Source organism: Tinamus guttatus, unplaced genomic scaffold, assembly GCF_059628265.1.
Source record: "Tinamus guttatus ecotype Peru unplaced genomic scaffold, ASM5962826v1 Tinamus_guttatus_pri_ptg000115l, whole genome shotgun sequence".
Lineage (NCBI taxonomy): Eukaryota > Metazoa > Chordata > Aves > Tinamiformes > Tinamidae > Tinamus > Tinamus guttatus.
In genome coordinates, this window is record NW_028288649.1 from 5,724,848 (window position 1) to 5,846,743 (window position 121,896).

General features: G+C 40.7%; 1 protein-coding gene across 1 annotated transcript; it reads left to right on the plus strand.

The window, feature by feature from the left end:
* Positions 1–55,071: 55,071 nt before the first annotated feature.
* On the plus strand, positions 55,072–121,223 carry GADL1 (GAD like acidic amino acid decarboxylase 1). Its single transcript, XM_088521160.1, has 14 exons — positions 55,072–55,242; positions 56,044–56,170; positions 57,832–57,922; positions 58,781–58,887; positions 60,133–60,248; positions 66,381–66,460; positions 66,572–66,626; positions 69,729–69,845; positions 75,479–75,543; positions 75,808–75,889; positions 81,637–81,836; positions 86,352–86,403; positions 89,528–89,617; positions 121,022–121,223. The coding sequence occupies exons 1-14, from the start codon at positions 55,093–55,095 to the stop codon at positions 121,193–121,195; spliced, it is 1,506 nt and encodes a 501-aa protein (XP_088377286.1). The 5' UTR covers positions 55,072–55,092; the 3' UTR covers positions 121,196–121,223.
* The last annotated feature ends 673 nt before the right edge of the window (positions 121,224–121,896 follow it).

Here is a 121,896-nt window from a genome sequence, read left to right on the forward strand (position 1 = left end):
ACACAAAGGAATCCATTTGTTTTCTAAAATGTTCACAACAAAGTCTGCAGAAGCTATAGTAGATGTCAAAAGAGAATGATAATGATAGTATTTTGTAGGTTGAGCCTGTTTACTCAATGGGGAGAGCAGACATTAGAGGCATCCTGAGTGGAGAGGATGCCTATGCATTTTTAGGAGAGAGTTTGGTCACCCACTTCCCACTTTCCTATTCCAGTAATAAAACTTGTTTCTGTCTCTGGGCTCCCACTTTGTCCTTTGCTCTCCAGAGGTGCTTATGTTTTCTCTCACAGCTTGGGCTGCACTCCTGGGCTGAAGGGCTTGATAGGAGAAGGAATGACAGAGGGCAAACCAAGGCTGGAAGGAGAGACTGCTGTTGAAAATGGGCAAAAGTGCATGGGAAATAGGGTTGAAGAGACAAGAAAGAGTTGGAGAGAAGTTTTAAAGGATTGCTTCCCTTGCTGCCCATGAGCACTCCTATCCATTATGAAAACTTGTCACCTTTCTTCAGTTTACTTTTCTTGGGATGGAATATCCCCTTTCTAGCAGATAGTCAGCTGGGTTCTAGAGGATCACTGGGATCGCTGATGTTTATCCAAGAACAGAAGAAATTCTTTCGCAGCTTAAGTTCCCTCTATTAAGCACATGGCTATAACTGTACTTCATATGGTTGGATATCAGTAACTTGTCTGTTTGTTTTAATTGCCCTGATCCCTGCTTTGCCTTTCCTAATGAGACAGTTCAGACAGCTCGTTTGCTTTTTTTCCTCAAATTCCTTAATTGCCTGCAGTTCCTAGGCATAATTTTGGATGAACGGTTATAATTTTGACTTTTGCATTCACTATAGTATGAGGAAATATTAGGCTTCTCTTAATATATGTGCTTCCTTTTACAAGTAGCATGACCTATTTCTGCATCATATTCAACTTGCTCCTCAAAATGCTTGCAGTGTCTATAAGCTGGCTCCAATAGTTGTCAGCTGAGCACCTCTAGTTCCTTTTTTTTTTTTTTTAAAAATGGCCAAGTCTTTGACATTATTCCATTGATATTTGAATGGTATTTAACCCTGTGAATACTGTGAATATGCAGAGCTAGAGACAAAATACAGAGCATTTTGAGCATACAGAGCTCATTGTCTTCATTTTCATCCCTTCTAGGAGCAAACTAAATGAAAATCAATGAACTTCCTTTGGAAGTCCTTAGATGCTCATATTCTAGACTCAGGAGAAGTTATTTATAACACATGACATAAAAATATATGTATACCTGTAAACATTTCAGGATTTTTTAAAAGTAATATTAACAATACTATTTTAAATATTAATGAACCATTGAAGACTTTTTTTGTCATCTGAACCTATATATTGCTACCTTTATATTGATCTTAACTTTCCTGTCTGGTTTTATTCTTTTCTTTTTTTTTTCTTCATCAATAACACTGATATGGAACCTGGTCACATCAGACTTCTGTAGAGCTCTTATTCTTGTGTCCCACTTGGCCCTTGCTGTTAGCCAGCAGATGTGATTCAGAGCTCATATTGGTAATCCTTGGTTGCAAAGCTAGTCTGCATGATGCTGCTAAGCTACACGTGCCTAAGCATGAAGCTCTGAGATGCTTTGAAATTATTTCACTATCATAGCTGTTGATTAACACTGATTTCTGCAAGGGAAGTTAGTGATGGCAGGACAGAAGGACCCAATGGACATGCAGTCCATGAAATCAGGTGAACCTTATTTATTATGCCCTGAGAGCATCTGTTTGCACTGCCATTGTAGGAGTTCTTGGCTATGAGCAGAAGCTCCCAAGCAGCCCAGGAAGAGCACAGCAGCAGAGGCATTGGGAAGGGAGCACTGCTGACCAAGAACATGTGCATGGGAGGGTGTCTGCTATTTCCTTCTCCCTAAATCATGCAAAATTCAGCAGTTAGAAGTGATTCAGAGGCTGCAGCTTGGAGCTGGTGGGGAGGGATTTTCTGGTTTTGCAGCTTATGTAAACAAGACCGTTGCAAGGGGGTAATGTCTACTGGACTTAACCCAGAGGATCAGCACTTGTCTCTCTTTCAGGGCGGCTGGTGCAAGCTCACTCACTTTTCCCTTGCTTGGTCTGAGCAGCCTCACTGCCCTTGCCATGTGTGCGATGCTAAATGGAGTTGGCGCGTGCCGGTGAAAGATGATATTCTTTGCTGGCCAATTTGTCTCTCTTTTCTGCCTACTTTCTTGTCTCTTTTTGTCTGGCTTCCTTTAAGGTAAGAAAAAAAATGGAACATTTATCTGCTGGTGACTTTTTTTTTCTTTCATTGTTTGCAAACAGGTTCACCGCATAGATGTGCTATGTACCTCTTGTGAACGGCAATGCATCATCTATGTTTTGGTTCATTTTCTCCAGCAAGGAGATTTTTTTAAAGATCTAAGAGTTGGAAAGAGCAGAGCAGACAAAGCAAGGGATTGTCTTATCAATCCCTTTCATATTAGACAAGTGACATTTTTTCTTTTTTTTTTTCAGCAGTAAGAAATTTGCTTTCAAAAGACATTGTCAAGTTCACCGAGATTCATTGACTCCTGGTAGCAATGTAAGTTGGAGACAGCAGTGACAGGCTTTCTTTCAGGACACTGCGTATCATACAAAATAAGCTTCTTTCAGCTAGAATGATGTTTGAGCAACACCGTGAAAATCAACAGCAATTTAGATCAGCCAAGCTTGAATCAGGCAGGAGTGGGCAGCATTTCTGATCAGCCACGTGCAGCCCCTTTCAGCTTTGCTCATGATGCTCGGCACGGGCAGAGTCTGCTGGGGGGAATCCTGCCACCAAGCATCCCAGGCTCCCTCTCCTACACATCTTCCCAGGATTTGCAGAGAGAGCTCAAAACTGCATCAATACTGAGGCATGATTTTTTTCCCCAGATCTTTAGCTGGCCTTTGATTTTTGAATTAACAATTAATAGATGGGGCAGGTTCAGGACTGGGTGTGTTCTGCAGTCTCACAAACACAGTTAGCCATTGCAGTGGTATAAAACATCCCTCTGATTGCTGGGTCTGCTTGCTTGCTTGTTTTTCTCCAGTCTATATATCCTATAGACCATGTAGATGTGGGGGTATGTAGGGCTCCGAGGCTGTGTCTGTGCTGCTGTACAGGCTGCGGCCAGCGAGGCAACTCAGGCCCAGGGCTGCAGATTGTCCCTAAGGCTGGATAGTTGTTTCATTGCCTAGAAATTTTTTGGGTTGTTGAAGCCATTTTCCCCCCACCCAACACAGCCCTCCACCAATACCCTAGAGTGCTTTGCATCTACAGGACTTCTGCTGCCCCCAGAGCACGCAACCCGTATGCTCAGTTTCCTGCTGTTTACATTATTTTGGTGAGTTATGGCACAGCCCTCACATTATTCCAAATTCTCTGAACCAAGTAAAAGATACAAAGAAATTGCACTTATGCATTCAGGCTAGTGGGTCACTAATGAGACCAGAGGAAAACCTGGGGTCAAATGCTATGTAGAGTGAATGTGGCCGGGCAATGCTCTTCAAGACCTTGAGTTTTATTTAGCAGTGTAAATATCGTCTGCAGGCCCTGCTTGCTATATCTGAGCCAGTGTAGGACACTGCCTCGTATGGTGCAGTGCACTAGCTGTATTTTTTCTCCAGCAGCCAAAGGAAGCTTGTAAGTTGGGCAGATCAAGGCAGGGACGACCACGCGCACTGCAGCAACTGAAAATACTCAACAGTTAAGCTGAAACCTCTGAAGAACTGGTATGGGAGCCAGAACTGAAATTTAGGACCTCCAGACTCCCAGATCATCCGCTCATTGTCTTCAGAAAACATTGCAGCATGATGCAGTAAGAGAAGGTAAAATTATAGTTACTGATGGTATGGTATTTCTGTCTTCTCAGCAGTTGAATAGAGAAGTACAGTAGAACAGGACTAGTTCTGCTTTTCCTGGAGTCTGTGGAAACTTCAACTATTTCTGGTAGATGTTGGACAGGACACTAAAGTAATGAGAAATGTGAGTCAAATACATTACTAAAATTATGTGTTATGAATGCATAAGGGATTAAAGAGTCTAAAATTAATTATTTCCTCAAGTCAGCCTTGAGGATCAAAGTCTGGGCTTCAATTCTCTCTCAAGGTGGATTTAGTACCTCTTGGGATAGTTTCTTGGCTCAGAGCAACACCAATAATTTAGCATTCAAAGCTGTCAATGGCATGGATAAATAAAGCTTGAATGGTACCTTTAAAGTTACTGTTACAAACCAACCTCCCTATCCTTCCAGAGTGAGGCTGTAACTGTTTCTGAACACATGATTCTGCATGTATTTTCCTACAGAAAATATCCTTGAAAAGATGGGCATAGGCGATTAAAGGCAGCGGGAAATGTAAAAGGGAATTGTTGGTGGTCTAATCAAGGATTTAGAGACGCCAGCAGGGAGAAGTATTTTATAAATTAAATACGAGAGTAAATAGCATTATCATCGTTTTGTAAATCCAGGAACTGATTCAAGGTGATTATTCATAGCCCAGGAGTTTTGTGTTTCTTTTCTTAGCTAGCTGCATCATGCCCCTGTCTTTGCAGAAGGGGAGGAGGATGCACATAAACTGAGCTGCTTAGCTGGGATTATCTCATAAGGCAACCTTAAGTACTGGCAGCAAGTCAAGGTTTACAACACATCAGCAAATGAAACATGAGGACAGTTCATGGTGCTGCTATCAACTCTTTCTCAGCCTCAAACAAGCAGAGGTCAGGGCAATTATCTCGCTGTCACTTTGGGGATCTTATTTTTCTAGCAAATGAGCTGATCAAGCTGTGCTCAGAAGAGCATTATAACGTGTGGGTAGTTCCAGCTCAGTGCCAGTCCCTTGAAGGCTTCGTGGTTTTTGCTTCTGAATGGCTCTTAACTTGCAGAGACAGGGCCCAGTGGTCAGTGAGATGGGTTCCTCTCACCATACATTTCTTCAAAGTGAGAAATATCTTACGTGCTTCCTTGCCGTAGATTTCCTGGAACTGAGTGCCAGTGTTCTCAAATGTGCTGTTAAGGAAAGCCACACGTTGTAAATTGAACAGCTGTACTTTGCATAGCCTTGCAGTTTTGAAAATAAAATGCAATGTGCAGACCTGTGAAGAAACTGAGGGAGGGGGTATGGATAAAACTTGACTGCTAACTTCTAATGCACAAACGAATATTTAGACAAATAGAGAGAAAAGGCAATGTGACTACCTTATTATTATGAAAAATGATATTCATGTTTTGTACAATTATGGCTATATTAAGCCTATTTCAAGCAATTAATATGCAGATCTGATTCAGGAGAGATTAATTGGCGATATGAACACTTAAGCTATATAATTTACTCTGATTGAAGAGGCAATGCTAAAATGTGGCACTGGCAGATGTTGGAAAAAGTTTTGTTCTGAATCCATTCACTGTGTGTGCTAGGTATAATACCCTTTATCCTAAACACTTAAATACTCTAACACACTGGATTTGACTTGCATCTGTTTTTTATTTCTTTAGATTATTCTCCTTTACTTTACTGTTGCTGTTGCTCTAGCCAATTTTGTGATGAAATGAGGCACTTTCCAAATTCAGCTGTTAAAGTGTTTTTGGCTCCTTTGGCAGGACCAGACAGGAGGCCAACAAACAAACAAACAAACAAACAAAACCTTATCCTTCCTGTTTAATATTCATATTTTCTTTCTCCCCCCCAAAAATTCACTGATATTCACAAGGCCGTGCTGAGACTTAGTGACTGCCTCTCAGTCCAGAATACCCCAAGTGCATGTTGTGCAGTCTGCTGGCCCCAGCACTTCCCTAAGTCCTAATTTGAGAGGTGGAAGAGAAACTTCAAGTCATCTCCTTAATTCCTTTGGCAAGGAACTGGTTAAAGAAACAAAGTTCTTCTCACTGAAGCTCATAGGTTCTGAAGGATCTATAATTGATTTGCAGTGTGAATGCCCCTGAAAATTGATGTGTGATATCTCAAATAAGCACAATAAAACCCAACTGTGATCAGAGTTCAGTTGGGGGCAGCATTTTCTGCACAGTATAGTTCTGTTTTGCTTGCTGTAAGTACAGAAATTATGTCTGGATGCTGGCGCACATGACATGCAAATCTGCCTTAATACTGTGAAGTCCCAAAGAATAAGCAGAGAATGATCCTATAAAAGCTGTATCCAAAATGCCTAAATATATGCAATTAACACAGATATTAAACACTATTCTTACTGTTATGGGTAACTGCTGTGCTGTCCTTCTCAGCAGAGTTGTGGCATTCATCCTATCAGGAAGGGAAAGAATAAGGTGACCATCTGTGTTTCTGTAGAGTGATGGTTACTTAGAGCAAGTTCAATAAAAGAAAATTATGGCTTTGTGCTTTGCTAGAGCCAATAAATCAACAGCGGGTCCTGCGTCAAGACAAAAAAAAAAAATAACATTTTATGAAAAGACTCTTCGTAGTATACCAGCTGAGCAGCTTCTCGAGGTAATACCCTTCCAGCAAACCTCATGCAAAGGTAGTAAGTAGTGACCTGCTCATGAGCAATAGAGCATGGGGGTTGTTAGTGACGCTGGTGGATACATGTCAGGGGGACACTAAGTGTACACTGATGGTCTTCATGACCATGCACAAACACAAGGGTTCAGGCTATTTTCTTATCATCCCCCACTTTCTTTTTGCAAAATAAAGATTGTTAATCCTACTTCAGTCTTTTCATGTCCTTTCTCCACACCTGGGGTTTTCTGCAGCACTCTGTATCTGTAGCCTGCAAGACTCTATCTCTTGGAAATTTAAGGGGGGTAAAAGGCAGCCTCAGGGAGCCTTAGAGATGGCATAAACCTTTCTTTGAAGCTTTGAATATGCTGCATCAGAGCCCTGCATAACATTACCTGCCCTACTAGGCATGCTGTGGTAGAACCTTAAATTACATTTTTTTGTCAAATAACAGAAGCCTTTCTCAGTGGGGGATACTCTAAAATCAACAGAAACTTAGGCGGAAGGCTAGAGTTTTTGGTTTCCTGAATCAGTGCATTTTTTTCCTGAAGGCGGTTGATTTTCTGTGTTTTGTTTCCTCTTCTGACTGCTTTAAATCAGTGCTTTAAATCCAGTGCTTCCTTCCCACCTGGCTCTAGTGCTTTCAGTTTTCCTGAGCAGGCATGCACTATTCGCATGGCTTTGCAAACCGAACAGAAATATCTGCGTGATGAAGATGGAGTAAATGCTGTAGAAAGCAGCTTTGTAAGTAGAGTCCTTTCATAAATATTCATTGCAGCCTATAATACAGTCAGATATTTGCAATAAAGTGGTAAACTGAGTTAGCATAAATCAGAGAGAAGACTTTTTATCATTTGAAGGCTATTTCTGGTAATTTTCTTACATTAATAGGAGAATAACAGTTTAAGCTCAAATTCTGATTTGAACTTAGGAGTAACTGCGGGGTGTCTCTGGTGAAATCAGGTGTAATACAGATCACATTGCAACTTCCAACTGCACTCCTATCTGTCTCCTTTTCACTTTAACATTCAGTGCTTAAATACCATGGTGACTGTCAGAGAAGAAATGCCCTCAGGTGGGTTTTCCCGAAGGACTCAGTGTGGTGTCAATGGGAATAGTGCTTCAGAAAACCTCAGCTTGAGCAAATATTGAAAAGGGCAATTACCACTGGAATTGGGCTAACTATAAACACAATTAATTCACTGTGGGGGGGAGAGGAAAAAAAAAAGAGAGAGATGGGGAAAAATACTTTTTTTGAAAAAAAATCTAAGGTAATTATTCTTTGTTGCCAATTAATAAATGTTTGCCAGGATTCGTTTTCTAAATGCCCACTAGATGTCAGCAGGTATCCGGCCTAGCATTATCGGAGCAACAACCATCTGGTAGTAAGAAAAACCCTCCATCTTCTAGTGCGGAAGTTTGGATTGCACATTGGCTACAGTTATTTTGTTTGGCATTCTAAAACACTCATATGCCCATAGTGCAACAGCGACCCTTTCACCTAAACAATACTGGAGGGCTTTTATGCACCTTATTTCTTAAACTGTTTCCGTTCTTGCAAACTGTGTTGGTTGCTGTCCATGTTCTCTTCCTTGACTTTCAAGAAGCTCTTCTCCTATGAAGGTCTATCAGGATCAGATTTACAGTTGAGGATGGCAGATGTTCTGCTTGCTAAAGATTTTCTGGCCAAATTCATCTTAAGCATTAAAATGGAAGGTAGTTTGGTTGGAAGTGGGGAAAGTCAGGAATCTAAATATTTCAGTCTCACTCAGAGCATGATATGATGAGCTCCCATCCTGTGAGATCAGGCAACAAACAAACAAAAAATGGTGTATCCTGAATGTGCTCAACTCACCTGTGCATATAACGAGTCCATACTATGAAGGCACTACAAAACAAAGAATAAAATTTTAAGCATTCGACCTTCTTAAAATGCATAGACAGAGTTCACTGCCTGCATTATTTTTAAGCTGGATCAAAAGCCTTCTTCATCAATTTTGCAACACAGTATTTAGCATTAGAATCAGGGCATATCTGTTCACATGCTGTGTATTTATCACTTAATATATAGGTAAACCCAGCCTTGAAACAAAAAAAAATGAGCTATGTTAGTTTTGACTGTAGTCCATTTCTTACTAGTAACCATCCCTGTCTGCAGGATTGTTGAGTTGTTGGAAAAATAGACATGTTGACTCAAAGCTCTCATTTAGCAGTTTCCTCTGATGTTGTGGAATCCATTACCCTTTGGTAAATAAAGGACTAGGGTCCTTTGATATTCTAGCAATTCATATAGAATCATAGAATGCTCAAGGTTGGAAGGGACCTCCAGAGGTCATCCAGTCCAACCCCCCTGCATACGCAGGGCCGCACAGAGCATGCGGCACAGGACTGCATCCAAGCGGGCCCTGAAGATATATACTGCTACTATTGCCACTGCCAGGATCCACCAACTTATTCAGATTTACTTTTGTCCTCTTGCATTCTCAGGCTTGGCCAAATATCTAAAGCTGACTGGGGATCTGGGATGAGGATTGAGAGTTAGAGGACATCGTTTTTGTACTAAAGTTTGTACTGTGGGACACTGAAGAACAACGCTTACAGGGTTATCAGTCTATTAGTTATGAGCCAAAGGTGCCATATCCCACATTCATCCCTCTTCTCAGAGGTGCTCAGGTGAAGCACATGGTGCCAGCAGCAGAGCAGCTCATTTCCCTCCAGAGGCTGTCTGAGCTGCTCTTTAAAAGGGCAATTCCAGAGGAAGCCTTGGGCCTGAGTGCCTCGGTTGAGCACCTGAGGATGTCTTTGATCGATCTGGGCCCATGATTTGAAGTTACCACCAATTGATTTGTCCCTTGGCATGTGAGTGATTTATTAGAAGTAAGCATCTAGTTCCCTTTCTTCTACTGCTTCCCTGTAGTGGAGGTGGCACTGCCACGTGGTATTCCTTGCAAGGAGTTACAGGTTGCCGGGGTCTTGGAAGCCTCGTGTACCAGATACATGGAGATGGAGAGAGGTTTTGCAGCAGTGTTGGGTGGCTTTCTTCAGCCCTGTGACCTACAGTTGCCTGGGACATGGTCCTGCGTGGGACGAATGTAACCTGCTCGAATCACAGTGGTCTGATTTGCACATTTTGCTGCCCATCCGCCAAGGGTTTGCATGTTTTCAAAATACTTGTGACCGAAGAATACCTTTTAGCAGGTTTTCTGCACTGCATGCATGGCAACCATCAACCTCCTCCACGATGGCTGTAGCAGGTGATGAGGGTCAGAGCACCAGCCTATGTAAGAAAGTGCTTCATCCTTGGAGTATTTCAAAGCTCATAAAAAGCTGACAAAGTACACAGGGGTAGAGATGCAGAGTAAGGAGAAACTTGAAGTCAAGAATGAGATCAAGTTTGCTATCAAATTTTGCTGACAGAAAATATAACCCATCGAGCAACAAACTTGACTAACTCACCTTATTCGTTCTGTGCCTCGGGCAGGTTGCCTAGCAGCAGAGATCCTTGTTGTGTTTAGCCACAAACAATTTCTCGCCATCCAAGTCTAACCTGCTATTAAAATTTAGGCTGTCTAGGAACTTCTGTACCCAGGGTGGCAGAAAGCAAAGTACAGTCAGTCTGGACCTCATGCAAGTGAAGCAATGAAAACACAAGTAGACTGGCCTTATTGCTCCTGGAAAATGAAGAGTATTTGGATTGCACAGACCACCTCATCTTTTTCTAAGGTGAAAGGAAGAAATTGATCTGTCTGTCTAAACAGATTGGTGTAAATTCTGTTATTTGAGCAAGGTAAATAGTGGAGAAAAGTGATACAGAGTTGAGGGGGAGTAACTACTTTGAAAGTAAATTTCAGTGCAACAACCTTGATGTCTTCCTATCATGTGAATGCTTGAGAAATCCTTGAGAAACTGGCAGAATAGGTATGAACCCTGGAGTCTGTTAGAAATATTTCGGCTATCTGAGATAAAAATCAATGATTTGTGCAATTATCCTCACTTGGCACCCTTACCCAAATGACTGTTGTTCCTCAGTATACTACTGCACATCTTGCTCTCCTGGCCCAAAGCACAGGCTCCTAGTCAGTACTGCTAGTGAAAAAATGACAGTGTACCTTTAGGTGGTCATTTAGTAGGAAGAGGTTCAGCAAGGTATAAGGTATTAGTACACACCAAGATCTCCTCTCAGTCTTCTCTTTTCTCTAGGCTAAACAGGCCCAGCTCACTTAGTCTTTCCTCATACAATAGATACTCCAGCCCCCTAACCATCTTTGTGGCCCTACGCTGGACCCTCTTAGAAGCTCCATGTCCCTCATACTGGGGAGGCCAGAACTGCACCCAATACTCCAGGTGCGGCCTCAGCAGAGCTGAGCAGAGGGGCAGGATCCCCTCCCTCGACCTGCTGGCAACGCTCCTCCTGATGCAGGCCGGGATCCCATCGGCCTTCTTGACCACAAGGGCACATTGCTGCCTCATGGTTAACGTATTGTCCACCAGGACTCGAGTACCGGCTGAATAGTTCTACAAGCTATTGTCATGAGATATAAAATACATGTCTACATTATTTCTTGGTGTTGTGCTTGAGCCTGTAAGGCAGCAGCATTCTCCATATTAATTCAAATGCACCTCTACGGTTGAAATTAGCCCTTTTCGTTTTGACAGTCTGTGGATTCTCCCTTAGTACCAGCTTCCCTGGTTCTCGAACACTGTGCTCAACTTTGTCCGATTTAGCAAATAACTGCTATTTTAAAAACAAAACCAGAAGACTTGTTTTCTTTCAAGTATTTTGTTTTTCTGCTTAGGACAGCAGAATGCAACAAGATTATAGGAATTAATTTCCATTAATATCTTTAATGAGGTGAAACCTTTTGTCCCCTGCCCAGCCTCTGGGCATAAGTAAAGGGTATAAACTATAGGGAAATCTATTTTTTCCAGCACCAGACAGCAGCTACTTTTCTTGTTATTTCTTGGTGTTTACACTATGGAGGGAATTAGAAAAGATAATTTCCAGCCGTTATCCATGCTGGTGGACACTTGAATTCAGAAAGTAGGCAAATTTAGACTAGAAATAAGGTACGCATTTGTAACAAAGCAGCTAATTAATCACTGGAAGCATTTAGTAAAATGATGCCCTTGACAATTACTAATTTTTAAAAGCAGTACTTGATGATTTCTTCTGATGAATTTGTTCTAGTTCAGTTACACACAATCATTGGATTTGAAGTAGAAATTAATGTAGAGAAATCTTACGGCTTGTAATGTTTCAAAGTTCATTAACCAGTAGCTCGAAATCATCAGTCCATTGATGTGAGGAAATAGTTCACTAGAAGTGTCAACATGCAATCCTTGCTTCTCCATGCCAAAAGTTTAGTGGGAAACATTAGTGTAACTGTAAAATCAGAGCTATATTTATGAATTATATACTATTTTCTGAGGTGAGAAAGTTTCTCCGTGCAGATCCTATTTTATTTCTATTATGGCATTTTTGTAGTATGCATCTTGCAAGGAGGTTTATTTGCTCTAAGTAAAGCATCTGGTTCCATCAATATCCACCAGTGCCATCTTTCAGGACAGATCTCTTTGGGGGTCCTGTGTGATGCCTGGTGTATATAAATCTTGAATCTTTGTGTGCCAGGACAGCCAGGGTCTCAGTGTTTTCATGTGCTCAGCCAGCACAGGAATGACTGGGTGACTGTGCTAGCGAATCCCTAGTTATTAATGCTGGAGTAGTACATGTAGCTTTAAATGATGAATCACACAAAATGAAGCTGGCCATGAGAGCTAGCCTTATGTTAATTGAAGCCATGACTCATTCATTTGCATTTCTCCTTCCAACAAAGAATGTTTAGTCAGACCCCTTGCTCCTTTTAAGATCTTGAAATCCGTGTCGAGCTATATATCAGAGAAGTCACTGATCACAATGGCTATCAAAAGGTGCTTTAATCCAAAGGTAGGCATATGTAGTGCAGTTTGAATACTTTCAATTTAAAAACCAACCAGACTCTGTGGGCAACTTGGTTTTTTTATTTATGTCTGGATGGACAGCTTGTCTTTTTATGTCATGATAGGAAACAAGCTTATGGTTTTTGCTTAGCATTTTTGCTTGTTAAAAGGAGTTATCATAGAAAACAAACCTCTCGGAGGTCACACAAGCAGAGCACTCCTTGATGGTTCGGTTGCTGCATAGCCAGATCACCGGATCGTTCTGTATTTGGCTCTTTGCTCATTGCTCTTTGCCCAGAAAGAGAGATTGTTTTGGGTCACTGGTTACACTGTGCGTGAGAAGTGTCTCCTTGCTCCAGGCCTGCCCACCAGCCTAGTTACTCATTGTGCTCATACACTACTGAAGTAAATGACAATTGAGCACAGCATAATTTCCACACTCCTCCTATGCTATGTTTCCTATAGAAAGTAAAATAAAGATCGAGTCACATGGAACACACCACTAGGCTGGGTACTGAAAATACATGCGATAAATAACAATCCTGGTCCTAGGAAATTTTCAATTTAGATAGACCAGGTATCTCAAGAATAGGAAATGAAACAGTCACGGAGAAGTAATGTAATTAGTTGTATGTTACTTGGCAGTCAGGGGCCAAACAGAGCTTCTGTACTCATCAAGCTGGAACAGAGTGGCTTGAATTCCCTAAATGTGAAAGGCTTGTAGCAATGAAATGTCTGTGTAGAACATATCCCTTTTCATACCTTAAAGAAATAAAATCCTACAGCATACTGAATCAAGGATATAACTTCAAACAAGTTCTGCAGCTTGCTGAAATAATCCTTTTTTCACTTTTCTATTAAATTCTAACATTATATAAACTGAGGATGAATTCAGCCTATTAAATATTAAAAGATGAATGCTTTTCTCATTTTTTTTCTCATATTTTAGAAGCACATTATGTAGTCGCATTAGAATAATTCCATTTAATTTTACTTTTCATGTCATTTTTTCTCCTGGCATTAATTTTGTCCATGTTGCAGCATTCAGCTTGGGACGTATCTCACTGCAGTCCATTATCTGACCAGTCGAGCCTGCAACAACAGGGACTCTTGCTTAATTGGAAAGATGCACTGACGCAGAAAAGGTTCATGTAACTTCTTCTTCCACTAGCTACACCTTTTAAAAATGCATCATTACCAAGATGACAAACTGTCCTGTATTCTTCAATCTAAAAGGTTTCCAGAAGCTCCCAGAGTCAGAAAGCAGAAAGGCTAAAACCTAAAATGTCTTCTGTGTCATGTTATAGAATAGCAGTATAAAGAATGACTGCAAGGGAGGCATCAGGTGAGAATTTTTAGAGGCTTTTCAAAGCAATCAGTGAAATGTGATTTAAGAGCAGCACTTCATTTTGCCCTTAATAGTGTTCTCCAGATAAACTGTATTCCAAAAGGCTTTACAAAATCAAATAATACAGCTACTGAGATAAATAACAGCAGAAGGAGACAGTCACGGCAAGTTATAGGGGGGAACAGCTGTTTTCAGATGAGATTTAAGATGAAATGGCATAATTAAAATGCATTATTCTACACTGCAATGACCAGAGGCTTTCCAGCAAAACTGCACTACACCTAAAAGCTGTCAAACAATAAGCAAAGTTAATCAGATGAGAAGAGTGGTTCAGGGACCTGAACCCTCCTGACTTAACTCCATCCGAACTCGAACCTGAATGACACTGTGAACTAGATTTAACAAAAAAGATCAGTTGCAATGTGACCTTAATTTCCCTCTTTCTGACCTTGCTTGGCACAATGCACTGGGGCTCTTAATTCTTCACTCTCCTCGGAAAGATCTCCCATGAGAGTCTAGTGGTAGCAAGTCCTTTCCGTGACCTATCAGGAACAGAGTGAGTGTAGGCATTCCTGGAGGATGGTCCAAAACTAACCTTGATCCTCCTCCAGCATTTTGCTAGAGAAGGGAAAGCCAACCTTACCCTAAGAAATACAATAGAATTTCATCATTTTACACTCATTAACCAGCTGGCTAAATTATCTGTAGCTGAGCAGCAGTATTCTCAGCTCAAATTCAAATAATAATCAGAGTCATTTTTTAACTTTTTATTCGTATGGGGAAAGACAGAGATATGTGCCTTAATATTTTATATGAAAAGGTCTTGTATGTATAATAGCTGTTTAAAGAGTTCATCTTTCATTCCTCTTTTTCAGTGTCAGTTTATTTCAAAACAGAAAGATTTCTATCCATTTCCAATCTGACATGCTTCAGGCATAGAGGTGATATCACGCCCATACCATATCCCAAGCCTGAAGAAACACCAATAATGTTGTAAACAGTGGCACATATCATACCACCATCTCAATTTGTTATTGCAGGTCTGTGGATCTAGTTGAATACGTAACTGTCTTTTCCCCATAGTACTCTCAGCATTCCAGGAATGAAGATCTACCAGTTTTTCCCAGCCTTTATTAAACATTCAAACGTGAGGAGTTATGTTGTGCCCAGAGCCTGAGGGCTCAGGAGGAATCAGTGGGATTTCTGAAGCCTCTCTTCTAAGGTTTGTCCTAGCAGCTTTGGAAATCAGTGGCAAGATTCTCCCTGTCTGTATCTAAAAATGGCAAATTTTAAATGTGCCTCATTTCTTTCATAATGATAAAACCAAGATGCACTCTGCAGAAATTTGTAGGGAAAAATCCACTAAAGGCATGCTCTGTACTCACTTTGAAGCCTGCTAAATGCTAAACCCTGAAACCTGCTGTTAGTTTTTGCAACTTTAATATTGAATTAATGCTAATCACACTAGTCAGAGAGGGGTATAAATATTATATTGGATGAGGATCATAGAAAAACACCTATTTTCATAAAACATAGTGAGCTACTGCTACTGTTGTTAATGGCCTCCTGGGAATTCCTGGAATCTGTACAATAGAAAGTAAGTCACCGTATTTGTTGATCTTTTGTAAATGTTCAGTCCTAAACAACACATACATTATTCAAAATGCTCTGCTTTGTATTCCTGCAAAAAAGCCTTACTTAGTTATGCCTAAGTCATAGTTGGTTTAATTTCTTTTAAGCTGAGAAGACTTTAGGACTGAATTTGGTTTGTCATCCCTCTCACTTATGCCACTTAAGTCAGCTTTGAAAATGAACAAGAAATCAGAGTTGTACAAAAGGGATACAGTGTAATGACAAGAAGTACCATGTGGCAGAGGTGTTTTTTCATGGCTCAAAGGATGACTGTTTTCCAGAACTGTTTAGAATGATTATAAAATAAGTCCTCCCCCCTGAAAAATGATAGAAAGGGTAATTGCAAGGGGAAAAAAATCACTGCAAAACAAAATGGAAATGTCTGACGTATTTACAAGGATAGTGGTGTGCTGTCTGGCAATGTTTCTTATTGTTCAGTATCTCAAAATCCAGCCTACTAGAGGTATGTAGACATGAATGAGACTTGAAATGCATAAATTGTGAGAGCTGGTGGGTTTATCAAAGGAAAGAAAAAAAAAAGATGCATTATAAGCAGGGTTCTAGAGAACTGTGTAGGCCAAAGTAAGCCTTTAATAAACATCTGTGAGCAAGAACAATGTTGAAGTACATATGGTAGTAACCATTTTGAAACCTGAGCATCTTTCTGGACTGCATTCCTATAAACTAATGGAAATAATGTTGATGTACATTTGGCTGGCGATCATTTGGCAACCCACAAAGGCATCTGCTCAAAAGCAGTGTCTTTGGCATTGCTAAGTGCCTATGTTTCTCCACATGTGCTTATTAGAAGTCATTCCAACATTCAGTAACATACCAAGACCCAAGAAATCCTTTGTCAAAATCCACCATGAAAGTGTTTATGGAAAGAGAAATAAAGAGTTGAGATAAAACTTAAAGCACATTTTAAAGTGGGACAAGAGTAAAGCCCCCCAGTCGCCTAGATCTCCCTGCAACTGGTTCGTTGTTTGAAGTGACCAATGAAATGTAGGTGAAATTGTCCTTCTCAAACCAGGAAGCTTGCGGGAGAGGGACGATGAGGAGAATAAGGCCCTGTTTTCTGCATCTATGTTGGTGATAACAGTGGGAGGATACATCTTCAGAGGGCTGTGGTGTTGTGCAGCCAGACACAGGGCTTGCTGAAGCCTCTCCCTGTGTCCCAAAGACACCCTGTTTGCAAAAGAATTAAATGGATATTGAAAGCTCCGTGAACAATGTGTATTTTTGTCAACTGGAAAGCAGGATGGAAACTGTGCTGGGAAGACATAATATACATAATATACACTTCTTCTGGAACTAATTATTGTTTTTTGAAGCTGCTATAGAATTGTATACTACTGTGACTGAAAAGCGAGTGTTTTGTTTAGTGTTAACATCAGGAGATATGCATTCTAATCCCAGCCTTTGTCATGGATTTAAATTGTTTTTATTCCAGTAGTGCTTAGCTTCCTCACCAACACTGCATTGGCTTTCAGTCTGCTTTGCCCTCTTTAACATCACCAATCCCAAAAGCTCCGTGTTTTGCAGGAGGTTAGGAAATGAACACCTTCATATGTTTTTACATCTGTGAAAATTGAGGCAGAAGAGGACTGTAGTCTGATTTTTTCTGAGGACTTCTCTCATGTTAATGTACCTATTTAGGAGGGATGTCAGCATGTGGAGGAAGAAGAAGCAAACATCTTCTTTATGACACCAATAAGCTAATTTCTAGATTCACAGCAGAATATCAAAGTTGCCTTTCACAGAGTATTTTATTTTCCCTCAGCAAGAAGATTGCATCCCTGAGGTACATCTATAAACAGATAAAACAAAGACCCACTGTGGTGTCTGCAAAAGTGCCTCACTCTGAGTACAGACAGTTCTGCGGCTTTTCCGAGGCTGAATATAGAACGTGCAACCAGGATATTGATGTACCACAAACATTAGCTGGTGAATATGTTGCCAAAGCAAGCTTAATTTTTCATCATGATGCTAAAAACACACTCAGTGAGCGGAAAGCACTCTGGAAATCAAGCTGACAGTCTGTGAGATATCTTAGTGCATCCAGGAAAGCTGTTGAGGCGAAGGGCACAGGCAGATTCGACAACTGCGGCAGCTGGAAGGTGCCAGGCGACAGAGTATGAATGGGTTCCAGTGGGATGGATGGCCTTTTCCTTGCAAATATTTCTTCAGCTCTTCAGTTGCCCCTCAGCAATAACGGTTGGCTTTTTATAGAACACTGTCTGATTCGCCGGCAACCTTTAGGTATTTTATTGATTTAACATTTCTTTGGAGACTCAGTGAAATATATGACCCGTAGTCAGTGTGATTGAAAGCTGATGCTGATGTCAGGGGTATAGTGCCTGGTTCAAACTCCGCTGTCCCTGGATTTCATTAGAAATTGTTCTAAATACAGTTTCTACTCTGTTTACGAACTGCATTTCTTTTACTACCCTTGAAAAGGGTGTTGTTTTACATTGCCTTCAGTGTATATCTCAGACCCACTTGCTGAATTGAGTCATTTCATGGCAAAGCAAGCTGAACGTAACAGAAATATGCCTTGGTTGGGATGCTGTGGATTAGTATATCAAAGCAATAAAGCGTGATGAACAGGTTGGGAGAACTTTCAGAATCCATTTCATTTATTGCTTAGAAGTAATGAAGCAAAATGCAGTTGTTTGAAGTGCCCCCCAAACTCTAACCTGCCCAGCTCCTGAGCATGGAAAGGTGGCAACAGGCCCCAGATTGTTTGCTGTTTGTCTAAACCTGAGGCTGGCTACCTAATCAGAGACTAATGAGCAGGCAGGGCTGTGCCCTGCAAGAGCGATGGAAGCAGAATCACATTGGGGAGCTTCAAGTTGCTCCTAGTTCCCAGAAAGCCTGAGCAGAGAAGCTCACAGACCACAGGGCACGTGTCCCTTTGGACACGAGGCAGGGAGAGCTCCGCGGCGCCAGTGAACGAGCGGGCCGCGAGGCTGGAGCTGCCACGCGCTGCATGTGGTGGCTGAGGCGGTCGCTGTCGCTGCTGGCAGCGAACACGTGATGCGCGAGACGTGGAAGTGGCTCCAAATGGAATTCCAAAACGGAGGGGGCAGTTTCATGCTGGAGCCAGCAGTAGTGCAACACGAGCCGAAAGCAGCTGGCCAGCTGGCCTTTCCGATGGCTGGCAGGAGCTGTAAATCACAAGGCACCCCGCTTACGTAAGTAGACCTACTGTAACGCACACGGCTTATATCCATGGAGCCCTAAATAGCCAGGGCTGGAATAGCTCCTGTGTCATTCCAGTTTTCTGCTGACACATGATAAAGTTACCCTGGGATGAAAATGCCACGGTGAATCAGCCTGGAGAACAAATGTTAATGACATTTGCTCATTTGCTTAAAGGCTGGTGATCGCTGGTTCTACAGAAAAACAGAGAATAAGCAGTCTTCCTTATCCTGCTCTCCACAGAAACCACGAGCAGCCAACTGCTGGTGTCAGTGGGGACTGCTTGCATTGAGGAGATGGGGAAGGTGGAGCTCTATTTCCTAAAATAAAGTCTGATGAAAATTAATCTGAGGTCCCTGCACATCTCTTTAGTGCAGGCAGCCAACCTAAGACCTGGGAAAGAACGTGCATGTTAGAGACTTGAATTTTTCCAAGGACTTCTACTACTACTACATGCACCCTTCCCCCTCTCTGGTAAACCTGGCATCTTAAAACTTGCTTCTGATGTTCTGATCTTTAAAGCAGAAAGCACTAAGAGCAATGAAATTTCATCAGCAGAGTACTTGTTTTATAAAGTTAATGGTTAATTGTGACTTTAAAATGTTCTTCCCAGACTGTATTTCTTGAAGATTTGTTTAACGAGCTTCCCCTTTATAAATTCTGTTCAGGTTCTAGTTTAACAGCTCACCACAGAATCAGTTTTAGCTTTTCTGAATCATATTATTATTATTATATAGGACATTCTCTCGGAAATGTCAAGTATGCTGTCAAATATTGTACTCATTTCAGTTTCCTTTGCAACAGGCCTGAACTTTATTAAGAAACTACATACTCTTTGTAGGTCATGCCAGTAACCAGCTCCATCCTAAAGGACAATGGGATTACTCATATCAGAGACTTGGGAATCTCTATTTTGCTAAAAAAATTTTGCTTAAGGTCCCTTTTAATTCTTCTTCTTCTTCTTTTTTTTTTTTTTTTTTTTTTCTGGGATTCTTCTATCAGCTTACGGCAGCAGTATCTTTGCGATCCAGAGGCATATTTTTGGTAAGGAATCTGTGCCACTTAGCTATGGTTGTCAGAAGCAGGCATCAAATGTATATACATCAGTCTCCCTCCTATGTTAGTGGAGAAAGAAAGAAGCACCTTCAGAAGGAAATTTATCCCATGTCTGTGATCCATGTGTGATATCTTTCTTAGCATGAGTGTAATTTTCCTCTGAATAGACCTCCTCATCCAGCTGATAGAGGAAAAATAGCTTAGACTAGACATTCAGGGCTTAGACATCTGAAGTGTGGCAAAGTTGAGCCTGCCTGAGGGATGTGCAGTTCTATACCTGAAAAATTTGCATGGTTTCCAGAAGTAGTAAGATGAATTAACGAAAGAAAAATATTATGAGAATTAGAGAATAGAAAACAAGAAAATTCATCATTGGTTGAGGAAGCTGTGAAGTAGTTTTGGCTGGGATGGTAGTTTGGGGAAAGTATTGTTATATGTTTTGTTCTTGTTCTCATTGCTAAGCACAGGCCTTGACAGAGATAGGATTCTGGGCTGGAAGGAACTGCTGCTTTTACATTCCTAAGTACAACCTACATTGAATATTTCTTACTCATCACTCAGGTGTATCCACAAGAAGTAGATGATGTATGTGTTTGGAAGATTAGTGCAAGGACTGTGTATCATCTTCGTTTCTGCTTCAAATAGTCCATAGATCATGTGCTAGTCCTCTGTGTGAAGCAGGCATTGAGTTCACAGTGAGCTGTTTTCCTGAATGGATGAGAAGGCAGAAGGCAAGCCAAAAAACTCTACTTTTCAAAGCCTGTGAGTGAGGAATGAAAGTGTAAAGAAAAATCTGTGTTACAGACATAGCCAGACATTAATGAATGTGTGTCCCAAGGATCATATGAAGGTTATAAGCCCCTGCTTATGCATAAGACAAATGTAGTTTGTCCAGCTCAAGCACTGGCAGTTCAAACTCTCTCTTAATTGCCTGACTTATGTCTTTGCTTTTATCTGAAGGGCTGACCTAAGGAAAGGAAGAGCAGGTTAGTCCCCAAGTCCCCTTGCTCCTTGCTCCCATTATCATAAAGGTAAAGGTGCCAGTTAGAAATGGTCAGACATTTTTATAATTAAGCTTTAAAATTTAATAGTGAGGAAAATCTATTACACTTTGGCACATTTGGTTGCTCTGTCAAGTACTGTTTTGTGGCCTCCATAATGAACTGCATACTGAGGCATGCTGAAATATTTCAAATATTTTTTCCCTGGGCCTTCCTCTTCTTGATTTTCCTGTTTCTGTTAAAAAAAAACAAAAACAAACTCCCCTCTGCCCTTTCCTGTGGTGTAATATTTTGTGAAGTTCTGGTGGTGCCACCCAGTAGTTCAGAGATTATCTGCAGAAGGAGGAGTATGTTAAGCACATACATTGCATGTATGTTATGCATGTCTGGAATTCCTCTGAATCTGCCTGCACCTCTGTCACTTGTTCCAGGGCAGGGAAGGGGAAAGTTGGCTCATTTTGTGTCTGTGAGAGGGTGCCTAAAGCTTTTCATTCATTCTGCACCTGATTTTTGGGGCGTCCTTCGTCAGAGGGGTGTGGGCTGCTCCCCTCGCACGTTGAGCTCAGTCCTTTCTTTACCATCAGAGCAGAGGTTTTGGGGCTCCTTCATCGCCTGCCGACTGAGGCTGACAGTCTAGGTTATGGTGTGTGTTCAGAGAGATCTAGGAAGAGCAAAGCAATTTCCCTGTGCCTCAGAAGTTACTCCTTTTACAATACAGCAATTCTGCTAGATAGGCATATACTTCTTTATATGAAGAAAATAAATCAATAGGGATTTTTTTTGAGAATATAATATTGTAGAATAGATTTAATTTCACTGCAACATTGCTAACAGTGGTAGCAAATATCTTTAAGGCAAAATTGAAGGGGAACATATTTCTTCTCTTTCTCTTATTATTTTCTTCTTATCATTTTTTCTTCTACCCAATCCTGCGGCTAGAGCTGAGACCTTAGTGGAAGCACAGAGATAACTCTGCCCTCATTAGATTTGTAGGAAAGACTCAGATTTGTAACTAAGAATCTAGCAAGACTGGATTTTAATTGGTGATTTATGTACTGTTTGATAAATATTACTTTATGCTTCTCCATGACGTTATTTTCACATTCAAATCCTTGGGAAAAAAACGTGCCTGAAAGTCAACTGGACCAAGAAAATGGATCTCAGTTTTAAAAGATCTGTGTGCCTTTTAATAATGCCCTACTGAAAGCAATGATGATACTTACATTTCTGAAGATTAAAATTTCAACAAAGCTAGCCTGCCTGCTCAAATCAAAACAGGTTATGGATGTCTCTTGTTTTATGTAGCACAGGTTCCCGTGTGCCCACGATACTTTTCATTTCCTATGTGTCTGTTCTGTTCCACCTAAGCAGTCAAATGGAATTGCAAAGAAAATTATCTGGAGCAAATGCCAAAAACAGATATTGCTTTTATGGCTGTGCCTACCAAACAAGGAAGAGGCATAGTATGGAATACCCTTACCAGAAAGTATCCTACACACTAAGGGCACTGCTGCAAATGAGGCTGCAATGGGCAGGCTCCAGAGGAATTTCTCTATTTGAAAGAAATCTTTGCAAAAATAAAAATTGTTCTGCTTAGCTGTTGCCTCTCTGCAGCTTTGGAAGAGTATCTATCCATATTTATCCAAACCTCCTGGGAGGAATTTCAACTCGATTCATGCAAAGCTATAAAAAGAAGATATAAAAGATAAGTCAGGAAGAGGTATAGACAACCAGTTATGTCTTTTAAGCCTTTTTCTCGGTGTTTAAGTGCAATTTTCTATACAGAGATGAATTTTATTCTCGTTACAGGTATGCTGTTAAGACAGGCTCTATGTTACAGGGAAAGGACAACTCATCTCATGTTTCTATGATATTCCTTAACCTGTTTCACACACACAGACCTCTAGAATGCCTCTTCCTGGAACAGAACTGGATCATTCTTGCTTTCTTGCTTGCTTATAGGCCATATGTGGCCGGGCAGAATGCTTTTGAATTTCAGGTGAATTCAGCAAGTGATATTGGCTGAAACAAAGATTGGAAACAAAAGGAGAAACCAAAATGTGACAAGAATAATTCTGATTTTTCCCATTTCTTTTTTTGGTGGTTGGACCAGAAAAAAAAAAAAAAAAAAGGATAGGTTTGCTTTTTATTTATGGCTCAAGTCTGGAAAGAACTTCAGAAGAATATATTTTTAACGATGTATATAATGTGCACTAATAAGTGCCAGAGTAGGAAGCTTTAAGAAAGTTAAACAATAGTTTAAATAAAGCTTATTATGCAGACATAGCTATTTCACTCACAAATTCCCACCAAAGGTAGAACTGATGTAAAATCTTACAGCCTTCCAATTAAGCAGATGTAGCTCAGTCATCTTAATGGATTGTGGCAGTAATAGGACTAGCCAGTAGAAATGTTACACGAAGCATGTGTCAGTTTTCCAGGAACGTGGATGTAGTAAACAAGCCAAGAGGTGGACCTGTTAAAGCAATTAAGATAAACCATGTACGGAATAGCAATTTACCTGCAATTACGGGTTCAGTGAAAATTCTGTCATTAAAGTGACAGACCGGAGGGAGAACTATTAAATACCTAAATGACGAGTCATTCTGTGGTGCAGCTATAGATCCCTTTGTGCTATGGCAATAATAAAATAGAATTCAGTACTTGTGAATGGATTTGGTGATGATAATTATTGAAATCCAGCTGTGCTATTTCCATTGTTAAACTCCCGTCACTTGGAAATTCTTTCACAGCTTCCCAGTAAGAAGTGTTACTTTTCATACTAAACCTCAGCTTTGCTTGGTTCAATCAATACTTCAATGCTATGAATATCAAAGTTTGCTGCGTAGCTTTTGCATTTCTGTTGTAGGGGAATATATTCTGGAAGACCCCTAAAATGATGTTATTTAATATAAGCTATTTTTACCTCCTCCCGGCCTACACCCTCAGCATTTACAACTCTCCTCTCTCCTGCAAGTCTATTATGTTTAAAATTAAATTTCTACTAGCATTTTGGGTAGCATCTCCCAGTTGTCTTATGATAAGTGTCTCCCACATGCAAACATCCCCTACTTATGAACTGTCCTATCAGCCATCTTAGATAGATGGCAGCTTCCCCTTTCTTGCACCCTCAGGAAACAACATTAAGAGCTCCTGCTTGAATCGTTACCTTTTCCATTGGGTTGCTAAGCACATTTTAAATATAGGTTGTTGTTTTCTTCTTCACTTTCTCCCTCTCCGTTTCCTCCTCCGCACAAGTCCATTTGTGGTGTGTTTGTGGAGTTGTTCTTCTGCTTCAGTAGAGCATTGTTCTTTTTTAGAGTAATTTATCTAATTCCCAGTCAAATGAGGACACACTTGTAAATCATTTTTCAGCTTTCTCGCTATTTCACTACTTCTAGCGAAATACATTCTCCGTTGCCATCACTTGTCACAGGCAATGTCACGGATGGTGTGGATCCATTGACCTGAATAATCAACATGACTTTTTTATTAGAACTCAAAGTATTTGTTGCTGCTATAGAAAGCAGCATCTTAAATCCCATGTAAGGAAGTTCACTAAATGAAATGCAATAAACAGAAGATGTGAAGCCTGCTCTGTTACTTTGTGCCAAATCTTATTCATTAGTCTTTCTCTTAACAATAGCTGTAGAATTTTAAGATGCTCTTTGGAAGTAGAAATCCTGATAGCAGCATCCTTATGCCTTGATACTTCTCTGGCAAAGATCCCACCGCGATGGGGAAACTAATAACTTCAGCATTCATCTCAGAGACACAAATATCTAGCTCCAGTCAAATCCTCAGATAAAGAATTTGCTGCTGCTATCCTCTGCTAGAAAACACTGGTGTCGCTTCAGGCTCGTAAGCTGCTTACAGGTAGATTGGCAGGCCAGGGAGGGTATCTGCTTTCACACAGAAAATGAGCAAGAAAATAATTTTCTTCAGAAATGAAGAAGTGCTGTTCAGGGCAATAGGTGGCACTCCCCCTTTCAGAGCAGCACTGAACAGTGCCTTAAAAAGGCAGGAAAGAGAAACAGGCTAAATTCCTTACTAAAGGAAAAGCTTTCCTTGCCCATAGCCATTAAATGCTCTATACATTTTTTTTTTCCGAAGTAGAAGAGACCTCATCTTTTACATTGCCTGGCCAAAACTGTCCTTCAGCTGGGTATGAGGAGTTGTTCTTTGTGTTTCATAACATTGCTCACAGTGGTATTGCTCACATTTCAGAAACAACTGCGATTCATTTCTGTATAAGTATATATACATGATTTGGGATATTTAGAGCATCAGTCTTGGCCGCTATTATTATCTTGTTTTGAAAAGAAACAGACCTTGCCAATAAACTCTTGTTTAGTATCACTCTTCCTGACTTTTTCAATAAGTTTTGTATAATAATCATGAAAAAAACCTTCTGTGCCAGGGCTACTCTGTTTGCCACTCAGTGACTCATCCTCCACTGACTGTAATGAGATTTAAGGAGCATTTAATGTTCCGCTTCATGTAAGAGGCAGTTACTTAGCCAAGAGAGTGATAAGCATCTTAGACCTACTATAGATAGAGATGCTAGGTTGATGTAAATGTTTTTGTGTTTCATTTTTGAGATGTCAAATAGTACATACTGCTTCTTCAAGAATAAAAGTTCTAGGTGGGGTAGTTCAGTGCACAGAGGCACAGAGGCAAATGGCAGCAGAGGCAAGAATATCAGAAGGAAGGAGTTAAAAGCAAGAAAATTGACGAAGGTTTTTGTGTAAAGTATGCACCATTTCAATTGGTGCCCCTTGTTGATCAGTCTAATCCTTTTAATGAGGCTAAGCAAGCAAAAAAGAGGCAGTAAAGAGGGTGATGACTCAGAGATTTCTCTCTCTGAAAGAAAACAAGCAGAAATTAGTTGTCTAAACAGAACAGCACAATAACTCTGCAGGTGTCCTGCTCACCTAGAAAATGGTTGCTGGGAGGCAGGCTGGCACATTCAGAAACTCCCTGGGTAAGAGTGGAGAATGTGAATCACTGCATTGTGTGCGTGAGACTGGGGTCTTGCAGGATGTGTTTTTCCCCAGCCTGAGCTCCTGTAGGTCCTTTTTGTTTAAGGTACGATAGGGTGGAACAGCAGCTCAGAGGTTGGGACCAGTACGGAGAGTTGCTGGGGTGCAGTGTCCTGCTCTCCCTGGTGGGGTTTGACTAGCCTTTCTTAATGAAACTGTCCTGATCTAGGATAGGGGAAAGTGCATTTTTCATACTCTCTCTGTCTGGTCTGTGTAGAATGACTAAAGATTTGAGGGGTGAGGATGTGCTCTGTATTCATCGACTCCCCTGTATGGGTCCCCGGACACTGTCCCTTCATCAATGTTGATTTCACTGCTTACTCTTACCTCTTTATTGCAAAATATGTAGTCACTCCAGTGTGATCTGGGGAAGAGAATCCTGATGACTAGGGGAAAGAGTCAAGCCTCTCTCTCTCCTTCACCCAATAAGCCAATAAATGCAGTGAGTGAGGTTCAACCAGAGAGGAGGAGAGGCCTTCGGCTCCAGTCTTCTGGAGCAATTTTCTGAGGAGGCAAGTTTGAATCTGCTTGGGCAGAAGACAAATTTTAATGTGTGTTTCTGATACCTCATTTGTTGTTTTACACTAGAATGTTGTATAAAAGAGCTAGCAGTAGCTTGCCTGCTATGGGTGCTCCAAAAGGCTGGAGAGGTGACCCCTCTCCTTCAGGCCTGCTGACGGAGCACTGCATGGATCACCCACCAATGGGAACGCTGATTCATGGGAGCCAGAGGGGCTTGGCATTCGTTGCCAGGCTCTGTTGACTTTAACATTATCTGTGTGCATGTCCAGAAGGACCTTAGATACTTGGGGAACGTTGATGCTGGAGTCCCTAAGGATTTACATGCTTACTGGAGACAGTGGCAGCCAACAGAGACCTTATGTATCTCAGCTTCAGGGTTGGGTGGTAAATACAGAGACAAGTGAAATGTAGACGCCTTAGCCTTTTTGTGCATCTGGTCCTTAGCAGCTTTATCACTTGAACAGCATGGCCTACTGTCATTGCAACCTCATGCCAAGAAAAACACAGCAGTGTATGTCTGGTGCCAGCGATAAAAGTTTCAGGAAGAAAGCTAGTTGGGAGAAAATTGAGAAAAGCAAAACAATTTCTGCAGGGATTTTTTTCCCCCTTTACCTGCAAGGCTTAATTAGTGGGACTCTGGATTGCAACAGGGCAGTGGATGAAAATGTGTTGGATTGCACTTAGAAAGTCGCTTTGTTTGGGATGCTGTCATAAGCAAGTTGTGGTGATACAGAGAGGCTGTTGAAAAATCCAGTAGTGCTTGCTTAGGCAGCCCCAGCACATTGCTTTGGATATTAAAACCTATTTTATTGGGTGCCAGAGAATTCCACGTTTGACTTATACTTTTTGGACAGTCCTTTCGTATAGTTTTATTTTAGTATTTGCCTCTATAGAAAGGTCTGCATGACCTTTAGTGCAATGTATATTCCAATGTAGAACGTAGATGAGAATGTCACAGGCAGCACAGAACCTGTGTGTGCTTTGCCAGGGGAGCCAGGATCTTACCACACGAAAGAAAGCAGAATAGAGCCCAGTACGCTTCCCAGCATACAGGGCTCACTGAGCACTTGGTAGTATTTTTCATTTTATGTCAACACACCATAAAGCAAAAATGTTAGTATACATATTTCTAGGCAACAGTGCATTTTGCACATTGGTAAATACCATAATTCTCTTCTACTTGTCATGATCTCCTACCTAAGAGCGTGGAGTTTCAAAGGAGGCTGTGTGAAAACATAATTTTTCAAAATGGATTGGCACTTACATGCCCCCCTAAAAACGAGTTATTGAAACTGTAATTCTAAAACCCTACTAAAAAAGGCAGTATCTCTCTCCTGACATATCTGTGCACTTACTGCTGGGAACCAGTTAACTCAAGAGAATATTTATAGCACCAGTGAGAGAGTAAACTTGGTCCCTAAACTGTGACAGAGATCGTTTCAGTCCTATCAGTTGTCTCCTCTTTCAGCTGGACATTAGAAGGCAAGTTCCATTCAGAGGTGGCTTCGTGCTGCTCTCTGCTGCTAGCTGAAGCTTCAGCAAATGTCACTTCGTGTTGGTTATTAGGTCCTCCCTTCGTCTGTACTGGTTCCAGCTCCTGCTCTTGATCCCTGATCTCTTCTCTCTTACATCTTACCTCTTTGCCCCCTCGGTCCTGTAATGCTTCACAAAAGTTTTCTAGTCCAGCAGTGTGTAAGTGATTTTCGGTACATGCTAATCTTATTGTAAATTATTGACAGGATGAATACGGAAAGTCCTGTTTGTATAATGCTTTCGTTACTGGAGAAATCTGATCAGATGTTTTCCATTAGGAAGCTTCTTGTCCTACTTTTTCCCCTTTGTATGCCTAATTCTGAGTGTCTCCTGCTTGGCAAGGGGTCTGAAAAGCTAAGAACTAATCCCCAAAGTACTCATATCCGCAAACATGAGGGGCGCAATCAGGGCAGCTCAGGCTGTTTATACTGGGGTCTGTGTAACTGGCTCTGCGGTGACCATCAACACTTTCCTCCCTGCAGGTTAGGATGGGGAAATACAATGAACACTTTCTAAAATAGGCTCAGGAAAGCCCAGAGTGTTTCAGGAGTTGGAAATCGTTAATTGAAATCCTAAATGAGCTTTCTTAGCTAAAACTGGTAATAATTATTTGACCTTCCAATTATTGTGTATTGTTACTATGATTATTTTCAGGATGTTATTAGGATTATTGTTATTAGGATTAAGGACCCCAAGCTCTTTCCCCACTGAAAGGATAACATGTTCTTTTTACTTGAGATTAAGGCGATCACAAACATGCTAAATCTCATGACTGATCATGAGGTTTGTACTGTGAAGCCCCATCTCGTTTTCCTCAACTGCCTGTGCCCTGTTTTAGCCTTTCACAGTGTAACCCCCTGCCCCTTCTCCTGCTTGGTGAAAGCTGATGATGGGTGCTCATGACCAAGCTGATCTGCAGTTTGCCAACGGTTGTACCTGGTGCATGGGCTTGGGGAGGGAAGAGGCCATGGTGCTTCTGCGAAGCACCGGATGGGACTTCTCGTGCAATCCAGTGTTTGAAACAACTTCCAGAAGTTCCTCAGCAGGAGTCTTCTATTGAGACCCCTCCTTGTCACAGGCATACAAGACCCACTGTCGCTTGCTGAAGGTGAGGGGACTTGCATACAAGGAGAGAAGAAAATTGCCAACACTCCTATTAGGAAGAAAACAAGCAAACAAACCATTCTCTGAGTCTGAAGGCACATTACACAGACAACAAGTGCTTCAGTTGCACAAAAATCACAGAACAGATAATATTGCCAATATCCCTATGCACATCACTGTCATTTATCTGTGCTGTAGAGGGTATCACTTTTATTTCCCTCCATCAGATTGAGCTTATACATACTTGTCTGACATATGAACTTTCAAAAATCTTGTTTTGATTTACTTTTTCCGAGTGCAGAGGCTGTGGTTACATTTGCTGACCCTCTGAGTTCCTCCAGTTAGCTGCCAGAACTTAAACTCAGGCTCTCTGATTCATGACCTGGTCCCTTTACCATTATGCCTGAGCACTGATACCCTAAACATTGGATTCTGGGAATTTGATTCTGAATTTAACAAGCTTGGCTCCTCCATCTACGTGCGCATAGCAGATGAGTATGTCCTTATATGCCCTCATGTGGTATCGGCGTTTAGGGATGTTGCTTGGTATTGCTTCTCCTTCTTGGTACTTCTGGAACTTGGAATTTGCTCTTTTGGATTCTCTTGGCAGACAGACTTGAACTTGGTCTTTTGCCTGTTTCCTTTGGCCTTTAGCCTTTGCAGAGATACGTTCTTCTTTCCTGAGACCTGTCTTCAGCTCAGCTGTCTGGGAAAACTGTCTGTGACTTTTCTCATCATTTGCTCTCTGGTTTTGCAGAGACCCCGACCTACACAGGTCACTGATATTGCAGAAAATGTTATTTCTGTGAATCCTTGCTCTTGATGATCATTTCTTTTTCCATTTCCATTTCAAAATACCCATCTTAGCACCTTTGCTTTTCACTTGGCTTTGTTTTAGTATTTCACACAACCTTAAACTTTGCCCACTTCGCAGCACTGCATTTAGCTGATGATGTTAAATCAATATAAAACACTTTGCGGGTCCATGACTCAGTTATAACATTATGAAAATATCTATACAGGGAACATTTCCTGAAGATTTTTTTGAGGAATCAAACCAAAAATACTACCTAAACCAAGAGTTCTGCCCAAGCAAAACAAAATGTTCACATCCACTGCACTGGTGATAGACTGCTGGAACAGAAAATGTCCATGCTAGAGTAAACAATGTGGAAAAGGTTGACCTGAGGTTCATTGATGATTTCAAAGTCATGACAGTTGATCTTCTTTATCTTCCTCTCTAAAAAATAGTCATTTTGTTGATCCAGATAGTGATATTATGAAGTCTTTCAGTAGAACTTTTATAGATTTTCTGCATAAGATGATTTTCGTTATAGGAAAAAAAATGGTTCTATAACTCCTAAATATATGTCTATTCTCCTTTAGAGAACTTTCAAAAATAATTCTTGACCAATTTCAATTTACTGAAATTCCTTGATTTTCAAGAAGGTGGGACATCAGAGCTCTTCATCTGGTAGATGCACTTGCAAGTATACTGTAAAGTTTGAGATGCACCAAGGTCTGCTTCCCTCTCTGATCACCAATGAATTCAACACAGCGCTTTTTGAGGGCCTTCCAGAGGACAATTAGTGTAGATGTGTGAAACTGCCCTTAGGGCTTTGGTGCTTCTGCTGCACAGCACAGTAAAGACTCTGCAGAGGCAGTGGTGGGGTCTTTACTACCAAATCTAGTGGGCCAGGCAATGTTCCCTGCCCTTTGGGCAAGTGATGTAGCCTAGCTCATACTCGCATGTTTAAATTCTCCTTCCCACTTAAAACATTATGATTGTGCCCCAGTGGGATAGTGAGCAGCTGCCAAGATTGTTCCACCCCACAAACCTGAGTCCAGGGGGCATCAAGAAGAGTGTGAGGTAGCATGAGTGGGAACTGAGCTAACTCCTAATGGGCATGGATGGCCACAGCCCAGAACTCAGGGGATTATCCTGGTCCTGCTTAGGTTACAGGATAGATGTGGTCATTAATTTCCACTTTACACATTATAGTGATCATTACTGTGATGATAATTACCAGCAATACTGAACAACAAAGAAAAGAACCCTTGCTATCAATGCCTAACGATTTCCAGCAATAGAAAAGTTTAGCAAACAACTGATGCGAATGTGTCCCCTCACCCCTTACTCCAGTGGCTTTGGATTGGTCTCATATTCTGTGACTACGAATGTGTAAGTGGGGTACCTTTGGAAAATCCTTGCTTCTGCAGGAGTGACCACATGGTGCCTTTGCCCCCTTTCCAATTCACAATAATGTCAGCTTGCACCAAAATAGTGGTGTTTGGTGTTTTTTTTTTTTTCCCCTGCATTGGCACGTTGCCACTCTGCGTGAAGCACTTTTAGGCTAATTGCCTTGAGGTACCCTGGCCTGTATAATTCTGATCTTGTGGCCATAATCTATGCTTTGGCACAGGGCTTCCTTTTCATTTTGGAAAACGCACGCTTTCCAGTTCAGTTATAAGGTGACCTAAAAAGTGCATCTCTTGTAACCCCATCCATTTGTTTAATGGTCAGTGCAGTCCAACAACAAATGTCAGAGAAACTTCATTCTTTCATTTTCAATTAGAGAGAAAAGAAGCAGCAGCTCCACACATGGCATGGCAGGGATGGTCAGAGAGTACAGGCCTAATTAGCATTCCCACGGTGATCTTCATCCAGGTCATTTTTTATATCCTGACAGAAGAGAACTGTTTTGATAGGTCTCTGAACTGCAAGTCATAAATGTCAAAGTGGATCAGCATTCCTTTTCTCTGGGTAGTGACGGTTATTTTAATTTTTTTTCCCTCCATTTTCATTCTCAGGTGAATAATAATAATCTCACTTCTGTTACTAGATAAGGGCTAGGGAATTTCAGGTTATGCTTTCTCCTGGAAAATTCCTTGTAAGATTTTTTTCTGATGAACAATGAAGTTGATACCAACCTTGAAGTCTATTTTTTTTTCTTTCTTTCTTTTTTTGGTAGTATTTGAACATTTCCAGGTAATAGAGAGAATAGGTCACAATGGATGCAGTTTTGTGTATGAATGTCTTCGATGTCTTTGACCCTACTCCTGCAATATGATCTTTGCAGAGGGACATCCCTGAATGGTGTAGAGAAGTATTTGAGGTCATGGAGGACATATCTCTATCATGTAATGGATCAGCACACAGCCCCCTGAGGTGTTATTGTCCTGAACTCACACACCCAGATGGTGCAGAGGTGTTAGCCCCGTGCTCTGCAGAGCCCTCTCTTAAGCGACACTATCTGAAACCTCCTGGTTATGATGAGCTGCAAAAGGCTTCTCAGCTGGCTGAGGTAAGGCCTAGACTAAAGGGGCTGGGAGTCATTGGTCTACAATGTGCCAAGATAAAGACTTTTGTAACACTTTCAGTTCTCACCTGAGTTGTTCACAGCAATGGCCAAAGATGGCCAAATGCATGAGGAGAGTACTGAAACTCATTTTTAGTATTGCTTTGACCTGGGCCTCCTTAGTCCCCCTTCCACTCTCCATTCATACACAGAGTCTCTATAGCTTAGAAATATGTTCCGTGACAGGAGAGGAGACTTCCCAACAGCTGTGTTCAGAGACAAACTGCCCATCTCCATCAACTGCCTCTGAAGAAGGAAGATGAAAGCAGGGAACCCCACCAGGAAACCACAGCCACAGTCCTCACCACGGACCTGGGCTGGATGCCAGGGAGAAAAGAGAGGTAACTTTGCCCATGTGTCATCCTGGTCTGGAGCCAGGCTGCTCATTTCCCTTCATCACTGGTTGCTCTTCTTAGAGGATGGCCAGGCAAGAGAATGTGACAAGTATTAAGCTGTCATCAATCTGACGAAGCCACTAAAACTGTGTGTTTGCAATTAAGCCCAAGTAAGTCACTAAGAATACAGCTGCAGAGTTGTAATGCATGTTATGATCCCATTGCTCTGGTTGCTGTTTGCTCCCCTCTCTCTGCCAGAAGTTGTTATTCCTGTAGAATACCCAGCAGAAAGAAATATGTAGCCATGCCTTGGCCATTCCTACCCACAGTCTGGCATTCTAGTGGACACTCTCCTTCCTTGGAGTATTGGTGTGCTGTCAAGTGCATTGCAAACAGTATCAATGGGATTTGTTTTAAACTCGGTGAGCAGAGTTTAAACTAAAACACACTGTGTTTAAATAAACTTAGATTAACTTAAATTCTAAGTGATTCTAAGTGAAGTGAAAATCATGCTTTTACTTAAATGAATGTAGCTTCATTGTGGAGCTTAATCCTCAGATTTATATCTGAATACTCAGAAATGTCAGCTCTTCTGTGGATTTTTTTCTTTAGAATGGAATTATGATTTTGTTTCAGACAGAAGTAACAGTTTTTGGTATTGCACCATTGTAAATGTATTTTACTTGAATCTTCAGCACCAAATCAAATGCTTCTATGCAAACTGCGAAAATGAAATCCAAGAAAATTGCCTTCATTAAAGTAGAAATGAAACCATTTGCTGTGCTTACAAAGACATTCCCAACCTGCTTTTGGCATAAAATGCATCTTTTACAGCCTATCTTGGCATACGCATCTCCTGCCTCCCAATTATGAATGCCTTGGGGTGACCAAGTAAGCAATAATTCTAGCTGCTCCTGACAGAAGAAGACATTGCTGCACTGCATTATTTTCCTGATAAATGTATATTCCCACTAAGCTGAAATAGGCTCTGCCTCAGCAACATCTGTAACAACAGGGATTTAAAAAGTGGGTCAGGTGTTTTGATGAATTGGATAAGGAGAATGGGTGGAGGAGGAGGCGTGTGAATACGTGCATAGATATGGATGTTCTTACGACTTCATATTTTTCTTCAAATACCTCACTAATTGATTCATGCCCCCTAATGGCAGTCATAGAAAGAGCCTTGAGTATAAAATGCTTCACTCAGGGCTTTAGTCACCATGGCTGAGGATCACACTCTGTCATGGTCAACAGCAGTTCACCCTCTTGAATAGGAGTTCACCCTCTTGTATAGGGAGAACATTTTACCTTGTAACTTCTAAATTGGTTCAGGGCAGGATCTAGGCGACAGAGTTTATTCCCACTACCATTCTTTACTACTGCCATTGACATTGCATAGCTGCTAATGACAGTAGGTTGTTTGTGATTAAAAAATGTCTAAAATGGGATAACATTTCAGGAGGCAAAAACTGAAACTTTTTTTTTTTTTTTTGTGTGATCTACTGTTAATACACCAGGCATCTAGGGAGGAGGATGTATTGTGAAAACGTCTGCAGTGTGAAGCTTAATTCCCTGTGGTCGGAAAGGAGATGGAGGAACATGGATGGATGGAGGAAGCAGCAGCATCTGCAGTTAGACTAAATCTCTGCTTATTTATTTTGATAGCCACAGTAAGCTTTATGCTGTGCTGGTGGCTCTGGAGGTTTTCTGCTTTCCTTTTGGCTGGCTGTCCAGAGCAGATTCAGAGCGTGCTTCCTGGGTGCTGCCCATAAAGTTGGCTAGTGAATCATCTTGAAGGGAATAGAGACCTGGAAAGAAGCACCTCGGCCATCACATGTAGCCCTTTGCAGTAGCAGGCAGCCCTATGATAGATGTTTAGTACACACAAGTCCACAGGACTGCTGCTCTGTGGATAGCCCATTGGGCCACAGAAAGAATACTTTCCCCAAAATTGTAATAACCTCAAAGTCTACAGCACAAAGGCTAGAACCACAAAAGCCCACTGCACCACTCTACGGTATCTGGACTCTAAGGTATTAGAGAAATTTGTTGCCTAAATAAGTGTGGAAGATCCTACAAAGTGAAAAAATCCTTCACTCTGTTGATGGAGACCAAAACTTTGCAGTTAGCCCCTGCCAATCTGCCTGCCAGAAAAGATTTCCTGGCCCCAACCCTGGAGAAACCCTGGTCAAATCAGGACGCAGCATGATTTGGACAGCTGTTCATCGCCATGCCCATTGAGTTCACCTGTATTTGCAGTGAGAACAAATGAAGTTCTGTGTTAGTATTGAATATGGATCACGTGGAAAAACTGTCATTTCTTATGTAAGTTTATAAATCAAAACCCATCCAGGTAGAACTGCTACAACTAGATTAACTTTCAGAGTCTGTGTCATAGACAATGTCTCTTAAAATTATGCCATAAAATTGTCCTTGGGCAGAAACTATGGCATTTCAGCACACAAACCACCAAGTACTTTCTAAGCAGAAGAGCTGAACTCTGTATTGCAAAAACTTTGAAAAACTCATCTACAAATAGATCTCTTGTTCCAAAAGGGCGGTACTGTTTTACTTTCCTTAATGTAAAATAGTTTCAAGTTCTTTTTGCAGTGCTGAGCAGATTCTGGAAAACCTCTGAGTGCAGCCCTGGTATTTACCATTTTGTGGTAACCTTTTTTGATTTTTTTTTTTGGGACTGCTAAGGGAGAAAATATTAATTAGCTCTCTCCTTTTTTGATAGCCTGCCTTATTACAAAACTAATTAGTATCCAACTTCTATTGTCACAAGAATTGGAATATTGGGAAAAAAAAAGCTTCAGCATAACAAAATTAAAAAAGTGAGATTTTTTCTAATAATTGTGTGCTGGGTCAGAAACTTGCATATTTCTTCCAACAAACTTCCGTTTCCTTTGAAAAAGAAGAGAGTACCATTTTGGATACCTGAAGTTCCACTATTGCACTGGATTCTTAAAAGCAGCCTTTGAGAAAATGGGAGAAGTAAAGTGTGGAAGAGATACAGGGCTAGACAAGTAGAACACAAGTGTCTGATATCAATAAATGTTTCTGCCTGAAAACTAGTGGCAATATTAATGACCTTCAGTCTAGTACTGAGAATGCTCAGGATTTTTTTGACTTCTGAAAGGAAAACAAAGCATCCATAAAGGAGAAAAAAAAAGGCTTATTGCCACTCGGTCACTGTAAATAAAAGGAGTAACAAGGAGCTAGGATTAAAAATATATTAATGGGCTTATAGAGAAAGGTCAAAAGTAACAGCAGTGTTGTCTTCTGATGTTCAAATACATTAATGAGGCATCTGGTCTTGAAATATGATCTTGAAAAATCAGAAGTAATCCAAGATATCTGTTTTTCTGCAGTGGATCGGTTTATGTTAGGGATTCTGTTCATGGAAAAGCTCTGAACTACAGGCTGTGACCTTTGAGGAGGAATCAGATAGATACATGATTAAGAAGCGTAAGTAGCCCCATTTTAAAAGGAAATAAAGCACAGGTTTCATCTACCGATGCAAGCCCTGTAAACCCAGTGGTAACAGAATCTGTTTCAGTGATTGTGTTAGTTGTTGTGTCTGAACTGCTAAACTGACACTAATACTCTGTGCGGGCAGACTTTTAGAAATAGGTGCAGAATGCAACACAGATGATACGAACTTGCAAATTTTGGTTTTCTGTTGCTGCTGGCATTAAATGCTTTAAGTCAGTTATGATTTAAGATGGAATGTAACTGGCCTTAAAGGACCACAGTTGGTTATGATGTATATAATTTTATGGCATCTTTATGTCTAAATTTGCTATATACCACTACATCTTGTTTTACAAAAGCAGGTGCTAAAAAAACAAGTTAAAATGATGTGTTTGCTCTTTGTTTAATTTTTACCTGTTTGCATGTTGATACGTTTTAGGATTATATATCTGTCAGATGTTCCATATGCTTCAGTTTACTTGTAAAATGGTACTGGCATCTTTTCTAAAACAAGAGCGGAAGTTCATTTTGATTTATTTCTGTTGCATTGCTGACCAGCCTTTTATATAGTAGATTTTTGGCTCCTTTCTTCCTGGTGAGACTGTGGACTGAGTGCAGTGTCTGTATGCTGCTGTAGCCCCTTCCCCTCTCCACCATGCAGCATCATCTCTACCATTTGAAAATGACAGGTTGAATGAGCAACCCCAGTCTGTACTTCTCTACCTGTGAAATCCAAAAAAGCCTCAAGAAAAAAAAAAAAAAAAAAAAAAAAACGATGTCTTAAAGGCCTGAATGGGGCGTACCAAGAGAAAATCATTGCTAAATATTGAAGTAGAAATTTATTCCTGGAAATAATGAATCCCTTTTCCTTCTGGGGCAGCCTGATTCTTGTACACCTTAACAAAAAGAATCTACATGACTGAAGGATGAAGGACAGAACCATTTCTTTCTGGTTGTAATTGTTAGTTCCCAACTGACTATAAACTGCTCTTCGATTTTGATTCTAGAAAGAATTCTTAAAAATACTGCGTAAATTGCTGACTGCCAAAGAGTAATTGACATAGTCCTAATATCTAATGCAGCTTGATGGGGAAAGGGAACAGCAGCATATAGGGTCCAGGTCAGCTATTCAATTATGAGTATCTGTGCCAGGGTAAAAGCTGTTTAGTTTAACCTAACAATAAGGACTTTTGAGAGTTACGTAAAAGCTGAATAAGCCAAGTGAGCTACTTAGTATAATTCTTGTCCTGAGTGGTGCTTATATTTGTTGATCACCTTTGATCTCAAAAAAGATGCTTTGTCACAAACTAAACTTCCTACTTGAAGTGAGTGGCTGAACAAATAACTGAAATAAAAAAGTTCCACATTGCAGACACAGACCACTTTGTGTCACTGTCATCTGTCTCTTGGTATTACATTCAAACTTTCAGGACCAGCTTGTAGCATATGTTGCCTGTTGAACTGATGATCTAGTTCATTGCTCTGAAAACTGTGTGAAATCCAGATGGATCAAGGCAGATTCCAATTGCAGTTAAACATGTGTCCATTGGAAGTAACCGGCCACTTTGCTTTCTGCATGGGGGCCTAAAAGGATTTAAACTATTTTCAGTTATTATAATCATAGGGATTGGTGTAGTCCTGTTTCCTAACCACCAGAGTGCAGAGAGACAAAGGAGCCTTCGGGATATTTCATTTCTGCCTCTGCCATCGTGAGAGAGCTGATGCAGGACAGAAGTGTCTCCTGGTGTTATATGGATAACACTGTCCTGAGGAATTCAGTTCACCCCTTACTGTGGCTTCATTTCTCCTCCAGACAGATGAGTGGGAAGCCACCCCGCTGAAACTGGCTCTCTGTTTGCAGCCTTTACATTACTGAAAATGTGTTGCCATTAAAAAACTATGCTGTTCTGGGAGGAGCTGGTGGCATTGGTCTCCTGCTTACCTCTGCCTGGTCTCCGCATCGCAGCCATGTCACCAGCTGCTGCAGCCCCCACATACAGCAGATTTCCATTAACCTCAGGCTTCTTTGGCCATAACAGGCCTTGGCACGACTACGAGATAGCCCTCACTGAAATAAAATTGCATCGGGTCACATCAAATCTGAATGTAGCTCAAAGAGGCATTTTTACTTATGAATGTAGTTTTTTGATGCTTTATGTGTACTGCACACAGAATACTACATTTGTCATGAAAGATAGTGTTGGGCTTATTTCATTTACAGAACCCACAAACATCTTTTATTTTTTGGCTAAATGAATAACATTTCTCAGTATGGTTCTAAAATTGCCCCTCACTTTGAATCCTTCAAAATGTTCATGATCCAGAACTCTTGCTTTGCAACAACAACAGAACTCGTACAATATCTGTCTTGAACTGATATAAACCTCATTCTTTTCTTAAAATTTACAGAAACAGGAAACCTACACATTAGCCTTCCTTCCCTAATACAGTTAGTTACACGCCCTGGGAGATAATACAGACGTGCTCCACGCAGCCCTGCGGTATCCGTAGCTGCTTCCAAGTGTTACCACACAACAGCCGGCACCAGATGGGGCGTCTGCCTTGGGTCAGGTTACGCTCTGGTGGCTGCAGGTTACAAAGGATGTAAATCGTGATTCTAGGAACACTATACACGTCTTCCATTTTATGGTTTGTCAGCGTGAAAATTATGGCTTTGGCCAGATAAGCAGTTCAGGATAGGGTATACTAAACCTTCCCTAAATTTCCTAATTTATATTTTTCCAGGAAATCATAACAGATTTTTTTTAGTTGTAGTAACAAATGTGCAAGCTACTTTATATGGAAAAAAAAAAGTATATATGCCTCTCTCAAGATTCCTGACTCTACAGTATGTAAGCATGGGAAGTTTGCCCCTTCTCTCTTTTGCTTAACCCCTACTGATGTGCAATGCACAATTCTCTCAGGAGTGAAGCCTGATGCAAAAGTATCTCCAAAAGATTTTGAAAAAGAACCATAATGGGAGAGTCTAACGATGCTGATGCAGCTGAGTGAAACCCTGTCTTTTTATTAATATCATTTTTTGGTAGATTTTATAAATGGATTTTTCATCCTAGCTTATAAGATAAAGCAAAGTCTGATCTTTCATGTGCCAGCACACAGGATCTGTGAGAGCCCTGCGCATGGCAGCCCTTTGGTCGCGGCGGTGTGGCGCTCAGCGCAGGCCAGCTGTCAAATACACACCCAGCTTCTAGGAAGAGCTTGCAGCTTGCCTTGCACTTTGTATTGCTTTTGCTCCTTCTCTAACAATATTTAAGCTTGGTAGTTTTAAAATAGCTGATACTTGCCCACACGAGCTGCAGTGACCACAGAAGGGCAGTATATCATGCCTCTCTCATTTTTTGCTATCCCTGCTCTTTTTTCCTGTTTCTATTTCTACACTTGAAGTAGAAAAAAAACTTGTATGTAGGACCATTTTATGCACTTCTGTTTTTTTTTTTGTTTATTAAAAAACATCAAGTATAGACACGTAACAAGGACAGAAACACTTTCCTTTTATTAGGCATTTTTCCCTAGGCTTCTCTGGCTAGAAAACAATGAAAGAGGTAATTGTGAGTTATATGGCTATCAAAATATTTTGGTAATGTCATAAAACATTAGAATGAAGCGTGTGCAGTCTTTTTCTTTGTAATCAACAAGATCTTGAGATGAGATTAAAGCCTGAAATTTAAAATATCCTTTTATTTGTTACAGGACTTGAATGGGATTTCTTCATTGCTTCTGCTCTCTTTTGTCTGCTACAATCAAATAGCACATAGAAGCCCTGCTCTAATCAGTTATCATCCTATTTTTAATTTGTGGGAGCGATTTAAACCCTTTGAAATACAGAAGGGGCAAATTACTTCATAAACCTGAGTAATGAGATTTGTTAGGCATTATTTTACCATGAGGATCTTCCCTAGAGAACATAACCACCCAGGAAAATACTTAATTGAAATACAATGGGTGAAGCAGTAGGCTGCTTCCCAGCAAAATCCTGCAAGGTTCCTTCTCTGATGAGGTTTTAAATTTCTTCACCTTCCGCCAAAGTTAGACTGGGAGAAGGGCTATGGGAAGACCTGGTTTGCCAGCACTGATTAAAGGAGAATGTGCAAGACATAAATCAATTATTCAGAAAGAGTATTAGAATTTTGAGATCAGGCACCTTTGGTATCTTCCCTTTAATAATGTATGTTGCAAGGTTTCTTTTATTAAATACGGGAATAATAACAGCCAGATCTCTAATTATCAAATTAACAAAAATCTGTCTTGAGAGCTTGTGTGTTCAAGGGTTAGAAACGGCCTTACCTGGATTTCCCTACATCTTTTTACAAGAAAACACCGATGTGATTTGCTAGATTAATATAACCAAGAGTTTCTAAACCCGGTCTCTGAGTTCATGGGAGACCTGCAGGCCATTCAGATGTGCTCCCATGTGAGCACCAGGTGGGAATAAAGCTGACAACTTGAGGCTGCCACAACCTGAGCAGGCTGAAGGAGCCGCAGCCTGCAGTGGGACAGGAAAATATCCTTTCCATGCCCCTCCTCTTTTGGCTGCTTTTGTTGCCTCCTGCTCCTCCTTCTGGGGAGGACCAAGGGCAGGTTCAGCGGCAGGTTCAGCAGCAGGGTCACGTGTTTGATAGCTCCTTGCCTGGCCTCCTAGGGGTGCAGAGGCTTTTGCCTGTTGTGAACTCCTCCTGGTGCTTTTCTCCTCCTGGGCTCTTCATAGTGTGTGTGACTTTTGCACACTGGGAGATGTGGTGTCCAAAGAAGTGTCTCAAGGCAATGACACTTGATCACCTCTGGTGCTCGTCTTGAATCTTGATACTACTCCTATAGCCGTAGTTTCGTGCTTGAATTAATTATTCCTTCTATTGGCTTTGTTGCCTTTGCTGATGCCTTTAGGGTCTGAGCCTCACCTCCCGATGTTCTGTTGTTCTGAGCCTTGATGTTCTAGCAGGGTGTTTTGCCAGCTAGCTAATGTAATATTGTTCCTTTGAAGGCATCAGATGCTGCAACTTGATAGCCTAACTACTTATTCACTTTACTGGATAGAACGATCAGTCTTCACCTTTGGTTGGCCTCCAGTAGTGCAGCAACATTACTCCTCTAGGCATCAAAAAGGTAATGAATGCCCTTCAACCTGCTAACACCACTTCTTCCCTGGCTCGGTTACCTCCAGACTACTAATATTTGGGTTCCACAGGAGACGTTGATACCGACAGAGGTAAGCATGACACCTCAATTATTAATGCTCCACGATCTGATTTGCACAAGCGCAGGGATCCTGCAGTTTTTGTTTTCTTCATAGGGAGCTGGGAATTCTTGGTATTTCTAAAAGTGGAGCCCATAGCTTTTCTTGGCGAACAGATAGAGAGACAGCCAAGACCCTAATTTATACAGCTTCCAGGTTAGATTTGCAGAACTATCTGGTGATTTTGAAAACTTCTGTTTCTAAGACTCTTCTAAGGGCCTTAGCACTTTTATAAATAATTTCTAAAAGTCAGAACTGTGCACAAGGTGTTGAGGTTTGCACACCAAAAATAGGCAGAATCTCTAGTTCTATATGAAACCATCTTATTCCATCTTGTTTCTTGTTTGGAAAATCCTTTTCAAATTTTGGGATACTGTACTTAAAAAAGATTATTTGTTAACTCTAAAACTCTCCTTTTCCCATTTTTTTCTTCTTTCTTTCTTTCTTCCTTCACTAAAGGATGTAGTTATTCTACTGTTTTGTTTTAACTGTGTGTTTAAGGCCATTGGTTTTTGCATTGTTTAAAGGCTCGTTATTTGATGTAAAGGTTGTATCTTCGTGTAACAAACATCACGAAGCAGGACAGGTAAAGAGAATAGAGAGGGCATCGATGTAAACATTACCATATCAAATTAGTGAGACAAAGAGACAAGATGCAGGTTTGCATCCTTCCAAATATGGCAATTTAAGAAGAATGTCGGTTCATTAATGTTTAAAGGTAGTTTTCAATAGTTTATGTGCAACATAATTCACTTGTGTGGTCCTGGCTGCTTTGAGAAAGAGAGGTATTACTTGTCAGTGTCAAACCTTTTAGTCTTCATTGCATACCGGAGTTCATTATTGGGGGATCATAGCTTCAGGTGAGGCAACTTGATCCATTTATGCACAAGTTAAGCATGAAACACATAAATATTTCAAACTGATGTATATTTACTAGTGTAATATTGCATATAGAATTAGTTGTCCAGTTTGTCTGCCAGAGTTTCAAGGCTTGCGCTTTCATTATCACGTTATCTAGGTCTGGTGGGCTGGGCTCCCAACGGACCTGTGCTTCCATCCTTTCCTTCAGTTGCTCCTTAAGCTCTTCTGAGCTCCTGTGTGATTTGGGAGAATTGAAAACTTGTCAGCTTAGTGCACTGACAAATTAAAATAGGCGACTAATGTTGCTCATCTCTTGATGTTTCATTCCCTGCTTACCAAGAGTGTCTCTTGTACTGTGATCATGTAAAATCCTACACGGTATAGTCATATTTTCCATAGAGACCGATTGCAATCTGTTGATAAAGAATATTGTCTTGAGCAGATGCAGACTAGTAGCTACCTCTTCTTATATTTGCTTGGTATAACAATAAATAATGAAGGAAGACCACAGAGGACCATTTAACCATGTGGTCTGACATCCCCTGTATCTTAGGTCATTAATTTTCATGTAGGTTCCACCGCGAGGGCAATAATTTGCATTTGGATAAAATGTGGCATCCAAAAAGACAAGTTGTTGTGGATGGAAGAACATTAAAAATGTCTTTGTACTCTTGTTAGTTTGTTCTGTGATGAATCATCACTTTAAGAAGAAAAATCATGCACTTCATTTGAATTTGTCTGACTTCAGTTTCTAGCACAGTTTCTTGTTATGCCTTTTTCTTTAAAGAGCCCTTCAGAATTTGGTATTTTTCTCCACAGAGGTACTTATGTGCTGTAATCAAGTCAATCTTTTTGATACGATAAACAGATTGAGCTCTTTAAGTCTCAGCAGCATTTTTCTTCAATTCTCAAATCACATTTTCAGCTCTTAATCTGCCTTCTCTCTATTTTTTCTGCGTTGTTTTTTTTTTTTTTTCAAAATACGGATAGGAATACAGCTTAGAGGATTGGTCACATCAACAACATATCCAGAGATACAAAAACCTCCCTACTTCCTACTCCCTGATACACATTAATCCTTGTTACCAGTGTCATACTGAGACGTTATGACGAGTTGTTGACTACAACCCCTAAATCCGTTGCAGCCAGCACTGTCTCCCTTTCTATGTAGCATCTACGTTTCTTCATGCCAGTTACAGGGATTTAGTTCTAGTAAATATTTTTTGTTTTACTAGGCCCAATTTTGTTACTCAGTTCAGATTATTCACCTGACTGCTTGGCCATTATTACTTTTACCATTCCTCCAGTTTTGTGTCATTTTCTGAAATGACTTCTTCTTCACAGAAACATACCCCTTGACAAATGTTACTGTCAAGCTGTTCTTTGTCAATTTACAATGTGCTTTGCTGATATTGTTGGGCACTACATTTTCTTTCACACAGTCTGGAAGAACTAAACCCATCAATCTACACTACAATCAACCAAACATGCAATCTTGTCAAAGAAGAAAGTTTGATTACACCAAGTATTCATCATCATCAAAAAAAAAAAAAAAAAGTCTGGAATATTTTTTTTCATTGAAATCTTTCTTACTTAAAACTGTGATTTCCATTATTATATAGGGTTCTGATGCTGGCTTGCAGTTACTTGTTATATCACTTACTGTTTTTTGAGTAATGGTATAACTCAAGCATACCTTTGGATTTTTTTAAGTATTCCACAGTTTACTGAAATGTCAACAAGTGAAAGAGCTCAAATATGTGTTCTACAGCTTGGAGTAAAAGTTGTAAAAGCTTGGAGTAAAAGTTTCCTGCTAGGTTGTCATGATTTCCATCTTTCTTAACTACCAACAGGCTGGAACAGTTGTCTATAGTCCTCATGAGATCTGTCTTGTTTCTTTTGCAGCACAGAAGTATTTAATGAACATATTTGCATTTCCTGCATCAGCAAAAAACCATGAAATCCATTTACTGATGGGCCAATATCACCACTGGATTTTCTTTTTAATCTTACCAACCTTACATGTCTTGTCTTCAGCTCTTGCAATCACAGGGTCTTCCTGCCTATTAACGTATCAATTTTCTGCATTTGGTAACTTGCCGTTTATATCAACTGTAATTTATATCACTCTTTTTTTTTTTCACTTCTGATACCTTTGAGCTTCCAAGGGAAAGTCAGTGCTTTCCACGACTGCAAAACAAGTCATTTGGCAATTTAATAAAGTAAAAATGCCCCCTTTTAGTGTTCTCACTGAATGTTTTTTGTCCTGCTAAGTTTCACTTACTGTTTTTTTTTTTTCCAGCTTGAGGAAAGGAGCCTTTTCAAAGCACCAGGAAAAAGCAGCTTTCCCTGGCACTCTCCCTTGGGTATCCCTGCTGAATGCAATCGGGCCATGATCACTTGTTTCCAGGCAACTGGTAACTTTTAATTTAACAATATCTGCCATTTTATCTATCATAATGAGGTTCCAGTATTTATCTCTGTTACTGGCTGGGGTATCCACTGGGCTACAAAATTAGAACAGGCAGGAGCCCTTAGTGACAGAACCACAGGTAACTGAGCCTAGACAAGGGGGACGATTGCTTTCTAGCAAACAAGGGAAGTGAAAGTTGGGTGAATAAATGTTACAGTTATCCCAATATTTCAGCAGTTTCTAAAACTCTTCACGCAGCTTTAGCCAGGCCAGAATCGTAGTGGGAAGCATGTAGTGGGAAGGATTCCCGCCTGGAAGCGCCACGCCGGGTACGGCTCATGGTGGCCGGTAACGGTCGCCGGTAACGGTCGCCGATAACGGCCGCCGCCTCGCTGCGGAGCTGGGGGCTCCTGCCCTGGGGAGGGACCTACGAGGCACCCTCCGTCCCCCGCCACCGGCTTTCCTGTCACCGCTGCCGGCTGCTGCCCGCGCGACACTTATTTTTCCACACGCGCGGTCCCGGGCAGGGAACCCCTCCTTGGCCCTGGCCGCGGCGCCGCTGCTGCCCGGCGGTGCCCGCCAAACCCCCCCGGCGGGGATGGCTGGCGGCGGGCCAGCGCCGCGCAGGGTATTAATAGGCGGCCGTGGGGCAGCGAGGCCTCGCGGGCAACGCGGCACGAGGCAGGGCGGCTCTGGGCTCGGCTCGCTGCCGCCTCCAGCGCGGGACGAGCTCGGCGCGAGAGCGGCCACGGCGGGGAGGCCCTTCCCCCTTCGGCACCGGGCGCCCTTGGCGAGCGGCGGCGGCTGCGCCTGCGGAGGCGAGATGGAGGGTAACCGCTGCCGCGCGCGGCCGCCTGCTCTCCTCTCCTCTCCTCTTCCCTTCCCTTCCCCGCTGAAGCGTCGCGAGGCGGGGAGAGCCGCGCGCCGGGCCGAGGGGCCGCGGACGGAGGGAGGGAGGGAAGGAGAAGGCGGCGTCCTGGCCGGCCCGTGCCCGGTCGGGGCTCGTCGCCGCTCCCCGCGCCACCCCCTGAGGCCGCCCCCTGAATCCCCTCCCTGTATCTCTGGAGCCGCGTTGTGTCCGGAACGCTCTAGTAAGGTATAGCGCTTGCTACGGTCACCGAAAAAACAGCTTTTGTTGAAATAAATGTTCATTAAAGTGTGGTGCAATTTTTCTTCCTTTTTTTTTTTTCTTTTTTCTTCTCTCTCTCCTCCAGGCACCAGGATAAAACGGGCGTGGCATTTCAGTGACTTGCTATGGGGTAAAATGCCCTGGGAAGGGAGAAATTATTGATCCTGTTCTGTAAATGTAGTATCCAGTTAACTTGCGTTAACAGTAGAATCTTGTGTCGTTGCATAAGGAAAAATAAAAGCCTGCTATATCTGTGAAGCTTGGTGACATGACACGCTGATGATTAATAATGAGGCTTCTGGAGAAGCTCGGAAGATGGCAGATAACAAATTGTAGTAGGCTTAGGTTTCAGATATGCCATTAATTGTAAGGCTCAGTAATAGGAACCTCTTTGGCCTTGGGAGAGGGAAACCTACTGCTAGTCAAAAAAAAACACACAAAGTGTCGTAGATGGCAGTCCCATCTCCTGGTTCTTCTTAGTATCTCTTTTCCCATTTCTTCCAGAGTGGGATCTTCTCATCTAGGTTTACTGTAAGGCTAAAAGGAATGTATTCTAGTAGACTTTTTAGTTGTTTCTCCCAGTTTGAGAAAGTCTTCTAGCTTATCTTATGTCTTGCGCTCTCGGGGTGCAGGACTAGGTTGTTTAGTTGGGACTCTATTGGGTGGTGGGCAAATCTCCTAATAAAAGGACTGGGAGAAATGCCAGGCACTAAGAATGATGGCTCCCTCGTTTGGTTTGCTATAAATTAAATGAGCTTTAATAGAATTACGTGATGCTTTAAAGTATGTTCTAGTGTGCACAGTTTTGTCATATGAGTAGCAGCTCACGTTTTTGCAGATTACATGCTGAGTAGCTGTAGAAATGAGGCTCTTTAGTTCCTGAACTGATAAATTAGCCTTTGCTGCCTGCTGAAAGTTGTTTTTTCTCTTATCTCTCTCTTTCTCTTTTTTTTTTTTTTTTAAAGGGATCTTTTAGGGCTGTTGTTCAGGTATTCCCCTTTTTGTGCAAGTTCTGCATGCTCTTAGGTGGATCCTGTTCAAGCTGTGTGGAAAAACACTTGGGAGGCAGAGGCTGAAGAGCAGCAGCAGGCCTAGCTTTGCTTTACCTGCCTGCAACAGCTGCCAAAGTAGGAGATGAGATTGCGCTGCCTAGTGCAAGGGCTACTGTGACCTTGAAAGCAGTAGGAGCACTCCTGGGGAATGCTGAATGATGTTTTTCCTTTAAAAAAAAGGTTTTTGTATGTCTAAAGTCATACACTTGTGAAGCGTACCTTGTTCTTGTTGCTAATTCAGGCTAACTTGTCTTGGCAATTCACAGCTATCCACAAGGACAGCCTTGCTGACTGCCCAGGGATGGGCATAAGGACTCTTTAGACTGTGCCCCCACTAACAAAAACAGTAGCAAACCCTCCTATATGGTTAGGGACCAAGCTGCAGATTTCCACTGCCAGCTGCAGAAACCTGTTCATATTGCATATGTCTTTCAATCTTAGCTGTCATTTGGCATCAATGTAGCTTTCTGAGGATGCTCAGGCAAGGAAAAAGCCTGGGGACTTATGTGCTTAGAGGAGGAGAGATATTCCCTGTGGGATATAAAGGCTGAGTTTATTAAGCAGAGTCTCAAGCAAGGCCTCACTGGCTCATCTAGTACAACAAATAGAATTGGAGTTGGGAAAAGAGGAAGGGAGCAGCAAGCCTGCTGAATTGCCAGCCTCTCTGTGCATGCATGGTATGTTTGGGGAGTTTGTGTTTAAAATTAACAACTTTTTTTGGTAAGTTAATGAACATTTTAGCAATGAAGCTCAATCTGACATTTAATAAGTAAAACTAATATTTCTTCTTTTTTCATTATGCATCTTAAGTTGACGCTTTTACAACCAAGAATTGTCACTTTGTAATGCATTAGGAAGTCTTGCTGAATTCCACTTCTGTTGTTTTTGCCTATTAGATAGTTTAGTTTTCATATGCCTTAATTCCCCTGGCCTTAAGTATTTAAAGCTGTCTGCCTCTCTAAGGAGCATTTGTATTTCCATAAACATTTACCACATGTTCTAGGCACTGAATATGGGTGTGTATAATCCACAGATGGATTTGTATTCTTCTGATTTTTTTTAATCCTTCTTCCCTCTCTTGCAGCCTCTTTTATGTCTTGTATCTTTTTGTCACAACTCTAGAGGATGTTGGAGACAACTGTTTGCAAAGCATTAGCAGCTTAAGGGGACTTTGATAGACATGGTCAAATCCAGGCCACTTCTTCTTCCCCCTCCACCCCGTGCTTTTTTATTTTTATTCTTCAATGCGTGCGTGCAGGTTATCATTTTGAAGCATTAATGGAGTTTATGCATGTCCAATGACGGAAAAATAAATGTATGTCGGTGGTGGTTATTTTTGATGGGTATTGTCAAAAACATAGAGTGAATCAGGGTCTGTATAAGGGTAATAAATGGTGAATTTGGCCTGGTTCTAATATCTGTCTGTATTGTTGTTTGTTATTGTTTGTTCAGTGCATGTGATCTTGATTTCCACCCCTATCCCCCGCTCCCCTCCCAACAAAAATAAACTTGCCAAATGTAGGCAACTGGAAGTGTGTTTAAAGGAAAAATTTAGTGGACTAGGGTTTTATCCATGTCATAAATATGATGGAGAAAATAGTTCTTGGTGACCAAGGTCTTTTATGAGTGAAGCAGCAATAACCCTGCAAAGGAGCTGGTTAAATCTGGATGATGGGAGCAGCTTTTGGCTGTAAGGCTTGGATGTCCCTGCCCTTTGTCCCATCTCACCATATGCGATCCAAAAAGCCTCAGAAATATGATCCTATCCATTGGCAAATGTCAGGGTCTCAGCAAGAAAGGTAGTATCATAAGCTGCTTGGCTCCCTTCCCCTCCTTACCCTGGCAAGACAGCCTGTGTTTTCATAGAGCTGCTTAAACTTATTTTTCTCATGCAGACCTTCTCTCTTGCTCGGGGATTATTGATCCCCCTTTGCAATTCAACACGTTAAGAAGCTGTGTAACTTGGTGAACAGGAAAGCGAGCAACAAGTGCAAAGCCGGTGTTTGGTTGCAGTTGATATCCATCTGCAGTGACTGATGGAAGGTGTTGGCATGATCAGAAAGAAGTTACGCGCTCTCTGCCCGGAGTCGCTTGGAGAGAAGTGAAATATGGGCCACAGGTGCAGCTGACCTGGGGCCGGTGCCGTGGCTGCAGCTGCCCGTGTTTCGGCAGGGCTCACGTGGCTTCCTTGGTGAGCTCCAGCGTGGGCTGTGCTCATGTGCGCACAGCGCTAGGCACCATGTTTGGCTTCTGCCTTAGGACATGAGAAACTGGAGAGAAAGTCATTTTATCCCTATCTTGCATGAGCACAACTACAGAGATTATGTGACTTGTCCAGTGTAAAAGTAGGTAGCATATTAAGAATACCTGCATAGGAGTTAGCTTAGAGAACCAGGTAGGCTGCAAAGGTGCATCCCAATTTTATATGCATTAATTTCCTCATATGAGTAAGTAAGCCATGTTGTAGACATAAATTAGTGAAAAAAATATTCAAAAATGTTTTTAAGGAAAAATGGAAGTGTTTATGATGCTCAAAAGAAAGTGTTTGGTGGGGGGGAAGTTGTTTTGACTGTAACTTGAATGTGCAAGTAAAAACTTCCCCAAAAGAAAATGGAATTTTCTCTTCATTTAATCTTATATTTTAACTCTTATTGCAGAAACCTCTATTTTATTAAATTTCAGCTTTCTTAGTTGAATTTTCAAGGACCGGAGTTAAAAATTGTTTTTATGATAAGGCTAAAAATATAGTTCCTGCATGAAATTGCAGGCTGTCATGCATTGCTTTTAAAATCAAATTGTGGGACTTCCCTTTGGGAATTTTTGTTTTCTCCTCTGTGGCAAGCACAGAAACTTGGAGGACTCTATATTTTATGGGGGCCCCACATAGGTGGTTCATTTTCATTGCATCTCAAGCCCCTGAAGTTACAGACCTTGATACCCCGTGGACTGTGCTTGTGATTGACTTGTATGGTGCAATTATGCTCACTTCCTCACAGCAGAAGGAGGCAAAAAGCATCCAGTGTTAATATGGAAACTTCTAATTAAAATAAAAGTCATTTTATATCTAAGATGCTCCCTACACTGTTGGCAGATGTTAAAGTTAGAACATGTGAGCCAGCAGAATCTCACTGGGGTCAGGGAGTTAGGATTTCCATTTCATAGTTGGCAACTGCCATTTCTCAGTTTCATATCAAGATGAATTCCAATTTTCCACAGCCTGTTTCCATAATTGGAAATACTACAGCATGAATCACTCCTTCGATTGCTTGGGTTGGGGCATCAAAATGTCATTATTAAATATTAACATCTATTCCTGAGCTTTGGCACATTCTCTCTCTTTACAAAAACAAAACAAAACAAAAAACAAAACCCAAAAAAAACCTCCTGCATGCGTGCATGGAAAACCCTTGTCAGGCTGCGTCTGGGCATGTGTTAAGAGTATCAGCCTGGTAGGGGGCCCATCCAGGCTGCTGGGAACATTACCAAAGGCAGGACCTTGCTGTGGCGGGGAAGGTTCATGCTAAGGTATTTACTCACTGTGACTCTCCTCCAGGATCTTCCCTATTGCCCCAGCCTTTCCCTTCAGAAAGGGAAGCTCAGGCGTGGGGCAGAGGAAAGGACTCGCTTGCTGCACTGGTGCCCTTTAGTGCTGCTTGTTGCCCTTCTGGCTGGAGGAGCCTGCAGAGGGGCTGTCCAGGCCAGGCTTCCCCCCCGCTGCTTCATGGTCCTCTTCATAAATGTCACTTCTGCATTTTTACAGTCAGAGGGATCTTATGTGCAGGGGCCTGTTGCATATCTTTGGAAATAAGGTCCCTGGTTTTGTTCCATGTCTGCAGGCCTTGTCTACAACCTAGGAAACCAGAGCAATTGCGAGCCCTATGATACCTGTGCATACCTTTCACTTAAGTGGCTTTCCCAGCACACCATGTTTGCTTGAACACTGGGTTCTAATAAAACAACATGTGTTTTATGTGGTAACATATTGATTTGTTAAGAAAATTTATGTTTTAAAAGTAGAATGATTCTTTTTTTTCTTGCTACGATTTTTTTAAGTGCCTGTACAGATTACGTATGCCAAGGAATTTAAGCAATTACATGGTATAGGATAGATTTGATTTGTATATGAATATATTTAATGTTTCAGTATACAGTATGGCACTGACAGTAATCCATTAAGCATGGTGGTGTGGAGAGTTTGAAACTGAAGTTCACTCGTTTGTCTTTGCTTTATACACACAAGTGAAATATTCTGGTTTTGTAAGAATGATGACTAGATTACACCTAATGAGACATTTAAAATCTGTTTCTGGTTACTGCTTACAGTTATTATTGCATTTGTTACAAAGCAGCAGTCAGGCCTTGGTCGAAGTCAGCCTTCCTCATTCACTTGAGTCATCAGTCAGGGGTGCTACTACAGTGTAAACTGAGCAGGATCTGGCTCTGACATTTAAGCACAAGCTATTCATTCACAACAACCGCCTTCTGTTTCTCTCTCTTCCTGGAAAGCCGTAAATCTTTCTGGGCATTTTATTATACTTTTCCAAATGTCATCACAAAGTGCCAAATACAAGGCTAGAGTTTCTTACTGCAGTGTGAGAATTTAGCAGTGAAAGTTTCCATGTATTTATGCAAACCCAGATGCAGGTGTTTAAATAGCTGATAGTGCTTACATAAAAATATAGAAACATCGAAAAATGTTTATTTTTCTGTATGTTGGTTCAGTTCCAATTAATTTTTGTTTTCTTTTGGGAAAATAATATTGATCTTGAAATTGGAGTGCTAGCTCAAAATCCTCCAGCTGCTGTAAAAGAACATTTTACTCAGAATGAAGGGTCAGAATTATGGGCTTGATCTGGCTTCTGCTGAAGCCAGTGGTTAAATCCCTAATTATCTTCAACTGGAGCCAAGATCAAGTCTTCTCTTTTGGAGAACACTATCTTGAGTCCTTAATCTTTGATTTAGAGCACTTTTATAAAGTTTTAGTTCTATTTCAAGCTTGGAGCCATTTAGCTGAAACTGAACTTCATTTACTTTCTAGATGCTTGTGTTTTGAGCCTGCTTAAACTTTGCTTTTATATTCTTAAATGCAAAAGAATATATCTGTTGGTGCTGCATCTCTAGATTGTTTTCCTGACATGTTTTTGGGGAACAAGAGCTGTTTGTGAAAAGATACCCTTTCTAAATGGAGGTTACATGTGGATCAGAAAGAGGTTCCCTAATGCAGAGGTGTGTCTGAGACAGGTTTGTAAAGGGCCTAAAGTGCTTGAAAAGTAATGTTTTGGAGCACTTGAGAAATTGAGGTTGTTTTTCTAAGAGACAGCACTTGCAAACAATTACCTACAGTGTATGTTTCATAGTTTAGATGCTGACATCCGAGAAAGCATTAAAAAGTATACAATTTAATATGAGTAGTGGGATACTAAAAGAGAAACTTCAATGTTTCTGGAGGTTCACACATCTAAAACAATAACTTTGTCATAGGTTTTATTTAAAAAGGATTTAAAACAATTTAAACAACAGATCCTGTTTAGAAATCCCTATCTTTTACTACTATTTTTTTTTCCTATTAAAGATTTTGGTGCAACAAATACAATGCATTTTTAAGTAGAGAAGTGTTTGGAACTCTCATAAGAACGCCAGAAATCACTTGTAAGTAGAACATTAACTATTGTTAAGTCTTGCAGTAATATAATGAGCAGGCAATGATGTATGTACATGTAACTGTGGTCTGCAAAATCTGAAGACCTTTACATCGAAGACAGTACGTTTTTAGTGCCAGATTGAGCTGTTGATTGTGAAATAGTTGGTGCCCTTAGCTTACATTAATAGTCTTTTGATATGTCCCTGGGCAGAGTTTAGTTGATTGAGTTTGGTAAATGGTAACCAAATGATAACCAAAAAATTACAGATCAAATAATAGCAAGGCATGTTACTTCTAGAAATATATTCTGGGGCCTTAAACAGGTATATTGCCATTGATGTGAAGGCTCTTTTCCCTTCCTTCCCTCTGACAGCTCAGCTTTGTCTCTCTCACAAACTTCCCCTGAGGTCTAAAACAGATGAGTGAGGTGTAGGGGTTGGCTATCGGCCATTTTTGTGATGCTTTCGTCCTCTGGCTCTGCAAAATGTCTGCTGGAGGCTGCAAAACTCTATTTAGAGGTGAATCCGCCTTGCTTTAAAGCAACAGCATCAACTCTTGCTGTGCCTGTCACCTAGTCCTCCAAAGAACTCGTAGAAGAAAAGTAATGCTTTCCACAGAATCCCTGAAGAGATTATTGTAAAGCCAAGGAAGCACCAGTTTCACATCCGAGTATTAAAAGTCGGACTCATGCCGTTACCCAGGGAAAGCTTTTGCACAGCTCTCATTCTAGTAGAGACCTCAGAGTAGAGCAAAGAGGAAGAGGGAGGTTCTTCCCCTCTACAGCTTTTTCTTAGGGACATTCCTGTAACCGAGGGAAACATTAATGTCTGTGCTGTGAGAGGGACTTGCTTCCCCCATAGAGCTTTTTCAGATCCTGTCCTCTGTCCTGTAGAGACAAAACACCTTTGCTGTACTTGGAGATGCTGTTATCTCCAGGGGACGGGGAGGCTGTGTTTCCTGGGTGTATGTTAAACTCTGGTTAGCACTCGAGGGAGCTGTACATGCAGCAATGGGAAAACTGACTCTTAATCCAAAAATAGTGCCTGTTCTGTCTGCCCAAAGTACTAGTGTCTTCCTGTTCTTTTTTAATACCTGGTGCTTTAAGTCTTCTAAGGTCGACCTCCTAGCTTGTGTTTTCAGAAAGAAATCTCCAAGACCTTTTCAAAGCTGCGATTTATGTATGATGCCCCTGCTGAGAAGCGTGGTGGGAACTGACCTCTTTGATGTGCAGGATTTTCCTTCTTTGCTTGTTGAAGGTGGAGTGCTCCTTACCTGCCACTTCTGTGTCTGTCCCGTGTGAATATATATGCCCCTTCTATAACAAGGTGCAGAAGACTGTTTTCTGTTCACCAAAACTTAGCATAGTTGCCTTTGGGCTTCAGGCTAGAAGTAGTTTCAGAAAGGAAGAGGCTTCTCAAGAAAATTATGGGAAGCCTGAATTTCCCTCTTATGTTGTAGTTTGATCTTGTTTGTTATATTGTCCTAATAAATGTCTTAATAGTTAACTAAAGAATTACTGAGTCATGTGTAAATACAAGCTCATGGGTTTGACAGGGTTTCTTTAAGTCCCTGGACTCCCTAAAGTTATCAGCCTTTCTAGGCAGTATGTTGTCTTTACGTAGCCTCTTTTGCATGGGGAACGGTAATTATGGTAAGCACTGGGAATGTGGCTTTCCTATAGTCTTTTGGAAATTCAGTTGTTTGTGTAGATCCATGGGGGAGAAAAAATGCTACCTTTCTCCTGCACTCTTAACTGGAGCGAAAAGCAAAGCAGAAGATGAAGGACATTCAGACACTCTTGCCCTTCTACCATCCTCATTGTAGAGGCTCAAGGAAAGAAAAAAGAGGCTTTATCAAAAAAGATAAAGCTGCCTGGCTGCTTATACTGTAGCTAAGCTGGGGAGAGGTCAGTGGACAGGTGCCCTCTGTCACCAAGTTAATGTTGATATGGAAGTTATCGCTTCTCCTTTCAGTGCTATTCTGTTTCAGATGTCTCGGCCTCTTCCTTTGATATCTTTGAATGTCTCACGTTCCTCTTTATCCTCCAGTTGATTAAAATCAGAGTCCAGATCTTGCCTTATGAAATCAATACATGAAATAGATCCGTGGTTGCCATAGTTGACTGGCGTCTTACAGGCACCTTAGATGAAGTGTCCTTCCAGAAGTAATGCCAAGGAGGAAGTAGCAACGTATTTAGGGAACACATCAGAAGAGTACATCCATGGCTGGAGGTGAGGGGAAAGGAAAACATAATCATGGGAGAAGTGATAATCCAGGCACCAAACTGCTTTGGGAGGTGAATGAGATCGCTTAATAGGATAAAGGTGGAAAGGAGTGGAATACAGGTATGGGATATTGACAACACTCTGGAGAAATTTTATTTTTGTGGAGTGAAAAAGGAGTCAGGGAAACAACTGAGATGTGTACAAGCAGTTCAGTGCAATAGAACTGGCTGGTAGGAAGTAGCAACATGAGGATATGGAAAAAGTTTCTAATTATTTCATTGAAAAAAGGGGAGTGGAAGGGAGGACATGTGAAAGGAAGCATTTTCAGCTAGGAAAAGCCGTTGTACAGCTATTGTACAGGCAAAAAGTTCACGCAAGTTCTTTCCTCTAGTAAATCATCATCAATGAGAATATTTTCTGGTTTGTGATGTAGTCACCTGAGCTTTCATCTAATGGAGAGTTATTTATCTTCCAGTTGATACTTACAAACCCGAGATGCTCCAGAAGAAGAATGCTGTCTTGGTGGATGGGGTTGTCCTAAATGGTCCAATAACGGACTCAAAAGCAGGAGAGAAGTTTGTGGAAGAGGCCTGCAAGATTATAATGGAAGAAGTAATCCAGAAAGCTAATGATGTAACCGAGAAGGTAAAGTATTTGATTTTGAAAATTTGTAACAAATATAATGAGCAGTTAAACCTTATTTTTCTAGCCTGTATTTTTATTGCATTTAACAGGCATCAGAATTGCTTTTAGTGTGTTCCTGGGTCTGAAATGAAAAGATAACGAAGATAATGAGAACCATCTAATAATGTATTTAGCAGGCATATTTGCAAGAAAACTTTTCTATTATTATTTTTTAACCTCAAAGCATAACAATCACTTTGAGCTGACAAATGGATGCTTTTTTGTGTGTGTTGGTGATAGGGAGAAGGGGAATTTTTTGTGTTTTGTTCTTCATTCCTTAGGAGTACAGTGTATTTCAGAAGGATGAGCAGTAGATGTGACACCACTGTGGAAGGGCTGCTTCATGAACTTCCTGTGGGCATCCCAGAAGCCCTGCTTCGGAGGGTGTACTGGGAGAGGGGCTCAAATGAAGCCCGCTTCCCTAGGGAAGTGCACTGGTTGCTCCCACCCCCTGGCAGCAGAGCATCCGAGACTGCTGGGCCTTTAGCTAAGGATGGAATTTGGCTGTAGGGTCCTTGCTCCTAGCCTAGGACCTACAAACCATGAACATGGTAGTTGATTTTCGGGCTCTAAGGTGATGTCTGTTATCCCAGCGTGCCAACAGGCACACTCCTTCCAGCCCTCCCCAGCCCAGTTCTTATTCAAAGGCACTCCAATGGCCAGTTTTCTGAAACCAGTGCTGACTGTGCTGCTTGGGTAGTACCTTTAACTCTCTTCCTCCTGGATAACTGGTCATTGCTGGTGTCTTCTCCCCATCATTAGGTTTGTGAATGGCGGGCCCCTGAAACACTGAAAACGATTCTTGATCTGGAAATGAGGGACACTGGAGAATCTCATCAGAAGCTCTTGCAACTCTGCCAAGATGTTATACAATACAGCGTCAAAACCAGTAGGAATCTGATTTCTAGTGATATTTTCTAGTGATCTAGATATTTTTGTTGCACGGTAATTAAGAAAACAGGATAATTTATACAAAGTTTTGTTACCTTTCAGGAAAACAGAGGTGTGTGTGTCTGTTTTCTGCCTGTGTGTACATGTATGCAAACATTTGGTTGTGTTTGACTGAAAGCTACACATTCAATTGATTGAATGATTATACATTTCAATCAGTGCTAATTCCTGTGGTGCTTAAACATTGACATTAAGAGTAGTTTCAGCTACTCTGAAGTCTTATGGAAGTTCTCTAGACAGGTAGCAATGATGTATCAGTTTAGAAGAACTGACAGAAAGAGCGCTGTGTGTGACTTGCTGCTGTCTGATTAATGAGGAATAAAGTCACCATCAGTGCATCTTTACTTGTGTAAGGGCAGCCTTAGGAGTGATTACTCTACATTTACTATTGCTCTCTATCGCTCATCTTGGAGGGTGTTGATAGGCAGCAATCCCTGTTCCAGACAGTGTTAGAAGAGTATGCAATGTTTCAGAGACTGTACATGACATTTCCACAGCCAACCTTTCTGCAGCAGGTACTGCATAATTAGATCTTAGCAAAAAGAGATGAATAACGTGTTCAGGAAACAGTGTAGTGTTTCAGGATCAGGATTTTGGATGCATAGCTTGGGCCACGTTTTGGAAAGCGTGAAGGATCGTTGATAAAATTAGTGGCCCATTTCCTGGGTTTGTTCCCAGCCACAGTCACTGTTGCTGCAAAATAAAACTGTAAAATAGTTTTGAGAGTAAACTGACACCTTTGAAAACTACTGAAAAGTAACATTACTAATCTAAAGGCTCAGTGCATTAATTTTATACAGATACAGTATTACTGAGGTACTGAAAAATGTTCTGTTTCTTTTGTAAATTGTCTTCAAATTTTAATTTCTTACATTGTGTCACCTTAGAAAGAATATTAACAATTAAAAAAATACGCTTTGCATATAGTTTTTAATAAGTAGAAACATTCACAAAAGCCCTGGGTGTAATATGCGTTAAGGCACACAGTTTACCCTTTTCTGCATGTAAAGCACCATACTGTGGGTTACAATTTAATTAGTGACCCTACCACTGAACTGATTTGCTTCAGTAGTTGGTAATAAATGAGAATTCTCTCATAGCTTATTTATGTCTCGAGGTAATTAGACATTTTCTATGAACTTTTCATGTTAAGTCATGCAAGGTTTTCAAAACTCCTATACTGCATAACTCATAATATTCAGATGTTTGTGGAGATCGCAGGCAGAATGACAGATCACAGGTATGGGCAAAACCTGCCCAAATATCGATCATAGATAGCCTCTACAGACCAGAGCAAGAAGCCACTGTGTGTCCTCAGATGTTGATCACATTTTTATTAATTTGTAAAACTTATGAACAACTCTCATTTGTTCTGTGAACTAACATAATTTCTGCTTGTCCTGGAACCACAAAATGCTTGAATTTACTTTAAGAAGACTGTCTAAGCTAAGAAAAGGAAAGCAAGTCTATAAAACACAGAGAATGGTGAAATGAATTACTGTGCTTTGCAGGGATCTCTGTTCAGCTGAGAGGGCTGGTGATATGTTCTCTCTTCATATATATTCTATCAATGCTTGCTTTTCATGCATATCTTTTCAGGTCATCCAAGATTTTTCAATCAGCTGTATGCGGGAATGGATTATTACTCGTTAGTGGCTCGTTTCATTACAGAAGCACTGAACCCAAGTGTGTAAGTGTACCTCTTTGACCTCTTGGTGATGCATCAAGCATGCTTTTTGCATGCTTTTCCGCCCTTCTCCTGATTTCTGTTTCCAGTGTTATTGAGGAGGTAAGGGTTTTGCAGGAAAGAGAATGGTCGCAGTTGGCTGAATAGTTCACCAGAAACTTGGCAAAGCAGATGACGCCTTTTTTTTCTAGTTCATAAGGTGGGTTTTAAGAGGAAAGATCTGTGTGGTTTTTTTTGTTTGTTTGTTTGCTTTATTTTTTTTTGTGTGTGTTTACTTTCCTTCACTCTTTCTTTTGCGCTTTCTTTTGCTCACTCTTTTGTGCTCTCTCTCTCTCTCTTTCTCTCTCTCTCTCTCTTCCACCTCCCTCCCTCCCTCCCTCCCTTCCTTCCTTTCTCTCTCTTTTTTTTTTTTTTTTTTACTCTTTCAAACCTAGACTCTTTCTGGTTTGGTGAATAAAAATGAATGTATCAAACTTATTTAAGTGTTTTTCTTTAGAAGCTCTCTGAGCAGAGTTGAGTGAAATGGTTACCTCTCTACAGTTCCCTTGCAGATACAAAGCCTAAACAAAAATGTAACTGTTGTTTGCAACAGGTTAATGAAGCTGAAATTTAAGCGTGTGACCTACATTAAAATCAAACTCTGACACTTCTGCTGTTAGAGAAATAAATCAGTGTGATACTTTGGGGAACTGAGCTGTACTGCATCGTATCCATGGTATATTTAGTTTAGAGCTTTACTGCTGATGGTTGTAAACTGATACATCAAAGAAATGTGTAAGGAACCTCTACTTCATTTTATCATCATTCTGTGGCAGGGTTTCTGTAGGCTTAATACCAATCATGATGCTTTTGTTTGTTCAGATATACATATGAAGTATCTCCTGTGTTTCTGTTAGTGGAAGAAGCAGTCATCAAGAAAATGATTGAGTTTATAGGTTGGAAAGAAGGTGATGGCATATTTAATCCAGGTAAGAACTATTTACATAAACCATCAGTAATTCTGTGAACACTTGATTCATGTAGAATATTTGAAAAAGCATGCAAAATCCAGTGATGTATAGATAAAACTATTTCACCCAGGCTCTTGTAAGGTATTTCTGGTAATAATTCTAAAAATCTGATCAGCAGCTGAGTGAAAACATGTCTTCACTGAAAAATAATTATGTGAAAATTAATTCTTTGCAACTGAAGCCCTTCCTGATCTTATTAACAATATTAGCAGCAGCTTTACTGGACTGAGTCATCGATTGACAGACACAGATCTGATTTAAGTACCAGATGTCAAACAGTGGTGTGTGAGGAGTCTCTGTATCCTGTCTGTCAGCTGTGGGTGTCAGAGTTTATCAAAGTGGGAGCAGCAGGAGCTTAACTGCTTAGAATGTACCTGTGTTTTGAAATGTTATGAATGTGCAAGCCAAACAAGTATTTCTTAAGACTCTTTTTATAAAGGAGCATTTCCAGATTATTAGCTGTATCAAATTATTATCTTATATGTGAAGCTTTCCTGTCTAATTTTACTATCTAATTCCAGTAGTAGAAAAAAAAAATAGAATTCCCTGGAAAGCTTCTGTGTTAAAACTTAAGACCATGAATTATTTTTTGCCTCAGATTTTGATATGTATTTTCAGTAGACTCCTTGGTCTTTGGTTTTACTGCATAATTGCTTAACTCCAGTTTATCAGGATCCTGTCAGAAGATGTGCTTTTTATTGTGCTAATTCTGTATAAGCTTTTTATTATTATTTTCTTCTTTTAAGAGAAAGAAACCCTTTCGTTTGGACCCTCCAGGTCCTTTGGCTTCTCTTTATCTTGCAGAACTCTTTTTTTTTTTAATCCCTCTTCTCTGATAGACATTTTCTCCCCTTAATACTCTGAGACCTGGTTGCTCAAGAAATTTCTTCTGCCCATGAGGTGCAGCCCCAGCTGAGCTCAGCACAGGCAGCTGCATAAATCAGAAGGGACTGTCAAAGGTGTTTGCTGTCAGGGTGGACTGTTGGGTCACAGTTCTTCCCTCTTTGGGAAGCATCCCCAAAGAGAGCTCAAACACATGCTGCACAGCCTGAAATTTTTCATATCTGTAGAGTTTTGTGGGGGAAGTAAACTATGAGGGATGTGTCTCTAGGCTAGTTCTATGATTTATTTTTATTGTCTTATTAGGCAGTCAGACACAGGATGGTGCCAGGACTGTAACTAACATGATGTCTCTTTCTGCAGGTGGCTCTGTTTCTAATATTTATGCTATGAACTTAGCGAGATATAAATTTTGTCCTGAAATAAAGGAAAAAGGGCTTTCAGGCTTGCCAAGACTGGTCCTGTTTGCTTCAGAAGAGGTAAAACAAACAAACAAACAAACCCCCAAAACCCACAAAAAACCCTTTCGTTTTCCTTTTAGAACTTTTAACAACGAACTTTCTGCAATTTTGCATCCATGGAAAAACGATTTGTGTATGTCATGGGATTCAAGTACAATAAATTTGTCTTTTGTGTATGATACAAAGTTTTGCCTTATATCTGAATGCAGATTGACTGGGATAGCAAACCAAACCCAGTGTTTGGGCAAAACCTGATGGATCTTTAGACAGCTCTTTAAATAATTGAAAATATCTGGTTAGTTTTAAAGTCTTTGAATAAAATCTATCCAAGCTGCCTAAGGGAAACAGTTATGTTCCTGCATTTCTTCAAGTTAATCTTTTTAGAGGCTCTTTCTGTTCACCTGTCCCTTCAACTTTAAGAGTTTATGATTGCATTAGCACAGAGGGGTTATTAGTTCTGACTCTACCATCTAAACATCCCAATGGAGGTCAGAATCTTATTGTACTAGGAAGTATATATTGCTAATGTAATCTTAGCTCTTAAATTTATGCCCTGAACAGTTTGCAGTGTAAATGGAGAAAGAGGCTTATTCAGATGGAGCCCGAGGGATATAAGCAGTGTGTGAGTTGTCCAAGATAGCACATACCTTTTTTTTTTAAACTGAATCCTGGTGTCCTAAAAGTGATTTTTTTCTTTTTTCATGCAAAACATTTTTTCTTTCTGGAAAGTGTGCATATGTAATGACATGAAAGTGCATGCTCAGTCTATCACGTTATTTCATCTCCCAAAAAGCTAAGGGGAAAAATGAGATTGAAACATTCTAATACATTCATATTTTGAAATGAATAACATATTTTTTCATCATGAAATAGTAATACTTGATTTCATTGCAAAGTTTAACTTAAAATTTCTTTCCTGAAACTTTTTTTTTTCATTTGCCCTCCGAATGAATTTATTCTGGCATCTTTGCTTCGCCAGAAGAATCAACACCATAAAATATAGAATTGATGAGGAAAAATAAGCCAATAAATTACCTGTAAGGGCAGTGCTTTTCATCCCCAATATTTTGTTTGACTTTCAAAACCTTGTTGTCTTCGATATTCAATAATCACTTGCTGTACAGCCTCTGCCCCTACTAAGTAGGTATTGTGAATATTGTTTAGGGTTTACTCCCAGTTAGGAGAAAGGAGATGCCCATCTTCCTGATTCTTATTTGAGATCTGCTTGTACTGAGTGCAAATTGTGTTACCTTTTGGAAGCTGGTGTAGTTCTGATACATTTTATTATTGAGAATATATTTAAAAAAACAGCCTGCAGTAGAAATAAGCACTTAAGTTCTCTTGTGACACTGTCTTCACATTTGCTTTTTAACTGAGGCTTCTTTTATTTAGCATTTTTCTTTTCTTTTTATTGAAGAAGTACTGGGTGGACAGAGACCTGCTTTGCACTAGGCAGGCAACAATAAAAATATAGTCTTGGAAATTTGCATCTTGTGTTTAGCTTCAAAGTGAATGGGGCAAATTGTCTGCATGAAGAAACCATGAGGTTGTAGTCATCTGAAAACATTGATAAGAAAGAATCAAAACACACTGGCTGTTCAAGGCCCTCATCTCATTTTAGGGCTTGCCTTCAACATTAAGTTTTGCTTGAAACTAATTTTGCCTTGATGTCAGCTCCCAAAAGTCCAGAGTGGCCCTTGACGTAATACTGGCTCTTGCCCTGCAAGAACTGTTGCCTTGCTGTGAGGAGACACTGTATGACAGAGCAAAGTATGGACTGGTCAGTTACTTAACATACAGAACACATGGCCTAGGTTACAAAGTTCTTGGGTAGCCCAAAGATGTGTGTTTAACGTGAACAACCCAAGTTCTTGCATGTTCTTTGGCCCTCAGCAAGGAAAAGGGTCCTTGTTCATCTAATAATGGAATCCCAAGTGGTGCCCTATTTTAATGCGAATAAAATGGATAGCTACTTAAAATCATGATGATATACAATGAGAAGTATGCTTCTGCTCAGTAGTTCTCTTATTGGACTGTTCATGCGTGGTTTCCCTTGAGATAGTGACAGTCATATTAGACAAATTGCTGTACTTTGCCTTCCTGAAGCATGATTAGTGTTTCTCTAACACCTGAATACAGGTGTAGCTGCAGATGTCAGGATGCCTTATCGCTTTTGTCTCATCTGAACTTTGTCTTGACCCAAGAATATATCACATTGATCTGAAAAGTAGCAATTACTTAGTCTGATATAACTGAGTATAGAAGAGGCTGTGGAAACAGTTGGATAGTACATGGTGGTGCTGAGCAAGATTTTTTTTTGGATGCAAAAAAGCTGAATTTCTCCCCAGTGAAACTTGATCATGAAAGTAATAAAGTAGAAGAACACAATATTAAGTCACCCTTGTCTCTATTTAAATTACAACAGGCAAAAGGAGTAATAAGGCAATATCATGATAATGTAATTGCTCTGTGCAATCAGGTTTCCAGGAAACTTTTCAAAATCAAGAAAATGTATTTTTTATTTTAATGAGCACAGGGAAGATTACCTTGCCTTTTCAAGGCTGTTAGGAAAAGAAAACTGTCCAACTATAATTAATATTACAGCAGCACACCTTAAATACGCTGTTTCAATTTGATCTTGTGCTTAAAGGCACTCATTTTTCACTACAAATAATGTGTCCAAATAAGTAAGCGCCATAAAGACATGGCAAGAGTAACTTGACCTCTTGATGTTAAAAATATTTCTATGATCGAGATGATCATTTTATTTTTTTCTCTCAGGGTATTCTGTTCTCCTTTTTCTAGAAAGGAACTAGGAAGAAGTGAATTTAAGCTCTGATTGGAGCTGCTATATAGTCTCAGGTATATTTTTGCTTAGAATGATGTCCTTAGAATGGTGTAATTTAGCATAACAGAGCTTCCAGTAATGATAGCAAAAAAAACTTTTGTTTTTAATAAAATCAGAAGACTAGATTTTTCATGAGCATAGACATGCTCCAAAACAATGTTGAGGTGTAACTCTTGTCCCCCCTTCTGTCCTACTGAAGACCTGAAAATCTTTTCAAAGGGAGCAGATGCACTCGTAAAACCGAGAAATGATTCATCTTACAACCTGTTTTGTTTGGTATTCTGCTGCTGGAGAGCAGCTCTGCAGAGAAGGACCTGGAGGTCCTGATGGCCTACAGAGTGACCGTAAGGCAGCAAAATGTGCCTTTATGGCTAAGAAGGCTGCTGGTTCCCTGGGGCGCATTGGGAAGAGGGTTGCCAGCAGGTTCTCCTGTCAGCTCAGCCCTAGTGAGGCCACCTCTGGAGCGCTGTGTCCAGTTCTGGGCTCCCCAGGACAAGAGGGACATGCAGCTAATGGAGAGAGCCCAGCACGGGGCTGCAAAGATCCTCAGGGGACTGAGGCTGCTCTCTTATGAGGAGAGGCTGAGAGAGCTGGGCCTGTGCAGCCTAAAGAAGAGAAGGCTGAGAGAGGATCTTATCAGTGGGTACTAGTATCTTATGGGAGGTTGTCAAGAGGATGGAGCCAGACTCTTTTCAGTGGTGGCCATCAATAGGACAGGAGACAACAGCCACAAATTAAAGCACAGGAAGTTCAACCTGAATTTTTTAGTGTGAGGGTGACGGAGCACTGGAACAGGCTGCCTAGAGGGGTTGTAGAGGCTCCTTCTTTGGAGATCTTCAAAACCCTCCTGGATGTGACCTTGTGCAATGTGCTCTAGATGACCTTGCTTGTGCAGGGTCTCCAAAGACCCCTTCCAACCCTAACCATTCAGTAATTTTTATTTCTCTTGCTCCTTCTGCTTCTTGTTATCATCTCATAAATGCTGAAGCCTCATTTGTCTTTCTCACATTTTCCTGTACTGTATTTCATAATTAAAATGCATGATTTATTGCCTACTAGTGTACTTTTTTTTAGTGCAAGTGATTCAATATAAAATCTTCCATCTGAACTTAATGGATAGAAATCAGTGCTAGAGGCTGCCTGCATTTTAAACTGTTCACATATCAGTGAAAATAATTTCCAAAATTAAACCAAACAAAACAGCCATTCTACAAACAATATTCTCCCTTATTGATATAATTTAACTTAATGTAAGACTAATGATTCATCTATGTATGTTATTCATTTAGTTTGTTACAAGAATAATGAGTCGTAAAGGCTTTGTGAAAGTGTCATGTTAGAATATTAAGCATTCTTAAGACTACTTGATAGTATCAGGTAGTATCTTTGTATGCATTTATTTAAGAAGTGGGTGATGGTGGGGAAAGCCTTTTTGTTAAAAAGAAAGAGCCCTGTGAGATGATCCATCTCATCAAAATAAGCATGACAGGCTTGAATACCTGTAATATATTCATACCCACACATTAAAATGTTGTACATTTTTCATAATTATGTTCCTCAGTAACTGCATTTGTGTGAATTCTCTGGAAGAAACTGAAATTAATTAACCACCTGGCTTCACCTTCTGTATGACAAGAAACAATTCTACATGTCTTCAAGGTTGCTGGAATATGAGTTATTTTAACCCTTCAGTAATGGGGTGGGGGGGAGACTTTTTTTTTTTCTTTTTGCCTTTTTTTTCCCCTCCTCCTTTTGAAAAGAGAAGTGATAACTCAGGCTCAGAAGAGCTTGGTTCTGAGGAAATCTGTGTAGTCCTGTGAGGTGCTGAACACTCAGAACTGACTCTGTTGCATCCGACATTCTGTTTTTCATGGTGGCTTTAGTATGTAAAGAGGAATTCAGATTAGTATGGTATCACATCTTGAATTCTCAGACTAATCTTAGAGGTGGATTAAGCAGTGTGAGATCAGGATGCCCTTATTCTGGAATAAAAATAATGATATTCTTAATCTAGAATAAGAATAGCCATGAATTATGGAGCAGGTTGTAATTTACAGAGGTGAATGTTGGAAGTTTGGTGACATGCAAGACCTTGAATATTACTTCAGTGGAAAAAAAATGATGTACAAAGTACAGAGGGGACACGTGGGCTTGGTTGTTCTTCTTGTAAGAGCTATTTCTTACTACAATCTAGTTGAGTAAGCACATGCTTAGCATCTCCTTGGCCAGGCTGTGGGAGCATAGACTCCCTTTACAGGCTTCTTCCACAAAACCCCTTTATTCTCTGCAAAGTGAGGAGTGGGTTGTGATGTATGTAACCATTAAAGGATGTTTCTGTGATCAGAACCAGCTAAAATTCTCTGCCTAAGTAGTCACTACTTTTTGGAAAATGCAGGCTGGTCTAAACTAGAACATCTTACAAAATCATTATTGACTTAAAGCATTTCGAAGATGTGCTTCCAAGTCTTGTCTCAAGTCTGCCTGCTTTCATAGTGGCTTCCAAGATCCAAATTCATGCGAGTGGCCTTGGTATCTAAACACTAAGGTATCTAAACACTAAGTCCTTTTGCTGAGGTGGTAGTCAGAGAGCTTTGCAGGTCCCTGTTCTGCTGCCTCTAAAGCTTAGGGTTTGAATCTCCTTACCCTGCTGGGCTGAGCTGCTGGACCAGACCAAGGGCTGGTTTAGCACTGTGCTCTGTCTCAGCCAGTAGCCAACAGCTGATTTTTGCAGAAAGCATAGGAAGAAAAATGTAAGTAGGTAGTGGTAGTGGCTCTAGGCTTGTCATTAGCCATCCCATTAAGGGGGTCTCGTTCCAGGAAGTGATGCTTATGAACATTCAGAGCTGGGGGTTGTTTCCAGACTGAGTTTTGCAACTTACCTGTTTTTGCCTGTTTTTTGTTGATACTTTTAACTCAGTTCTCTTAAAACAGTTTTCTACAATGCAGAAACAATGAAAATTTCTTTCTGGATGATATTTCAGAATTTCTATTTTTCATTGCAATTTGAATGAATTTAAATATTGCTCCAGAATAGAGGTTTATATTTTTAAAGCCTGTATTTTAAATATGGTGCATACGCACCTTTTTTTTTTTTTTTCCGTATTTGCCCTGTTCTTTAGTATGGGTCATTAATTGTTAGGTACAACATATCTTGCAGCATAGCTTTGTCAATTTGCTTTTTGTGCTAGGATATGTTGTTATTGTGACTATATTAACTCTGATGCCACTATATTCTTTGCTAATGATTTTCTTTTCTTTTAATTATGTGCTTACTTTCTTTTCCATGTCTCTTTAATTTACAGTGTCATTACTCCATGAAGAAGGCAGCCTCTTTCCTGGGTATTGGTACAGAAAATATTTACTTCATCAAAACAGATGAAAGGTAAGGAAGGAAAATCCATGGCTGAGGTCTGAGCAATTTAAAATGCAGTAGTGCTGTACATGAAAAACCTATCTGAATGTAACTGAAAAGTTTTAAATCTGTGTCCCTTAGAGGTAAGATGATACCTGAGGAACTGGAGAAACAAGTTCAACGGGCCAGGAAAGAGGTGAGAGGGGGAGAGAGAGAGAAAGAGAGCATGAAGGAGAAGAGGAGTGCATGTGGATTGTGTGCTTGTCTGTGTGAAAGGAAAACAAAGAATGAGTGAAAGATTAAAAACAGGGAAGATAATGTGCCGGTGTTTTTATAAGAGGATGCAGTCTGTTTGCCATAAAGTGGTAGAGGAAGCCAAGACACTCAGATGTTACTTTATAGAGGTGTAAAATTCCACAGAGTGCTTGCTGCTAAAAAAAAAAAAAAAAAAAAAAACAGTCCCAAGTACAGCACTGTGATGAAGTATTTGGTATTTAACACTCTTATGTATCTAGTTTTTCTTTTGATTATATTTTTTTGTGGATATAGTATCTGCTTTCCCTTCCAAAGTAAAAGAAAATTCTAGGGTGACTTTTTTTTTTTTTTTTTTAGTTATTACAGCAATCATTGTTCTATCATCTGCAGTGAGCAAGAGCTGTAAGATATGGCTTAGTCTCTAGAAGTGTTGTACATACTGTAAATGCTGAACTTGGCCCTATCTAGTGCTGTAACACTGCAGAGATTTTGTTCTATACCTTTCTTTCCACAGAGACTTTGTCAAAGAGAAAGTCAAAGGACAATATATGTGTATTTGTGCAATGGTGATATATGTTTCTACAGTCTGTTAGTTCATGGTTATTGCAGATAGAATAACTGCTAATACATGATGGGCCTAATTATCTGGCAAACTTTTTTGCTCGCCTCTTTTTATACCATACATAATCAGTGCAAGACAACATGTACTTTACTCATTTTGAGCAAACCAGCAGGGAAAAAGGGGCTGACATACATTGCAGTGAGAGAAGGCAGGTTAACAGGGATATGAGCAATTTGTGCTTGCAAAAACAGAAGTTTTTGAGATTAAAAAAAAAAGTGACTTTTATGATCTTTTAAAAAAAAAAAGGTCTCGGTGCAGTGCTCTGCAATTTAAAAACAAATGTTCAATGTTAAAATGCTCTATGTACAGAATTGTTACACTTGAAACACACTTAACTATTTCATTTGCCTTTAAGTGATTTAAGTGGAAGTCACTGGCAGATTGAAAGTTTCATTTCATCAAAGCTTCAGTAAGTGGGTCTTTCCTTGGTAAACTGTCAACTTTATGGAAGGGCACATTGGTGAATTCCAGCAAATATTCTAATGACCCTTAGACAACAGAGGATGTATCCTCTAGTGACAGTACCACAAAATTATCATGGGCTATGAATGTCAAGAGTCTTAGGCCTCTTTTTAGAGGATTTAGTCAAGAAGATTTATTTAGCTATAATGACCAGCAGAATAAAAATATAATTCCATTCTTTGGGTGAAAAAAATGTAATAGTAACATTAATAATCTTTTGAATTTGTAGAAATTCTTCACTTGTCCCCTCATTTAGTCATGTTAACCTGCTAGCTGCTGGGGGAGCTTTGTCTTTGTGATGTAGCTGCAGAAACAAATTGGTGAGAACGTTTATGGAAGCTGTTAAGTGCAGCAGATATCTGTGCCTCACTTGCAAGAACTCTTTGCACTTGAGCTTCAGGCTGTTTTGCAAATGTTTGATTGACTTTTGTTCTGGGTTATACTTAGAATGAATGACCAAGAAGGGAATTACCGGCTGGTAATTATTGTGGATCTATGGGACTCATTTAAATTTATTCCAAGGCTGCTTTTCACTGCGTTAGTGGTTTGTAAAGAAATCTTAAAATTCAAGTAAATCTTATTTATGTACTCTTCTAACAGTCCCTGCACTGTTAAAGATGTATAAAACTGTCAGTGTAAATGTGAATTAAACCTGTCTGTCCCTGCAGTAGATGTGGTGACTTTTTTTTTTTTTTTTTTGAGAGAGAGTGAGGGATTAGATTTCAGCTGAAGTGAAGCTGCCTTTCTGAAATGACCTGCTCATAGAGCCGGGTCTTTAGCTGATGCCCAATTCAGTGAAATTACACTGTGTTACATCAGCATAGGCTTGCATCATATGAGAAGTTTAATATACTCCAGGGATTGCAGATTATACAGTTTAGTAACAACTTCAATGCCTGTTCAGTAACTATTGCTATGCTTGGGCCAGGCACTGAAACCTGCAGGGAATTTATTTCAGCATGTATTTATCTGCATATGAAACCACACAGTCATTCCTGGGGCCAAGACCCTCAATTTCGTGAAGTTGATGCAAACTCTGCTGATCCTTTTCCAATTTCTGCCCTTAAATAGGCACAAGCACATACCTTCACTATGGCAGGTGAGAGTGAGCACATCTCCCCCGTCTGCTGCTGTTATTTGCACTGCTGGTGTTAGTGACATGGAAAAGCAGTGGCCAACGTCACTGGAACCAGAATGGTGGCTGGTGATGGTTGTTGGAGGCTGCACGCCTGACCAAAGCTTCCTTGTCTTGCCAGCGTAATCTTAAAGCTCTTGGAGACTTCCAGCTGTCTCCCTGCTGACGTTGTTACCACCTGCAGCCCTTCCTGTTTTTTTCAGAAAAGGGGAGCATCAAGAGCAGCAATTTTTTGTAGAACAGGCATTAGGGTCAGGCAGTGATGACTGTCCCACTTGTGGGATACCCTGGTGCTGCCGAAGGCAAATCCTGTCCTCCAGCTAAAGATCCTTGCTCCCTAGGCAGGCAGAGACTACAGGCATTGCAGAAGAAAAGAAAAGCAGGTGGCAGCCCAAGAGGGATGAGTCATTTCCCTCACATGGGCAGCTTGCTGGCTGAACCAAGAGCTTTATTTGTATTAGGCAGAATGGCAGCAAATACAGTAGTAAGATTTTAAAAAGATTGAGCAAGGAAAATCAATGTATAAGGAGAAATGTCAAATATCCAACACACTTCTATTTTGACAAAACTAGAATCTGTCAAGCGGTCTGAAGCTGGTGAAGTCTGCCCTGTGATAGTGTTAGTGGGAAATGTTCTTCCTGTAAGAGTCAGCACTTTCAAACACAGTACCTCCTGCATGAGGCTCTTGCCACTGAGAAACTAAAATGTAGTTTTTCACATCTCTGTCCTACTTTTTTTAGACCTTGTTACACTTGAGCTCTCCAAATGTATTGGAGGAAATGAGCGCGCAAGTGACCGTTCTTTTGTTTTGAATCCTTTTGCAGGGGTCAGCACCATTTCTTGTCTGTGCTACGGCAGGGACAACAGTGCTGGGAGCATTTGATCCTCTGGATAAAATAGCCAATATCTGTGAAAAGCATGGCCTCTGGCTTCACGTTGATGTGAGTTTGTATACAGTACAATTTATTTAGCATTGCTTTTGTATATCTGCTATTTTTCTCACTGTTGATATTTCTATATAGTAGTCTATATAGTAGTCTATATAGTTTCTATAACATTGGGCTTTAGTAATTTTTTTTGCATGGAGAATAGAAATACATTCTGATTTCCCTGTCCCATATGCTGAAAACAGCAAATAACTTGTGTATGACATGTAGTCAATGTTATTTTGTTATTTTCCTGTTATATTTAAAAATGCATTTAAGATCAGTTTCTAATTTCTTTTGGCCACCTCCAAAAACCACATCAAGGATGGTTACATACAAATATAACTTCAGATTCTTTCCTTATTTCAAAGAATGGAAACATTAGAATTGTAGCGTGTGGTTCATATGGGTTAAAATAAACATGTGTTTTTGACTTACCTCTCCATAAATTATTCTGTTTCATATTTGTAGGTTTGGCTCTCCTGTAGTTCCCCGATGTTTTCCTAAGTTGCTACAAATGTTTTCTTCTTATTTCTTTATTGCTTTAGTTTTGGGGATTGGATTCCATTCTGAAAACTACTTAGAATAATAATTGAGCCCTTGTAATTACCTCTTTGTAATTAAAGTAGCACAAATCCAGTCATGCCTTGACTAAAGTCCATGGAATTGAACCTGGATTTGTATGGATAGAGCAATAAGAGAATCTGGAGCAGCATTAATGGAGATTTTTAGATCTCCTTTAAATTTTTAAAGCGTTTGTTTAATGTTGGTTATTTAAAGAAAATGACACAGATAATGTGCATTTCAAATAGAAATGACTAAGAGACATTAATAAATAACTTCTGATTTGCATACAGAGATTTTTTTTTTCTTACTGATTTGGAGAAAAACGCTGCAAAATTCAGCCCTAGTATTTAAAGTGTCTGCAAAGCCTCCTGATATATGTGTGTGGCTTGGAGTGACCTACCAGTCTTTTCAGCCAAAGAACAGCCTTCGTATTAGACACTGGTGTCTAGCATGTCTGGGTATATAGGGGAAAGATGGGTGAGTTGAAAAGCCAGTGCTGCAGCATATCTTCTATGGCTGAGGGAGGACAGGGAGCACTTTCCTACCCTCCTTGCTGTAGGTGAGCAGCTAAAACAGAGGGGCTGAGCCTGGGCCATAGTCTGAACTGTTCTGCAGACAGTTAGCTCATCCAACTTCAGTGGTATGTTAGACTAAGATAAAAATGTTACCAGCCCTTAAAAACACACTGTTTTAACAGTGACCGTAGTTGTCAGGTGTACTGAATCAATTGTACTGGTTCCCAGTAGGACAAATGTATCTCATAAACCGGATAGTCTGTGGTCTAGAAGATGTATTTTTCTATTGACATGTGATTCATGTTATGTACCTTGGATGATTCTTTTAGAATTTTAGAGTTTTTTTAGATTTGTTGCTTCCTCCTTTTCACTCTGTAGGAAGAGTTGAGTGGATGGTTGTTTCTTTTTGTTTGTTTTTTCTTTAAAGTTTCTCACAGATATTTATATGGGAATTAGGGTATTGGAAATAGACGGGAAGCTTTCAGTGCTATTTTTGTTCACCATAAGGTGTGCAGGTATGTACATACCTGTGCTAAAATGAGCAGAGTATAATTCATAATGTGATAGAATGTGTGAAAAGGAACAGTGAGCCCAAACATCAGCCATTCAGAAGTAAAATGCAAGAATAAAACAGAGTTGGTGAGTTGCTTTGTTTTTTTTTAAGCATCCTGTCTCCTCCTAGACTCATAGATATGAGAAATAGTATTTGAAAGATTTGAGATTCAGCATTCATTTGAGGGGAAGCCGCAAATCTTTCCTGGTTTCATGTTGAATGATTTACATACGCATTGTGCAGTCTGATTTATAGCAAGTGAGTACTGCTTTTTTTTGGTCTACTGTAACTTTAAATTTCTTGTATCATTGGTGTGGATCATGATTTTATCTACTGCAAATGATCTCAAGAGCTGATGATAAGGATGTCTTATACGCCAGTGGTTTTTTTTCTAGTCCTACACTGATGTAGCTAATTTCAGAATAGCCTCCATTGCCAAAAAAATATGTTTGCACTAGGGAAACTCCTCATTAAACTGGAAACAACAAAACTCATGGTCCTTAGGAAGAGCAAAAGGGAGAATGTCAACTTAAAATCAGTGGCCTTCAGCAAGATGAACTTTGAAAAATAGCAGATAAGTTCTCTCTAAGAGACCAACCTAGGAGGGTGAAAGAAGTTAAGAAAAACAATTTAAAGATAGTTTGGGCTTAGGCCCTTAGTATTATCCTAGCAGTCAAGCCATTCAGCTGTCAGGACCCTATGCAGGGACCATAACCAAGCTCGTTTTGTGAATGTTACGGTGCTCTCACACGCGCCTGTTGGTTAGTGTATTCTGTGGTGTATCTGTAAGGCCTCTCTTGTTCTGCATCATCAATAAGTGCTCAAGCTGGATGACCCTGCGTGTGCAGGGGGGTTGGACTAGATGACCTCTAGAGGTCCCTTCCAACCTTAAGCGTTCTATGATTCTATGGTTACGTATCCATGCACTGTATTCATGGAGCTTTAAATACCCAGTATTTCCTCCTTGCTGGGCCTCACTTTGTGACACCTTTTCACATGATTAGGCAAGACCAGAAAATCTGATTTGACCTATTAGCCCGGGCTTAGGTGGTTAGTTTAATCACATTGCAAAACCCTGTCAGTCACGTCATTCAGCTGTAAGCTGTTTGTTACATACAAAACACAGTATTTTCTCACACGTAGTCACCAATTACGCTGCAGTAGGGAACAGCTCATAATATTAATCTTCAAGTGTTTTGTATAGCTCCCAGCTAGATTTTTCATGAACAGTTTGAATCAATCCTGATTAATCAATCTACCTTCTTTCTCTAGCCTCGTATATGGAGGAGAAACATTTAACTTTACTATGTGTTGGCAATATCTCATGGAAAATTCTCATCAGAAAGCCAGGGAAGCCCCACAACTGTGATAGTGAAAAATCTGGCTGGAAAATCATACTCAGAGTGGTTATGAGCGGTTTGTTGCTGATATAAAGGGAGTATATGTTGAGCAGGATTCCACAAAGGTCTGTCCTAAATTAGGTTCTATCCAATATTTTCACTAATAAGTTGTGTGAAAGATTATGTTTATTATCTGAAGGTGACAATGAAGATGATATGAAACTGCAAGAGATAATGGGAGGGCAGGATTAGAAATCAAAGTGATCTTGACAATTTGGAGAAAAGAGATTGGTTAAAAAAAAAAGCTGAGGTTCAAAATGGATGGTGCTCTCTAGGTTTAAGCTGTAATGATCAGCTGCACAAACACAAGCTGGGGAATGTTGGCTAGATAGCAGATCTGCAGAAAAAGATTGGGGAGTTGTAATATGCAACACATCATCAGCATTTGCAAAGATGGGTAAACATCTTACAGGACAGAATAAAGAAAGTAAATAAATTAATTCTTTCCTTCTACTTTTAGCTCCATCTGCTTTATCAAGGCTGTGACCAAATAAAACCTGAATTTTGAGAAGATTAAGGATCTCCAAGAGAAGGATTAGAGCAGAGCAGTGAGAATAAATAGCAGCATGCTAGAATTCGTGACTAATGGGGGAAGACTGAAAGTACTGAAGTTATTTAGACTAGAAAAGACAAAGAGACACCATACAATAGCCTATAGATAATTAAAATCTGCTGCAAAGAGATAAGGCATAATCTGTTTCCTACGACCATAGCAGCTATTACAAGATATAACAATGCTTAGGACTGACATCTTAAATCCAGGGAGTTGGTATTCTAAAACATGAGTGAAATGACCAAGTTGTGCAGCCTCTGTTGTGAGAGGTCTTTAAAAACACTCTCAGCCAGTGAGTCTCAATCTTCTTGGATGAGTTTTCACTTTTGTTTATTCTCAGACCTAGATCCTTAAGGACTTAGTTTTGTGGACAAGGAAAAGAAGCACAGAGCATAAATTCATCTCATGGTCTTGTGGATCAAGGGAGGACAGAAAAGTGGTGAAGGTGCATGGACATGCAGTACTATCATTCCTATCCTCTAGATCTCCAGCAGTGCTGTTTTGACTTTACTGAATTGTAGAACGTGAAGCAGAAAATCTGGTTATAAATAGGAAGGCCAGTTTAGTTGTCCTCATGTAACATGACTAACTGGGGAAACCCACTTTCAAGTCCTGCCACACTAACTGTGCAGTTTGGGACAAATTTTTCTATCTCACCCTATCTGTAGAGCAGCTCCTCTTTTCTTGCCAAGAGTGTTTTGAGTATGACAAAATAAAATATGGTGGGATGCTTATGTCCTGTATTAATGAGAAAGACCTATTTTAAGATAAGTTATTAACCTTTTTTTCTCTTGTGAACCTATACCATTTCAGTCTCACAGAGATCTTATTCCCAAGGTATGGCCTGTGAAGCAAATACCGTTGCTAAATTTTAGATCAACTCTTGCAGCTGTTTCTTTGAAACAGAAACAAGTAAAAATGAATACTTAAAAATATATATATTCTCCATACTGAGATTGGGAATCTTTACGTGAGTGATTTCTCCTTTGTTTCACCAAAATAAATACATACTTTTCAAAATAAGCTGAGTGTTATGGGGACTGATTGCTTCTGTGCCTCAAAGGAGCTTTGCTTATATTACAGGGAACTTGTTTAAGTAGATTTTGCCTACGTGGCCACTAGAAATCCTTTTTTAATGTATTTTATAATAACTTATTCTATTCTGTATTCTGTGACATGTTTGTTTTTTCTTCCTCTTGGAAAACGTTGTTTCTGAGAACTAGAGATTCATTGCAGCCGGTGGGTAAAATCTGGGCCTTGCTGAATTCGTGGATAAGAATAACCTTATATAACTTGAGTTGCCCAAGTAGTTCAACTTGTAATACACTATGGTTATCTGGGCTTCTTTGGAGAAGAGGCTGCAAAAGGTATTATCTAAATATAGGTGTGTAGAATAGATGATTCTTGAAAAGATATTTCTGTGCAGAGCAACCGACTACAGAGAAGGCCACACACCTAGTTCTCAGGCAACCCAGGGTAGGTATGGTGAGTTGTACTCCATTTCAGCTTCAATTGGATCACTGGTGGCAGAAAAGCTGCTTTTGCCTACTTACTGACTTCAATTTTCATATCAAAACTCCATGGCATATTTGAGCCTGGACATTGGAATTGGCAGATGTTATCATTTGCCCCTCAATTTACTGTGTGAATTTCTCACTAAGGAAGCTGCATGAGGGAGATTTGCAAAGCAGCATTTCCTGCTCTCACTGCCTAGGTTTAGACTGGGGGAATGGAATTTCTTCCTATTCAATATCAGGAACATGCTTGCACAGAATCCCTTCAAGTCTTGTGCTTGCTTTCACATGGAGGACAACAGAGTTTGAGGCTCACTTATTGGCACACAGCACCAGCTCCTCTGTTAGGCATAGCTCCAGGAAGCTGCCTTTACTTCAATGGGATTGTACTGATGAAACTGCCGGCAAATTTAGCCCACTGACCATGTAATAAACTAATTTTAAATAGGGAAAAACATCTCCGGAAGTCCTTAACTGAAACCTTATGAAACCATGCAAAGAAGTTCATACAAATAATATTGTCTTGGCTCTCTGCTCTTCCAACAGGCATCTTGGGGTGGCTCAGCTTTGATATCGAAGAAGCATTGCAAGCTTCTTCATGGCATCCATAGGTAAGTCAGCTAAGTTAATGAGGACAATTACCAAGGGCTGAGATGGAAAAAGCATGTATCCTAATGTCCTCCATGGGAGCTGCATTTTGCAAATACCTATTATTTTTAATTGGAGAACTTAGGGGTTTGTGGAACTTAAGGGGTTGTGAAAAACAATTTAGGAAATCTGATATATCTGCTTGCAGTGAGCTTGGGGATTTCTGACCCTCTTTATACTCTCTCCCCTCCTCCTCTCTTCCCCTTCTCCTTTTATAAATTTCATAGGGCTGACTCTGTTGCCTGGAATCCCCATAAAATGCTGATGGCAGGAATCCAGTGCTGTGCTCTTCTGGTGAAAGACAACTCTGTAAGTCCTCGTGTGTGTGTGTTAACATAGTAGAGTTCATTACTGTGATGTGGTAGTGGAGGTGATTGGAAAACACTTGCTAGTCACTTTTTCTACACTGCAGTGCAATGCCTGAATGATATATATTTTGGACTTCACCAAGAAACTGATAAAGGATGAGTAAGGGAGCAGAGCCAAACTGATACAAGTTATTAAACTCACCAGTAGTCAAAGTTTGCAGCTGGTGCCCCTGCTAGTTTAACTTCTGCACATGATTGGTATTCAGAATGGAGTGTTTGCCACCTGGATCTGCAGCACTCAGACACTAGGGACATCAAGATACCCTGAACAGTTGTTGTCCTTTGGGACTTCAGCAGTCTGCCTTTTTTGAAAGAATACCATCTAGTCAGAGCTACACGCTGTGTCTCCTTGCATGGGTGCACTGGAGTGGGAGAGGAGTCAGCACATAGGAAGACGCTAGGAGTGTGTGTCCTCTTACAGAATACAGGGAGGGACAAGCCCTCTGTGCCATTAATTTGTTAACTTTTGTCTTTCACTATAGAGGTGCTGAGCCTCATTTTCTCCTCACTCTGCTAGTTTTTCCATCATCACCAGGGTTATTTGGTTTTCCAAAAGCCAAGACTAATTAAAAGATCTATAAAGCAAACAACAGAGCTCCGATTCTCAAGTGGCGCAATAAGACAAGTCTGTGAGGTGGAAAAAGTCTCTGCTTATATCTTTGTGGACGTCTTCTCTCTTAATAAAGAAACCAGTAAGAGATTAACTATTTAAAGCGCTGTATCAAACTCAGACTTGCTGTAATTTCATTGTATACCCTCAGGAATTAATGTTAGCCTGTGCTTTATTGGTCAGGAATGACTCTGAACATCACTAGGATATGGAGCCCAATTTATAAATTATTTTATTATATGGTTTATAAATTATTTTTCTAAATCTCTGTCAAAGCCGCTGATCATTTCTATTTAGCTGCTAGTGGCTAGCTGTTCAGGTAACTGTTGTGACTCCTGGTCTTGAAAACTGATGAGGACTAAATAGCACAGATATTAACCACTATTTTTTTCAGAGGATCAGTCCAAGTCATGGATGAGAAAAGGCAGGACAACAAGGGGAAATGTGCCTCCTCATTTCCTGGGTTGCAGATTTCAAGACATTCCATGTATTTCAGCACAAAAAATGAGTGTGCATGCAAAAAACCACACCACCGCCAACAAAAAGACTTAGTCCATCAATGGCAGGCTTGGGATGAATTCAGTACTGTGTTTTTAACTAATTAAGTCCAGTATATAGATACAGCCCCAGGAAATGATTATCCAATCCAATGCTTGAGCTGTATATTGCAAATTCCTCTTCCTTCAAGAGGGAGGAGATGGAGAAGGAAAAATACTCCAGCTTCCTTGGCATCTAGAGTCACTTTGCAAACACTGCTGCAAACTCAGAGCTCTGTCAGCCAGGCTGTATTCTCCTGCCATGGAGAGAATGTCTAACAGAGCGGTCCCATTCCGCCTCTACATCGCTCTGATGCAGTGTTGGGCCACTAGTACACCTAAAGCTGAATCCTAGGCACTTGAGGGGTGAAAGTTAAGTTGATGCTAAGTCCTACTTGTGAATTGAGCTCTAGCTCCCTTTAAGGGTTTGATGAAAGCTCTTTAAGGGCTTGGTGAAAGAAGTTTTGTTAGCTTGTTTTCCCATTAACTCGGGTTGTTTTGGAAAGTGGGAAAACTCTGAGGATTAGGGTTAAGTGATTATAAGAGGACAAATAACTCCCGTTAGTGTATTTTTTCCTTAATTCTTTTAACGCAAGCTTGAACCTTGCATTTTACTTAGTGTATGGAAAGGCAAGCTCAAGAAGGAATCACTGTGTTTTTGGAGAAGTGCTACTTGCTTTTCATTAGCTAAAGTCATAATGATGCGAGTTTTGGTGTGATTTTTTTGTTTGTTTTTTTTGCTCTAAAGCATCAGTGAATCTACATGACTTAGCAATGTTACTTCTTAAGACACTGCAGTTAGATTATTGGAATGAGATGTATTTAAATATTTTCTTATCAGATAAAAATAAAGAGGATAGATTGTAGTGAAATTCTGATAAAAGAATGTCTTCCAGCCTTACTGACATGAAATTGGAATCATTTCCAGGGATGATAGAGATGGAAATACGTGTTTGGCCGTATTAGAATGGAGAAGATTTTCCAGCAAAGGGAAAGGGAGATTGGATAATCATCTGTAAAAGCTCAGATCAGTGGCAATAGTTCTTCAGTGCCCGAAGAGCTGAACAAATGTGCAGCAAATGCTTTCACTGCCGGGTGCTGCGTAGCTTTCTGCCCTTCTCTAACAAAGTTAACTTCCTTGGAACACAGTGGTGTCCTGAAAGGTTAGTTAGTGAACTTTGTTCTTAAAATGCAGCAAACCACCTTTGAGTTGCCCATACTTAACACTGCAATGTTACTCCAAATTTTGCTTGCTAGAATCTATTTAAACATGAGTATTATAACTATATAAATAGAGAACTAATGTTTATCACCAGTACTGAAGTTCCGTGACTTTTTAGTTCTTTAGTTGTAACATCAGGTAGGTAATTAGCAAGCAATTTGCAAACAATTCTAGGTAATGAACAGAGCTTTTACTTACTAGTTAAAAACTAAAAGAATGTAGTTAATGAAGTTCCACTTAACACAGAACTATTGATTGAGATGATCATGCTGGACCGATCTACAGTTTAATTTCTTCATCATCATTATCTATATCACAAAGATATGAATTTCCCTGATTTCCTTCCAGAGCAGCTGCAGGAAATAAAGTGTTTGCCTTGCTTTCTGCTTGAGGTTAGTACAACTGAGAGCTCCTTCTCTTGAAGTGAATTGTAGGGATGGCCTTTTGTAGCACACTGCTTTTCAGAAATTTCAAGTATGCCCTTCGAAAGACTGTTCTTATTCCTTCAAATGGAGCAAATCAGGAAGATGTTTGTCTTGAGGTGTGGGGGAGAACTGTTCATGATTTTGTTTACCCTCCACCCTTCTCCAAAAGCTTTCTTATAACTAGTACTGGAAATGGAAAGAGATTAAAAGGCTTGCTGTATATAAGTGTGTGTTCAATGAGAAAAATCTGGTTTGAATTATGTACAGTAAGAAATTGGAGCTTTTGTATATTTATATCAGTGCCACTAATTCTTCTTTTGTTTGACATAAATTACAGCTCACAGCAATTAACAGTAGACCTAATCAAAGCCAAAGGCTTTTTGAACTTCATAGTGTCTCTTTGAACTTCCATAGTATATGGAAGTAGTTTTTTTTTTTTTTTTTCCTGAAACTTTGAGTCACAGTACAAGGCGCAGCATTACCGTGAGCCTGTAAGGCTGTAAGGCACAAAAAAGGATGAAGGAAAACTCTCAAATTTGTCAGCTTATCTAATGAAATGTTTAGAATTCTTCTATACAGATGTAACAGGTTAGTTACTCTAGGGAAACCATAGTGTTCGTTTGTGAATGGTGAATACTCAGTTAGAAAGCATACTTTTTCTTTCTGATACATTTTTTTCTACTTTTTCTTCATTTGACTAGTAAAACTCAGACTTCTTTTTATGACTTGACCGTTTTTGAATCTACTACTTTTGAGACAGTGGCTATCAAGGAGTAACTTCCTTAGTGAATACAAAATTCACCTTTTTTTTCCCTTCTGCTTTTATCTCTTCCACCCCAAGACCCTATACCACAACTTCTTCCTTCCCTGTGCTTGCTTCTTCATCTTGCTCCCTGTATTTTGGTTGCATATTTGCTTTATAGCTCACAACCCCCCATGTTTTTTTCTTTTCTTTCCAGTCCTAGTGATGGGAGGGTGTTTGGCCTTTTTCAACAAACTTCTCAGCTTTTCTTTAGAAAGAGATCCCACAAAGGACCCAGCGATGACTTTTCAGGTAGTGCTACAGGGCACTGCAGCAGCAGCAGCACATTATCATTTTAATGATTGCAGGGGGACGTCAGCCACTGTCCCTCTTTTCCCCAAGGTATCACACAAATTATCTTTTTACAAGTCTGAATGTCCCGGCCCTGTGGCTAGAGAGTTTGGGCAGAATTTGCTGCCCTTTCTGCAGATATTTCAGTTGGACTGTAGTTCAGTCAAACTCCTGTAGAAGTTGCGGAGATGCCTTCTTCATGGTTTTGTTTTTCTCCTTTTGCACTCTACAAATAGCACATAGTACTTGTTTATTTGATATTGATGGAGGGATTGAAGAATGAGGGAGATAATGTTCTGTATATGCCATGAGTTTATTTTTATCTTTTTTGTGTGTGTGTGTGTTTTTTTTTTAATTTCTTTTTCCCTCTATATTTTATTGCCAATTCCAATGTTATCAGTAGTGCATTGTAATATAGCTCCTCTTATGGGTATGTGGATGTGTTCAGGAGTGGTGTTAGGCACTGGCTGCCATTTCAAAACCAAATTTGCTGAAGATGAAGGGAAATTGATAAAATACGAAATGTTGTTTTTGGATGGTTCCAGTTGAAGAATGAATTTCAATTTGAAAAATGCATTGTGCTCTTTGAGATACCATTTAGTGACTTACCATGCTGTCCACTTCTATTACTTGGACTACTCTGCACAGAAGACTCCTTAACACTTGATACACTTGTCAAATGGGAATTTGATATTGTAGCCATGTTCTTTAGGCTATCTGATTTTCTATTCTAGTGTTAATACATTTTTTTTCCCTCACTCATTTTTAACATGCTAACATCACTAAAAAAATTCACAACTTTTCCTCTCCTTCAGGCTCCCTGTAGGGCCATCCTCATCTCTGTTCTTATAACTTGTTGCCAGCCTTTTTCTCTCCTTCGTAGTATTAGAGTATACTTGAGCATTTCATTCTTCCGCCAACAGCCAGTCCTATGGCTCTCTTCCTCCCCTGCACAGTTAAACTCCTGCTTTCTGCTTTCTAGGATTTTTCTTCCCTGAAAGGTCACTGTATTCATTTGTTTTTCTTTGTTTTCTACTGCTTGTTTTTGCCCAGGCAGCCATCTGGTAGTTGGAGCCTGCAAATTGCAGAATAAAAGTAACAAACCATGATCAGGGTACAGAACAGTATAGTATCCTTTCCTAAGACTTATTTTTAAATGTTAAAAAATGTCAGAACTTTGAAACAATTGGGGTTGTACTAGTAATCTCCTTGTGGTGTTTTCACTGAACCAGTCAGATAGTCTATGCTACAGCTTCAGAGTTTGTTTTATCTGGTAAAGTGGAATCTTCCCTATCTGCAACTATTTGGGCGTATATATATGTAAAGACCTTTCTTTGCCAAATGGAAGAAGGAATGGACATTTGTGACCAGGTATACAGATCCTCAGCTGTTCTTCCAGCTTATAGACAGAAAAAGTAAAAGTAGGTTCCCCTTTTCCCTCTTTCCAAGCCATTTTATGTCTTGGAACTGTTTCTCTGGTACACGCTCCCATGGCTTCTTGAGATCTGAGTCAAAATTATTCTTGAGCCTACAACTCTTTAGTAGCATTGTGAACTAAGTCTGGGTTTCCTTTCATTGAAACCCAGCATGAGTCTGGGTGCTGAAACCCTGCTGAGTTCATTGGATCCAGGTTCATCCAGGGTTCTTAAACAACGCTGTAAGCTTTGAGCAGTCCTGGTTCTGTTCTGGTTCTATTTTACTGAATAGTTGGTACAGACAAGAGAAACATGTTTTCATTTGGGAAGCTGAAAAGATTTGAAAATGCATGTTAGCAGCCTAAGCTCTTGTTGTGTTTCTAATAGGGCCTCCTGAAGAAGTGCTACTCCGCTAAGGCAGCGTACCTGTTCCAGCAAGACAAGTTCTACGACGTAAGCTACGACACGGGTGACAAGTCCATTCAGTGCAGCAGGCGCCCGGACGCCTTCAAATTCTGGCTCATGTGGAAGGCACTGGGAACTGCAGGCCTTGAGGAAAGAGTCAACAGGGCACTGGCCTTGGCTAGGTATGTCTTTGGAATGTTGAATGTCCATTCTATTTAACTGACTACCTGAAATATTAATGTGTCACAGCAGCGACACTTCTTACATTGGGACAGACCCAATTCTTACATATTCTTCTATTGTGTTTCTATAGTTTAAAAGAAGGAACTAGGCAATAATAGTGTTATCAAATTTGCTATCATCCCCAATAGTCTTATTGTTTGTAGCAATAGGCATAAATGTTAGTACATAATGAAGACTGAATTAGGCTGTCAATATTTGTTACTTTTAACATTTGTGTTACTTGAAACAGGATAGTGGTGACCAGTGCTCCCTTTTCTAATTTGAAACTGTATGTTTTAGCATTAATGTAGCAGCAGCTCCATGTGCCAGAGCTGCTGAGCTGCTTCTAGGAAGAAGTTAATTTGTCAGTCTTGTGTCTACTTCATCCCTCCTGCCTGAGGAAACACAGAAGGCCAGTTTTGGGGAAATTCCTGTGAGGCTGGTCTGGCGGCTCCAATGGCCTTCTGTCTAATCTGTTAGTCTTAGCATGTAGTGGAAGTACATGAAGGAATAAGGAGATTGTTTGAGGCACCATTACTTTCTGTTATTTTCCTCAAATTTGTTTAAATTCTTAATGTTTACAATATGGTCAGTTATGGGCATGAAGCACTTCTTTGGCCTCTTTCCCCCCACACTCTTCCCTTTTTTTAAATTTTACTAAGTTTTTGGTCTTGCAGCCCTGAGTTTCACAAGTGAATTCTGCTAGAGGGTGTTTCCAAAGAAATGGTGAAGGGATGGATGATGATCTTGGGAAGAAACTTCCTTAAATAAGTTGTTTTGTCTTCTGATAGAAGAAATAATATTGAATATATAATAAATATTATTCATTAATGAATGAGTATAGTGAAATTGAATATATAATGAATATATAATGGACAATTGAAATAATTCACTTAATGTCTTGTTTATTCAGCAGTTATGCAACATATGCCATAATAAATCTTCCCCATGCCTGTAGTAGCTACACACTACTGTAATTCAAGTAATTAATATTTAAAAATGGTCACACATATCCTATTGTCATTTACTTTTGGTATGAAATACCAACCTGAAAAGAGCATACTGAATGTTTACTCTGATAAAAATCAAGGGGATAGTCTCACTTTAGCAGAGTCAGTTAAAGAAGCATTTTTAAACCTAAAACCAGTGTGGACTAGAAAGAAATAAAGAAAAACAAAAAACAGAAAAACCCAAATGAGTTGTAGCTTTTTCTATCTTATTTCTTCACTTGTTTGGGCTAGATGAGCATTTCTAAAATTCTTCCAAGTAAATTGCATGTTATTTTCATTCCAGAGCATTGTATTTTTAGGTGTCTATACAGAGTATGCAACTCATTTCACTATCAGCTGGAGAAATCAGCCATATCAAGGTCACTGGTCAAGGTGGTTTGGCTGAGAGTACAGTGATTAATGATCTTCTAGGACTGAGGTTTCCCTTGAATGTTAGGACTAGGTGGTAGACTTCTAGGCAGTAACAACGTTGTCTTTTTACTTTTTCTTCCCTTTAAGACTGAAACTAATTCTCAGTCATTATCTGATGAAGTACATTCTTCACAGTAGCTGCATCGCTATCTTGAGTTTGCCTGAGCACAGGCATTTTGCAGCTGAGACATCAGGTTCACTGGGCACTGTGCCAGATTTCTTCACTACTGAACAGCTGTGCAGCTTTTCTCCTCATCTGTTAGAGTAGGTTTTCCTCTGTTACAGTGTTCAGTATTTCAGTGTTCCGGAACAAACTTGGATTGTTTCTGGGACTAGTCCACTGACTTTACAACTTGCTCCCAAGATTTTTTCCACAGTTGGGCAGAGTTGCAAAGGGCTTAAGGTAATTGAAGTCATATATTTTTTTTGCATCAAGCATTGCTTATTGGCTATTCCATTAATAAATTCTTGTTGTAGAGGTGAATCTTGTTTTCAGTAGAGTAGCTTAGATTAGATTGCTCAGGAATACTGTGATTGTATCTGTTCAGAAAGTGTTATTTTGAAACTGACTTCAGTAGAGCATTCTGCGATCACTTTGGAAAGGTCTTTATATGATTTTGAAGCAGACTAAGAAAGAAAAATTAAGATGTTTTTTAGAGTATGACTATATCTAACTTTGCATATCATGATTCAGTATCTTTGCAGATTTTTTTTCTGCCTGGCTCATCTTTTGACACCCACTCTTAACACAGACAGCTGTCTACGTTCACTAGAGATGCCCAACCCTCATTTTCTGCAAACCGTAGTCATTGCAAGCCCTACTGCTTGTCTCCTGTAGTCCTTAGCCGGCCCCTTCTGACATTCCATGAATGTGACATGATGATAAAACCCCACTGTCAACTGTGGAAAGATACACAAAGAAAATTGCTGCACTGCTATCAAATGGTCCTGGCAAGATAAATCATGGGTGATAGGTTTTTCTAATGGCTGCCTTTTTAGGTCATTGGCAGTGTGGTTAAGAAAAAGATTAACAGTGGTGTGAGCTTGACTGACATTAGCTCTCCTATGTCAGGTGGTGTTTAGAAAAAAAATACTTGGGGTTAGAAGGTGAGATATCATTCGAAAATACTTTAAACCCTATTTAAGACCTTGAGGGGGGAAAAGAGGTGTTTGTACTTAGGTCCCTAATGAAGAGTTTGGTTTTTTTTATAGCATATTAAAAAATATTGAGACACACTGTCTCAATGACATATTAAAAAATACTAAAATATTGAGACACACTGTCTTATGATTAGCTTGCTGATTGTGCTGGACACATTTTTCTTGTGTTGCAGACAAGCACCTTCTTAGCAGCAGGACAGAAGCACTGAGCCTGTTTACTTGAGACAATTCTCCTGTAAAAACAGCATCCCTCCCACTTGCCTGCCTTGCCCTCCACTCGAGATATCTAGCATCTCTCCCTCTCTCTTTCTCCCTCTCTATCTAGGTATAGATATATCTAGCTTATATTTGATAGCAAGCTTATACTTACCCCTTCAGCCTAAGTGTTAGCGTGGGCCTTAGCAGCCAGGCAGCAAACGCGCGTGGCGGGAGCAGGTCTACACGGTAACGGTAATGGCAGCAATAACCACAGCCATGGCTCGTTACGGCGAGCATTTGGGAAGAAGAGGGCACAACTTGGCACAGCCCGTACAGCCGCGCGTCGCTGCGACGGGCACCGCAGCCCAGCAGTCCCTTCTTACGGGGATGTGCGCTAAGAGTTACTGAGGCACGTGCACGACACTTGGTAACGATAAACGGCGTGACAACTGCCCGTGCTCTGCTTTGAGAAGCGTTTACCATGGGGGGATTATTTACCGTCACCCTAGACAGCTCGTTTTTGCAGCATGTCTGCTGAAGTATCAGGCTTTGCTGGTGCAACTGTGCTAGCGGTTTCTCTGGGGATCAGGCATGCGGGTAGGGCTAAGGGGGTAGTTTTGATAGTATTTTTCTTTCTCTGTTACTGAAAAAAGAATTATTTGTGCAATGACCAGCAAAAGCAGCTGCTGGCAGCAAAATACCAAATTAATCTAATAAAGAACCAGAGTTGTTCACAATCAGTAGTTTAACCAACTCTTATTAGTATTGGAGAGAAATCTCCATGGTATCATCTTACGTGGAAGAGTAAACTTACGATGACAAATGGAAATGCTGTATGAATATGAGTTAATTTCTTTGGAGTTCCCTTTGGGAAGGCTTTGGGAGGGAGAAAAGGGACAGAAGTCCTAGCCCTAACTCGGTCAAAATGTCCTCCTTGCTTGTAATTCCTGAGTTACGATGCCAGCGACAAAGAGAAAGCCATGCTTTAAAAAATTCCTATAATTGTTTGGATCCAAACTTTTGGTTCAAATCAATCCATTCACTGAAGATTTTTCATACTCGCAGGCAAAAGAGAAAAGAAATGGTAGTTTTAGAGCATTGTTATCATAGCAATTATTGCACATCAGCAGTGAGTTGCTGGATGGAAATCTGCACTGTTGTGTAAAATGTGGAAAAAGGGTAGTACTGGAAAAAAAAATAGTCTGGAAGTTAATCTACAAGTTTTGAAGTCAAACTGGGCCACACTAGGGGAACCTGGTGGCAACAGTAGGAATGTAAAAGATGTCACAGTGGCCATGAAATCAGACAGCCCACAGGCAGCACAACATCTCCCCTTGAAGGAAAGAGGTTGAGGAATTAATTTGTAGGAGCAACATTGGTGGAAAACTGCATCAGGGAAGTTCACAGCCTGTTCCAAATAGGGTCAATTTGTACTACTTGGCTCCACTGAAGATCTGTGCCTGAGGACAGAATTTGGCCTCTTTGTAGCGCTCCTTGGCAGGCTGTAGTCTTTATTTGTTTCCAGGAGCTGATAGCTACCACATTTTCCCAGCAGGTAGAAATGAGGTTTAACTCTAGGCACCTTTTTTTTTTTTTTTTTTTTTAAGTTTGTATAGGCATTCAAGAGCTGCTTTGGTTGTTGCTAGTGTGTGCTGTGATGTTCTGTGTTGTAAAAGCCTACGTTTTTAATTGCAGGTATCTAGCAGAGGAAATTAAGAAGAGAGAGGGATTTCAGCTTCTTTTGGAGGTAAGTGAAAATGGAGCTTAAATAGAGTAAAGTTTATAGGCATATTTGTGTGAGGCATTTGATTTTTTTTGATTGCTTTTGACAAATGTCAATTTATGCTTGAAGCATCTAATTAATAAGTCTTGTATAGAGCATGAGGCACAGATGTGCTTGAATATGCAGCGTGCTCTGTATTGCAGTTGTATTAGCAGTTCACCCCCTTCCGCAGCTTCAGGGCCTGCGTTGCCTCAGGATGTGTAGCTGGAGTGCATTTCTGCAGAAATCAGTAGTATGGTTAACAAAAAGCCCATGCTTGCCAGACCTATGGAAAAGGCTGTACGCCAGATGGAAAAACAGCGAGATTATCATCACTAGAATCCATGCATTTTCTTTTTTTTCCCCTCTTTCTTTTCTCTTTAATTCTTTTTCTATTTCTGTCTTCCTAAAACTACAAAAAAGTTGGATTTTTTATCCACGTTTGCTAAAATCTTTCAGCGTGTTTCCTGATGACGGTCTTGTTTGGAGGAGAGCGAGTAAAACAGGCAGCCCTTTAGCTCTCCATTGCTCCCCCTATCCCTAACTCTTTGGTTAGTGAGAACAATATATGGGGACATTGGAAAGACCTGTCATTTTAGAAAAGAGCTCCCAGAGGGAGGGGGAAGGGAGAGAGGAAGTGGAGAGCAACACAGCACATGGAGAGCAACACAGCACAAATAGAGATGCAGATGTGATTTATAGCTGCTGATGCAGCAGGGAGCTTTCTAGGTTAGACTGAACGACATGTAAAAATAAGATTTCTCCCTAACTTTGAAAACTGCTTATTTGAAAACTTTATTTTGAAATCTTATTTGCGAAACTTTGCATGGAGTGAAGAATGCTGGGCAGGAACAGGTGATGCTGTGGAAGTATTACAGTTATCCCTTCTCCATTAATATAGAGCTTAGCAGAGAGGCCAGGCCCACAGTAGATATGAAAGATGCTGCAGAGAGTCAAGGTTGCTGTTTAGCTGTTCCAGGAGCAGGAGCTGGGCTGGGAATGGGGCTGGAGATGTGAGTTGTGGGAAGGTGATTACGCAAGGGTTAGAGGTTTTCAGGATTGCAGGTGGGAATTTTGAAGAAAGATTGCTGATAGGCAGCGAGGCCCATTTATGGGAGTGCTTCCTGGAAAGAAGATGGACTTCAGGAAGATGATTCTCTGATCCATGCACTGAGCAAAGCCCTGTAACAAGAGTCTCTTATGGCTTGGAAATGCTACTGGTGCATGTGATCAACCTGAACTCCTCTGTGGAGTTACTTACCGGCTTGGATCAGAGTTATGACAAGAGCACCAGAAAGGGTGAAATGTAGCTCAAGGAAGTTAGTTTTTTCTAGGATGAATAGTGTTTTCATGGGGAAATAACGTATCTGATGTGTAAAAGGAAACTGAGATAATCAAGGAGGCTGTATAAGCAAAAGTGATATAGTATTATTAGCCATCTGCCTAGCCCTATCATCTGATTTTAAACTATTTTAAGCTAAACTATAACAGTCAGCTAGTGCTTGTGCTCTTGAGGAAATTGCTGCCTTTTCAGGCTCTGTGTTTATGTGTGTACTTGATGCACGCTCGGTGGGGAAAAGAAATGGGACTGCAAGAGCTCAGCCTTATTTCATTCCGTGGCAGCAGGTGGCAGGTCTGCAGTTCGCTTCCTGCTGACAGCGATATTCTCCTTGATGATTAAATTGTGTTTAATGCATTCTTTGAAGTGAGGCAGAAAATGATATGAGCGGTTCCCAATGCCCTTTCATGAAAGAACATGTCTCAGCTGGCGGGCTCTCCTCATTCAGGAGACTGCCTGCGACTGTAAGAGCGGCACATTCTCAGTAGGGCAAAGAGGTGGTGTGACACAGCTGCCAAGCTCCCTTTTAGCTTTGTTTCCCCCCTCTTTCCTCAGCCAGTGCTAATGAGGATGGCGGGTGCTAGGGGAGGGACGTGAGTGTTGATAGACCCTGTTAGAATCTAGACCCCAATTAAATAAGGAGTTGCAAGCAATGTAGGTCTAAATTAAGTGGGCAGGGTGTTTCCAAGGGTAGGATTGGGTGGATTTAGAACCCAGCTCTAATTCTCGTGGGTTTGCTGTGTGTACTGGTAAAAATAAAACAAAGCTTTTTCCAAATTTGCACAGCCTGCTCGTATTTCCTGCTGTGGTCTCCTAGGAACACTTTCTCAAGCACATATGCGACAGAAACCTCATAAGAACAAAATCCTCCCCCTGCGCTGCCCCCAATTTTCTTTTTTCCTTTCCTTTCCTTTTTTTTTTTTTTTTTAACTTTACTTTTCCCTTAATACATGCTGAACACCCGTTCTTGTGAGCAGGCTTACAGCTAACTGTCAGTTAAGTTTAAAGGCAAAATTTCCTTGGAAGGAAGCAGAGATGCCTCCTCTGGCTTTGCTCAAAAGATGCACTGAGATATGTGGGCAAGATATTTTGAAAATACAGCAACACACTATGCTAAGGGGTTCCTTACAAAACTTAGAAATTGAAAAGGCCAGCATTAGCTCCAGCACTGTGAAATGTATTGTACATTATATGACATAAAAGAAGACTGGCATTATTCAGTAGAGAAAGGGCTAGGTGCGTGTGTGTTAAATGGTGTCAAAAATTAGGAATTCCTAAGGTGTGTTTTATGGAAAAAGCAGTGCAGGAAATCTTCATTGAAAAGAAAAAGCAAAGCAAAAGAGAAGAAGAAGAAAATGCCCTCTTCCCTTTATAGTTGCTTCGAAATGCTTTTGAAACCCATCAGAAAAGTTCTTTATACCTCTCTTGCTCTTTCTTTCCTAATCAAAAATTTTAGCAAGCAAAGCAGAGTTAAAGTATATATAGGAGAGAAGAAAAGAAAAAGGAACTCCAACAGGTTTCCTTTTTCTGGCAGTAGGAAGAGAAGTGGACAAAGTGAAAACCATTTCCAGTTTCCAAAAAAAAAAAAAAAAAAAAGGAAGCGGAACATTCAGTGAGATGGAAAGGAGACATTGATGGGAAAAAAAGATCTAAGTTCAAAGGCTTCTTTTATTTTAACAAAATATGAACTGAAATTCTTTTGACCACTTGTAATGTGTATTTCTATCCCATTTGTAACATTTCATAAGGAATTACTTTTCTCTTGTTCAGCCGGAGTATGCAAACGTTTGCTTTTGGTACATTCCACCAAGCTTAAGAAAGGCAGAGGAAGGACCTGAATTTTGGCAGAAGCTGCACCTGGTGAGTGCCACATGAAAAGCTTTATCTGTAGGTTACTGATTTATGTATGTGCTGGATAAGAATGTGAAATAGCTGCTGTCTTTGCCTGCCATTAACCTATCAGCTGAATGCTGATTTAATCCTTAAATAGATATTAGGGGGATTTTTACATTTGTTCTCCATTTAGACAAGGCTAACTATTTTTTTTTTTAATGTAAGAGATGTGGGCATTCACAAATATTCAGCTTACTATCAAAGCTGTTAGCAGCTAACATAAAAGACGATGAACTTTGTTGCCTAGACAGAGTATTTATTGCCTATTTCAGACACTTAACTTTGTCCTTGGGACTTGTCTTGCATTATCTATAGATAATGCAAGTGAGGAAATGCTTAAGAATACGTTTCTAATGTTGAATAGCCCAAGCATGAAACAAAATTGGAAAAAAAAAATAATGGTGAGCTTTTTGGTAGGTCTTTGTCATTCTGGTAGCATATCATGAACTTTTTTTTTTTTTTTTTTAAATAACTAGCAGGGAATGAGTAGTGAAGATTTAATTAAGAAAGCACTAGGCACTCTAGTATAGTATATTGCTGAATAAGCTGTTCTGTGAGGAATTAATTTAAGTTCATTGTTTGCCCTTCTCTGAGCAGCTTCAGTGTTTTGCATGTATAGTTTTCCCTTATATTAGTTACTAAAATTTTGAGCTAGAATATTGGTGTATGTGCTATAGACAGAATATGTATTCTTTCAACCAAGTCTGGCTCTTCTAGCAGCTTTTATTTCACAAGAATTATTTTTAATTTAATGCTAGATGCTGTTGTCTACTGAGGTGAGGACGTCTCTAACCCCAGTGTTTGTGCTGTTTTGGGAAATGTATTTAACCTTTGCTCTAGAAAGCCCTGCACAGCCACAGTGTGGACTTGGAGGACTGTGGTATTTTCCCAGACCATGGATGGGTTATGATCCTTTCATATGGGGCTTGGCTTCTCTCCTTGCAGTGGAGGGGCTGTGCACAGCTATATGCATCTTCCTGTGCGTACAAAGGGGTGAGACTTTGAAATGGGCAGTGGGAAGGTGTAGAAGATATAATGTTGTTACTGCCAGCTTCAACTTGCATATGCTGGGGAGATGCTTGAGGAGGGAAGGGATGAAGCACATCAAATTCCTTTGGCACATATGTGATGTGTAAAACAGGTCTTTTTTTGGGGGGGAACAAGTTTAACAAGTTTCTTGTTCTTCACTGCTTCACACTGTCACATGTTTAGCTTAAATGATTAGCTTTAGTTTGTTTGCAGATACAGATGGGTGCACCCTGGACATGCATATCAATCTCTGTGCCTCTGGTAAAGCATTAAACCAAACCATAGTCCTCCTCTTCTCCCCAAAAGCCCAAACCAAACTCACAAAAGAGAACAAAACTTCCCTAGCTAAGCAATACAATGGCACAGATTTCTCAGTTTTGGGGGGCCAGAAAAGAGGAAACAACTCGTGATGACTGTTAGTTGCATTGCTGTAGGCATTACTGGGGGGGTTGCTGGACAGAGGTGATGGAGACGAGCCTGCTCTAGAACTAGAGCAGTTCAGTAAAGCATTTCATCTCCTGGGTACTCTGCAGGGACAGATCTGAGGTGCTTTACTTGGCTGTTGAGCACCAATTTGGGGCACAACATGGATCACTGAACAGGCACAGTGGCAGCTGGATCATCCAGAATAAGGCTGTGAGTTTTTTTTTTTGATTGATTTAGATTTTATTTTTTTCCCCCAACAGCTAGTATGGTTTTGTTCTGTGTCTGAGTGTTGCTGATGTAAACAATTTATCTTTGAATTAGCATTACATTAATCAGTACAAATACATAGCCCAGCAAGAAAGAATGCATCCTTACAAGCAAAGTGTAAGTGACAGGGAATTGAAGACAGGAGAGACTGCAGCCTCATACCACCGAGAGGCAGGTGGGGATGTATACAGTTGTGTCTGCCAGTGCCTCCTGAATATTCCCATTACTTCATGAAAATGAGCAGTAAAGTGCTTTAATTTACAATCTGTCTTTCCACAGCGTTTTAACACCACACTTACTCTGTTTATTCAGAGATCAATCATCCGTTTTGTTGGCCTGCATATTTGACAATAATTAAGGAAAGATATGTCTCAAAAATCCCTTGAGCGAGTCATTGATTTTATTCAACTGCTTGTTCAGCAATATTGTTCAGAATAATATACTGTCTTCAAAGGTTAGTTATGTGAGTTTTAGTGCTGGCAGAAGCTGTTAGCCAATAGGCCTAGTCCTGAGTCCTCGGCTTTGTAAAGAATGTGCATAGTTCTGTGTGCAATAACCGTGCAGGTTTGCAGGTTCTACTGGCTCTTCTCCAGCTCCCATGGCCTGCAGTATGTGAAGATGCATCAGGGCTGGCTGGATTCCAGTGATACACCCCGTTATCATGTCGGTCTCCTCTCCTAGATGTCCTGAATAAACTCTGGCTTTTGGAGAGGTTTGGTAGATATTTGCCTTTGTTTTGCTTTTAAATTTTGGGGCCTTGTTTTTAGGTATAGGTTTTGGTCTTTTCATAGGCTCAACCATGCAGAATGGAAAGGTGATGGGAGAATGTAGTGTGGAGGATTTGAGACAGCCTGTGTTTGGGCATTTGAGTCATCACCTGGACACTCTTGAGAGCGATGAGCAACACGTGTTGTTGGGTGAGAGCACAGGCCAGCTGGGAATTCTGCACATGACTATGAAGTTTTGTGTTTTCCGCTGTTTACTTCTAAAGTTAACTGCACAGGGAAGCTGCTTGTCTGCCCAGTGCAGCAGGGGATTGCAGGTGGTCAGAGGTAGTCTGTGCCTTGAATGTTTTGTACTAGCCCAAGTGCCTCGAATGGCACAGCCCATAAAGGAAGCTGTGATTAAAAGCATCTTTTTGACTGACATGCTTCACCAGAAGCAAAGAGGGATTTCTTCTTGTGGAAGCCGTATACATAGTGCACTCTGGTAAATGGGGAGCGGTTGTAACGTTCCTCTAGAAATAGTTAAGTGCTGCTGGTTTGTCATCGCCAAATCGGGGCAGTTGCCTCTAGTCGGGGACTGATGTAATTCCTGGGCTGAAGAAACAAGAAACAAGCCTTGGAATTGCTTTGCTAGTACTGTACGTGCCCCCTAGTGGTGTCTTTGCTTCTCTTCCTTTTTCAAACGCCATAAAGCTTGCAATGAATTTACGTTTTCTGCTGAGGATGATCAGTGTGTCATGGAGTTGCAATTTCCAGTTATACTTTCCTCATTGCAAGACAGATGTGCAAGTGTGTGGTGAATAGACATTTTAAGCACAGTCCATTCCAGCTTTCCCATTTTAGCAGTAAAAACAAATGTCCATGCATATCCTTATTTGTATTGATATTCTTTTTAGAAATTCAGAGGTGGAGGCTGACTTAGGTTGTGCTGATATGTTTTCAGCTGATGCAGAATGAGCTGGTTAGTAGTAATTTTGTCTATGAAAAGCCTTCTGAAAAGATAGGATATGCTATGGAGCAAGGAAATGTTCGGAGCATCCTGTTGCTTGCCCAGGCAGCCATGGCTTGTGTGTTTGGTATCGGCTTGTCTGCTCTACCTCACTGTGGTCTAGAGGGCTAAGAAGCAACCATGGAAGCAACGGTCTCCAACAGCCCTTCCCTGCTGAGCCTTACGGAGCCTGGATTTGGCAAGAGATCTGGAACATAACTATAGGTAGACTATCGCTTAACGAATGTTGGCACCACTTCAGTCCTCAAAACTGAGGTTAAATGATTTCCGTAGGTTCCTGATGGGTCTTTTAGGCTTCACTGGACTTTGTTTGGTGTGTTGCTCTAAACAGTATATGCTGGAGCATAAGATTTCCAATGGTTCAGTAAAGCTTTTATGGATGGTGCTTAGTTTCGATTAGTCCTAATTCTAGTATATCAGTTTTAGACCTTTCGTTTCTTTGCTTTCTGGCCTTTTGTGAATTTTGACCAAATGCTGTGAAACATTGTCTATATTAGAAGGTTTAGGAGACAGAGTGTTTCACAAGCATAAGGTGGATATTCTGCACTGGCAAGTAATTTCATAATAAAGCCTACATAGCTTGGAACGTCATCCTCCCCCCTTAACAAATGGTAACCTTATTCCTACTTTCCCCCCACTTAAGAGAAGAATATAGCTTTCTGCTAACTAGAGGCATATTTGTAGAATAGCCTGTCTTGCTGACTAGTGTTATGATACATTTATATAACGAGAGGCTCTATATCAAAGGAGAAATGCAAGGAGGTTGAAACAGTGTTGCCGTGGCAACCTCTGATTCTTGTGGTCTTTGTGGTGTAAATCAAACCTTAATCAAGGACCTGATTCCATATTCCTCCTGTATCCAAAATACCTATTGACCTCAGAGGCAAGTTTGAATGGGAAGGGAGAACAGGACCTGTAACAGAGCATGTTAATGGTGTTTGCCCTCTCTTTTGGAGCAGCTGGAGAAGAATGTCATAGATTACAACCTCAGCACTAAACGCAGAAGACCCAGGGCTTTGCATGAGTAAGGTCCCCAAAATGTGTATTTCCACTTGGCATTTGTGTGCAAAATGTTGTCAGTTAAGTGCCTGGCCTCCTTCTGTGCTATGCTTCATACTTTTTTAAGTATTAAAATGTTATTTCATTTTTGTTGTATGTTTTAAAGAGTAATATTAGAGACGTGATTCTGTGACCCTTGAATTTTTTTGACAACAAATGAAACAATATTTTATTGTGTATGTTTAAAGAGTAATATTAGAGAGACGATTCTCTGACCTTTGCTCATATGAGTAAGTTTTTACAAATAGCCTTACTGACTCTTGTGTCTACCTCTGACAAACATCTCTGTGGAGGACTGCATCAAATGACATGAACATCAACAATAATTTTTGCTTTGATGTATTTGGCAGTTAGATTGGCCAAACCACTGTGACTGACAGATCTGGAGCATCAGTCATTTGTGACTTCTGGTGTTGATCTGATTAGTCTGACTGTTTCCTTTTTGTGTAGAACTAACATTATGTACGCTCCCTCCTGCTCCAGCATTAACTAAAACTCCTAATTCATTCATCGTATAAAACTTGAGGCAACTGCCCAAAGGAAGCTACTTGAGGAGTTGGCATGGATTTCCCTCTGTATTTAACATGGAGAACCAAAGTGAGAAACTCTTTAACAGTGACCCAGGCAACTGAAAGGCTGCACCACCCTTTGGAAAGGCTTGTCTGTCTTCAGTATTCAGGAGGGCAAGTTTAGCAACGCCAGAATCCTCATTTAGTTGTTTTAGTCCATAAATACAAGCAAGCAGAATCCAGCGCTAAATCCCAAGCATGCTGTGTGCTGTTAGGCCCCTATTTTACAGACTTCTGCAGGGAAGAGCTGCAAAATCTCATCCTGATTCAATGGGCTTGGCTGAATTTAAGGTGCTTCTGTGTGAGTGGGGCTGAACTACTATATTCTGGGAGAAGGGAGAGCAGGCAGCCCAAGGGAAGCAAGGTTGCAAACAAAGTCCATAAAGGAGATGGGGAGTTAACCCTCAAACCACAGAAGAGCTAGTATAACACAAACCAGGACTCCTGTTTGACCATGGTGCTCAGAAGTTCAGTAAGAAAGAAAGCAGTCACTTGTTGAAGTAACCAACATCTCATATTTTGAAACTAATAGGATACAATATCTTGCAGTGGATGAATAGAGTGTTTGTAGTTTAGTTGCTTATAAATTGTTATTGCTAAGCAGAGAGATCTGAGCTCTGATAAAATGAGAAGAAACAGCACAATGGCATATAATAAAGATAAATTATAGTGGTGTTTGAAAACCTTGCTAATGAGAGATTTGCATACTTCCCTTTTAATATGTATTCTGCAGTTTTATATAATTAAACAGTACAAAAGAATTTGCAAATGTTATTTTTTTAAAGGTATTTACCAAGGCTTTCTTTAAAATGTTGGTTTAAGTAGCAAGAATGCAAAACTAACATACTTCTCAATTTCAGTTATTCAAGAATAGAATACTTTGCTTTCTAACTAATCTGTGCACATAATCTTGGAACTTATGGCCTTGGTCTCAGTTATTACTGCAGAAGGGTTAAAACAGCAGCAGTAGACTAAGGCCTGGCAGATAGTTTAAAGTTTCCATCAGTAGAGGCAGGGATCAATGCAAAGTCCATCCCACATAGCATTAGGTCTGGACGCCAGCAGCACTTTAATACATATTTTATATTGGTGGGACTGTACGCCTGCTTGACTTCCAGCCTGCATATAATGGTTTGTGAGATTGTTGACCTGTTCTCCAGCTTGCTCTTTATGGGAATTGCTGGCACATCAGGCGTGAGCGTCTGTGTGCGCGTGGCAGGAATAGAGAGGAGGTTTATTTGTGCCTTGTAACCTGCAGTAGAGGTAATGAGACGAGGCTGAGATGTGAGCTGCTTCCTGCCCTTGCTTTCCACATTAGTCCTAAATGATATATTTTAGGAATTCATGACGTGGTAGGCTTTGCGATTTCCATCCTAGTGCTCTGCTTTGCCAGTCTGCCAGACTGGCTTCCCAGGAGCAGGCAGAATGGGTTGGGCTCCAGTGAGTTGTTTTTAGGTCCATAATATGGTGAGGTGAGGTGGTAGCTCAATGTTTTTACCAGGGTGCTGCTGCTTTGTTGAAGTTAGATCCAGAATGAGAGAGAAAATCTTGCTTTTGCTAGGTTGGGGAATTGTTTCAATTGAGGTAAATGGGCAGGAATCAACATGAGCAGAAGAGCCGAAGCCACCTCAATTTTATCCTTGAGGTTTTCTACTCTGGATGGTTAACTCTCTATTTTTAAATTTTCTTTTATACCCCTTAGTGCCTTCCCAGACTCAGAATAGCATCCACAGCCTGAACTGATGACGTTTGCATCCCATCCAGCGATACCATGTCTGGCAGCCAAACATTCCTGTTTTGCAAGTACACAGTCACACAGCTTCTAAAGAGCAAAGAAAAGAAACGCAAACAGTTTTTCTGCTGCATGGTTTACTAGGCAAGAGCGCAGTACAGTGTTTGCAGGAGATTTACGTTGAGCTGTGCGCGTTTGGTACCCACTGGGACTGAGGTCTATTGATCCCCTGTGTTCAGCCTACAAAGGCGGCTGAAGCTGTGGGGAGGGAGCCTGCTGCAGCTCCGCGGGTTGTGTTTGGGCTGAACGAGGGTTTCGGCTTCCCTGAGCCACCTGCAGAGCAAGATTGCTCAGATCTCCAGAGGTGAAGTGGATTTCACACTAGGTGTTTCTCGCCCGAAATTCTTTTAACGGTAATGGAGCCGCCAATCGCTTCTCGCTGCGGTAATACGCATAATGGCATGAAAGGAAGCGGAGGGGATAGACAAAGTAGAGAAAAACACCAGGAGGAAATAAAATCATGAGAAACCGGTAGACTCGAAGTAAAGGGCCAAACCCTGCGTGGAGAGGTGCGTGAGATGCATTTTTGTGGCAATGCGTAACACTGCGACGGGACCTCAGCCAGCTCAGGCGCCAGGGCTGTATGGCCATGTAATCAGGGCACTTCCCTCGGGTTGAACACTCACTAGGCTGAGGGAGCCAGCAGGACTCTTCTTCCTGGACCCCGGGGATCACATTTACACGGAGGGCAGGTTTTGGGTAGAGGCACCCCCTCCTTACAGGGGAAGCACAGGCTCCGCTTGCCCAATGCTTTATAAAACTTGCATGCTGGCTCCCTAAAGCCTGCACTTCATTCTAGCTTTCAGTTTAAATATAGAAAACAAAACAGATTTTGAACCTTTGCATCGTGAAAAGCTTTGCAGATAAATCTTTGTTTACTGATAGGAAGAATATAAAAAGCCTTATTTTCAAATTGAAAGAGCACAGAAACAAAGGACATCAGGATGCCCTGGGACTGAAGCCTCCACTCTGGGGTGTTGCCACAACTTCTACTGACTACACGATGCTTAAGCACCACAGAAGCTGCTCTTGAGCTTTCTGGGCGAACAAAGACACTGTTCTTTAATTAGACCACTTTCTAATAGATGCAGCATGTTGCCCTGAGCAGTGCATGTTTTTCCATCCATTGTTAGAGTCTTGCTGATTCTAAAAGGAGCAAAATTGGAAAACTTGTCTCCATTCCTTTTCTAGAAAAGTGATTTTTTTGGGGATTAAATGAAAGAATTTGGGACATGATTAATATAAATTAAAAAAAAAGTTCTTTCCTGTGTTTCGTGAAGATTTAAAAAAGTTCAAAATAAACACCTCTGGGTTGGAGATAGTGGTCATCTGGTGAAGGGTGGAATAAGGAATACTAATACTGAATTAACCAGATTTTTAGAAAAAAATCTGTTGCATAGATCTATTGTCTGCATGTTCCAATTTCTCTTAAACACAGTCACTTTTGCTATTTTAATAGTCTCTTGCTATGTTTAGTGGGGGAAAAACAAAGGTGACTGTCCTTATGTCTCACAGATGTACACTCTCAAAGAATTGAAGCCTCTAAATCTAGTCTGTTCTCCGTCAAAAATATTGTATGCATTCTTGGCCTTACAATCATATACTTTCCCTTATAACATTTGCTTAAATGACCGTAGCAAATTGAGGTACTTTTGGCTTTGGCTACTACATCCCAGTTCCTGGCTATACTGTACTTGTTTGCCTCAACAACATGTATTTTCCTCTGCTGAAATAAACCTAGTTACTCTGCCTTTCTTTTGCATCCATCTGGAGTCAGAACATATCAGCTAATATTTTATGTTGGCCTTTTTCCCAGGTGCCTGGGAAAAGAACTACTCTTAATAAGAAAGCTGAGTTTGAAGATGCTCAATGCAGTAAATTAGTTCTGCTTGATCCTGCTGAGCACTTCTTTGTACGAAGCAGCGCTCTGCTCCTGCATGTCTGTGCACCTCTTCATTATGCTCTGCCTGTGCCATATGCACATTAATAACCAATGATGGAAGAAAGAGAAGTTTGAGTTACAGGCTGAACTTCAAACTACAGCTTTTTTGAAAGTGTCATAGATCATGTTTAATAGCCTGGGGATCAAAATGAAACCCAATATACCCTAACAGGGTAACTCAATAATTGAAGCATCCCAGGAATGTCTAAGCATGGGAGTCTTGAGGTCACTAGAAACTTCATTCTTCGCCCAAGTTTTACCTGAATCAGGGCTGTTGCCCCTCACTTGTCATCATCATCTTTTCTTTCATTAAAAAGTGGTAATCAGATATTAATGCACTGACTTAAATTATTTTCCCTGGCCTTTTGGGGGAAGATGAACTACCTCTTCTTCCCCTTCCCCCTCCCAGATTTCTGACATGAGGAAGAGCCTCCAAGCCGCAGCCCCGGCTCTGCGGCGTTTTGGTACACGGCGCAGAGCACCAGGAACGCTGTCTTTGCTGCTGTACACGGGGAGCCTGGACTGAATGGGGTTTATGGCTAGGCAAGGCAAAGGAGGGGATAGCGGGTGGTTTTTAGGTGAGCCCTTGCGGCGACTGTGTGGGGATGTGCTGGGGCTTGATGAGGCCATTGCCTGGCAGAGCCCCTGGCTTCCTAGCTGATGGGTATGTATGTTCCTTAAGCCCACTAATACTAGATATTGCAGCTCTGAAGATGAGGGAAACGCCTGCCCTTCCCACTGCTCCTATGTGCAGGATTAACCTCACAGGGAGGTGAACAAGGGGCATGATCAAGCAGAAACTATTTATAGTGATTGCTAATTGTTAGTGCATAGTATTTCTTGCTTTTTGCATGCAGCAAAGCTGCAGTGTGGGGTGGAAGCAGTGTTCTTGGTTTGCACCTCTTTACAGGCAGCCTCTCCCTCAGCAAGGGTGTGGTAATGGGAGATTCTTTGAATACTTTAAATATTTTATGAAGGCACTTGGATATCAGAAATTGCAGGTGGGCTAAGCCACAGTCTCATGAATGAATAACAAGCGCTGGTGTGGTCTGTCGGTAGTGGCTCTTCAAACGAGCCCCTCCTGTGGTGAACAATAAAGTTTCCTCTAGTTGCAAATGTTTCTAGTGATATTGTAGCCCTTCTGACCTGCCAGCTGGTACCTGCTTTGGTTTCTAAATAAACTGAGGCTTTCTAGCATTCTGCTGGTTTTGGCACCTTTAATAAATAACAGCAGTAAATTGGCTGTAGTGCAATAATAGTGATTACAGGATTAATAGCACAGTGATTTTTTTTTCTGGTCACTTTATAGGTTTCTGGACAGAAGAAAGTTAAGATGTTTGAATTCCACCCTTAAGTGGCAGACCCCCACAGCATGAGTTACTATCTATTTGATGGGAAGAAAGCATCTTCTTCCCTTATCAGACAGAAAGCAGTAGCTATTTAACTTTACAAGCCTTTATCCTTCCTCAGAGGAGAGATGAAATTCCACTGTAGTCTGAAATGTGGGCAACTACTTCTACACCAGCTTAACCCCTCTGAGGAAAAATCTCATTGCATGTGTTATGTTGGGTATGAATGAGGAACCCCTTTCATGTGGAGCTGCAAAGGATACGGACACTAGGCTGCATGCAGCATTTGTAGAATTAAAATAAAATACCTGGGTTACAAATATGGGGTCAAGGATTGCTTTGTTTCAGATTACAGATGGAACATTTATGATGTTGCACTGCTGCCCAAGCTGGATGACCATGAAAGAGTGGTAGTGTGAGGAAACGCTTTGCTTTATTCTTGGTAGACTGACAGATGAATTTTTTGACACCAGAGCAGAAACGCAAGCAGCACAGGGAGAATTGTTGTGTGCCCAAGTGGTGCGATGGCTTTCCCTGCCATTCTTTTCTCCTCCTGCTCTTTCCTGCTCCCTCCTGCTGCAGCACTTCTGTACCAGTTCTTGCTCCCTGAATGCGTGCTGGAAGAGATGTGTCCGACAGGGGATGCAGTTTTTCTCCCCTTCCTCTCCTTTGGGCAGACCAGATGAGCCAGAGGCAGTCTGTCTAAAGATCTATGCAAAGACATCAGTTATTTTTCCCTTTTTCCCTTCAATGCACACTTCAGCTGAGCGTGCCTGCAGACACGAATGCATTAGCCATCATTTTCCAAGCTTTATGCTGCTGCTTGTGACCTATGAAAATAAATGAAGAACCTAATTTACATGTTTGCAACTGATTTGCATCTAGCCATAAAGCTGCAACCAAAGAGTTTAAGGACAGAAGGCATTACGTGCCAGTGACTTACGTTTGTCTAAGCACATCTTCCAGAAAGGCATCTGGTCTTTGCTGGAAAACAGCAAGCTGTGACAAAACTAGCATTTTCCTTGGCAGCTTCTTTCAATGGTTAATGACCTTTCCCTATAAAAGGATTGATTGGGAAAGGAGGACAAAAGGTGATGGAAAAAAAATACTTTTCCACACTAAAATAGCTCGCTCTCTCTACCTTCCTCACAAACTTGCAAATTATCACCAGGTCACTTCTCATTCTTCTATTTATAAGCTAAATAGATTCACAACTTGAAGTCTTCATTAGTTATTGAATCATTTTTCTTGCGGCTGTCAGCATCCTTCCATTTTTTTTTACCTTATTGTTATATATAAAAAAATCAGAACTGTGTAGTGAGTGCCAGTATCTGAGTTGCCAGTGTTGCATGTGGAGAGACAAAAATTGTTTCCTTAATGCCTGTATGCCTGTTTATGACAACTATGGATCTTCCTAACTTTTCCCAACTGAATCTCTTTGCTGAAGCTGACAGGATTGTGTAAAATATGTTTATTTTGATGATGATCGCTAAAGCAGAAACTTTTTTTTGTGTGTATAAATGACTATTTTGAGGAGGGAGGAAAAAGAGAATAATCAAGACAGCTTTTCTTTTCCCCCGAGCGTGGGAAGCACCAACTGACGTAACCGGTGGCTGGGAGGGTAGTCTGGATCTGGGGATCCATGCTGAAAAGCAGCCCTGATGGATGAAAAGCACCCAGATAAATGACCTCATTACGAAGCTTTGTTGCCTCTGTCTCTTGCCAAACTTTTAAAAGCTAATTTTGGTTCTGATGTAGAATAGAAACAATTGTTGAGGGCTAAGTTTCCTGCCAAAGAGGGTTCTTGGTTTCTGGTGTGTGACCTGGATGCTCCTCTGAATTTGGTTTTATTGTTGACTGCTACAATCTGTTCAGAGTCACTGTTTCTAGAATAGCCTTTTATTCCGAGCTGAGTCTCCACCTTTATTTATTTATTTATTCCTGCATGCATAACAGCTTTTGGTTGCATCGGGAAGCCTTCTAAAGCCTTCTAAGGCTTTCTTATTCATGCCCTAGGTGCGAGTAAATCATTAAAATTTGCAATATCAGCAAAAGACCAAAGGCAAGCTGTCCCAAGAAAATGGTGTTTGGTAAAGATAAAATTGTAACTAAATGCAAAAGACTTAAGTTTTAAATCTACTTATATTGGTTTCGGGATGATTATATATTCTTACCCCATAACTCATTATAAGTTAAATCAGGTATGAGTGTTGCCATTATTGTGCTTACAGTTCATCCTTATTTCACTAGATTCATCTCTTTGCCATTTTTTACACTGATGTGTCACTAGATTTTTTTCTGTTTTCAGTAATTCCTCTACTTTTCCAAAACGCAAGTAACATTCAGCCAGGCTCCTTGTAATTTGGGGGTTCAGGACATCTGGGCTTCTAGATCTAAAATTTTCCCCCAATAAATGCTTAACTTTCCAATAATCATTCCAATGGCTTGGAAAGTTCTTGGACATCATGGTAGGAATATTTCATCTTTCTCCCTCCGTGTAAAAATCAAAAGCATATTGAACACTTCTGTCCCTTCTGCATTTTTAGTGATTAAGCATTGCTAAGGCTTCACACATCCCTGATATATGTACTCACGTACTTAAACTCTTTCTTCTTTCCCTGAAATCCTGTCAATCACGGATTTCTTTTTCTTCTGATAAATTCTCCCCATGTCACATTTATATTGATTGCTATCTGATCTGTTTCCCCTTTTCAACTCATTAAATATTGCTTTGCTATCTTTGCTTTGCCAGTGAACCAGGATGGGCTTTTAGATAAAGCTGTCGTCTTGTCATTTATAAGATTGCAGCTTTGGGGCCATCTAATCTCTTAAAGAGTTCTGCTTTCATCCCTGTTTCTTCCACCTTATTTTTTTGTAAAATGTCTTTGGAAACACCCTTTGTGATTGGGACTGTGCTTTTGTCTGCAGTGAACGTAGCTGTGATCGGAGGCTCACAGAGGCAACAGGTGCTGATTTATAGAGCAGTGATTAATTTCTCTGTGCCCTAATGTGGTTGAAAATAAAGATGTATCACATTGGGTACAGTCTGCGCCTGCCTGTGGCTTGGGAGTGTCTGGATATGTGAAGTTATATGTGATAATGCGATATGGTGGTTGGGGAGCAGCGGAAGGCACAGGCGTTGCTGCCTGTTCACTTATTTGGGCTGCCTCAGTTTGGTTAGAGCTGGGCAGGCATCTGCAGGGGAGCAAGAAAGGGATCCGCTCGTGAATGAAGTTCTTTCTTTTTTTGCAATCAGCAGTAGCTGTGGGAGCTGTGCAGGCCTGGAGGACTCAGCACCCGAGCTGCCAAAGCGCTCGCTGCCGGCAGGGCTTTGGGAGGGCGCTTGATGCTACAGGACTTGCAGAAAGAGCGTGTGGAAAACGGGTGCTGCTGTGCCTGGGTTTGCGGTGCAGGCCTCCTGGGAGGGCAGAGCGGTGCCTTTGGGCCTGAAACGGAGAGGGGGGAATGTTTCCCACAGACATTGTCAAGTCCCGGCTAGCAGTGAACCAAGGTGACCATTGGGGGGCACCAGAACAACAGCAATGTGTTGGAGCTGCTAATTAGTACACGCTGTTAATGTCTGCCTGGTGCAGGCAGGGGGGAAAAAAGCCTGTGTTTGCGGACAGGAGGAAATTTCTTTCCATTCTCATTTCAACGTAATTTCCTTAGTGATGCTGCCTGCTCTGGTTGGAAATCACGAGCTGTTAAAGATTAAGCTGTATAACAAGCATGAGTTATCTTCTGCTTTCCAGGCTGCAGTAGCTTTTGTGTTTATTTTGTCTTGCGCTTCGTTATACAAAGCATTTTAGGGAAAAAAAAATTGTTACTCAGTTTCAATGAGAAAATAAATATTTTGCATAATTACCCCATAGGATCAGTTAGGTTAGTTTCTAATAATACATGAAACTGCACTTGTTAAAAAACACCTATCTTCTTTAATGCCTGAACGTCCTAAATGAGGCCTAAATGAAGTAATGTTAAAGGAATTAGCATATTTTTAGCAGCAGTTGAGTGTTCTTCCCCTGAATGACAGCTCAACTGCTGGTCTAAACTTTAGACATGAAGGGATACGTAAAGACATCCCTGCTGGTTGCTCTGTGTGGATTTCAGCATGGATAGACACTATGCATGGCTATAGGCTCCGGGTAAGTCATGGTGTCAACGTATCTTTGTTTGCACCTTGACCTGGCCTCCCAAGGCAGGAAGGTTCCTGTTGCCTTTAAAGCTGGGGGAAAAGCATTTTTCCCTCTGAAAAAAAAAAGGCGTCTTCTGCTGCCTATGGGCAAAGGCTTGTTCCAAGATGTCTTCTGTAATCCAGAACTATTCCAAAATGTCTTCTGTAATCCAGAATTACTCCTCCTAACTTTTCATAAAAACAGGCTGATATTTTATGTCAAAAATGTGGCCCTGTTTCAGTATATACCTCTTTTCTGCTTTATTTTGACCTTTTTATTTAAGTTCTCCAGTGAAGGCATTGATTGCCTGTGTATTGAGTCACAACGTGCTTCTGCAAGACAGGGCTGCGAGCTGAGACCAGGCCTTGCATGGCCAGGGCAGCTGGAAAGCATTAGCCAAATTGTCCAGAGGCACCTCCAGTGATTAAAAACCAAAACTACCAGGGATTTTCCCTCTGCCCATTTGTCTTACTGACCTGCCAGCCACAAGATAGTGCCCCCCACTGCATGGCTCAGTGTTGAAGCAAGTCGAGATGTGGGTTTGAGTCACAACAGCACAACATTTACCAGTGAAAAATGTTGAGAACAATGCATATTTCTGACAATCTAGGCAAAAGTTTGGATAACAATAAAATGAATGTAACATGTCAACACATGGAAAACCATAGAGGCTTGGTGAGTGGACACCTGTCCTGAAATTACGTTGCTCTTTCTATGTAATTTGGCTTGATAATAGGTACTGCTTCATTGTACAGACCTTGCTTTGATTATATCCTCAGACCCTCACAGTCACAGCACTAGTATTTAGAGAATGGTGTCATCGTGAAACAACTGTCTTTCATTGGGAAACTAAGGACATGTGGAAATTCTTGCGTTTCAAGCTTGCTAAGCCTATTTGAGATCTAAAAATGACGCTGAGCTTCAAATCAAGAAGTTACTCCATAAATTTGTGCAGTTCATTAATTCATGCACTAGATGGTGATCAAAAGCAGCCCAAGCTGCACGTTCTCTTCTTCCCAAAGTCACAGTTGACAGTGGAAAATGAAAACACATGAGACTGTCCATTTTACCTGGCAAGCTTTTAAACTTCTTTTTCTCTATTCCAGAATGATTCATATTATTAGAAGAATCCTCTTAAAGATTAAAGTAGAAATGAAAGTGGTTAGTAGTGCTGCTAAACTCTTATATCCTACTGGAAGTGTGATTTTCAAATTATTTATTTGATAAACACATAGGAAGTACTTCTCTCAGTGTGATCACCAAATGTTCATAAAGTAGCACATATTTCAAGATAGGATTAGTGTTGCTTCCACAATGCAGAAATTCAAATATGCAAGTTTTTAAAACAGTTGCTACAGACTGAAAGCCAATCTCTACATGTAGGAATTGGTTACCAGTCGTCAGTACAAGTGGTAAAATGGGAAGCGTGGGGAGCACTCCTCTGAAAAAATGATTACAGACATTTTTTCATGATTAAAAACAACCCAAAAAGAAACAGTTTCTAACTGGCTAGCCTGACATTATAAAAACTACTCTGATCTCTTACCTTGGGAACATTATTGCGTTCAAAGGAAAAGAAGATGAGATCTTGGATTATAATACTGGAAAAGAAATGGATTCCACTGAAGAGAATTGGCCCAGTATACTCCTTCTGCTAAAAAGTTGGAGGGTTGGACTAGATGATCTCTAAAGGTCCCTTCCAACCTTTATGATTCTATGATAATTTTCAGGTATGGAGGCTGGGAGAAGGACTTGGATCAGGGACATGAACAGGGCTAATACAACAATGTTGCTAAGAATCATGATAGGAAAATATCAAAGACACGCAGTTAGATAGTAAATGCTGGACTTCAAGAAACAAGAAATACGATGTTTACTGAAGCCATTAGGGTCCTGCTGCACCGTTCAAATTGTTGGAGGAAGGAAGGTGTCATAGAAAGGGTGAGTCTCAAGAGCTGGGACCTTCTCTTTGCCCTCCATATACTTCTGTTAGGTGAAGCAGCAGGAAGAGGCCTGGCTCAGGCCTGCACTGCTCCTGTGCAAACCTCTTCCTTTCTGAAAGGATCAAAAGCTGGTGGAGCCAGCCCTCAAGTCAGCAATGTGGGAGGTCATCCAACAGGGACAGGCTGGGGCAAAAGATACAGTGCTGTGGAGCCACCTTCATTTGTGTAGAGGAGGAGGAGGTCTGATGGCACATGGAGCAATGGTTTGCCTTAAAGCAGGTCTTCCGAGTCCTCTTTGTTATTGAGCAGAATACAGACCCCTCATTGTGGAGGCTTTATCTCAGAAACTGAATAAAGAGCTCGCTCTTGGTAATAACCTCTAGAGCTTTTTCACTGTCCAGCAGTCAAGATACAGCAGGTCAGAAGTAGGACGGTGGGATAACAGCAAAGAAGTATGTACTCACACGCAATCATGGGGTTAAAATGGAGTAAAAGGAAATTTGATGCAGCTACAACATGTTGTACACTAGCGAGCTGTGTAGCAATGAGGAAATGCGAGGAAAAGCAAGATTCCAGGCAACTGAGCTGATTATATGATTCATACGCTTACTTTTTCAAATCAGCCTGGGTATAATGAGAATCGTCTGAGGAGAGTAAAATAGCAACAGTTTGGAGCTTGCAGGAGGGCGGTAGCCTGCAGCCATACTGTGTTCAGAGGGGCACTCTTGATTGCTCTGCAGTGCTTCAGAGAGAGGAAGATTATTCCATGTACTAGATGAAGGTTTTTTTCATGGCTTTTTGTGTGTTTGGGCTTTTTGGAGGAGTATGCTGTGATTCCAACTTTTGTTTCAAACCAGGCCTACAAAACAGCATAGATACACTTGCAAGCATGTAACATAGGCGTGCAAATTGTTTGTGTGTACCTAAAATTGGATCCTTTTAGGTACACATAGTCAGACTGGCAGCTATGAACTAGGGGGATTTGTATGCATTGAAAACTGGCTTTGAACTTATGAGGGGAAGTAGCATTGAAAAAACTGAGGCACACCCTTAGTGTGGTGTTAGCGTGTGTTCATAACCATTCTTGGTTGAAGGTTTCTGTCTTTCAAAGTTAGAACTGCAAATCTGATACTGTTTCATTCTGTGTATTTTAAGATTTTGTGTTTAGAGATGTTAACAGAATAAGATAATGAGGTAAAAGCATATGTGAAGCTGGAAATTCTCTGTATCGAGTTTGTAACACATGAAATCCTTTCCCCACTTTGAAAGGTAATTTTTTATGGATTAGTGTGTGTATGCAGAAGCAGTGGGACACTTCTGTCAAATGCAAGTGAGTTCTTCTTTATATAAAATGATCCAATGATTCCTACAATTGCAGTGCAAACTGTCAATTGTCAAGTGCAGAAAAGGCTTTGGAGCAGTTGGTTTACTGCATGCAACGTTAGAAGGTGGCTGAATCCAGTGGCCCTCTGAGCCTGCGGGATTGCTCCTGTCGCACGGTAATTACATATGAGCCTGCTGTGATTCCCTGCCTCCAGATCCAGTGAGTACCTGTAACCCAAAAAGTGTGTATGGTGCACACATGTGCACAATACACAGTATCCACAGGTGGCCACACAGGTCACCACAGAGAGCTGAGCCTCTGTTAGCACCCAGCATGACCCGGTTACATCTCTCCAGCTGCTCAGCAGGTGGGTTCCAGAGACCCAGAGATTATAGGTGTCTGGTAGCTACACTGAGACATCTAGTCATAACCAGTAAATGGAGCCTGGGTGCTTGCAGTTGGTAGCACTTCTCAGTCCCTCAGGTCTGCATCCTCTCGCCTTCCTGCTCTACTCCGACCTCTTCTCCTGCTTGCTGGCCAGCATGTTTTGGAGGTCACTTGTGTTCACCCACTTGTATGCTCAGAATAGAGAGCACACCCATACAGAAGATAGAAATAGCTTTTAATAAGAATATGGGATAATCCAGGGTGATTAAGTGCAGAATTTATGTAGGCAAGTGTACTGACAAGTGCTCTTGCTTACATTTCACCTCGTTTTATCTCCTTTTCCCTCTCTTTTCTGGCTCTTGTTCTTCCCAATCCACCTTGTTGCCTCCTTGTCCACAGCTTCAGTCTTTTTCATCTAAACATCTTGTAGTAAGTTTTGTACAATTCCCACATTTTCTTCCCTGTGCATTCCATTATTAAGTCCTGTCTCCTCTCCTGTGATTTCTGGAGAAGCTTTTTCATTTATTTCTCATGGCCATTACTCATTGGGGGAGTCATTTTCTTGTGATAGCCAGAGGAGTAGCTATTGCATGCTCCATTCTCCCTGATGAGGTTAGTAGAGTTCCTCCTGCCTGCCATGCTTTCTGGGTATTTGTTAGTTGTGATCAGCCTTTGGTCACATAATGTAGCATGCATCAACTGTGTTGGGTGCCAGAGCTCGTGGTTCTGCTTGCTTCTGCGCTCTGAATGTCTTCCCGCTGCACTGACCCACACAGCTCTCGAACCTATCCAGCAGCTCCATAGCCTCTGAACAGTAGGGGAATGTGATTTTAAAATAGCTTTGATTTAAGGTAAGCTGTCTGCATAGGCTTCACCTTACCATAGTTTATCCCAGTGAGACTTAGCAGATGTGTTACCATTGGAGCCTGTGGAGGAGAGTGTTTTTTCAAACTGATTCCATCCATTTTAGATGCTTACTCAAGGATGAGACAAATCACTCTTTAGAGGAACCTTTTTTTTTTTTTCTCTCTCAATTAACTAAAGGCAAAACCTGAATGACTAGCTTAGGCTAAACATCTAACTTTTAGACTGCCAAAATGATGGGAGTTGAGTGCTACATTCTGCGTTCTACCTTCAGTGCTGGAGGCCCTGTCTTTGGGTGACACGATGCACAGCTCAGTGAACCTGACACTTTCTCTCAAGCTATTACTCCTCCTGTGTAGAAAACCCTTCCAGAAATAAGGAACTGCTCTCAGCACACAGTGTAAGTCCTGATGGAAAGCTGCTGTCAGGAGTCAATATACGCCAGTATAGGGGCTGAAACTTGGAACCTGAAGATCCGCACTGCTGATGTGTGTGGCGTAAAGAGGGAAGTACCGAGACGGGGCTAGGTGGGATCCATCAGGGCTCCATGACCCTATTTCCACACCGCATCTTCACAACGGTGAAGGCTGCATCAGCTGCTAACCTGAAGAGTGCGCAGTGAACCGCTCGCAGGAGCTGTCGTCTGCACCGTGCTGCGCCTGGTGCGTGAGTTTAGCTGTGGTTCCTTCAGAGAGAAAGCCACAACCAGTGGTTGTGCAAGGCTATTCACAGGCAAATTGCTACTAAAAACACCCTCATCCTGTTCTCTAAATCATTAATGTCGTTGAGGGATGCTGATTCCATTCCTAGCTTTGACATAGAGTTGTGGTTAAGAACTTATAGTACGTGGTTATTTCCTTTCTCTGTGCCTCAGGCCTTTCCAGGAGTTAAGATGAAAATGATAGTGCTGCCTTTTACCTATGAAGTGCTCTGAAATCTGTGGATGAAAAGCACTGTAAAGCTCCAAAATAAGAGCAATTTTCAACTTGTGCTTAGGAGTATGTCTCTTTTTCCTTTTTCCTGACTATAACTTCTTACTGATTTGTGCTGCGGCTCCTGGTACATGAATAGTGAATGGATGTATCTTTAATAATATCATGTTGTAAGGTAAATGAGAGACCAAAGAAAAAGGATGTAGCCCAAACAGAGCTTTTGAATCTATAGGTATGCTGGTCCTGACTGAAGAATGGAAGGAAGATTTACAGCAGAACTGGTAACATGTACAATAATATAGTCATGGTAGAGAAAAATAAGTTTCTATCCCAAAGTATTTAGCTTTATTGACTGTTATTTGATTTAATTATCATAAACACAGTAATTATGACCTATGTGATATTAATGAATATTGGCAACAAGACTCGCAAGGACACATGATCTAAATAGCTTTAATGGGATGGATTTCATAATACATTGGATTAACAAGTATCAAGATTTATTGTTCTCTGAATAAATATTGACCTCTTGCTCTCAGGTCAATAAATCTTAAGCTTGTCTCCACTTAAATAAGTATCTACTTATTATATTAGCACTCTCTTGCTTCATCTCACCATGATCATATGAGTAGCGGGAAGTTGTACTTCCGTTCTGCTGCATCAAATACTTCTTAAAGAAATGTAAGGAAACATGGAATTTCCAAACAGAAAGCAAAAAGGTTTGGGACCTAAGCACTTTTTCCTTTTTTTTTTTTTTTTTTCTCATGTAAAACTGTCTTTCCTTACTGTTGCTTGACAAGTAGAAATTTCAGAAATATTCAAAAATGATCAACTAATAGTAATGCTACTGAAAATGTGCATTATCCATTAATTATGTAGTCTTTATATTTTGTGCAATGTTGTGAGTGGTGTCAGAAATAGTTATGAGGGTGAGTGGGAGGAAATTTTGTTCCTTGATGTGTACTGAGATACAAAGTCTTCTCCAGAACTTCAGATTTCATTTTGTGCTTAGGATATTTAAGCACAGATTCCTTTTTAACTGTAGGCATCTCTAGAGGATTGGAGTGGAATACGCTTCTTTTTCATGCCTACAGGGTAGGAATTTCTTATTACTCTACAAAGGAATCAGTATGGTCAGAAATCTGTTCAAGTCTTACAAAAGTTCCTGTAGTTATAACCAAGAGGAATTTTTCTAAAAACAATAGAAAACATTTGAGGTTGATAGCCTTTCAGCAGAATATTTAGAACTTCCTTTCAAATTTAATAGAGTTATGAGAAAATGTGTATTTGTCCAACTGTAGTCCAGGTAAAGTCAGCTATAAAACTCCCTGTGACTTCAATGGCATATTCCTGGAGGTGAATGTTGATGAATGCACAGAATCTTTTCTTGAGCAGCTGATCAATTGGAGACTTTATAAATTTTGTAGGAAGTTTATTTGTATTTATTGAGTTCTGTGGAACATTTTTGCTAAAGGAAGTGAAATTTAGCAGACTTCAATAGATAAGTTTTGTATAGTACATTGTAACTGCTTTCAAAGATCAAAAGATTGTTCTTTTTTCCTTCTGTGTATCTCCCTGGTAAAAATATACATGCTGGTAAAGAAATGCAACAAAAACTGCTAAATTTTTCAGCTTTTTTTTTTTTTTTTTTCCCCACTGTTCTTTTGCTGAATGATTGTTTCTGGTTATACTATCTTCACCTTTTGGGAGTGATTTAGAGGTTGCTGTGGCACTAAGGGAAATTATGGCATTTGCTATGGACCAGAATGAATGCCTAGTTCTCAGACCAGGCTGCAGAAGAAAAATGATTCTTGCAACAATTTGGAGTACAACCTTAGAGAATTTAACCCGTGTCTCTGAATGCTGGGCCATAACTGCAGAGGTGTAGGGCAGACTCAAAGTCAGTCACCTCTTTATTCCATAAACACTCCTTTTGAGGTAAATATATTGTTACAAATCTCTGCAGGACAGATGCTATGTTTTCAGCCTCATGTGCCTTTCTCCCCCAGCTGGCCTGAATTGCCTAAGGATTCACTGCTGTCTAGCTTCATTTAGCTAAAACTTCTATTCAGAACTACATATAGTTTGATTTTTCTCTCTGCAAAGAAAAAAAAAATGAAACTGTGTGTGCAAACCATTGGTTTCTGTTCACGTCCCACCCTTCCTTGTTGCTTACCCAGCTAAGCACAGAGACTTGTAACATATGTTGTGTTTCAGCTGTGGAGGAGAGAAAAGGAAAGAGAAAAAAAAAAGCTCACTGGAGATGGGGAGAGGAGGAATGCTGAGTTGGAATGAATGAACATTGTACTGGGATAAGCTATATCCCTGGAAGAGTGTTGCTGACTTTAGCAGGATTCCATGCAGAAGGATTTGGTAGCCTTTATTTCATGTCCATATCAGAATAAATGAGGAGGCAAAACAATTCTAGTAAATGACAGTAGTTGGTCCTATATTTGACGGGGTGGATGGGGCCAGCGGATCCTTTTCTGCGTTAAGCTGGGTGACCAGATCAAGCAGCCTTGCGTTTATATTGCAGTCTGGGTTGTGGTGTGTTGTGTCCCCCCGAGAGACTAGGAGCAGCCACTGTGAAGGACAAAGGGGAAAAAAAAAGCACGAAAGATGTCTAGTTTTGTTGTAATACTCGTTCTTCTTTGTATCAGGTTAAAGGATATGCACAAAGATGTATTACTGTTCTTTAATCCTCACTGCTATGCAAATACCAAAGGTGCTGCCTTATACTAGAAGCTGCCTGGTACAAATAGCAAAATAAGCCCCTAACAGTAGGGAATCATTGCAAGTTTCTGAAGAGACATTTTTCTACACCAAAAGTGTGCTAAGTTTTTGATCTTGTGTCACCGAATAATGTAATCTTCCTACTTCAATGTACTCCTCCCAGCCTCAGACATTGCACTATGATATATTTTTTTTCTCCCAGTGGAAAAGGGGAACAGAAGCTCATCCCTATGCATACAAACTAGAAAGGATTTTTTTTTTTGTCAGTAACTTTTGCTTTCAAGATGACAAGCTGCCCTTTCGTTCCTGCCTGGAGAAGGGGGAGCTTTCCTTTGGCAATGTTGAAAGACAGGAAGATGTCACGAAAATGGGAACATAACTGGATGCTCTGCAGAAGAACCGCATGAGCGCTATGAAAGCTTTTAAAACAATTGTTTTTGTAAAACCAGTAGCACTGGACTCTCTAAATACCGGTTAAATAAATCAGAGCATTTCATTCCTGGCTTTGCATGCTAGCCTTTGGAGTTCTCTTAATGCCTAGGCTTTCACCATGACCTGGCAATAAGACCTTGGTAAAGCAACAGAGAAATGTGCGAGAATAAGAAGGAATCCAAACGAACTGTCTCAGGAGGAGACGTGGGTCTGTGCACCTGGAAAACCGCACTGCTCATCGAGCAATTTTTTGCTGTGAGGAAGCTCACACACGCAAGCATCTGCAAGTGCTGATTCCTGGGTGTTGTCTGTTCTGCCTCCTTCTTCTCAGAGGAAATGTCCTCGGTGTAAAATGCCTTTATCTGAAGGCTATTTTTTATTGCATAAATGACTGGCTAAAACAGTCCTTCAAGGCAATCAAAATTTGAGCCAAGCCACTGTGCCCTATTAAGTCATTTTTGGTGATTTGTGGGGTTCATTAATGTGTGCTGTGGCAAAAAGTAACCGATGAGATGCTATGCAAAACGTGATGCCATAGGTGAGGCACACGGCCCTAAGCTGGAGGTGCACAGGGAATGTCTGTGCAGGGCAAAAAACACGGCAGCATCTGGTCTCCTTTGATATGTTAGTTGCTCTGAAGAATGTGGAAGTGGTTACTGCTCTTTTGACAAATGCACTTATTTCTCCTTTTGTTGCCTGGTGTGGCACGAGGGGAACACTGGCGCAATAGCGTACAGCAATAATTTATTAGTGGTTTAGGGATGTGGGCCCAGAACAAATTCTAGACAAAAGAAAAACATGTTTGGGTTTTAGAGAGTGCCTTGGCTACAGGAACAAAGCTGTGATTGGGTGTGCAAATATTTGGTATTTCGATTGTCCCAGTTGGGCTGACAGCTGACAAATGGTCTGAGTTTGTTTTTAATTATCACTAAAAGGAAAAAAAGCCTGCTGCTTTAAAGTGTGCAGCTGATTTTGCAGCACAAGGCAAGGGAAGATATTTAACAATAGAGGAGATACTTTCTTAACGTTAAAATATGTTGAAAGAACTATTGCTTCTAAATATTTACAGTATTTAGCCAGTTTTGTAATTAGGCCCAATTAAACAAGTGTTTTCTTCCAATTGTTCTGCATCCAATGATCATTATTAAAAGGACAGCCACTGTCCTCGCTTAATACTAAGTGGTATAATGGATTTCAAAATTATCTTCTGAATTCACAGTAGGAAATACAGCAAGGAATACTGTGACAAGTGTCTGTGATTTTGGCAAAGAAGGTTTTTTTTAATATATATCATATTAGTGTTCAGTGCACCCAGGAGATATCAGGGCTGATTATGATAGATGTATGAGCACAGAGAAGTCCCTGCCCAGAAAGATTATAGGCATCATGCCAGGGGAAAGAGAAACCTGTTACCTAAGAGAGGTTGAGTGATTTGTCCAGGACAACATAAACAGTCTCTGGGAGGGTTAGGGGCCGTCGGGACCAGCTGTAAGAGCCTGTATCCAGTCCTTCAACCCCTATGCTATCATTAAACCAAGGTAAGAAACAATACTGTGAAGACCTACTGGAATTAATAGCCCATATGTACTAGTTTAAATTTAAGTCCAAAGATTTACCTAATTGGTGCTTTGTTTACTTTTTTGGTGGTGATTGCTATATGTCAATTAAACTGGTTTAGTTAATAGAGGTTTTTTTTATGAATACCCATGAATGTAAACCAGCCATTTTTTATTATTATTTTGCTGGAAGCATAACTTGTCAGACATTAAGTAGCAAGAACCTTGTCTTTTAAGTAAAAACCATTAACTTACAAATGAAAATTTGTCCCTCCTTGGGTAGCTATATTGGATTCTTGCGGTCAAATGAGACTGTTCTGCATAGACTGTCTTCCATTGCAAGAAATAATTGAGGCAAGAATACAAAATGTGTTTTCCATTTTTGTGAAGCCATGAGTATGTGATCTTTTCCTTTTGTCAAAGGGTAGACTTTTTTTTATTGTCTTCTAGCTACATCTCTGGTGCCAAGTGCAGTGTTCAGTAGCTCAGAAAGTTTCATAAAGGCAGTTTCCAAGCGGGAGAAATAGGTTGATCTGCTAATACACCATCATCCTTCCAACAGTGTCTAGCCTACTTTTGTGGCTTCCTATCAAGGTTATGGATTTGCAACTGTCTCTGTGAAAACTGAAGGCTGTTTGCAAAGTGCCACTTCAAGTAGACACATAGGAGAAGACTTGGGGACCTGTATTCTCCCTTCCATTGAAGCCCATGGCAATTTTGAAATGAATTTCAGTGGGAGCAGAATGAGGTCCGGTGACTATGAGGCACTGCTACCAGTGACTGGAACAGCTTTTCAGTGATACATTGCACAGGTATTCAGCCAACTGGGAACCATGCAAAAGTCTTGGGAGAATGATACTGGTAGACACTGCCAGCACCAACACTAGTTCTTACCGACATTCGCTGACTTTGTAGTACTTGCTGGGCTAGCGTGATTGCAGTTGTCTACTACAAGCTGCCCGCTTGAGTTCCCCAGCCAAATTTTGCTGACAGAACAGGCAACCACATGAATTTTCTCATACCTCTGTCTTTTCTGGGAGGGCAGAAATTCTACAGGTGATTTAGTTAAGCAATTTCAGCACTTTTGTTCCCACATATTTATGGTTGGACAAGGAATGGATTTTTTTGGTTTGGCCACTGAATTAAGAAGTTGAAAGCAACTTTGGTTTAAGTTGACCAGAAAGAATTTTTGTTTTCAGACAAATTTAAACAAAAACTTGCTTAGTTTGAGTTTTCTTAGTCCTTTTTGATCCTCTCTAATAAAAATGGGTCAATTTCTAATTGGATTTAAAATTTAATTGAAAACATTCTTTTGAAAAAAAAAAGTCAGAATACTTTTAGTTTAAAAATATTGAAAAGCTTTAGGCTTTCTGGTTTGTTTTGCCTGGCTAATACTATCCTTCAACTTGAACTATTTGCAAAATTCATACATACTTTTTCCCCCAAAGCAATGTATTTTTGTATGTTCTGTGCTTAGCAAGACAGTTTTTCCCAACATTGTTATCAATGCATAAGGCATTCCTGTTGTCTCAGCATTTAATCTAAAAATAAAAAATGTGAAAAATGTTGGTTTTAAAAAGTACAACCTCGAAATCCCCATTTGGTTTGGGAAAGGTGATTTTCAGCATCTGTCTAGACCTATATGATTAGGCGTTGGTAAGAATTACAGCAGTACAGGTAGCTTTCAGAAAACAGAGATACAGAGTTAGATGTATAAAATAGACACCTGTGATGGGAAAGGTTGAAAATATGTGATAAGGTCAAAAAAGAGAATCCTCGCAGATTAAGGGAAGGCACAAAGAAAGAAATGAAATAATCAAGATTGGACACAATCTTCCATTATCAGCTGGCTGCTTTGCAGTTCTCCAACCTGAGCCTTCTTGCACTTCCAGTGAGTCTGTTAGCTGCAGTTGTCAGAGACTTTAGTAGAGCAGAAGATTAGGAATCTAAATCCAGTAGTTTGTTACTTTATTTAAGCAAGATGAGAGACATACCTCATCTTGGGAAACTCTGCTTTTCCTCAAGACAACTTATTCAGGTACTCACAACCAGCAGCATAACTCAGGAGGTGCTGAGTGCCCAGTGGATTTACCTGATATGAACAAGAGAGCTTCTCTTACTTTTTTTTTTTCTCTTACTTTTTTTACTCCTTTCCTTGTCATCAGCTATTTTGGACTAAATGTGCAAATTGAACCACATGCTGGTAATAGTGTATGTATTTTTTGTGTATGGAGTCTATGCATTTTAGAAGGTGATGAATGGTTTGAAAAAAGCTTGTAAGCAGGCTATCTTGTTGTGTCTTTTTTAAAGTTATAATAGACTTTTCTGAACCAATTAAATACAAACTTCCGTACTGTTCATCAGGAGGCAGCTTACAGTAAATGAATTCAAAAGAATAATACTGCGACAGTAGTAATGGAGTGGGAACATCACCCATTTAGCTGAATTGCTCTGGAGATTTCATGTTACAAAAGAAAACCGTGTGCTAGGAAATTGTTCTTAACGTAAGAACCATGTTTGCATAGTATGACCACTGTGAGAATCATTTTAGAGGTCTTTCTCGTGAGCAGAAGAATAAATATTCTTAAATGAGTGTTTTATCAAGTCCTCTGAAAGGATCTGAAGGATGCAAACTTGTGCCCTAACTCTTAGGGATTCTAGGAATATGCTTTTTTCCTGTTGAGAAAGTGCTCAGCCCTTTGGCAAGTGAGCTTTTATAGTAGCTGCTGAAGAGTGCTATTTAGGCACTCACTGCCTGAGCTAGGAGGAAATTCTTGAAGTGTTGGAGAAACTTGAATTAAGTGCCATTAAACAATGAGCTACTATGAATGCAGTGCTTTTAAGGCATCTCTCTCCAGGATGATTGTGCAGACCCTCTCTTCTCAAGCATGCCTTAGGGGCAGTGTCCTGCTTTCCTTATCCTCTGGGCGCGCACGTGTGCTCCAGCTCCAGTGACCGTGAGGTGTCTCTGGCTCCTCATCTCGGGCTCTGTTTGTGTGCAGGTGCTGGGGAGGAGCACTGGCACCTTCCACGTGATGGGAATGCAGGAATGAGCACCAGCTGCAGCCAGGACTCTGATAGAAACAGCACAGGTTTCAGGGCTAGGGCTTTGTGTTTGTAGCGTGTCCGAGTCCTGGCAGGGGGTGGAGAAGGGATTATCCTGGCACTCGGGATAATGGAGAAGGGGCTTAACAACTCAATCCTTATTCCTCCAGTTAAATAACCTCTGCTGTTAAAATTGAGGGAGGAATCCAGGCTGTGTGAGATGTCACAGCATCGGTGTGGGGCTGTTGAGACCAGTTCCCGGGTGAAGCAGATCCTCGGTGCACAGGTCTGCTGCACAAGTGCCCTCGTGCTCCTGCAGGAAGGGCATGCAATTGATAGCCAGTACACTGCTGAAGTGAGCTTCTCAAATAAAAATCTCTAGGCTGGCTTCGCATGGGAGACCAACACTGGGAAGGAAGAAGGTGAAGAAAAGCAAAAGAGAGAGGAGAACTCGGATTTTAGGGTGCATTAAATTTAAAATTCTGAGGTTGTTCCACTGATGGGCAACATAAAGAATTAGATCTACAATTTGAAGTAAGTTCTGCAGTAAAATAATAGGATTGGTGAAACAATCTCAGTCTCACTAAATTGTTTTCCTAGGAGTCTATCCTGAATGGGCCTCTTCAACTTTCTGGTATCTGAGCATGCTCAGTTCTCATTGACTTCAGTGAGAATTGAACTCATTGAACTCTAGGTAATTAGTCCCTTATAGGTCTGATTTTTCTGCTGTAGACTGGAAGTTCCCTTTACTTTCAGTTAGCAGTCGTAGTCAGTGCTCTTCAAGTCCAAGCTTTAACACGCTTGCATCATTGAATGACCTTTTTTTGTGTGTGTGTGTGAAACTTGTACTTAAGTATTTGTGAATATATTCTCTTCCTTGATACCTCCTGTGGAGAGGATGCATGATAGTCTTGTTACACTGACTGCATTATGTCAGCATATAAAGCATGCAGAATACCTGACACTAACCCTTTCCAAAAATACTCCTGTCAAAGCCCACAAGACAGCATTTTTCTTTTTTAAGTAGAGGACGCTTTGCCCTCAAAAAAGAACACATTGAGAGGACAGCTACATTAGAATGGAGGGTAAATGAAACAATGAAAGGGAGATTCTCTGCGTTTCCTTTCCTTGAGAGAAGACCTGCTGAAATGTGGTATATTTACAATCCTCATGTTGCTGAAGCTCTCAATGTTTTTGCTCTCATTCTCTTCATTTGTGCCACTGCACATTTTGGGATGATGGATTGTGGAGCACTAGGTGTAGAAGTGAAGAGAATCAATAGCTTGGTACAAAAGATGAAGTAACTCTGATGGAACATCGATAAAGGCTAAAAGTTGCCACAGGGATTCGAATCTTAAAGAAGAGCTTGAGAAAATATATTAGGTAGGATTCACTACTTCTCACCTTGCACTGATAACCTTTATTGCATGCACAGATGTCTCTTGGGCGTTCTTGTCAAGCACAAGGCTGGAGGAGTTGTTTCTTCCCAGTGTCAGCATAGTGCCCAATGCAGTGTCCCCATGTCATTGCTATGTAGCTGGGGTGGGAGAGCTGAGCACTGTTATCCTGGTGTGGTGTTAAAGGGGTTCAACATGTGCAAACTGAAGGAGAGTAGCAGAACTTTTGTCATGGCCAAAGTTACTCGCTATTTAACAGAACTAGTGCACGGGCCTGCAACACGAGTGCACAACCGGGTGTGTTGCCAACCAGGCGGGTTCCCGTGTGACTCCCGTTTGCACTAGTGTTGGCACTGTGCAGTACCACACTCGGTGATTTGTCAGGATGCAGTCTGGAATATTTGGAATATTTTAGCCCAAGTACAGCAGACTGTTTGCTGATTAACATAGTTTTCAAGATGAAGGATGTCTTGTGCAAAATATCTACTTCCACTGTCCACACAGAACTCCAGTGTGTTTTTTAGCTCAGGAATGGACTAAATGAGGTTACTCTGATGTAATTCTGAGCTATAAAACAACAAAACTGAGGAATCCTTGAATCGTTTGACAAGCAGATGGAAGTCAAGGTGGGAGACATTTTACTTCCTGTAGCACAAGGATATATTTGATAACTTCTGTTCCTAAATGACGCACACATTGCAGATGCACAGTAGAATTGTGATTTAATTGCTAGCTTTCGTTAGGAGCTTTATGTAAAGAGGTACATCTGAAGCACTACATTAGATTTTTGTGGTGAAAGGTGCTATTGAAGGTGAAAGGTGCCATGGGAGGTGAGTGAAGGTATCACAATATGCCTCCTAACGTATCTGCAGTAAATTCTGAATGTTTCTGTCTTCATGGTTTTCTTCTTGTTTCTCAAATATTTATCAGCACTGTTTTCACAACTTATTTCTTTGTTTTTGTTTGTGACGTTAAGAAAAAAATACTTCTGGTTGCACATTGCATTCTGAAATTAGATTCATGGCTCTCATGTGCGTAATTCATACTGATGTCACACTCTGGGTTTTAATTAGAATTCTGACTCCATCACTCTCATAGTTTAAGAAAATCGCTAAATAGGACGAGTAGCTTTGTCACAAAGACAAACCAAAATCAGCCAAGGCAAATTAAGTTAGAGCCATAAACATTCCTCCTCTGAATTCAAAATAGATTTTGAAACAATGGTCTTTTAGGCAAGTACCACTAACCTAATATGGGGAAGCTTAGCTGTTAGTGTGCTGAAAACCTCAGATGTTTCTATCTGAGCAATTTGTCTGGGAATTGCCTAGTAACATATGCCTTGTGAAAATAAAGCTATTAAGGCAAGGCTGACATCATCATTTTTCCTCCTTTGCAGGTCAGGTGGTAATTTCCAGTGCTAACTTTTAGTGTTGAAATAAACTAATGCAGAAACCAAGGTTAGATTGTACATCTGCTTGCTTAGTTCGTGACCAAGCCTTCACAAAAGGTTGCAAAGGAATGCACTGTTCTCAAGTGCATTAGCATTATTAGTAAGACATTAAAGTGCGACATGTTTTAAAAATATTATTTCTGCCAAAATATTTAGTTATGTTGGATTCTGTCTTCCAAGGAGTAGTGTACTTGATCCAACAATACGTTTAAGCTTATGACTAATTTCAAGCATAAGAACACAGAAAAACTACTCACATGCTTAAACTTAAGGACAAGGTTAATGGCGTAAGGTTAATTGCCTTGTCATGAGGGGGATCAAGTGTTCAGCCATGGGGACCTGCCTGCCAATCTCACTGGCTTGTTCAGCAGTGGGACACCTAGGAGCTTTCACCCCATTTATACAAGAGTGATGGAATCAAACACCACTTAAGCCTTAAATCCGAGCGATGAAATTTTAACCTCTGTGATCAGGACTTTTCCCTTAATGTAGCATCTGTCTGACTTCATTGTCAGCTTAAGGTTCACAGAGTCTGAGGAGAGGGTCCTCCAGGGACTGCTGCTTTGCAGATGTACGGAGGGTAGGGCCATCAGGTGCGAGCAGCGAGGCAGCCCAGTTTAGCGCAGGGAGAGAAACCTGGCCCTGAATCAGCTGTGGTCAGGACTCTCCCTCAGTTCAGGCCTTTGATCTAAATCGGGAAGACTAGGGACCGTAACCCAAGCTCTCCTGTATCACAGATAGATGTGCCATGCAGCGGCCTTTGGAGGGATTTAAGTCTCGTACTGTTTCTTCCAGATTCTCAATGCACCTAAATCTGCAGGTCTGAGTTTTAGTGTTTCTTGGGGCAGGCAAGGGAATGAGAAACTCAGACACCAAAAAGGTTTCCTAAGTCACAAAATTTAGTTCCTACCCAGATTTGCTTATTTACTGAAGGAGACAAACCCCCTTCTCTGTCTTTACTTTCAGGTTGCTCCTATAATTAAAGAGAGGATGATGAAGAAGGGCAGCATGATGCTTGGGTACCAGCCTCACCAGGGCAAAGTCAACTTCTTCCGCCAGGTGATCATCAGCCCGCAAGTGAGCCGAGAGGACATGGACTTCTTGCTGGACGAAATAGAGCGGCTTGCCAAGGACTTGTAACGCTGTTTCCACAGCACCGGGTGCTGCGCTCATGTGTGATATTTATGGAGAGAGAATAGCATTCTGGTGCTGTCTTGCGAAAGATAGTTAAGAGCTTGACATATAGCTTGGAAGTTGTCATTTTACCTAGTGATGCTAAGGATCTTGCAGGTAGACTACCCCTCCACAGGAAAGTATTTGCTGGTGGGGGCTGAAGAGGCCGGGGGAGGCCAGTGCTGGCAGCACCACTGCCATTCTGGGAAGTGTTTCCTGGACAAGGGAGCACTTCTGAAAATGGTACCCATGTTCCAGGCAGGGCAGCTATTTACAGAGTGCCTCTGCACACCGTAGTTCAAACTGGTGACTTACACATGCAAGCAATACTCCTCTAAGGTAACTGTTAGGAGTGAATTTAGCTCAGGGAGTTTAAAATGTTAGCTCATCCTCTGACTACTCTGTTGATAGTTTAGTTTGGCACATGTTTACGGATAGAGACCTGGTTGGTAAGCACACTGGTAAGACTAGAAATTATGGACATCCGTGAGGATTTCCTCAAAGCCTCTAAGTGGGACAATTGCCCAAATTTTTCACCATGAGGACAGTCAGGCATTGCAGCAGGGGCCCTGAGGGGTTGTGCAGCTTCTGACTTTATTGCTTTGCAGCACCTGGCTGGACAAAGGCCTGAGTGGCCATGTTGACCCTACTTTGAGCAGGCTGAGTCA

Coding starts and splice junctions, on each gene's coding strand:
- GADL1 (XM_088521160.1), top strand. CDS start 55,093: ATGCTCCAGAAGAAGAATGCTGTCTTGGTGGATGGGGTTGTCCTAAAT. Junction 75,890..81,636: donor TTCTGGTGAAAGACAACTCT/GTAAGTCCTCGT, acceptor TGTTTCTAATAG/GGCCTCCTGAAGAAGTGCTA. Junction 89,618..121,021: donor TTTGGCAGAAGCTGCACCTG/GTGAGTGCCACA, acceptor CTTTACTTTCAG/GTTGCTCCTATAATTAAAGA.